The sequence below is a fragment of the Chaetodon trifascialis genome, chromosome 14, assembly GCF_039877785.1.
Source record: "Chaetodon trifascialis isolate fChaTrf1 chromosome 14, fChaTrf1.hap1, whole genome shotgun sequence".
NCBI lineage: Eukaryota > Metazoa > Chordata > Actinopteri > Chaetodontiformes > Chaetodontidae > Chaetodon > Chaetodon trifascialis.
In genome coordinates, this window is record NC_092069.1 from 17,016,330 (window position 1) to 17,160,508 (window position 144,179).

Here is a 144,179-nt window from a genome sequence, read left to right on the forward strand (position 1 = left end):
TTTCCAAAGATTAAGTGCAACAGGTTCAAGTTTTTCTTTTTCACATGTGTAATAAGCGCTCTTTATTCTGATGAACTGTAAGCTGTGTCTTGGTCGCCTGCACAGTTTGACACTTTATGTTTCTCGTCTTTATTCTTCCTGTTGCAGCTTACGTTGCTTTCATCACACACACTTTCTTTTATTCTCAGTAACGTACAAAGTACAGCACTTTTAACGTATTCAACTGTTGCCTCATGCTGCCTCGCTGCAAAAAGGATTCCCTCTTGTGGGACAATAAAGATTCGATGGGGATTGTTTGTTGAGACTGCTTCCAATGAAAGCGGTTCACAATGAGGTCTGTGGTTTGTCCACACTAATGATTGTTTTTGGTAAGACACTCTGCTGTTGGATGCTTTCAAAGTAATCTTTGAATCCCACAAACAAAATTATGTTCACCTTGTTGTACTGGGCTGGACAGTCATGGTGGAGAGGGTAACATTAGCACTGTGTTATAAAATGCAGCTATGCCTCATTATTCTCAATGACAGCACTGTACTGATGCACTGGGGACGCTGACGCACGGCTTAGTAAAAAAAAACAACTTTTTTTTTATTTCGTTCTGAATGCCTGCTTAGATACCTATGATGCTACCAGCTCGGTTCAAGGCATGAAATTTTGTCATATGTCATCACCCTGTCTCTTTGTTTACTCTCTCTGTACGCAATCAGATTAGAGCCACCATAAATAATCGTTTTTTTTTTTAAATCTCAGAGTTAGATAACTCAAAACTCGGGCCAATAAAACTGGGATTATCTGCATGGCTGGGCGCCAGAGAAATAGTGAAGGCAAAGTAGAGACCATTGGGTCAGGCTGATGACCTCAACACAGTGAGCTCAGATAAAGACGAGCACTTCAAACACTGCTGATAAGCTTCACAGTGAAGGACGCAGAGCAGCTCCTCCGGCCAAAACAGCAGATAGGCCTGACAAAGCTCAGTTTATGAAAGGTGAGAATTAGTGTTAAACTGATAGAAATCACCTTGTCTTTGTATTCGGAGAAGGCGAAAAGTGCAAAGGTTTTTTTCCCCATGTGGGGTTGAACGTCAGCAGAGGATAAAAGCGTGAGGATCCAGTCAGACGGGACATCACCTTTATCTAATCAGTGTTAATACAGTCAACAGTGGCATTTTGTAACTGAATAGGCCTCAGTCTGACGTGACAGACAAGCTATGACAATGCTAGAGGTCAATCAAATGTGTGTGTGTGTGCGTGTGTGTGTGTGTGTGTGTGTGTGTGTGTTCATTCACATCACAGCAGCCCTATAATGACTGTTTAACAACCTGGGCAGTGCTCACCTGTGTCAACGCGTTGAGTGACTGAGTTAATTATTGTCCTCCAGACGTCTGCAAGGCCTCAGAGAGACTAAGAGATTACAGAGGACAAACTGGAGATTAACCGAGGAGCCACCTTTTCTTTCCAGCTACGAGACGAATCCGTCTCAAGATTCAGGTTTTATTCTGCCGTTTAAACCTCACAGAGAGGCCAACGCATCAGTGATGTTATTCACGCTCGTTTAAGATAATGCTCAGAAATGACTTTTTCTGTTCAGGCCAGATGTGTGCCCCCCTCTCCTTGTTAGGGAGGCAGATGATTCCACCCTCCCCGACCAACAACAACACTCCAATGTTGGGCTAACCTCCTGGTGACTTTACCGCAGCATCTGGCAAACGTTAGGCTTCACCTGAACCCACCGTTTATGCTGTAATCTGAGCAGCGTTCTTACAGATGTGGCTTCAGTAGGTAAAGCAGGGTGTGTGCGCAAGTGTGTGTGCGATCATGTATGCAGTCCCCCATCTGTGCGCTCTCTGGGATCAGCTCTGCACGGTTTAAAAAGACAATTGCTCGGTTCAGGATGGGAACCAAAGAAGCCGGTGCAGGCACAGCAGGGGTGCTCTTTTCACAGCGCGCACAATAACCACCCAGCCCCAGAGAACACAGTGCCTGGCTTGCCTTGTGAACGCACAGCAGTGACAGTGTGCTGCGCACGTGGTCGAGACGGGTCTATGTGTCCTTTTGTTAGCAAGTGAAAAAAAAAAAAAGAAAAAGAAAGCAAAAACAGACAAGACCTGCAAGACAATAATTCCTCACTCCCTGCACAGCTGGCATATTTTCTGAGAAGCTATTTCCTGTAAAAAATCTGACACGGGAATAATGATGGCTTTGATTGGGCCCCAGTTAACGGGAGGCACTTCCTGTTCCTTTGTATTGGTTTCATTGTGAGGCGAGGGGGTGGGAGGGGGAGGAGGGGGCGAGGCAGGGTTTGAGGGAAACAGCTGCTGGAGATGACACAGTCAAGAACATCCCCGTGACCCCCCACCCCTGCACGCGCACACACACTCATGCAAACACACACACACACACACACACACACACACACACACACACACACACACACACACACACACACACACTATCACTTCTTTCACATTGGTTTCAACCTGATTCTCCAACTGTCGACCCAGTTAAATCTCATTTTAACAACTGGTATGGGTGGAGCCAGTTAAAATCATCATTCTCACAAAGTCGGGACACGACCGTGAAACTCTAAACTGCCAAGGTAAGTGTTACTCAGAGATCAGCTTTCAGGACATCATGACATCTCAGGCACACTTAAATCAGTCACCAATGCCTGTCATCTCTGGTCTAGAGTCCTGGCCAATGAGAATGTCTCAATCAGTGTGGCCAACGGAGGGATAATACCTATTACACACAGTTACAAGAAACCAGGGTCAATGTGAATTTCCAGGAAATTCTGAAAATGTCATTTAACCTGCCAGGAGCACCAAATGGATGAGGTTCATTTCAACAGAAACAGAGTATTTGTCAGAATGTATTTCCTGTGATTGTCAACCACACGCTCTATTGCCATGTGTTGCCAATTTCCCGCCAGAATAGCATGCAAAAACTACATGAAAAATTGTAAGCACAAGATAATCCAGGTTTGAATTAATTGTCGCCACAACAAAAGTGTGAACAATTGAGCGGTGAATGAGAAGCATGAGGTTTCAACAGCAGTGACAGCAGTTTTTTTTAATCTTATGTAAATCAGCAGTTAGAGCAAACACAGCTCAACTTTTTGAAAACATAGCGGCATTTTTTTTTTCAGCTGTCAGAGAAGGTTGTGAAAAGGTTAGGTTAGGGCTCGTCTTGTCTGTTTCTTGCACATTTCTAAGGTAAGTCTCGCTTGTTATCTGCGGAGGAAAGTCTGTGGTTCACGAGTTAATTGCTGCAGCAGCAGACGTACGCTGCCTTTATTCCACTTTAAGAAAACACAACCCTCGGTTTGCACACTTGTCTTTGGACTAATTGTCATTTAACAGCTTGCAACTCACATGCAGGTATTGGAAAACATGCATGTAAACACACACACACGCACGCACACGCACGCACACACACTCGTGCTTTTATGCACAGACGCCCACATTTTCTATCTGAGTGAGGTTTTCCATTAGTGTTTTTGCAGAGATCACAGGTTGTTCTGTTTCCTGCCGCACAGAGTGTTTCACCACAGAAGCTAACCAGTGTTCATGCGCTCTCAAGACGATCACTGGAAAATCATCAGCAACAGACACACACCCTACCACAAACACAGATGCATGAACACATACACAGTTACCGCTCAGCTCCACCTTGCACCTAGGCCATATTAGGAGAGCATCTATATATAACACCTAAAAACTGATTTTCAAAAACAAGTCATTGTCCCTGCAACTTATCTCATTTTTTCCCCTCCTTTCGTCTATCACCCCCCTTTTATTTTACCTTCCTTCTTCTCTTCCTTATTTTCTCTTCCCTGCCTCTCATCCCTCTCTCCAGCAGTGCCAGTCTCTGAGGAGGGCTGATGTGAGCTCCAGATGTTGGTGCAGACTAGCTGGAGACAAAGAGGGCAGAGGGCTTCTCCATACCTCCTTCTCCTCTCCTCCCCTCGAGCTTATATTACCTGATATTATTCTGTTTTGTTGGATCTCTTTGGCTTCTGCGGCTTCACACAGTTTCCTCATTTTAAGACCTCCTCTGTTATTAGCAAATCTATTTACATATACATACATTATATATACATACATACACACACACGCATACATATACGTACATGTATATGTGTGTGTGTTTATATTAACTGCATGCAGTATTTGTTTATCTATTTGGATCCTCATCAGCTATTATCAACAGCAACTCTCCCTGGGATCCATAGAAAAAACATTACTACAACCATATCAGGCGACAATGTAAATAAAACCACAAATACAACAATACACTTCACCTCTATATGCTTGTTAAACTCCCATATAAACGTGGTATCAGTCACAATAACCTTAAATCTAACTGTGATTCATTAGAAGTCTCTTCAAAATATGGAAATATGGATATGGAAATGTGCACAGAACTGTAGGTAAGGGGGAAAAGGGTAAGGGGCCTCTGCCTCATGACCTCTCTCCATTTCAAAACAAATGCTGGAGTTGTTGTCTTCCCATAAGGCCTTATGGCTTGTGTCAGGGGTCATGTAGCCTCTGCAGATACTATCTCGCTGTATGAGAACATCCATCCATCACAGTGGATACAATGTCACCTTCCTCACCTCTCATGCCATCCTGAATCTCTCCTCCTCCTCCTCCTCCTCCTCAAACCCGTTCTCTCTCTCTTTCCGTCATCCACTCGGGGTCCTGCGTTTGCTCACCCGGTCCCCTCTCCTTCAACCCCCCTCGCTGGTGCTTCCTTCAAAGGATGCATTGATCACCGGTGGACACAGATAGACATTTAAAGGAGTTGCACTGGTCTCTCTGTGTGAGTGTGTCTGTGCAGCAGCAGGGGTCACGCTGTGAAATTAGGCTGCATGCCGGGGCTAATTGAACTCAGGGGTCACCAACATGCATCGCTGACCATGCGCGTTGCTTAGCATATCTTAATCTACTGATAAGATTGTGTGTTTGTTTGTGTGTGTGTGTGTTACAGATAATTTGAAGTAAAAACAACAAAGTGAACAACAAGGTAGCTGTTAGATAAGTGGAGGAAATTGGATGAGAGACTCAAATGTTATTGCTCTACATTACGGGAAAAGCAGGCAGCTTTCACAGCTTGCTGCCATAAAAAACAATGAAACATGTTGATTCTACTTAATTAGACATGAATGGTACGGTATACGGTATATACACACACAAATATGTAAACAGGACTTGGCGAGTATTAATAAGTCTTTGTCAGAGGAATAAACATAGAAACTAGAAAAACCACAAATGAAAACGTTCACGCAGATCTCCAGAGTGCTCTCAGGCAACTTCCCCCATGATGTCTTGGCTGTTTTCCTCATTGAAGAAACCACAAATCCTCAGTAACTCAATTTTCAGATACATGTCACTCTGAAAATAGACCCATCACATTATCTTAACAGCCACATGAAGAAACACCACTAACTAACCCCAGTCCACCCTGTGCTCTCTCACACACACACACACACACACACACACACACACACACACACACACACACACACACACACACACACACACACACACACACACACACACACACACACACACACACAGTCTATCTATTCAAAGGTCACATTGGGTAGTGATTGGGCATTTTGAAAGGCTGCTAAATCCACTTTTCTGTAGTTAGAGCACTTACCATGCAGAGCACCAACATGTAATGCATTAGTCCGGTCACTTCTCAGCAATTAAGACTTGTTTCATGTCACACGCTGTGACCTGACGTCTTCTGGATGTTATTAAGAAGCGGCTATTCTGGATTTACTGTGAGAATTAGAAAACACAGAATAAGGCCACAGTTAGCAGCTCGTACAGTTCATATGGAGAACTTACACACAGGTTAAATGAGACGGTGTAGCGTCAGCAGCAGTGTGGTGAATTGAACAAGGGTGCGTTTTCTTGCCTATAGTTTAACTTTTCATTTGTAAGAGTAAAACTGTGTCATTTCATCTTTCTACTGTTATCATCTCATAGTCATAGTCACACTTCAACACACACAAAAACGTGAGAATCTACTGTATAATCAAGGAGGGATCAAACAGGCGTGATCAGAAAAACACAATCACCATAAAATGTCGACATTATATACAAGACTCTATGGAAAAACTTTGGGTTTAAATCTCTCACCTCTGAGGAATGAAGGAGAACACATTGGGAACTGATCTAGTCTGTTGCTGCTTTGATGTTGAGTGATGTCCTGCCTGGCTTCTTATCAAATGACCAAAACTCTGTGTGTGTGTGTGTGTGTGTGTGTGCGTGTGTGTGTGTGTGTGTGTGTGTGTGTGTGTGTGTGTGTGTGTGTGTGCGCGCGCGCGCGCGCATGTGTCTGCCAAGCCTTTTACTTCAGACCAAACTCCGTCTACATCCAGACAAACCTTCTCTGCCTCCTTTGCCCATCTGGAGCAAAGGCTCAAGAATTGCAACAGTGTTGGATGGTGACTTTATTAAATGTGTGTGTGAGGGTGAGTATGAGTGTGCGTGGCGTGCTCGATGCCCTCCCCTTCCCTCTACTGCAGCTCTCTGTGGCTCGACATCTGACCTGGTCATTTGACCTTCCCAGTGCTGCCTGCTCCTTGGTCATCCAGCTGCGAAATAGACTCTGTGTGTGTGTGTGTGTGTGAGCACATCTGTGCTCTGTCTACATCCTGGAGGAGCTCTGCGCAGTCTGAGCGAAAAAGCCTGATAAACACATTTGTTTGTCTCCTCGTAGTGTGGGTTCCTACGTGGTTTCCTCTTATCGTTGCCCAATTTGCTCACACTTCAAATCTGCTCTGTAAAATCTCTCTATCACTGCGCTTCCATTCTTTTGTTCCCAGATTCCTTGCCCCCTCTGCAGAAGAACAGAGGAACTGCATCCCAGTATGGACTGACACAATTTCCAGTTATGCATTTGGGACTCAGGAATGGGAGGAGGAGACTGTGCAGACACACCACAAATATGAACATAAACCATAGGAGAATATCTTTATCATGCAATATACTGAAACAACCACCTCTGCGCAGGCAAAGCTTGACTTCATTCCCTTTCTTGTGACAGATGTATGTTAACATTTCAGATCTTATTAACAGCAATGTAAAGGGTTGATTTAGTAGAGGAATTTAAAGATGAATGTCAGACATTTAGCAGAGACAAGACAGAAAGAGCACACAGATTTCCGTCACATGCACAAACTTTGCCTCATAAATTTGCCTCGAACAGATTCTCACAGGCAGAAAAAAACCCTCCTTTTTAAAGGGCAGCTCCATCAAACTTTGCAGCGTGTGGATACAGCGCAAGCTCGCGCTCACGCTGAGCGACTGTGCCTAGAAGCCGTGTCCCTCTTTTTATCCCCACATCTTTCTTTCTTTTTCCATTTGAACTCGTCGGGTCCCCAGTACAGCACACACAGGGCCCCCTTTTCGTCTCCTCCCATCCCTCTCTCTTTCTCTCCTTCCTCTATCTCTCTCTCTCCCCCCTGCTAGGATCCCCACAGCTGCGCGGACCAGGTGCGTTCCGCCCCGACACACACACACACACACACACACACACACACACACACACACACACACACACACACACACCCGCCAACGGACGCAGCAGGAAATGCCTAATACCAGTTTTAGAATGATGCCACTATGCCAGCTTGACAGGGAGGCTGCAGGGTCTGTCACCAGAGAAGGCAACAGAGAGAGAAAGTGAGACAGAGATGGAGAGTAGTGTCTCGCAGCTGATTGGAGAAAAAAGTAGAAACTGAAAGGCTGAAACAATCCCTTTGTCTCTGAACATTACGCTCTAGTTTTAACTCCAGACAGCTGACAGAAGTTTGAATCTCTTAGCTCACAAACGGCATCCACACATGGCCTGTTTCTCTGTCCAGTGCTGGATGTCAGCTCACACAATCTCTCCAAAATACATCCAACTGCACCTCTCTCCAGGGATGCTCAAGTAAAAGGGACCCCTGTCTGTGTGTGTGTGGCAGTACACGCATGTGTGACTTTATGTGTGGGTGGATGCACATGTGTTTTTATAAAAAAGTACCAGTTATTTTGGTCTGTGGCTCACCACAGCTCACACTCTCCCCTGTCTTGTACTCATCTCACACGGCCCCAAGAGAAGAAGGGGGAAAGAGTGTGACAGACGGCGAAGAGAGTGAGCAAGACAAAGACAGATATGTAAAAGTGGAAGAGAAGAACAGAGGGCTGGAGAGGAGGAAGGTGCATTTGTCATCAAAGGTTATGGTAATATGTGAGATTTCAGAGAATGTGTAGTGAATCGGTACGGGGTAGTAGCCGCTGCAGATGTTCATGTTTCTTCTCAAGCGTAGATGCTCAAAATACGCCGTGCATCTCTTAATCTCTCAGAATGAAATATTCTTCTCACATCTGACTCTTGGGGAAGTTGGCCAGAAAAGAAGCACTTCATCCTTTCTACAAACAGCCAGAACACATGAAACAGAATGTGAATCAGCCTGCAACAAATTAAAACACATCTCTACCACCGAATCAACCAATGATATATTTTAATGTTTTATCGTGTTTGTCTACTGTCTGTGTTGTTTGTGAATGTGTGTCACGGTGGATGCTCCTATCTGTAAACCAAATCTACCAACAAGGGGAAATATTTTCTTCATTAGGCGCTTCATTCTTTTGTCTATGAAACGTCAGAAAATGGTGAAAAATCCCCGTCACAATGTCATAAAGCTCAAGCTGACTTCTTCAAAATGCTTGTTAGTCTGAGCAACAGTCAAAACCCCCAAACATATAGAGTTTACTATCACATCAGAGAAGGAAACCACAAATTCTCACAACTTAGAGGCTGGAACAGGGTCATTTTTCAGCTCTATTTGTGACAACTTACAGCCCTGACTATCAGGGCAGTGAGATTTAGAATAGAAGCAAATTATACTCAACTGGAAAAGCATCGTACGTTGTTTTCAAACTTAAAAGCTCTTTCAGAACTGTCACTGTGACTCTCACTCTCAGCCTCAGAAAATACCAACAAAATATGTGACTTACAAAAAAAATCACCCCAAAAAATTTGGGGAGGAAATCCTGTTCTGTAATTTGCCAAAAACTCTAATTTCCTTCAATAATAGCAATCCACGTTGAACTGGCACCACTGTAATGTAACAGTCTATCACACAGTTTTGGTGCTGAGCACGTGCTGTTCCCCCATCATTACGGAGTGTGGAGCAGATGTACTGTATCCTGCCACAGCACCCAGCGCTCGCATATGAGGAACAACACAGTAGAGGAACCTCCAGTTCACCAGTATCCCAGTTCAGTCTGATATCTCAACCGCTGGCCAACTCCGGATCAGTGGACACGCTGGCTGCGGTCTGCATATGTGCAAACACAGCTGAGCTGACAGTGTTATCTTAATGACAAATGTGTGTTTAGTTCAGTTAAATTTGTTGACTGTAAAGCAAGCTCTCATCTTTGAGCCAGTGATGAGTTTGCTGTTCACTTAAAAATGACATCACTGATAAAACAAATCCAATTTGATATGGCTTTACTTTGTTATTGGTTAATATTATCACCTTACTTGAACAAAATGTGCTGCCATTAACAATCCTCATTATGTATTTGCTCAAGATTTTATTGACATATAGAAAGTATTTACTCCCTCACATCTGAGATAGAAGCACAAGATTTCACGCTGAACGCTTGCACATGGTGCATGTTACGAAATGGAAGTTAAGCTGAAAATGGAGCGGTGCCAGTATCTGCAGAGGACAAGCATGACAGGGGTCAGCCTGAACGGATACAAAGCTGCAGCCAAGCCACCAGTCAGTTACAACAGTGATGCGGCTGCTGAGAGAGACTTTCACGTTTCATTGTGATGGAAACTTTAGAAAGACCGCCACACACATGCACATCAACGCATGTACGCACACAGTCACAGGTACACAATCACACACCATGCTGACACCTCAGTGTGGCCACAATCTCACCTCAAACGTTTCCATTCAATGACTGCCAGGCCAGTGTTTCCACCAGCGGATGTTTTTTGAGGCCACTGTTTCTTTGAAAAGACACAGAGGGCCTTCGACCAGGCGGGAGAAGCAACTTCAGCTATTTCAGACCGCGTCTTCTTCAGGATACCTGAAAATGGACTTTTCAAGAGTTTTCGAGCTGAATCATTGAAGTCTTTGTGTTCTAAGGCAGTTTTCTGTTTGATCATAGATGATTGATCTTCCCTTTACTGCACAAGGTTTCAAATTTTATTCTATTTAGCCTCTTCAGAAATGCACATCCACACTTTCAACCCTGAGTAAGAGTCAGGACGCTGCGTGCAATGTAAATCCTTTCCAGGATGCCCCTTTCATACCCAATCACGATACTCTCACCTGTTACCAATGAACCTGTTTACCTGTGGAATGTTCCAAACAGGTGTTTCTGGAGCATTCCACAATTTCTCCAGTCTTTTGTTGCTCCTGTCCCAACTTTTTAGACAGGTGTCGCTGGCATCAAATTCAGAATAAGCATGTATTTACAAAACTCAACAAATCTGATGAGGTAAAACTTTTCAATGTTACTTATGTTTTACACAGCTCTCCCAACTTCTTTTTTGGGATCAAGATTGTAATTATTGTTACATGAAAAGTCTGGAGTATATACTTTTTTTTTGTTCAGGTTGGAACAATAAATGTTCCTCTTTCCTTATGTGGAAGTAAGACACTAAATCTATACACAAACAGCAAACACACATACACGCACTCCAACAGGAAGAGTGTGGGTGTTTGGGAGCAGCTGCATGGAGAAGCATCAGACCCAGCTTCCTCCTGGTGCAGACAGCCCCATCTCTGCTCCCTCCTCTTCTTCTCTCTCTTGCTCCATCGACTCATTTCCTTCACATCTTTAACACAGACATAAACACATACTCAGTGAGAAACAGACGATACCACCATCATGCCACCATGTCTTGGCCCTCATCCCAAAAACTGAACACAACAAGATTCAATCTGCACTGTTGGCAGAAATCAGCCGTCTGCTGCAAGCCTACAGAAAACATGGTTTGTGCATGTGGCAATGCAAACAGTGTGTGTGTGTTTAATGTGTGTGTGTCCTGATTCTGTCCTCTTTCCTCAGAATGATGACACATCAGCACATCACCATCTGAAAGCCCAAATGTTGCACAACACTTTCCTGTGCTGAGTGCTAATCGAGGGCTTGTTGGAAGCGTTAAAACTTGACTCCGCTCTCTCGCACCTGTGCGAGGTGAGGCTCCGATGACTCAAGGCGCAGATGGACAGAGCAGATAAAGGCAGAGAATGAACACGAGGGATGTTTTTAGAAATGTAACTGTTGCACCTCACCTGTCAAATGTCAATCTTCCATTGTTGCACAATCACCTTTGTAGTGGCTTGATTATAAAAACAAGATGATAAACAGGATATACTGAGTGTGTCAATGAATACGTACGTGCACCATATAGTTGAACAGTGTGTATCAGGGCTGGTGAAACCCTCCCCTGACACGAGACGGTGCAGGTGCAAGTGCCCTAGCATGTTTGTGTTTCACTTTCCTTTCCAGTTTTCTATTCTTACTCAATAATGCTGTCACCCAGTGCCATTCCAACCAGTATTCCTCTATCTTCTAGTCTCTCTTCACCCTTCTCTGTCAGCAGCACACCCCCAGCAAGTGGTTGCTGTGCTGAAGACACTCAGCAGTTATTTCTGTGTTTCCTGTGTGTCATGTGGTGGTAGCTGAAGCTAGCTAGCATGGCTGACAACACACAGGCTCCCAGGTGCAGAGTGTCACACTGTGGGCCGTTAGCCAGAAAGCCAGTGGGCCAGTTAGCAAGCCAACTAGGCCCTGCAGCACGTGCTGCCCTGCACCCCCACCCTTAACCCATTGCTATTCCCAGTGGAAAGGATGAACAGGGTTGTGACATTTTCTCTATGGGAAAGAACGACTGTGTGAACGTGTGTGAGCTTGTTTTTCTTCTTAGTGCTGCACCAAACTAACCTGTTTGAGGATACGGTTTGTCTGGAAGTTTTGACTTGTCATCCACCTGTGCATGACTAAGAGACAGGAGCTTCAATGTTCAGGTTCAGGGGTCACGCTGCACCGACGGAGAAGACCTCGAATGAAACCAGCATGCAGGGGGCACCGGGGCTCGCCCTCTTCCCCCAGCTCGCCCTCGGGCTGCAGATGCACCGACCCAGACAAGGCTGCACTTCTCTGGGCAGCACAGAGAGCCTGCTGTGCTCCGGTTCCTGGAGCCCTGACGCTCTGATTGAGACCCTGCACCCATGCAGGAATCAGAGGGAGGGGAAGGGCGAGCAAGGGAGGGGATGCAAACACATCTGGCATCTGCAAAAAACCCTGCACACGACTCTAATAAAATCACGAGAGAAACGTACAGGCCATATAGAAAAGCGAGCTTGGTTTTCGCGCTGCTATCACACATGGAGCTGTAGATACACACACCCACACACATATCTAATTGTGTGCCTACCACATCTACAATCCAGAAAGTAATTATGTGAGGAACAGGACAAGAAGGCACAACAATTCTCCAGCTGGTAGGCCATCACCAGAATACTCTCTGCTATTGTTCTATTTATACAGCTCACCAAACAATGCCGTGTTGCCATCTAAAGGAACAAATTATTTACCGGCCTAGCATCTTAAGAGGAAATGGTATAAAACAATGCTATTATCCATGATATATATATACACGTCGCTGTATATACATATGGTGAGATCTATTAAAGCTGTCAAGGGGAAGATAAATGAAAGGCTGTGAAAGGAGGACACAATAGAGAGCGAATCAGAATGCAAGAAATTTGTGTGGGTGCACGTCTCTGCAAGGTGTCTTTTTGGTGTGTTTGCTTCTTTTGCGTGGGCGCTGCCTTTTGCATTAGGCGGCAGTACAGGACGGAGTTAGAGGTAGTGGTTGGGACGTGTGTTTATGTGTGTGTGCGTGTGTGTGTGTACATGTGTGGGTAAGAGTGCAGAGTACTTCTGATAAACAACCAGCACCACTCTCTATCTCTGTGTTTCAGCCCACTCTTTCACCGTGCCACACGTTTTCACAAACCTATTCTTTTCTTCAAATGACTGGGTGAGGATTTCTCTTTAAATTGTTAAGAATTTGACAAGACGGAGAAGGAAATAAACACAAAACATGCTCTTAGGAGTGTAACAGAAATGCATGTACACAACGGCGTTGGCGTGCCTGTGAGCTGCCTCCTCTCTTCAGGGCGGCTGAGTATAGGCCAGTGAGAGGCATAGCAGTGAGCTGGAGCGGTATGCTCTTTGTGGCCAGCTGTGGGGCCATTAAAGGCCCATCTGCAGACAATAGGCTCTGTCTGAAGGGCACACACAGCCTGGTTCCTGTCCTGCCTCTCTGTGTTTGTGTATGGATGCGTATATGAGAGTACCATGCATTTCCATGCCCCATTTTAATCTATTACAAAGGAATACACAGAAAACATACATAGTCATGCAGCTACTTCTAAATGTCATTTTAATGTGTCATGCATAAAAGGTAGTCATTTTCCACAGCAAACCTGAATGTCTTCCTGTATGAAATGAACTCGTGCTCTCAGATTGTGATAATTCCTTCCTCATAATGTGGAAAAAATAGAATTGTGGAGTTGTTCACTGAGGCATCTCAGTCAGTTGAAGTCAGAAATCATCGCAGATGGCAGAAACACTGATCTCACTGTGCGATTAAAGCTGTCATGCCATCCTCTCTTCAAAACCAAAGAAATGAAGATCACTTCATTAAAAGGTTATCTCCTGTCGCACACTTGACAAAACACAACAGCATGCAAAAATATAGGCGGGCGCTGGGAAACAGCTATCTGGCCCAACCACATACCACTCAGCGCGGTTCCATCAAGCAAGCCACAGCTTCACATGCCCAGACACACACACACACGCACACACACACACACACACACACACACACACACACGCACGCACACACACACACACACACACACACACACACACACACACACACACAGGCACACGTGCACGGCTGCTGCATGCAGACACATGCAAAAAATATCTGTCCCAATACTAAAATAGGCCCGGAGAGGTTGCACCTGCACCTGTGCCCTGGTCCACACCTACACACAGGTGTCAGGATGTGACACATACACACAGACAGAGAAAGAAAGATAGCAGAGAGGGAGGGGGAAAAACGAGAGCGGGGTGAATCACACAACTGCGGTCGACCAAAAAGCTTTTTCTAGATATCATCTCTGTATTTTGGAGTGCAGCGATGAGTGTGATTTTCGTTTTTAAATAGAATTTCAGGTAAATGTGTTTATTAATGAAAAAAAGTCCTGCACACAATGCTTGTTCAGTAATGGCTCGGATCTGTGTGATATGCGATTACATGAGGACGTTTACACATAATTATGGGCTTTGTGGGGAGTGGAGCGAGGGTTTAGGCAAAGTGTGTATCATATTGCATACATGAGTGCTTCAAGTGTCTCATTCTGCAATAAATGAGTGGTCTCTGACTGTATCGCACTGAGTCATACACATTTGTCCCTCACTGCTATGGTATGTCCCTTCTCAAATGGAGCAGAAAATGGGACAAATAATCTGAAACAGTGGTTTATCTTTTATATTTAGCTGCATGACTTGACATATGCATGAACACACGGTACATAAACAAAAGGTTGAAGGTGATTCGCTTTATTATTTGCACAGTGAGACATTAAGAAAATAAAAGGCAGAATCAAGTCTTTGCTGATTGAGGTTAGTTCTTATTGATAGTAAAGTGAGAATAATAATATCACATTAAAATCATATTAAAATCTGCATTTAAGAATCTGAAGAGCTAGACAGAGAGAGAAGTCTGAGCTCGGTCATAGTGTTGTGGCTGTAAGGTGGATGTGAAAAGGTCACTGGTTTGTGAAAACAGTGATGTTGGTTGATTTTCAGGCAGCTTTGGAAGACAAAGTTTTCATATGGTTTCAGTATGTTATATTAAATGTGACACAATAAACACATTCTACTGCAGCGCCACTGTTTGTTGAGAAATATCGCCACCTTGTGGAAGCTGACTGTTGCTGCAACCCAACATACACTGTTACAGCTGCACTACGACTTCAAAATTTAATTCAAGTATTTTCGTAAGCAAAGTAAAGCACTTTGCACTGCATTTTCAAATGCAGACACTATATTCACTGCTAATTCCCTGAGGTACAGAAATGGATTTGCAATCTGATTAATACAGAAAAATACTGATTCATACAGTGGAAATGCCTATACATTTTTTGCAATGCATATATTCAATCAGTGTATCACTAATAGTGCAAGAATTTAAAAATGCAAGATTAAGAGTGGTGAATGATGACAGCTTTCACAAATCCTCATCTGTCATACTGCTTTCTCACCACACATCCGTCACAGTTCGTCCTTCCCAGCTCCGATGGGACAAGAGACGCCGGTGCCTTTGAGGCCACAGTAGCCTTTGGGCACCTTCTTCAGGTACTGCTGGTGGTAGTCCTCAGCGTAGTAGAACTGCTGCCCCTCCAGGATCTCTGTAGTGATGGGACCGTAGTTGTTTTTATCCAGCTCCTGGAGACAAAATGCCAACATAAGCCACAATAGTTACTGTCCAGTTATTCCAAAAGTAAAGACAAGCAGCAGAAAAAAACGCATGCCTGTTTCCTAAGATAATCAAGGTAGTTCAGCTGAAACTGAGACTCTTTAAGCTTTGTTTCCTGTGCATATCACACAATCAGTGAGGTTTTTTTCTTTAACTTCAGCCAATATTCAGTCAAGTGGAATTTTAAGATGCACGACGGCTGGCCTCCTTGCTCAACAGCAGCGCTGCTAAAGGTTAAAATCACTAAAAACGCACCCGTCTGTGAGGAAAACATTCCTCGTCTGCAGCATCAGATCCTGTTCCCAACGCCACAGTCGTGGCACACATTCAGCGCGACTTTCTCCTTTTTCTCCAACTTCCTCAAAATGAACACGCCTCTTAAATGGTTGTTTTATTCTGTAGTGTATTGGATGTGAACTTTCAATACCTCTCACTAATACAGTAAAGAGTTTCTGCTCCTCAATGAGAGGAGCAGGGTGATTGAGTGACAGAAGAAAGGAGCATCTTTCTTCTTTTTTTGTAGTGCAGCTTGCCTCTGTGGCTCTCTCTGTGGGACAATGCATCAAAGAGTATCCGCTCTCTTTGAGAACTCCTTAAGACACTTTCATACTTACACTTTTCTAAACACCTCGAGAGAAGGCTTCAAACGCACTAGAAAAGCCTAGATTCACGCACGAGCACGCACACTAAACCCCTCTAACAGATGTATGAAATACCTGCTGCGCTGAGTGGTTTTCTCTATCTAATAATACAAGCACTCAGTCCTCTCTAGATCAGTGCTCCTGAGAGCTGACAGAACAACAAGTTCGAGGTACACTGGGGCTGTCTGTGGGCAACAAGTAGCTTTGCATGTAGCGTGCTACACCTCAGAACAGTGTGCAGCACCGCGGAGCTTTGCTTTATGGGGGCGTCGATTGGCAGGGCTCAGCAAGCACCATGAAACAGAAGCCGAATGCGTTCAACCCTGAGTCAACCTGTTCCTATCAGCGTCTGCATATGTCCCGTCTGCTTCCATCATACTGTCATCTCAAAAACAAGTAATGTATTACACATACTTTCTTATTTACTCCTCTCAGAAAGTAATTCATTCCACTTTTTGTTACTTTTGCATTTGCCTGCATGAGATGCATTGTCACATAACTGCCAGTAAATACGATGATAAACCGTACATGTGGCCACATATCAGCACAAAGCTCTATTCTAATAAGGAAGACGTACACTTCTTTCCTTTATGCTCCTAAATAAAATAATACAACAGTAAAGTTAGTGAAGATGACTTCACAGTGATTACAATATAACGGTCATCCATACTGTTGGAGAGTTGAGAGAAAGGGCACTTTAGTCCTCTTATGGCGTTAAAATTTTAAAACTGTTCAATTTGCAGCTTGCTCCCTTTATGGAAGCTGTGGTCAGCTTGAATTCAGGGAGGTCATGATGGATTCTACGGGGACAAGCTTTCAAAATGTCTTATTAAAGCCTCTCAAAAGACTGCAGCATCAGCCGCTTTTCCATTGTTGAACCGTAATGCTCTTCATGTTCCAAAGACACAGCTTTCAGCTTCATCCTTGGACATGACAATGTAGAGCCGGCACATGTTCCAGGACGGCCTCGACGCTTTACAGCTGCAAAGACCAATATTTTTATACACTCAATGGCTCAATGATGTGTAATGTAAAAGGTGTTGCTCAAATTATCACCCAACACTTGAATCCTTTGGAGCAGGTTTTAGCTCATTGTTTTGGTTTTATGGACCGCAGCGTCACTGCTTTGGTTCAGTTGGCCAGAAACATAAATCCTAATGAATGAAAAATGTCCCATGTCTGCTGGGTTAGCTGCTTTCCTAAACTGAGCCACATACAGAAAAGAGGAACCATCCACGTCTGGCAACACATCTTTAGCCGATGCTGTAACTGAGCTGAAGAAAAGTATGGAAACTAATATTTTTTATAGAACAAGCTGGTTGGTGCTTTTAATTCATCTGGAATTGTGAGGAAGACGAAGATAATCTACAGAAAAAAGTGCCACCACCAGTTTATAAAAGGAAATAATATCAGTGAAGGAAGCAGGGTAGTGTGTAACGTTGTCCACATGGAGGCAGTGTGGCACTAGCTGTGTGTGTGTGCACGTGTGTGTGTGTGTGTGTGTGTGTGTGTGTGTGTGTGTGTGTGTGTGTGCTGGAGGTGATGCAGTGGAGTCAGTAAATCAAAGCTATGCACCCCACAGAGAGGCTGAGGCAGCAGCTGACCTCCAAGTCCTCAGCGGCTGCTGCTTACAATGTGAGGGCTGCGATCCCCCTGCAGGAAGGACCCGTTGTCCACGGACCAAACTGCGGCCCCTCAACACAGAACCAACCTCACGAGCGTGGTCACATTTACCTTTCAGACGCACGCAGTGTACAGTCTGACATGGGAGAAGCTACTCTTCCTGTCCTACAGCAGCACGAACCGGCCGACAGAAGCGCAGAGCTTTGTACATCATGGCCTAATTAATCAGTCATCATCATCAAACCACTGTAGTAGCAAACCCTCCGGGGCAGAGGACGCTTCATGTGTGGAGAACACAATGTCTAAGAAAAGGTCTGCTATTCTGGGCAAACATACACCCCCGCCCTGACATCTCCCTCGCTCTCCATCCAGCCCCTCTACAGCAGTCACAACACGGCGGCCATTTTAGATCTATAAATCAGAATGCATGGCGTCACGCCACTGTGTATAACCTTATGTGGCTTCGCTCTCGCTCTCTCTCTCACTGCAGCAGCAGCAGCAGAGGCATGGAGGGAAGAACGTGGAAGGTAGAAAACGCCAAAGATGGAGGAGGGAAAATTTGACAGAGGACGAGCAAACCAGCCGTCCTCAAGTTGGGCATTTTGATGCTGTTGAGGGTGATGTTGAAATGAGGGCTGCGCAGACGGACGGAGACAGATGTGTTCATCAGCATTTGTGTATGCAAATTTTATACACGTGTGAGCGTGTGTGAGGACTCATGAATACAGGACACGTCAGGTGCAGTTCAGCGTGTGTTTATTCGTGTGTCTGTGGGGAGAAAATAATCACACACAGTCACGTTACGGGGACTTGCCTCCCGTTTGATGACAAAAAAAGTCGGTCCCCGCGAGGTAAAGCTTCGGGGTTAAGATCTGTTTTTTTTTTTTTTTTAAGTTAAGGTTGGGGGGATTAGGTGTGTGCTGTTTGTGGTCAATGTTAAGGTAAAATCACCAGGGAATTAATGCAAGTCAATGCAATGGTCTCGTAAGTGACAAAAATAAGTGTGTGTGTGTGTGTGTGTGTGTGTGTGCGTGTGTCAAGGGCTGAGCTCACTCAGCCCAGTCAGCCCTTCCTTTCTTCACGCCTGTCGGAAAGACTCCCCTGTCAAAGACATGGCTGAACGGGTGCATCTCTCTCTCTCCCTCCATTGCTGACTCTCTCTCTCTCCCATGTGAGCACAGACCACCGCTTCGTGCGACCAAGTCCTCCCTGCTCTCCAGCCAAGCGAGAGAGCCCCTCTCGCCATCACCATCGCCAGAGAGACGGCCCCGGGACACAAATAGGACGTGACACCCCGAGAGAGGGTGGAGGTGGAGGAGGAAGAGGAGGAAAATGTACTCGCTCCTCTCTTACTACCCCACTGTCTTGTCTCTCTCTGTCTTTTCCCTCGGAAGGCCTACGGCTGCAGAGTGGTGGGGAAGAGACGGGCGTTGACATAGAGTTTGTGACACCCGATGACTCATGGTGAAGACATTTGAGGAGGGAAATGAACTCAATTCGGCGATTTATGTAATCATCCCTCGGTCCACTCCTGTTACTGGTCTGTCATTACCGCTATTTACCATTTCTCCGGCTACTCACCTCTATCGTTTTATTAATTTTTCCTGCCGTCCTCATCGGTCTTGATCCCTAATTCAATTTTCATTAGCATAATTAAGTGCAGTAGTGCCAAAGCATTTATTTTAGCATTTTTTTTATACTATAAATATAATTTCAGCTGTGGCGTTAGAAATATTGATTGAATTTTCTTTGAAGAAAAACTGCACTGCTCCAGTGTAAAAACACTGCAGTACAAGTATCAAGCCTTATGTTCACAATTTGACATGTCTAGATGTAAAAAGGTACTCCATCAGGAGTAAAAGTACTCATTAGGCAGGTGAGTGCCGCATGTAAAGGTGCTATAATACTGGATTATTAGGGATTATCATTACTGATGCATAAGTGTGTAAAGCAGTATTTCATGTTGGGTCTGGTCTAGATGAAGCAAACTATTTTATAATATTGTGGGCATTTTAATCTATAGTATTGCATAATATGAGATGATCAAGTGCTTCATGTGCAAAAAATATTGATCTTGAGTAAAATAAGAGATTCTATGAGAAATGTAGAAATGAAATATAAACTTAAAGAACAATTACCAAGTAATTCAGAATTTAAAGACAACTAACTGCACTGCACACTGCAACCTCCTGAACTCCTCTGCTCAGATCTAAAACCAGCGTCACGCTGACTGCGGCCGCTCGCCTGCACGCCGGAGCCCAAAGAGCCCGTCGACATCTCAAAACATACATGCACTTTGAGCAGTGCAGAAAGCGAAGCTGCTGCTGCGCGCTGCGACGCCGGCAACGGATCGACTGCGACTCTGCCTGAAAACACACGAAAAAGCCTGACGTGATACTCGTCGACGAGTCCGCGGCACCACGCGTGCCCTCCATGACCTCGGGGAGCGAGACGGAGCATGGGTGATGGAGAGAGGACGGAGGGGAGAGACAGACAGGGAGAGGAAGAGGCACGGAGACATGGAGCGAAGTAGAGAAGGAGAGCAGGGGAGATTATCAGGAGGGCTGACAGGATGAAATCACACTGTGGCGAGGTGGTCGCAGAGAGAAGATAATGAAAGAGTACATTATGCCTCTTGTTCCTGTGATGTTCTCTAAAATGTTATATATGTAAAACATTCATGCACAACACTGTATGTGTACTCCCTCTGTGCGTCTGAGGATGAGGTCCCCCCCCCGCCCTTCCCTGCCCCTGTTCATCTCTCTGTCTCTTTCTCAGCGCGGGTCAGGCATCCATTTTAGCTGGGCTCTAATCTTCTGCGAGCGTTCCTACATTTTGTGTGCGAGGAAGCCAACACTCCTACATTTTGAGAGGGGAGAGAGGATGCACACACTTCAGTCTTTGAGCGAGGCGGTGCACGCTCCTACGTTTTTTTTTTCTTTTCTTTTCTTCTTCTCTTTTTTTTTCCAGGGCAGACAACAAGTAGCTCAGCATCCGAAGCCTGAAAAACGCAGAAGATCATCCCTGCGTTCTTGCGAAACGGCGGCCGCCTCTCTGCATTGTACTCAACAAACATCTCACTGAGGGATGAGCGTTTAGCTCCGGGCAATTAAAAGTTATTTGTGCGCAACACACCACCACCAATTTTCCATTAGCTGTTACATCTTAGCCTACGCCGTCTCGTCGAACGACTCCTCTCTATTGATCACTTCAGCACAAAGCAGAAATACTGTAAGGTTTCCGTGTAAAAGCACAGACAGACTTTAAAAATGAGCGCTGGGGAATAGTTGGAAGGGTAAATCTGACTTTTGAAGACTTTCCAGAATGAGAGATGTGAGCTTGTGTGACATGCTGCACCCCGTTTTAACAACCCTCGAGCTTCTCCTCAAGACTTCTAGCCCCGAACGATCGCCCCTCCTCGCCCTTTTTTTTTTCAAACCATCATCCGAACCCCTGTGCGCCCCCCTCCTCGCTTCCCCCTTTCAAGCTCATTAAGTTAGGATGCCTTATCAGAGGGCACACTCACCCCTCCAAGGCCCTACACACACGCATGTGCGCATACACACGAAACATTCAAGCTGGCTTGATAAAACCTATTGTTCATACATGCACACACACACACACACACTCACACACACACATATATATATATAGACCCCGTTCTTCCATTTTTCTCTCCAAACCCTAACCCATCTCTAACCCACCCCCACCACCACCACCACCACCACTCTCCTCCTAATCAACTCTTCCCATCCCTTCCCTCTCTCTCACCCTCCACTCACCCGCACCCCACCCCCTCACCCAGCTCTGGGGAGACACATTTTAGCAGAGAGGGAGGGATAGAGAGAAAGATAGAAGGGGAAAGAGAGAGAGAGACGGGGGAGACAGAGGGAGAGAAAGAGATGCACTCCTCCTCTCTGCTCTGCTGCCACAGCGGCTTGGCTACAGAAGCCTTTGATGTTCTGCAAATTTCAAATTTCATTATAGAGAACCCCCTTCTCCTCTCCCTCCCCCCCTCCCTCTCCTCCCCCTCTCTGCTCTCGCGCTTAAACAAGCTTTTCTGCCTCACTCTCCTCACCCCCACCCCCCACCCACCCCCAATGCTGAAGTTAAGAAACTGAAAGCCCTGCAGAAGAGACTCTTCGTATGGGTTAATTATTCATTGGGCTGTGCGTGTATGTGCCAAATGTATGTCTGTGTGTGTGTGTGTGTGTGCGCGCGTACATGCGAGTGTGTGTGAGTCATGGGCTGGCAGTGGGGTGGAATCTGGATTTTGTGATGCCTGTCTTATCTCTGATCGTCTTAGATCGCCTCCACCCACTCTCTCTTGTCACTCTACTGAACATGCACCCACTTCTCCTGATAGAGAGCATTGGCCTTTATGGATAAAACACACGCTCGCACACAACTTCGCGCGCGCACACGGACACACACAGCAAGCCCTTCCTCTGTAGAGATGCCATTTTCAAGCCAGGCATTCTTGAGACTCAGCATCAATGCGGCAAGGCAACCATTTCAGGGCAGGAAGCTGCCATTTTGGTTCAGAGCGTGTCAGCTGCTTTGAGAAGATGTGTGTCCCAGTGGCCCTCAGATGAAACTGGGGTGCCACTGAAGAGGCTGACAGATCGGTAGTGTCAGCAGCGTCGGTGGGGAGAGAGAGGAGGAGACGGAGAAAGAGTCTGAGTGCTGTTTCTCCTCTGAATGTTAGTAAATGGCTGCGTTTTGGGAGTGTAAACTGGGTTAAGGATCTCAGCCTCTCTCTGGTGTGGAGGTGACAAGAAGATAACGATTGATAGAGCAGCCTTTTCTGTGCTGTAATATTAACCAGCTGAACTTTGGCTGTTTTTACTTAGTTTTCATACAGTTTCCCCAGGTTTATGGCGTCATTACGTCTTAGTTAGACATGCCAGATTTTCAGAAAAGGTAAGGCTGATTATTAATAACATCAGCTGAGACGTCAGCGGTATTCTACGACACTTTTTGATAACAATAAAAAAACAACTCACGCTGAATCGAGGGTCTCAGGACAGAGGCTGTCGTCTGTACGGATTGTAAAGCCCCCTGTGGCGAACTGTGATGTGTGATTATGGGCTATGTAAATAAAATGTGACTCGATGGGGTAATGAAGACACAACAGCAAGCAAACGTTCATGGATTTTGTTTCCACTCTTGATTTTATTTTGACAAAACAGTATCACCTTAAGGTCCATTTAGCTGCTGCTGCTCAGCTTTTTCAGGTGATGTGTGTGTGTGTGTGTGTGTGTGTGTGTGTGTGTGTGTGTGTGTGTGTGTGTGCGCGCGTGTGGGGTCACCGTCAGTTGATAGCCTGTCACGGCCCTCTGATCTGATTGCCTCCCTCTTTTCCTGCTCCTGCTTTTCATCCCCTCCATTCACCACCTCCCTGGTCCCAGCTGCCGCTCCTCTCTCACCTCTGACCCCAGCCCAAGGCCAAGGTTGGGAGGTTGTTGCCGTGGCAACATGACAGCCCTGTGGCCCATGACTGCTGACCCCAGGAGCCCTAAGTAACCATGACGATCATAATTTGCTCCCCTGTGCCCCCTGCCAGCTTGTCTATGAATACCATTTAGAGGGGAAGAGATGGACAAACCAAACGGATGCAGGGATCAGCGGATAGATGGACTAATGGACGGGTGGACAGCTGGATGACAGAACAAAAGGCGCGTGGCGTGTGCTGCTGAGGGGACGATCTTTAGAAATGAGTTTTGATGACCTATCGACCCACTTGCTCTCTTTCAGTTTAAGAGAAAGCATCACTGATGGGATGTAGATGAGGATCAACTTAGCAGATTTGGCTTTGTTCGACTGAACGGCATCAAACTCTAAGAGGTCACCACTCCAGAGTCTGGCTTTTGATTGTTATTCAAAAAACTGGGACAACTTCAAACTAAAGCTCGGCTCTGCTTAACAGACAAAAAAGCTGTTTGAAATCATGACAAAAATTCAGGTTTTTAGATAATTTTGATTTTGTTGTTGATGATCAACAAACTCAAACTACACTGTTGAAAGTTACGGCACAACTGTAGAGCTTTAACAGGAATGATGTGCGTGGCAATGAAAAATGTTAACCATTGTTCGCATCTTTTAAGACTTTTTCCACAGATGCTCTGCTGTGGCTGCCATCCTGCACACATCGTTTGGTTACATGTAACACCATGCTTGATTAAATGACATAATGAAACCTGGCGATGTGTGTGCGGGCATTATACCTGCTGGAAGGCCACTTTGCTCTTCAATGCAAGCTCCAGTTGAGTGGGGTTGGATGTGTAAATGACTGAGCGATACTGAGTACCGTGGTCATTGTGCTGCTTCATACCTGCATAAACACACACACAAAGGGAAAATAAGGCACCCCACAAACAAGCATAAGTACCACAATCATCACAGACATCATTTGCATGTAAAAGGTTTTCACAATTATGTCATCATCCGGCATCTTGAATCCATGAAGCCAAATGAATTCAGAGATCACAGCAGATTTGGGCTTTCATTAGGGAGGCCTGCGGTGTGTAGGTGTATGGGCTTGTAGGTGGGTGCATATTCTTCTTTGTCATCTATGGGCACTGTCGAAATTTTCATCAGCTTTACATCAGTGTGTCTGGAGGAGGCCCAGGCCTAGTGTACCTTGATTAGGAGGCCAAACAGCTGCCATCACTTGTATGCTTTTCAGAGGCTACAATCCTGAGCAGCTCTGGCATCCGTGGACCACTCCACTGCCGGCTGCTCCCCATCTTTATCTCTCTCCCACTCAGCCATTGTTTCTTCTCTTGACTGACGAGCATCATTCTTTTGTCCATTGTTCTAAATCCTCATCTTTCTCAATCTTTGGCCTTCTGTTTTGGACTGGGGTGAGTGGCGTGTGTGTGTTCTTCTTTAAGACTTTCGCAGCTTTGTCCCTCAGCCAGCAAGCAGCGATGGTGATTTGGTTCATTTGAACAACAGATTATTACTGATTATTGGCCAGTGATCACTGATCAAAGTGGTATATATCAAAGGCGATATCAATGGACCAGCTAGGTCTGCTTCTGCTGAGTCCTCTTCTGTATGCTGTGTGTTTTTCCATGAATTTTCCTGAAGCATCACTAAGTCAATTCTTGGCCACTAGGGGGGAGCAAAACAAGTTGTACACACAACAAGGACGTGATGACCGTATAAAAATGGTATGTGAGTGTGTTAGCAAACAGCTGACTAATTACACATCAATGTTAGACTATTTACATCCTTCTGACAAATTCAAGTCATTCACCACTCTTTCCAGGTTTTAGCTCTGTTTTCCTCTCCACCAACTCCTGAGGGAAGTCTCTGGCTCTTTAGCTGCTAAATGTGCCACAGTATCCACCAGCTAGCTGCTTACTTTGTCTGCTGCTTTTATGTTGAAAGCTGCACGCTGTAGCAGGAAACAGGTTGAGCAGAGGAGTGAGAGTGAACCAAAAAAACTTGCGTGTTGCGAGCTGAAAAATGCTAAAACGCCCCATAGAGCTGAGGGGAACTAGGGTCAAGTGTTTGTCACTACAAGAAACCCCTCTCAATCTAAACATGGCCAACTGAACCACTGTGAATATAAAATGATGATAGGCTTTAAATTAGTAAAACAGTGCCTCTCTAAATTGCAGCATGTGGTAAAAGGTAGTCAGAGTCAGTTTGTGTAATGAAGTCTTCTAACAGTAGAGGAAATATGTCATGTCTGTCTGCAGAGAGCCCAGAAGACATCCTTAGATAAAAAAAAAACCAAAGGAAAACACATTATTAGCCAATCAGATGTGGCCACAGTGTTCCCTTGTCAAATCTGTAGTGCTCTTCCCCATAGGAGCTCCTCAGGCGATAAGGTCTGTCGCCCACGCAAGCCTTACAATGTTTCACATTTTGTCAAACAGCATACTGTACGTTGCACCTATTAATATCTCATGTGTTGCTTTCCATTTGTATTGTGTGAGAAAGCTGATTTTCAATAAATGTGCAGACAACCCGGAGCAACAAGATGCTGACATCTCCCCGACACAGCGATCTGCATATCTTGTTCTCCCCAGATTAAATGTTACCTTACATCATAGAGTGTCACAACCTATCTGCGACACGGTTTGTTCAGATAAAATGGCTATAAGTATTCATCTGGCCTTCATTCAAATCAGAGCAGACAAGCAGACGTCGCCCGCTCTCCGACGCACACTGAATGCCTCGGAGAGCTCGCTTCACTGGAAATTCCATCAACAATATGAAATGCTTGAGTTGTTTAAATATGATTTTTTAAAATGCTGTGGAGATTACAGCGTTAAACAAAATGTTTGCACGTCATTAGTCTCTGTTCAACACAGAGCTTATTCCCTTAATATCTGCTCTATCAAAAAAACATTTAAAACCTTTTGCAGCAGCCCAAAGCTAACAAGTCGATCATCTTAAAGTGACTACATGAACTAATAAACTGAAGTAGTTCACAGTCAAAATGGCCACTTTCACCACAACACAATGGCCGTTTCTCAATATGTGTTCTTCTCTGTACTTGTGTTCTTGTGTACTTGACAAATGTCATCAGTCTCAGTCCAAGTACTGTTCCAATTCAGAAGTCCGCATCTCGCTAACTACAGTCAAACACCTGGATGTGTTCTTGCGCCTCCCATTTTATCGAGGATGCATCAGATGGTGACTTGTGTGGACTTGGTGCAGCCACGTATCCCAGAATGCATTTCGTAGCAACAATGTCGGAGGAGAGGACTCACAACTATAAGTTACAAGTTTCGAAATACTACTGTTTTAGTAGTACAGAATGTGGTTTTAAGATTATTTTACGTGAGAAAGTGGATGTTAAAACTTAAAATCTGTGGTTGATTCATCACGATAGCGCGTAGTTTAAAATTTAAAAAAGTTTTCGGAGATGTGTCGTCCTGCTAACGGACGAACTGAGATAGTGACGTCATCAAGTACGCTGCCGTCCCAATTGCAGAATGACGGTCCTGCGTCCTCCCGTCCTGGAGAGACTGTACTCCCAGGTCGAACTTGCTAAGGCCGAACTGCCAAGTTCGCAAGTCCGAACTTGGCATACTTGGTATTGAGAAACGGCTAATGTCCATCTTCCGTCTTTTCCCTTCATTTTCACATACAACCATCGAACTTGCCATGCTGCATCCATCATGCACTGCATGGCCAGATCTCCTGGTCTCCATAGAAAATGAATGGATCTGTTGACTTGACGTCCATCGGTGGATGTGTTTGTATGTTTAGAGTACAGCCACGCAAATGGCTCGGCGACGGTGTTAGCGCAGCAGTGCTTGGTGCTAAATGCAAATATGCTCATGAATGTCATGATCACAGGTTGTCACTTGTTATTTTTGATTGGTTGTCAAGCTTCAAGAAGGTGGAACTTATCCAATATGAGACTGTCAGAGAGGAATGTGGGGTGCTGCTGATAGCCACAACTCCTTGATGAGACCTTGATGGACCATGGATGATAAGCTAACTCCTGAAGAATTCTGTCAGTAGTTTCCTAACCTAAATGAACTGAAACCAATGCTAAGCTTAGTGCACAGTTGGCACAAGAACAGGAGTGGAGCAGGCGGTGCAACCACACAACAAAAAAACAAAAGTGAAGTGCGAGTCCACTTGGGGTCTTCTCAGCTGATGACTCAAGTCATCAACAGCCCTCATGCTAACATTTTGCTGCTAATTAGCATGAAGCAAACTCAGCAGAGTTGAGGCTGATGGGAGTGTTGGTAGTTTTGCAGGTATTTGGTCATAAACAAGAGCACCATTTTGATCCGTTAATGCAGATCGATGAGAAGTCAAGACCACTAAAATTACTGCAATCATCATGAGGGGGACATGTATATGTGTACCAAATTTCATTGCAATCCATCCAGTGGTTGTTGAGATATTTCAGTTTGGCGTGGACCAAGCTACAGAACACCATTTCCCTTCCTGAAGTCATGTTGGTAGTTGCTCACAAAAACATACCCGATTTCATATTCTACTCTTTCACAAACATATATTTTCTCATGTAAATCCCCTCCATCCATGTTGTCTTTATTGTACCACACCACAATTCAGTCCACTCACTCATTTGTCCCCCTCTGCCTCTGCATCCATCTCTACCCTCACCCTCTTTCTCTCCACCTCTGCAGTGTTGGATGTCGGCCATCTTGCCCCCAGCGCTGTTGTTCAGTGACGAGGCTAATGGTGGCCCCTCCATCAAAGGCCACCAAGCCACTCTGCCATTGGCTGTCCACCAGAGCCTTTACTCTGATTGGCTGGCTGGCAGGGGTCTTGTAGCTTTGCAGTTTCCCCTGACCTTCCCCGCTGACCCCCAGGTTCTGACCAGCCCAACCACACACACACACCAACACAGACAGCTATGCTTGCATATACATGTGCAGGATAATGTATGAATAAAATAAGCACAATAATGAGGAAAATGTATATGATATACACATCACATGTCATGAAACTACCAGTCAGACTGCTGTAATTTCATTAAAGCTATTTTACAAAAGAACAAATTCTTTATTTTCTACTTTACAACATTTAATATCTCATATAAAAAAGAAGACAAAGGCTTTTCCACACAAAGACATGGTGAATGATACAGAATATCAGAGAAAAGTCAGAGACAAAACACCCTTGAGTGGTTGTAGCTGCTTCCAACACAAAGACAATTAAGATTCATCACATCTTCACAGATCCCTCCACCATCTGAAGAGCAGTTACTCCCCAATCAAAATACTACCACCATCCAAAACACCGGCCCTGGTTTTGACTATACTAAGTCCAAATGCATCCCCATAAGCGTCCAATCCTCAAAGAACTACAACGGCAACAAATACCACCCAAAAAACTTCGATTCCCCCCCCGCCGCCTCCGCCGTCTCTCTCTTTCTCTCTCTCACTCTCTCCATTTTTAACAGCCCCCTTCGTTATTTTCTCCATCCATCAAAGGCGGCAGTAATTATTAATGAGAGCCTCCCTGTTCTCTCTGCATTATGCATGAGAGCCTTGCCTCTGAAAGCAGAGGGTAATGGGGGGTGGACAGAAGGGGAGGGGCCACGGGTCACACGTGCACACACACACACATACACACACCGCCTCTCAGGGTCACTGACCTATGCCCACGAAGCCAAAAATATTAATTAAATGCTCCCTCCCTATATCAGGAAATTTAAAAGTAGCCCTTTGAACGCAAATGGAAACCAAAAATCAGACAGAGTGGGAGGGTGGTAGGGTCTCAGTGGGAGTAACTGCTCCCTCCAAAACACTTTCAAGCACAAACCTGCGTACACAAAACGTACATGCATACACTTTTTGGGCTTGTTGTGTTTAAACCCGCTGAGATTTCTTGCAAGTCTGTAAAATCTCTTCCAGCGTTTACCCTCGCATGCAAAAAAAAAGAAAAAAAAACAGCACCACTCAGCTTGTCCCTGCTGGCTGTTGGGGATAAAAGCCTGCTATTTCTCCCACTTCCAACTTCACCTTCACTTCTTCCCTCTGCAAATCGTGCTCATTCACCTTTTGTCTTTGGCTGTCCCCCCCCCCACACACATTACCTTCCAGTTTCCACTCCTTGTTCTCTCTAAGTGCATGTGCATGCGTGCATACGTGTGTTTGAGGAGCGGCGAAAGAAGGCGGATACACAAAGAACAGCCAGACTTGCAATTTTAAGTTGCAGGCAAATAAATAAATAAATAAATAGACGAAACAGTGAAGGTAATCAGATTAAAAGGGAATGCTGGCTGCTATGAAAATTTATTACGGGCCAGCAAAGAGCGGGAGCACTGTACCGACACTTTTAACTTCTTCCCTCCCCTCCACAGAAGCGCTGGCCTGACCCCGGCTTATTCTCCCCTGGCATCTCTTTACACTCCTTCATCCGTTAACAACTGTAAGAGCTGAGATATTGGCCTCACCTCTCCACCTCTGTGAGGTCTGTCCCTCCTTTGCCTCAGTTCCTTTCAGCTGCCTCACTCCCTCTGTACTTCAGGGGGACACTCAGCGCTCAAAAAGATGTAAAACAAGAAAAGATTGCAAATGAGGCAAAAAAAACCCCCCAACCCACCGCCATTTAATTACGAAGACGAAAGAATAAACATTTCAGCAGTCAAGCTACCGTCAGTGTCTGCAATTAAGAAATGTTTCTGTGTAATTGGTGACTTTTTGCGTCTGTCTGAGTGTGGAGGAAAAACATTTGAAGCGAATTCGGAATTATTGCACTTGGCAGTGCGCACCAATTAGACTGCAGCAGAGTGAGCACTAATGAACAATCTAACATAGTTTCTTTCTTTCTCTTTTACCTCTTTATTCCTACCCCCTACCTGCACCCCCCCCCCCCCTTACACTGTGACACAATGTACTACTTGTTCAGCCACTTCAGATCCAGCGAGAGAACACTAACTCTGTTCCCAAGCTGAAACATCAGCGGGGATTATTTGGTGTTTTCCACGCTGATGGAGTCTGACCAGCTATCATCATCTCTACGAGTCTGTCAAAAGAGTACAGCACAAACAAAAAAAGAAGCGTAATATCTGATAACTGCAGTCTTCCCTTTGTGTGTGTGTGCGTGTGTGTGCATGTGTGTGCGTGTGTGCGTGATAGTACTCAGGGTTGTGCCGTGCCCCGCGGTCCCGTTACGACTGTGTGCGTGCCAGCAGAGCCCTCTCCTCCTCTCCCCTCTCAGCTGCTATTTTTGCCCTGTTCTTATGTAAGCTGCTCCTGACGCGCTGGAGACAGAGGCAGAGTACGGAGTTGGGATGGTGAGAGCATCCCCAGCGGACACACGCACATACTCTCGCCTGCACGTGCAAACACACAGATGTATACTATACGAAGGGGAGTGAATATGTGACATATGCAAACATACAGAGCAAAACAGAAAGTGATGCTCTGCTGGCTGTCAGATGGTGACACTACACATACGGAGGCAAACCTTAAACCAACAGCAGAGCAGTGTGCGCCTTGGCAACAGCACTATGCACGTGTGTGCGTGTATGTGTGTGTATGACTCTTAAGGTGTACAGGCACACCATGTAGATTACTGCAGTATCGTCATCTCTTTAAAAAATCTGTTTTATCCCCCTCCTTAGCTTCTATTTTATCTTCTCTACTGGAGCAGTGCTCTCTAACATGATCACTTCATGGTTCTGGGCATGTTGTCAGAGCACTGTGGCTCTGGCCCTTACGCTGTTTATTTTTAGCTGCATCTAAATCGAACAAGTAGAGCTTGTTCTACTGTTGTACTCAAATCGGGCTGAATAAGAGCATATGTTAAATTCCCCCGTATTTAAATATGATAAATGATAATATTTGGTCATGAAAAAAAGGAAGCGCCACTGCCCCGACTCTATTTCAGTCAGTGTTCAGGTCAGTGTTCGAGTTTCAGCAAATGATGCAAATATATGTAGAACATTTCTGTCGTAATCCTTTATCAGTGTAACACACAGCTTTGGGAACACAGAGTTCAATTTCTATCACATTTACATATCATCTAACACATTAATAATAATATTAACTATGAGTTGAATTTCTGTCCAGCGTGCGTTTCCCTTCCCTGTAGGCTCTAACTCTATTAGAGGGAATGAAGTTTTCAAATGCTGCGCATCGTATTTCTGAGCAGAAATCTTTTAATGCAGCACATACGATTTTGTGTGATGTGTCGACTTCCCAACAGCCTGAAATTAATGCTGAAAATATTTAGGCTCCGTGTACATTGTGTGTGTGTGTGTGTGTGTGTTACATCTATCAGACATCATCACACAAAATACTGATGCTGAGGTCTCTAATCAGCAATTGGGTGGGAATCTTATTTGTTTGGGGGTTTTTTTTGCTCACTCTTCTTTATAACTACCTCTCTTTAAAATTTATTTCTTCCTCATTCTTTCAATCAAGGCTTCATCTGTGAGAGTATATTTATTAAGGTGAACAAGTGCGCGAAATTGGCGAATAAAAAAAGGCTGAGAATTTTGAAAATGAAAGTAAACAGATGTATAAGTTATAACACATATAACTTAAACATAATCAAATGGACACACACACACAACTCAACCCCCACAGTGTGCACACACGTGCTGCAATCTCCATAAATTAGGGCCGCCAGCGTGTGTGAGGGCGTAATAACTGACACCTGGTAATGAGCACACCATTCTCAGCCAACCGGTGGAGAAGGACGGGGTTGGGTTAGAAGTGTGGGGGTGGCAGAGGTCACAGGTCAGGGGTCAAGGTCGCCTCCTGCGGGGTTTGCCTTTAGATGGCTGGGGCATCCCTAAATTGAGGGATGTGGTGACACGGGGGGGACACGGGGGTAACCCAACGGGGAATTGACGTGTGTCGCAGCCAGCTGGGGTGAAGATATTATATAAAAGGAATATTCATGCTCATCTTAATTGTCAGAAAGTAACTGCCACCAGCGTGACTTGGCAGATGGAAGACAGCGTGATTAATGTCTATTTTGTGATCTGGCCCCATGCATGAGTGTGTGACATGTGATAAGCCCTCCACTCTATGTGATAAGCTCTAAGTGTAAACCCTATGCAGCGACACACAACGCACTTTACACAAATAAAAAAGAAAGCCAAATGAATAAAAATGGCCACTGATTTTTACATTTACCTATTTAACAGACCCGTGTGACTCCACCGACGTCTACCTGCGAGGGTGAGGGTGCATGTACATGCAGACGTTACCAAATGAGGAAAGCCGCCTCGGCCATCTTAGCTGTGCATTCGTGTTTTTGTGTGTGCATCGGCGTACGCCTGCGATGCCTGTTCACTGACGCAGCATCAGCAGCCCACGCCATAAATACTGCATGGCCTCAAAAAATACAGAGAATGGAGGGAAGAAGGGAAGAGGAAGGAAAGGAGAGGAAAAGAGATGAGGAAGAAACAAAGAGGAGGGGAAAAGCCTCAGTTGTTAAGATGAAGGGCGGCGGGGGTGCGGGGGGACGGAGGAAGAGACAGGAGAACGGGGAAGAGTGGGGGTGGGGTTGGGGAGGATGAGGAGCAGGGAGGAGAGAGTGACTAAGAGATAAAAGTGGAGTGAGTGAACGCGAGTGTGTTTGTGTGATGAGCGGATGGCCTCGGGGAGCGGTCGACTCACTGCGCTGCTCTGCGGATGTGCTGACGGGCTCCAGGCCGTTTGCTCACACACTCGCCCCTCCGCTCCGCTCACTGCAAAGAGGACAGGGGTGGGGGAGGGGGGGGGGGGCGGGGGCAGGTAAGACGGGTGAGGTGGGGGAGAAATGAGACGGGAGAAGAGCGGGAAACTGGGAAAGAACGTGGAGAAACAGATGCGGGAAAGAAGTGAAGGGTGGAAGATAAAGGAGACATAAGAAATCACAGAAAAAGGGACAAGAGTAACGGGAGTGACCTTATGTTTGAATAGGTTAGGGAACAAAAAAAGTGCTGCAGGCCGACCATGGGAGCAGAGCAGGGGGATGAGCTGGCAGGTTGGCAGGGTGAAGAAGTGGACAGAAAAGATGCTTCTATCCTCCACTGGGAGCTGAGGCATCAGGGGACACAGGGAGTGAAACAGGGCCTACTTTCTGTGACAAGGAAGTACCCAATAAACCAACTGACGTGCCATTGGTGCAGCTGTGTGCACCCTCTGCATGCACAGTACGTGTGCGTGTGTTCTGCTTATTCGCATGTACGCACAAATGGAGTAAAGCTGTCTATGAGTGGGCATAATGAGCACTTGTGCATAATGTGAAGTGAACAGTATGCTTGTGTATGGAAATGTGTGCGCAATTGATCTGCAGCGTGTGAAAGAACAGCAAGATGTGCGTGATCATTCCAAACACATCAAATCATGTTTTCAAGCCCGATGATGAAGCAGAACGGCTGTTGCCCTCTGACATGCAGATGTCACTCCAACTGCTGAGAGTTCACGTGTGCTCGAGTCTCTCGATGCATGCACGTGTGAAGGTTTGTTACTGAAGAGTTGCCCTTCTTATGTATGATAAGAAACTTATAATTTGGGAGCGTGTTGAATGGGGGGTCTTTACGCAACATCCCAGGGAAGCCAGCAGATTGAGACTAGTGTTGCTGAATATGGAAAGAGGGCACACAGCAAAGGCTGCTGGGAGTTTCTGATTGGCTGCTAATGTTGCTATCCAGGCTGGGATTGGTGGAGCTGACGCAGCCCGACATCACGTTGTCGGGACTAAACCCTTTTGAACTGAGGCAAAGCAGAGAGGCACAGATCTCAAAACACATACACACACCGATGTGCACACACGCTTGCATATACACACCCACATGCACGCATTAAAAAGAAGTATTGCATGCAGCTGAATATGCATCTGTACATGATAGTTCCACATGCACTCCAACATAGTGTGTGTATATATATATACCAGGATGGGCTCTGTGCTAATCGTGTCAGGAGAAAACAGAATTCATAATGTTCCTGGGCTCGTCTCCATACATGACGATCTCTGGCGAATCTGCGCAGTTGAAAGGGAAAAGAGCGAACTTCCTTAATTTCTCCATTCTCTTTTAAGCCCAGCTCTAAGGTGGACGGAATAAATTGGAGCTTAAGCATGCGTGAAGGCACAGCCAGCGGGCCCCTTTCCACCACTCCACGCCACATTTGTCAAATCAGAGGAATTTCTTCTACACGTGAACCCGGAATTGAGAGAAGAGAGAGAAACGGCAGGGACTAGCATTTAAGTCACGCGCAACAAGCAGCAACACTCCCAGGTAGAAGAAGAATGTATATTTGAGTTTGTGGTTATTTCAGAAAATGTCGCCTGGTCTTAACTGTGACAAAAACACACACACACACACACACACACACACACACACACACACACACACACACACACACACACACACACACAACTAGCGGAGTGCATAGTCAATAAGCTGCATGCTATTAATAAAACATGAGATGAGACAAGGCAGTGAGTCAGGGGAAATGCATGACTACTCTTTTGGCCTCACTGCCTTTGCCCCGTGGCGTGTCGGCTCGACTCTGTTTGTGCCTTTGCCCGTAGTAAGACATGTCTCCGCCATTGGCTACGGTGAACAGGAGAAGAATCTCATCTGATCGGGACGATGTGGTTCTCGAGTGAACCGCAATATTGAGGTTTCTTATCCCCCCCCCCGCTTCTGTTCTGTCAGCCCGCCTCCAGCTGCGCAGGTGAAGTGGAATGTGGGGAACATATGCAAACACACAGCTGATGTGTCAGCTAATGTATGTATTTAGCTGGACAAACATGGCTGACAATGAAGTGTATTTAGGTCACGCATTCTACGAGAAAACAACCATGACAGATGCAAAAGAGATGACTGAACTGATGTGGGCAATGTCACTGAGCGTGTGTGTGTGTGTGTGTGTGTGTGTGTGTGTGTGTGTGTGTGTGTGTGTATGTGCGCGTGCAAGCCTGTTTTAAGGCTGAAGGTTGGACCTATGAATCTTTGATCCATCTCTTCCCAACTTGTCACGCCCCTCCCTACATTCAATATGAGTGAGCAGAGAACCTCTTTGCTTGTCCTTTCACTCTCACACATACATGCATGCACACACACACACACACACACACACACACACACACACACACACACACACACACACACACACACACACACACACACACACACACACACACACACACACACACACCCTCCTGATGCATTAATGTTCTTACATCACCTCCTCCAGTGAGCAGAAAAAACAAGAGAGCAAGAGTCTGCAGGAGATGGGTTTTGGGGGATGGGGTTCCTGTCGCTGTTGGGGGTAGGCGTGGGGGGGTTGTTGAGGAAGAGATGTGTGTCATTGAAGTGGAGTGGTGAGGAGGCCAGGATTCAAACGCCACAACGTTAAACATATGCGGCATACAGTATAGAGTATGTAGTGTAGGGGTATGGAGCAGATCCCAGAGGTATTTGGGGGAAATGCTGCAGCATCACCTAAGTTTCCACTTGAGTTTCACCAGTTTTCAGAGATTAACAACTTCAGAATTGCCACAATGGGATTAAACCCAACCAGGAAACATGCTATGCATAATAAAACAAAAATTCACAACATTATTCAAGCCAGAAAAGACCAAATTAAGGATCATCATTGCATCAGTCAGAAGCCCATATGTGAAGCGAATGACAAAAGGCTGGTTTACACTGGATAAAGTAACGCCATGCGCATGCTCTAACACAGAGAGGTTTTTTTTTTTTTTTTTTTTTAGAGTTAGGGCATGAACATGCACCACACTGGTGTGTCTCTCCATGGATGGCTGGATCTCAGACACATTAGCACTGTCTGGCGTTGACTTACACCCACGAGACCTCCCCCCCATCATGAAGCACACGTCTGGGCATCATCCTTCTGCTCTAATACACCCCGTGCCCCTCGGGACTGGTCTTATTTGAGGGCGACTTTTGGGTTTCGTGTGTGTTTGTGTGTGTGTCGCTACCTTGTGTAGGATCGTGGCCCTCCCAAAAGTGCTTGAGCAGCTCCTCAAGGCTGATGTCTTTAGGGGAGAAGACCACCCTCACCACCTCGGTGTGACCCGTCAGACCTGAAGGAGAATCATCAAGCTGCATTAATCAGAATCAAGTTGTATGACGTTTTTACGATGTCAGTTTGACTCATTGCTCCCTCCTCCTGCTCATCATCATCATTCTGCTTTTTCCTCCTACATGCTGAAAATTGCTGGATGAAACAACGGACTGAAACCAAAACCGCCATGTCTGCGTCTTATCCAGCAGTTCAAAAAGTGCCTGTTTAAAACAGCAGTGAAGAGATTATGAATAGCATCCTTGTGTTTGGTGTACGTGTCATTGAGTTCATGCACCACGGGTAAAAGACACTCAGGTTGAATCCACACAGAGCATGTTATTGCTTATGGCACAATGGGAGTGAAGGAGAGAGTGGCAGAGAGAGGTGCAGATACAGCGAGAGAGAGAGAAAGAGAGAGGGCACAGTAAAGGCTGCAGCTTATGGTGAAAGTTGCCAAAAGCACACCGACTCTCGCTCCTGTCTGCAGCTGCCAGGACCCCAAAGCTTCAACAAGCTGCCTGCAGGCATTCTCAAACTGGGGCCACTTCAGGTCCAACGTGCAGTTGCATGCACACACACACTTTCACAGCAGAAAAGGTACACTCACACACCTCAAAGCACACCTTAATGTTAATGCAGAGGTGCTGACTTCAATAGTAGCCGTTCCCTGCTCTTGTTTGCACATAACAGAGACACATGCACAGGTGTACACACACACATACAGTACATAAAAATGCATGAACGCATGCGCGCACACACATGCACACAGATAGACGCGTTAAGTGCTTTGCAGGGATGCCAACTTCATGCACCTGGCCTAAGACCCACTTCCTGTCTCTAAAAGACACTTGGCACACCTAAAGGATCAACTCATGCCAAATGAACATGGAAGACTTCACCTGTTTAAAAAGTTCTTATTTAAACAACAGGCACACTTTTCAGTGGATACGAGCAGCCTGTCATGAGTATCCAACAATGAAATAGTCAGTTTCTGCTGGAGCCGTTGACGCCTTTTTTTATATAAGATATATATAATAAGAACATACTAGACATTATAAATGTATGTCTACCTTTTTTACTACATACATACTGACATTATTAATTAATTATTAAAACAAAGGTTAACGCAATTTAACAATAGGGTGTGGAAATCGGGCATTTTAGCCCCGAAAGCGAAGCACGGCTGTGTGGCATGTGTGCTGAGGAGGTGTTGAACATGTAAAAGCAAAAGAGGAGGCTGCAGGGGGGACATCAGGTGGAGGACGCACACGGGCCAGCGAACACAGCCAAGGGCCCAGGTGAGCTTGATCAGCTGACGGCCCTCCACTGCCTGCCAGTTGTGTACTAAGGCTGGCAAGGACAGCCTCCAAGACACCAGCTCTCACCATACGCATGCAATTTACTGTGGTCACAGTCGGCAGTGAGCCGGGGTTGTAGGTTAGCAGGAAGGTCAACAAGAATGGTAGAAAATAGAACAAAGAAAAAATGCAGCGAAACTCGCTCACAAAAAAGGTGAACACGCACAATGATTTTCCACGCTTGTCCCATCTGAAGGGGGTGAAAGGCTGAGAAGTGATGCAGACCAGCACCACTAGAGCTGCTAGAGATTCAATGTTTAGCTGAAGGACACTTCAGCAGGGTGAATAAAACCACCTCCCAAATCACCGTGCCATCCTGTTGGCCTTTTTTGTTTAACTGCTCTCTGCTGTTGGATACAGAAAAACTTCACGAAGAGAACGTCCTCACCAGAGCAACAACAGCACGGGTTGTTCAAATGTTTAAAATGATGCTGGCAGCATGGCGTTGTTACATCTTAAAATGGAGGTGAGTGGCTGCATCATCAAAACAGGCGATTCTGACACAGAGGACCGTAGATGATGCCTAGTTGCATAGCAAATGTTTTAACCATGAGTGCAATCTTTCCCCAACCCCAGCAGTTTTAGCTGCTCAAACTTTGGCAGAGCAGGAAACACTGTTACGAATCCTCTCTGGAAGCACCACACGGGTCGTTTTGGAAGAGACTGACACCCTCAGCGGCCTATTTTGGCAGTTAGGTATGAAGATTGTTGGATCCAAACCCCATGCAACACTGTGAAAGCACAAAAGGTTACAGCACGAACTCTTGATTCTGTACTGCAAAGCGAACTCTGAATTAGTCAGATAAAATATGCTGATTGGTAACAGCATCCCCTTCCATCCGTCTCTCAGCTGTCTGTATCGTCTGTCCTCCCAAGACAAATTTGACTGCACCTCAATCCACTCCTATTTCTGTCTGTCAGACCATCCACCTATCTGCCTGTCCTTCCATCCTTCCCTGGCTCTGCTGACAGTTCCATCAGCCCCTTCTTTCTGTCCGTCCGTCTGTCTGTCCGTCCAGCTGTCTGTCCTGCCCTGGCTGTGTTGACAGCTCCTCGGTCTCACGCCGTCGCAGTGTTCTGCTCCGTCATGGCCACTGGAGCGACGCCTGCACTCTCTCAGCCGATGGACAGGCAACCATTCTTTCTCACACTTTTTTCCCCCCCCTCAAATTTTCTCTTGCCTCAAAAGTTTATTTTACCCGCTCCCTCACTTGCCGCAGCTCTCAATCTCTCTTTTTCTGTCATCTGTCTCCATCTCCATCCCCCTTCATAGCCGACCATCTTGTTGCTGGGAAGCTGACAGAAAGAGAGACTGGAAGAGGCAGACAGATAGGAAACATGCAATCCCTTGAAGGGCTGTGCTCAGAAAGTCTGCCAGCCAAGCCCAAAGCGTCTTTCCCCTCCTCTTCATGTCCCCCATGCTGCGCCTGCACCTAGACTCCATGCCTGCCTGTAATGATGTGCCCTGGTAAATGGAGAAGCCCCCAACTAACAGCTCATGACTCCGAAAACACAAGAGAGGCACACAGAATAAGACATGGCTAGACATCTTCATTTCAATTATATATCAGCGCCTGCATGAATCATTCGAATCTCACGTTGAGGAAAACAGAAACAAATTCGGCCGTCGACATGTAGCCAAACATTTTCAACAGCTCTGAAGGCAAACGTGCAGAATTCAAGCTTGTATCTCCTCTGTCGTGTTCGCTGAATCATAGTCTCAAGGAAAGAAGCCCATCTATGGCGCTTCATACACAGTAACCTCTGTTGGCAAAAACGCCGCAGTACAGCACAGTACAGAGCCCAATCCTTACAAGTAGGTCATGGGGGGGTGGGGATGGGGGGTACAGCCCATCTGGAGCAGTGCATTCTGAGTAGTTGACTGCAGATGAAGGGAAGGCGGCGAGACGATGAGAGCGCTGTACTTTAAACAGCCTTTCCGACTCCGTATCGTTTTCTTTTTCCCTTTGCATTTTTTGGTCTCTTGAACCCTGACTGATCTCAGGGAGAAATGTCCTGCCAACGCACGGCGCCTCCTGACAGGGAGGGAGCGTGACCAGGTGACGTATATCAAAGTGTCGAGGGAGTACATATGTAAAAATGTGCAAACACACACACAAGGTGCAGAGCGTATTACCTGTGCAAACCTCTTCGTAAGTGGGGTTCGGTGTGAAGCCGCCGGCGTAGCCCACCTGTGTGGAGAAGACCCCCGGAAGCCTCCAGAAAAGTCTCTCGACTCCCCAGAAACAGCCCATACCTGGCACGAAACAGCATGCAGACAGAGTATTAGTGCCTCTCTGCCACCGTACCATCCACAGAGTGGCAACCAAATGTGTCAATAACCGCAAACTGCTAACAGAGGACTCCACAGTGGGTTGATTGTGATTACAGAAATGTGGGATTGTGCAGTCTCACCAAACATGATGGTCTCCATGCCTTCTGGAAAAGGCTCCACAGTGGGATTCCCATTGACTGCATGCTTGTCTGTGAAGGGAAAATGTGTAAATGTGTGTAAATGTGAAATCATAACACTGTGTTTCAACAGTACCCATTAGCAGCCTCAGCGAGGCCTCACAGGTCTGCGTGTTCGTTACAGGCTAACGCAGGCCAGCGGATCAGAGGCAGAAGCTTCTGTGCAGGAAGACATTTAAGGGATTACAAGGCTTCGGCCGCCATTCTATCCCTACTGTCCTTTCCTCAATACCCACAATTAAACACAATCAAGCAGCTATTTTATGATCTCGCTCTAACTCTACTGAACGGAGCGTACCAAGTGCTAGGCTTAGCACCGCTGGGCGTCCACGAAGCGAACCAACGCCGGCGTGTCAGGGGCATGCGCTTGTGTAACTTCACGAGCAGGGAAGGGCCTCGCTAGCAGACCCAATGCTGTCCTAATCTTTGCCATGTTAAAAATACCTCATAAGTAAAACAAACTGGAGTGATGAGAGGTGGCAGGGGGGTGGGGGGGCACTCTATTGCCAACTGTGCTGCATGGAATTAGAGCGCTAAAAAGGAAGTGCATGTGTGTGTGTGTAGCCCACAGATGTGTGAGGAGGATTAGGGTTTAAGAAGACTGAGGTGACTTAGCGTGCAAATCTCCACTAAGCAAGGCTGGTTTGTACTGCAACCACTAATATTAGTCTACAGATAAACAGGCCACAGGGTGCACTAAGAGCTTAGGCACATACCAATAATGGATGCTTTCTCTAAGTTCAATGTGCGATTTTTCTCTGGCCGCTCGGGTGTGTGATGCACGACACTGACCTGAACACAAACAATCTCTAATCTGGTAGAGACATAATAGTTCATTTCCTTGATAGGCCCGAGATGAGCTCAAACGGAGACGACAAAGACCAATCACCCGCAGCTGATTTTCACTGTAAAGCCGGAAGCACTGAAAGGAACCGATGGCACGCCTGGACCCTAAAGATTAACAAGTGTTTTGAAGAGGATACGCGGCAAAAGGAGCACCGCAGCACTTGAGCTGATACCACCTGTCTTGGTGTGCCACCTTAAGGGCACTTTGAGATATTAGACAAACTTGTTTGGTTTTTCTGTGCAGTAACAGATTGCAGTAGCATGAAGGACTCCTGAAATGTCACAGAGGCCTGGCTGCCTTCAGGCAGTCCCTTCCTGCCCTCCTGTTGTGCGACAGTTCTGTCTTTTAGCAGCAGGTTGTTTGGCACTGCCAGGTCATGTTCACGGGCACAGTCAGCTGCAATCAGAGTACATCTGTGTCAGTGACTGTACTGGCTCAATATTCCCTGTCCACGTGGGGGGGACTTAAGGTGGTGGGAGGACAGGAAAAATCTTCATCCTTCTTCTGTTTCGTCTCTATCCTCTGCTCACTCTCACCCTCTTGTCCTGCTTTTCTGGCCAGAGATAAAAAGTACTGAAGTTGCCAAATGATGGAGAGAGAAAACGAGAGAGTGAGAGAGAGACAAGTGTGCGATAGAGGAGGAGGAGTGGGAGGAGGAGAGTTCAGCCTGCCAAAACAATAAAAGGAGTAAATAGCCAGTGAGAAGCAACAGATGAGGGGAGCAGAAAGGCAGTGAAGGATTCTTTTGGCTTTCAGACCACCATGCCTTCAGGCGCTATATAAAAAGACCAAGCACTTCATCCAAGAGAGAACACAGGGAAAACAAACAAGCAAACAAATAAACAAACAAAAAAAAGAGAGGTAAAAATGAAGACAGCCAAGAACACGCCGACACAGCACTGTCCAGAGAAGCCAAACTCCGAGCCAAACCTCCCCGCCCTCTCGTCTCTCTCAGCTTGCTCTCCATCTTCACTTCACACTCTCTTCCTCACACCACCTTCCCATCATCCCTCACTCTCCTCTTACAGACACATGCACACACGCGCCTGCACGCAATCAGCCGCACAATCACTCGCGCACCAACCTCTGCTGTGGGTATTTCTCCCATGGAGCAGCTGGCGGTGGTCCAGGTGGTGCCAGGCTGGCTCCTTTCACTGTGCCTAGCCCAGCATTCCCCCCTGCCAGCCCCAGCGCCCACACCCCATTCTGCCAGAATTACCCCACCTAACACACACAGGCACAGAGAAAGAACTGGCTGAATACCCTCACTACGCTGCCTCACTACGCCAGCAAAAGAAAGAACAGAGGACGACAAAAAACAAGCAGGGAGGGTGACTGACTGAGCTTACAAAAGAAGAAAAACAGGCTGAATATGGGGGAAGGATTCATGAAAAGGATTTTTTTTCCCAACTTGGATGAGATATGGGCGTAATTTCTTTTGTGCGCCTTTGTTTTCGAGGATATCTGAAAAGCGCAGTGCAGGCTATACAGTACGACGGGACTGAAGCGGAATACTTTGGTCACCTTTTGTTGCTTTTAGCATGGTGTTTGTAGGCGGCTGGACCAGAACCAAAACATCGGACCCCGCCACTTTGCTTGTATCATGGTTGCTATCAGTCAAGGGCACAACAATCTATCTGTTGCTCAGCGGATAATGTCCAGTTTGACTTGTTTCGGCGGGTATTTAGTCTTTGTTACCCTTCGATTCTACCCGTGGTCCCCTGCTTCTCACCCGTTAAACTGAAGTCCAAGCGCTGCTGCCCCCTCATGCAGAGAAACGGGAGAGGTACTGTCCCTGGATGCCAAAACTGGTAACAGAAAGGTCGATTTCCAGGCTGCTCTGTTTATTTCCTTCCAAAAAAAAAAAAAATCCATTCTCTCTCTTTCCCTCTCTCTCTTCCTCTTCCCTCCCTCTCGCTTTTCCTCTTTCTAGCTTCACACAGGTTGGCAGAGAGTCAGGCACGAGTCGTCGGAGGAGGGTGATGCTTTATACTGGTGCCAACTACCCTCTGCTGTATGGGAGGAGGGGTAGGGGCGAGAAAGAGTGGGGCAAAGGAGGGGAGGGGAGGAAAGACTGGTGGGAGGTGGTTGGTTTTTTAAGAACAGTGAGAGGTAAGTCAAAGAAAATGATGTCGCTGTGGCCTTAAAACAATCAACTTGGTAGTGTGACACATGCGTTTAAAGCTGCCTATGTTCAGGGTAGGAAACCCGTCTAAACTCTGAGGAGTACAACTTTGAACCCATTCCATACTAGCAAACAGTGGCTATGGAGAAGAGCTCTGGCCCCATTATCGCCTCCCAGCAAGATGGCGGCACATCCTGTTGGGGCCTGCTTAAATATATTTACTCACACACCAATCTGATGAGGAAAGAGGGCCATGGCTTCCACCTGCTTGGCACAAATTAATAAACGCACATTGCTTTTAACTTCACAGTAAAACGTACCTTTACACTCTCCCTCTGCAGATACGCCAGAGCAAATCCACCCATTCTCTATACCGCTTATACTCTACAGTGACACATCCCAGCATGCACTGGGCAAGAGGCATGGTGCACAATGCAGGGTCTCATCAGTGAGCGAAATCTCCCTCATTTATTTATCTGGTTGCATACTTTATTTGCATGCTTTTCCATTTACTTGCATATTTTTTCTTCCCCTCTGTGCTTTTCGCAAAAGCCAAAAAAAAAAAAAAAAAGCAAGGGCATCTGGAGACAGCAGAGATGGGAAAACAAGAGAGATATGATGCCAGAAATATATCTTCGCCATGAACCTGCTTTAAAGAGTTATAGCGAAGCATGTAACAGAGATTGATTTTGGTCAGCTGACCTCCCCCATCCTGTTTGGAAGAAATATTGGCAGTCTATCCTGCACTGACTCAAAATAATAGCTACTGTGCCCCTACCATGTACCAATCTGCCACTGGATCATTCTCGCCAAGGTCACAGAGTACGTTACACAGACTGGAGTGAGGGAGGGGACACGGGACGTCTGAACGAGGAACAAGGAGCTTCTTTAAAGAGGCTGGACAAGCAACTTTCAAAATTAGTGAGAGGGGACAAATGTGTGCACTCACACACACACACACACACACACACACACACACACACACACACACACACACACACACACACACACACACACACACACACACACACAAAGCTGGGACTGCACAGGGCATCTGTGGTGACAGTCCTCGCAATGCCTAAATTTCTCATGCTTACTGGCCCACACTGAAAAACACAGAAGCATGCACACACATACACACACTAGAACAACCCCGTCCCCACCTAAGCCGCCCCCCATGGTGAAAGGGGAGGAACAGATTTCTGCCATGCGGCGTCTCCGAGCTGCTTCGACAGACGGAGCAGGAACTTACGACGGGGCGGAGCCTTCATGCGCATAATGCCCAGATGGGCCCCTGGACGCTGCGGCACCGCTTCCTCCTATGCGCTCACAGCCAGCTCCCACAATGCACTTTGTGGATGCCTCAGTCAGAGGAGGTGAAGGCAGGGGCCAGGTACAAATAGCACCATGTCTCGCCTTTGTCGCATACTCCACCTGTCCCAAAATAGTCTGATAAAAATCTGAATGAAAGGATGAAACGGAGGACTGGAGGGACAGGTCTGATTGCTACTGGGTCGCATGAAAGGATGAAACCGTAAACAGGAAGCAAAGAATGTGCACTGAAATGGAGAAAATGGTTTCAAATCTTCACTTTAGAGAAGCAGCTAAGCCTTTTAAAAACAGCGCTACCTAGGACAGCATACTTTCTTTTGAGTGTCTGACAGTGTTGAGAAGTTGATCCACACAGATTTCTTTTATCCGGATTTCATCGTCAACTATTTGTAACACAATCCCACCATGCATCCCAACAGGCCGCCACTTCAGGTTTTGTGGTTGCCTCAGAGATTTCATTACAGAACCAAAAACCAAATCGCAAAACACCAAGCGGGCTAATGAGCGCTGCAGCAAATGCACCTTGGGCATACTTGGTTTAAAAGGTTAAGTATGCCAGATTAGGTTCCCATGGCCATAACTCAAAGGGAGTAATCGCTGTTGATGAGGGGAAACTGCGTGAAAACGTTATGCAGAGAATTGAGTGTTTGCGATGCTTCATCTAAAGTCTGGTAGTAGATCATCTTTTTTGCATAATTTAAGAAAGTAGCACAAAGAATATATTAACTGCAAACACTAAAGTGCTGGCAGAAATCACAAATGATACAACAGGCTGCAAGTTTTTGGCTTCTTCTGCTTTTCCTCAACATCTTCTTGTAATAACATCTCTTTGACACATGTTGTGACTGTCATTTCAACATGAAATCACACCTGTGAAGTGTTACCTCTCTAACAGACAGGTGAGCTCCGGATTGATCTGTGGACTAACCTTCATCTCAAGGACTTATGTAAAGAACGCTGTTGGCCAAGGACTCTCAATTTCCTCATGTCGAGGACTGCCAAGTGAAGACACTTTAAACTGCAGACACACACTTGAGAACGGTTTTGACCCCGATCCCTGTGATTTCTTAAGATCAGGTTTCACCCTGTCAGTCCTTTGTGCAGAATGGAAACACAAAAAAGTAAAAAAATAAAAATAAATAAAAAATAACCTGTGTTATAATGAGGCAGAGGCAGCTCAAACTCTAAACATTAGAGTCTGTGCTGTGGAAGACGGGGCAGACTTTGACCCAACACACCATATTGACTCTTGTACAATAGGCCTTTAATGATATCCAACTGTTCAGTCTAGCATTTAAATAACAGCTTACCGTTACTTTATTGAAATATATCCGTCTCAAAGAGTTATAACTCAATAACTACTTAACAATAGCTCTTAAACACTGAAATCCACCGGTTATTTTTGTTGTTATATAACCGCATGAGACAGGCATTTTCTACCTGAACTGTGCTAAGGTCACTCGCGTGCCTTTATGCCACGTACCGCGAGCAAGTGGACAGTTTGCCAACTGTCAGCTCGCGCCAGGTCCCATGACCGTGGATATAAGTTGTCACCGCGTGTCATTTACCTGCCACGACCATTTTCTCCTCTCTTCCTTTCAGAGCGCGGTCTCTGCTCGGCATCTGAGTCTTATCTGTCATTGTGTCAGCGGCAGCGAGCGACACGGAGACCAGAAGCAGCCAGGCGGTATGTGTGTGTGTTTGGGAGAACAACCGTGAATATGGCAGCGTTTTCCGGAATGCCTCCATAGCGCCGCGCTGTTGGCGTTTCACAGCCGGGACGCCGTAGAGAGGGAGGGGTGGAGAGACGGCGGCGAAAGCGCAGTCAATATGAATATTCATCGTGCGTGGGCAACGTCGTGCACTGCATATTAACTAATCAAGGGGTTAATATGACTTTGGCACAAAAGCCTACAGTGCACCGTGTGCGGGAACGAAATTAAATTTAAATAAATATTCACGCCGTTCTGCATGCAAATGAGCTCGCGCCAATTATCAGCCCTCGTTCTGTGGGAGGCGCTTCTGGTCGTTTCAGGTTGGAGTGTGGACGTATGGATGAGTAGTTTTCTCTTTGTGGCTCATTTTACATGCGTGTCCACGGCTAACAGCCTGCAAAGTGGCTCAAGCCCTGCATGTATTATACAGATGTTTAAAAAAAAAAAAAAAAGCGTCTGTAAAGGAAACTGGTTGTATTGTTTCTGTCACACAACAATGGAAAGACTGAAGTCCATTTAAAACCTACTAAGCGCATCTCAAATTTGCTCCATGTTGGGTCTCTGTATCTTTTGCATTTTTCTTTTAAAAAGTACTTATTGTGATCTAATATGTAGCCACATCTGTATGGTGGAGGATGGTGAAAGGCACATCAATTTGGAGATGCTATTTTCTGCTCTTTACACCCGACTATCAGGTTGGTTTGGTTGTACCTGCTGACAAATGCCAAAGTCAAAACACTTAATTACTTTCATTTCTAATATACTTGCCTTCAAGTTAGCTGCTCAGTAGATGGTATTTCCAAGGATTACCACTGAGGTCAAACACCATGACAGTACATGTTACATCACATACGTCACAGAACATTGCACAAATATGATTCCAAAAAAAGTTGGGATGCTGTGTAAAACAAATAAAAACAGAATGCAATCATTTGCAAACAAACTGTGCAACAGCGGTTTTATGAAGTGTTCCTGAGTCCATGTAGTAATATCTTTCATACAATCATGTGTTCACAAAGTGGTGAACCTCCCTCCATCCTCGCTTGTGAATGACTGAGCCTTTCCAGGATGCCCCTTTCATACCCAACCATGATCTATCACCTGTCACCAATGAACCTCTTTACCTGTGGAACAGGTGTCCTGTCCTAACTTGATTGAAACATGTTGCTGGTAAAACATTAAATATATTGTGTATTTGTACTGTTTTCATTTGAGTATATGAATGGAAAATACACACATGGGAGAAGTTAGCCTTTCTAAGACATAAAGTTGAGAAAGGGTCTGTTTTAACCCAGACTGTGATATTTTCCTAAACTTCACCTTCACTTCAAGTAGCTTTGGTGCATAAATGTAACCAAACTGCAACGGAAAACTGAAGAAACTTAAAATAATAAGTGAGCTACAAATAACTGGGCAACAATAAGTGCCACATGGGATCCACCAGTGCCCTCTTATCCACCATAACCTGCTTCCTCTGTGGATTTTGTCACTTTTCAGTCAGTTACAGTGATGGTTCTGCAGCAACATTAATTTTAATGTTGTAGAAACAACACCAACACAGCGATAACAGATAAACCAGCGTGCTACGATGTGGCTCAGTCATCAAAAGCTCTGTTACAGATTTCTCTAATGTGACAGTTTACTGGTTTTGTCTGTTCATTGTAAATTGAACATCATGCTGGTTGGACAAAACAAGGCAGGGAAGCCACTGTGGACTCTGGGAAACTCTGGTGTTTTGATAATAAAATAAATCACCAGTTGCGGACAAGAGTCACCAAGAGTCTGGAATCCTGCTGGTCTAGTGGTTGAAGCCACATGAAGCATAACTGTAACATCCCTCTCGTTTTGCGCTCACATTTACTGCCCGATTCTCCACAGAAACCTGTCGATTAAAGGCAAAATGCCCCCCCAAAAAAGTTCCAATGAGTCCTAGGCCTGCACTGGTCAGCTCACCCTCAGATGTGATTTTATCCGCTACAGCCAGACCAGCAATGCGATCGTAATGAGGATGATTATTTATGTGTCAGGACTAAAAGCATTCTTGTGCATGCTCTGAACCAGCCAATTTACTAGTAACAAAGAATCCAGGCCATTGTTCCTGTATCCTGCAAGCCAGAATAACATCACACCCTGCTGCAATCCCCCTTTCCTCTCTCTCTCTTCCCCTTTCTCTCGCTCTTATCTGTCGGGGAAATGAAGCTCAATCACCTGCGGAGGAGCTGAGGGCGGCACAGGGGACTTTGCAATGCAAATGCCAGGTAATTACCCGAAAGCTAGGAGAGTGGAAGCACACAGGATGAAAATAGAGCAGGCAGAGAGAGAGAGAGAGAGAGAGGGGAGAGAGAGAGAAAGAGATGAACCAAACACTGGGTTCACATGCCTGTTGATGCAAGATGATTGGGGTGTTTTGGGTGTGTGTGGGGATGTAGGAAGAAGAAAGGGGAGAGGGGAGGAGGGGGCAAAAAGGTGATGAGAAGCACAGGGATGGATGGGAACCACACACACTTACACATACAGGGAGACCACGGTGTGTGTTAATTCCCTCCCTGTGTGCGCGTCTGCATCCGTGAGCGAATGTGTGCACCCCTCTAACAAATGATCAATAAATGTTGTGTTTTCCCGAGTCTCTGCTGCATGTGATGGAGGAAGGATCTGCTTTTAATTCAGAAGAATATCTGCGGTGAATAAACCATTTTTTGCATGAGTGCAGTAGCAGTTTGAGTAGAAGTGTGTGTGTGTGTGTGTGTACACGCTTGCATGCGTAAGTGTTTGCGCCTGGGTGCACCACTGTGTATGTGCTCTCTAATGGGCACTTGCGTATGTAGTGTACGTGTGTGCATGTGGCGGGTGATTGCATATGTTCGTGTGTGTGTGGTTTGTGTGTTGTACCGAAGGATTTAGTGGGGATGCCAGCTTGCAGCTGTTTGATTGTCAGTGAGTGAGAGCGCAGAGATGTGCAGATGTGAGTGAGTATCAAAGAGATTATGAAATGACCTGGAATTAAACACCGCAGTAGGTTTTAACTGGGTATCGTGGCATGTTAAGCCCGCTGTTTGATTGCTGGAGAGCTGTGTGTGTTTACCTAGTTTAGAAAGTTAAAGGCTATTTCATTTACTAAGTCAAAATGTTTATTTGTACGTCAATACAGGAATATAGCACTCAATTGTTTGATTGTTTGTGTGTTTGTGGAAGCAGCAGTGTGACTCACAAGCAGTTTGCACCTTGGCTCAATAGCTACCTCTGATTAACATCTGAACAGAACAGGAGCCTGCCAAACAGAAAACTGTTTTGGCGATTTAGTGTAATTGTGGCTTTGCTAAAGTCTCACTTCGCCTAATTAGAATAATAAATCATTCCGCCTCGTTGTTTTCAAAGGGCCCTCCATCGTCTCGCCGAAGCAGGTGGGATTGTGGGATGGTGTGAAAAACAAAGGCTTTGATTGCCCTGCTGAAGCTACAGTCAGTTAAAAGCAACGTGGCGCTCTCCCGGGATTCATATTCAAAACTAAGCCGTATCAGTTCATAGACCTGAGTGGGAAAAGCCAACTTGACAAATTTTGATTCATACGCTGGCCCATGCTTGACTTCACTTGACATAAATCACTTGGCTCATTGGAAAATGGAGAGAGGAGATTGGGGGGTTTGTTTGAATGACATGAAAGGCTGAGGGGTGATTGCGTGGTGGAACCTTTCCAAGATGGTTGTTGTGTCTTTCAGTGGCTTTCTCCAGGGAAGTGAAAACACATTCTGCTGAGGCCATATTATGTTCTCGCACACCTTGCAATATAACATCCTCCGCTTCCCTTTCCTCTCTGAAGTCTACCGACATGAAGTACAATAGCAATAATGAAGAAAATTAGACCAGGCATGGGGAATACTCTCTGGAGTAATAATTTAACCATTATTTTCATTATCCATTAATCAATTAAAACATATGTACAACTGCCCTCTTGTTCATAAATATTCTGTTATGACACGTGTATGACAAAAATGTAAATTTATGTAAATTGTTCTTTCAACTTTGAGAGTTTTCCACAATATATCTCAAACTTTCCGAGCCCAGTCGCCAAAATAAAACGTTTTCATTGTATGTTTCTACAAATCATGGATACATGAAATTACATACATGTAATGAATGATGACACATGAAATTACGTTACGTTAATATGCTACATACGTATCAAATAACGTATATAATTGAATCTATCCATTTCTACAATATAGATATCAAAGTGCCGTGGTTCAGATTACCAGTTCCTGTTTATGAGCTGAGTTCTCCTCAGGAGGAGGAGGAGGAGGAGGAGGAGGAGGAGGAGGAGGAGGAGGAGGAGGAGGATGGGATGGTGGTGGCGTGACAGCGAGGTGAGACGACTGCCAAGCAGCAGACCACTGTTCAAGCTGTGTTTGTGGCAACAAAAGCAGGTACTGTAAGCCAAAACACGATCTTTTCCTAACCATAACCAAGTGGGTTTTGTGCCTCAACCTAACCAGACCTTAACCACAGCGCCGGTACAGCATGGAGCTGAAACTGAAACGTAAAGAAATGTAAAGTTTTAACATTATTCTTGGTTTGCAGAAAGGTACAATGCCAACGTTTATTCTGGCGACTGGGTTGACCTTTTCTGTTCCACAGTGATTACAAACTGTATGCACTCCTGTTTAGGCAGCCATGTCTTTTTGTGTGTTCTTCTCATTTGATGCTCTCTGAGTCTATACTCGGGATGCGCCTCTGCTTCTGAACAGATAGGCTGCCAATTTGTAGTCTCTCTTAAGAGCCGTGTAGCATGGCGTTTTATTGTGAGTTTTGGATTTGTTATCTCAGTGGTTCAAATAATTAGATTTAATTTGTTCAATGGTTTCACTTCGTTGTAAAATGTTTGTGGCGGAGGTGGTGCTTATGAAGTAAATCTGGAGGGCTCCTGCATCTGAAGGGCTTTACACAGTATAGCAGGGACTGTCAGGGACTACATTTAGGTTTAATGGCTCTTTTTCAATATTGATCATGAGTGGGAAGAAAAGCTCTTCTCTGCATGAATTGTTTGGGACTCATGAACCCTCACACTTTATTATATTGGTTCTCTGCTGAATGTTTGTGCCTTTTAAAAAAGGTAAACTGGTTGAGCCCGACGCATCAGCTGCATGTACTGCCACGTTGTTACATGCATACATACATGCATTTTTTTTTTTTTTTTTTTTGGAGAGCATTCACCTTCAGACCAAATAGTTTTACAGAAGTTGTAATGATGTTATGGACAATAACAGCAGGCAGAGGTGGAGGAAGTATGAAGATTATTTACTTAAATAAAAGTACCAATGCCACACTGTGAAAATACTGAAGTAAAAGCCCTGCATTCAAATGTTAACATGCAGAGTGCAGGGCTGCATGCAGAGAAAAAGTACAGAAGTATTGGCAACAGAATGTTAAAGTAAAGTAAATGTACTCATAATGCATATGCAGGTTTGCCCCTGCCAGTGTTACAGTATCATGTTACTGGATCATTATTATTTATGCATTAACATGTAAGCAATAATTTAAAGTTGTATTCGGTGAAGGTGAAGCAAATTTGAACTGCTTTATATACTGTTGGATGGTTAAACCTGTAATGATGTAATATATTTTATATACTAACTATATGTTTTGCACATAAAATCTATTCTGAAAAGTGGGTACATAGCTGTCAAATGAAGGCAGAGGAGTAAAAAGTAAAATATTTCCATCTAAATATTGTGGAGTAAAGCTATAAAGTCAAATAAGATGAAAATTGTCCAGTTAAAGTACCTCACCTTTGTACTTATTTAAAAGGTTGTGTTCACTCTTGCACTGCCTCTTCCATGGAAATATTGTTTCTCTCTTCCTCTTTTAGTTTTTCACTAAACCTTTCTTCCTCTGACTTTTCTTGTCTTATCCTTCCAAATCATTTTCTCCTTTACAGTTGTTGCATTTTTACACATTTCAGAGTGCCAGGCAGAACTTTTAATACCACTGACACGATGTACAGATACAAGTGGACGGATAAACGGAGAAAACAAGAGGTGATCTGAGCGAGCTGAGTGCGGCTATATAACGCCAGTCCACTTCCTCTCCCTCTCGCTCTGGCGCTCCACCCGTGCTAAGAGTGGATGGGCTAAGCCACTCTTGCCCTACATACAGCCTAAACAGCAGATTACTGACTGTCCCTCTAATCCCATGCACCAGGGCATGTGCCACTGTCACCATGCACCAACCACCCAATCACCCTGCAGCCACCGTCACCATGCCTGCTGTTCTGCTAGCTGTGCAACCTCCCCCACCCCGATCCCCTAACATCTTCTCTCTTTCCGCTTTTGCTCAGTCATTTTGGATTTTCGGTTTTAATTCTATCCGAATAAAGCACGCTGGAAGATGAGATATCGAAGCACTTCATTCCACTGGAATCTGCCTCACTGTCTTCCCTAGCAACACCTTGTCCCATCCTCACCCCCCCCCCCAGTGCCCCCCACCCTCTCCCAGTTTTAACCTCCTCATGACCACCTGGCATGGGACAGCTTCCTCCAGTCCCTCAGCCTCACCTAAACCACCAGGCCTGAGATTAGGGTTAATCTGGACCTTGTGTCATCCTGTATCTATCCACCACCCCCACAGCCCCATTCTTTCCTCCCTCCCTCCCTCCTCTTTACCAAAGAGGCTTTGGTTTAAAATCCTTTATTGTGAACCCCCGCTCCCCTTGCAGTGTCTTTCTGCCTGATGCCAACTGCAACTTTTCCTCCCGCACCACATCCTCAGCCAATCCTTAAACAGATACTGGTAGAACCTGTCCCCGAGCGATGTTGGTTAAGAGATGTGAGCCGAGGATTTTTGCATTGTCTTCCTCTTTTGAAAAAATGTCGAATTAGGCGAGCACAGGCACTATGGAATAAAATGAGACGCTCGCTTGTGTATGTGTGCATACGAGCATGCGGCAACACATGACTATACTTAGCAAGTGTGCACACAGTGTGAGGACTTGCCTTGTAATGGTGTGCATGCAATGGTGTAATCTAATGGCATATATGTGTATCTTTGCCCGTGAGTGTTTGAGAGTGCTTGCTCAATTCATATGAACAAGGGATTTAGATGAGAGTCTAGAGAATTCATGCTCCACTCTGCTGTCCCAATCACCCAACCCCCAGTGCATTTAGCCAGCCGAGCCCTCCCGGTCCTCTCACCCTGAGGACAGACTGAAGGCAGGGAGGCCCGAGTTGGATGGATGAAGACACAACACAATGGCGCAGAGAGCAAAGATGCGTAGAGAATGAAGACAAAAAATGGGGGAAAGATACAAAGTGCCAAAGCCCCTTTTTATTTTTTTGTCTCTGGAAATAAATGGCAAATTCTCCCTCAAGCAAAGTCTCCTTTCTTGAGTTGAAAAGCCAGCAAAAAGCACTTGGCAGACAGAAACTGGTAGAATGGAGAGTGAGAGGTAGAGAGGCAGCGAGGGATGTAGGCCAGCAATAAAGTGTCTTATCGTAAGGGGGCAGAGAGAAAGACCCTTGAGCATGAGAACCTGCATGAGTTGGACGCTTTAATGAGAAAACGGCATGGAGGATCCATTGAAATGATCACAAGATGCTGATCTTACAATATTAACGTCAAATTCCCTGTGTAATCATAATCAGCCAGTTTCTTGAGCACTGTTTAATTTGTTCCGATTACACAGATAGTCTGTTCGCTTATTAAAAAGTCGGAGTACATCTAACATAATGATTATTTATAGGGTTCATTCATATGAATCCCAACCAGCCAGAGGTTCCTCACACACAGACACACACACACACACACACACACACACACACACACAACATGAACAAAACACACACACACACACACATAATCCGAATCTGATGACATTATTGTTGATGTGGCAGACCTGGATGCACAGCAGTAGGACAGGATGCGAGAGGTCTTCTAAATGGATTAGGAATATGGAATCCCAATACTTTGAGCGAAAAGGAGCAGCGAGATGCGGGAGTGACTGGTAGAGCAAGAGTGGCTGATTAAAGGGGAGAGAGCGACAGAACATGCTGAGAGAGGAAAAAGTGGGAGAGTGAGGGGCGAAACGAACAATGTTCAAAGTGATAGTGATTGTGCAAGAGTGCAAAATGTCCACAGAGAGCAAGAAGGAGAGAGCGAGCGATGTAGTTAATGGATGTAAATTAATTGCTGTCATGTGGATTCTGATACCAATAAATCAGGGTCAGTGTGGTCTCCGGTCTTTCTGCATGGCTGGAAAAAGGCAGGAGGAACATACTGAAAATAAATATATATATATATTTATATATATCTATATATGCAGTAATGTACAAATATACAGCTATAGTGTTATTCAAAGGAAATAAAGCACGATATGTTCGAGAAGTGTTTAGAGAAATGTTCTAATCCTTGTGCAATTAGTGGAGATCACACAGAACTTTGTGCAATAACATATAATATATCAACTCCATGAGGACTAAAACTATAAGATGAAATAAAATCTATGGAACCACAAAGTTGTGCAATACATGAAATAAATGTAAATAAATGAACAGCAACATAAAACAAACGTCACTGCAGCGCTCCGAGCACTCGCCGCTGTATAATCTGCCTACATGTGATATTTGGGATCCAGCGTGCCGCGCCATAAGATCCCCTTCATCATGAAGAGCTTTTGGAAAAACGCACCTCAAGTCCAAACAGAATACTGGATGCCAACTAGTGCAGACCTAACTGGGTTATAAATGCAACGTGGTCCAATGAATTAGTCATGCTTATTACTGAAAATTACCACTGTGCTTTCTGCTTAACTAGGCTGCAAAATTGATTTACCTTATTTCCCCAGTCTATGACCATCACAAAGACATCCTGTTATTATGAGGGCTATGAGTATTATTGTATGTGTTAATCAGAAAATACGTGAAGCATGTATTTTAATTACAAATCATACAAGAGCAATTTTAAAAACAAAAGCCTTTCAGAAAAACGCGTTGCCCACACATTAGAAGAAGCTGCTACGCTGCAACAGCACCAAATCCTAATTCGGAAAAAAAAAACAAAAAAAAACAACTGCTAATGCTGATGTTAATGTTTTCATATTTTTAAAAAACACATTTCATTCATTACACTTTACAGTACAGTATGCCCCATATTATATACACACCGTGTTTTCTTTGATACTGTATGCCCCAAAGCAAATCACTCATGTTCAAACAGTAATATCTGAACATGACAGAAATGGTGCAAAATGGGAAGTAGGTCACATAGCAATTTATTTGACAAAAAGGGATGGGGGTGGGGAACTGGGGCATGCTGTATGCAGAGGCAGCAGCAAAAGGGAAGGTTTTTGGGAACACAGATCAGATAGTGTATGTTTGCACGTATGTGTGTGTGTGTGTGATTGTATGTGTTCGACCTGGAAGTAAAGTTACAGGCTGTTGTGGCTCCTTCAAGAACTGCTTTGTCAATGTAGAAAGGAAAAAAACGACTTCTTGCTGACCGTGATCATGCACACTTACATTTTTTGGTATTTCGTAAATATTGCAAACCGCACACACACACACACACACACGCTCACACACTCACCAGAGGCTTCATGGCCCACTCTAGAGAAATTGAAACTGATATTGCGGTCACTGGACCATATCAGCGCATCTGACACAGAGTGTGTCAGCAGCATTGATCAGCTGTCAGTGAACTGCCCAGCTACCCCCAACCCCTGACACAACTACACACACACACACACACACACACACACACACACACACACACACACACACACACACACACACACACACACACACACACACAGTCGAGCTGTGTGTATCACCACTGATATTTACAGAGTAAATACCCAAAATCCACACAACGTACTGTAAATACATGTATTCCCCTGCACAGACACCCACACACACTCGTAAGCTCTCAGGCTTCCTCCTGATCCTGTTTAAATCCCGTCATCACTGAACATCACAGCTGTATGATTTGCAAGTGCACGAAGGCCATATAGCTCGGTATTCTCCACTGACCTACAGCGCTAAATGCTACAGCTTATCGAGCTATGCACTTAGACATAGTGTTTAAGCATTTGCTCAGACACTCCTTCGTTTGTCTGCAGGTTCACCTGCCTGTAGGCCAGTGTCAGTGCTGCAAACTGGGGCGAGGGGAAAAAAAAAAGGGTTTGATAAGGATGCAGTGTCGAAAAAATAAATCCTGATGGTGAGCTGCAAATTTTGAGATTAAAAATACAAAAAACACTTCTCCAGAAATAAACACAAAGTGGGGATTCGACTGATGCAAAAATATTCATTATATTATATATCAATTATATTGATCTAGGGGACCTTTCTGTGTGACACACTTCAATTCTGCAGTAAACACATCTGCAGCATTGAAATATGCAACAAGAAGAGGAAAAATATGCATTTAGTCTCCTCCTTGTTGTTAAAGGGGATTTTTAAAATCACTAAAAGACTTTAAAAAATTAGAACGTCCTCACAATGATTGGTGTATTTCATATGGGACCTAAATAATGGATGTATACATGCATACAAACAAATCAATCCGTGGGGGCATTAGGTTTATGTGGCCCTATTTACATATTGAAAGACTCTCTACTGTATATACTCTCAGCACTATCTAGACAATCTGCGCAGACTGCACTGAGGATCTCTAAAGCCACATTAACACATGAGAGAGGCTCTGGAGCACCAGTCTTTTCTAATGACTCGATAATCCGACCCAAATGCTGCCTGCTTGCTAATCTCTCCATCGGATTACCAAACTAGGGACGAGCACTGTCTATTTGTCTCTGCCTGTCTCTCTGTCTTCCTGCCTGTCTGTCTGTCTCTCCCGGGCTGTCTCTTTGTATGACTGCTTCCTCTTATATTTTCCCTCGTATTTCCCCGCATGATAAAAAATTCTCTACTTGCCTCCCTGTGATCCTCCTAGCTGTCTGCTAGCAGGGTTGCACGCCTGTTTCGCCCGCTCTCATCCTCACATGTACAAGCTTTTAAAATGGAGAACGGGGTAGCAGGGCATCAAAATGCAGTCACAAGTCTCCGTCCTCTCTTCATGCCAACATGCACAAGGGTAAACATGCCTAACCTAAACATATTAACGTATACAGCACCGAACGTGTGAAATTTATGGCATGTAATTTATGCCCATATATAATAAGGTTCCAGGATTCTCTGAGGAATAGAGGAAAAATATTTGACACAAACTGGAAAGAGTAGACAAGTGTATTAAAACAAAAAAAAAAAAAAAAGAAAGGAAAGGGGATCCATTTTTGCCTTCACTCACATCCTCTCCATCTCTTGTAACTGGAAGGCCCAGCTGTCTCTATTCCACCCTAAAGCTCTGCTGCAGTGTTATTGTGCATTTCATGTAAACAGGTCTAAACTAATGTCCTATTTGTCACACATCAACCATGTCTGATTCTATATATTTACTATAAAACACTGCTGCTGTTTACTGCCTGCGAGGCCCTACAAAATGTCTCTTTGATTTTACAGAAATCACTCTACGTGTGTGTGTGCATCTGCGGCGTGTTCGCATGTGTTTGTGTTTGGACTGAGCGGCGTCTCTGCCTTACGTGCTGCAGCTCAAACTGCTGCTGACAGTCTGCGCAAACTTTTTGACATTGAGCTTTTCACAGAATAACACTTGACGCAACTAATGCTAACTGAACATGTCTCTGAATTATCCTTATACACCAGGCAGTTTTTGCAGATTTGGTGACAGACGGGAGACAGATCGTATTTTCCATGAAAAATAATATATCAAATTCTAGGTTATTTTATCCCATCCAGGTATGTAATTCTGCATGATATTGAAATAGATATATTTTTTATGCTTTTACAAAAATGGAGATCAAAGGGTGTGAAGTAAATGTGTGTCGAATCACTACTGGAAAGACGTGCAGCCGTTTAGCCGGCAAGGTTTTGGTAATGCCTGACAGATATCACACTACCAGCAGGGACTGAACCGGGTGAGTCAAACTTTCAGTGCTGTTTTAACTGCAGAACACAAAGAAATTAACACAAGAGATATTAGTTATTATTAAAAAACAAAAAAAAGTCATCACCTCAACAGCTGGTATGTTTACCCTAAAATGTACTTAGAGTGCTGACGTTCATAAAACAATTACTGCACCAATTTTTCTAATGCTTCAAGCACATAAATGTATTTGATTCAATGATAAATGTATTTGATTTCATTTGCGAAAATGCAATTTGTCTGAACTCCTACATGCAGGACTGCAGATGTAATATGAAAGCACTGTGGCAAAGGTTTGAACAGTTGTAGGGAAAAAAAATGGAAAACGAAGACTGACAGCCAATAAATACAAAAATCCTTGAATGCAGTGGGATCAGTCAAAACATGAACACATAAAAAAAATATACTCGTGCAGAATGGATCTCTTCCTGCATGGATATGACAGCTGTGGATGTCGACACATTTCAAAATAATGAGAAAGGTTAGGAGCGGGGGTATCGGGATGAGCTAAGTGGTGAAGTGAGGCATGAGACGGGGAAGAGCAATGGAGGACTGGAGGGAGCTGGTGATGGAAAAGGAATGGTGAAAAATAAAAAGAGGTGAGGTGGGCCCTGGTAGATTCAGCGCTGTTTAGTTGAGAGTGTATGTGTGTGTGTTTGTATGAGAGGTAAAAAGAGAAGGGGAGGGGGGTGTTGCTGCGGCTGTCCATTTCCCGGGATCAGCTGATGGCCGTGGATGATGGAGCGGAGAGGGGTCAAGGGTCAAAGCCTTGCATTGTCAGCCTAGCCCCGCTCTCCCGTGGGGTTCCCTCCCTCTCTCGGCCCCCTCCTCCATCCATCCCCCGCTGCCTCCCGCACATTTACATACATTTATCAACACTGCGCGTCGCCGTGGCTTGCTGGGCGAAAGGATGCACCGCATGCATTACTGGCTGGCTACCCCTGCAGTCTGCGCCGCTGCAGCTCATGTGTTCTCGTCAAAAGCCGTATCTGTAAGTGTTTTATATAGCACTCAGCCGCTGGTGCATGATGCACATGTGCATGTGCATGAAATGTGCATGTCACTGTGTTGTTGTATGTGTTAACAGATTTGTGTGGGTGTCTACATGCACATCTGTGTGTGTGTCTGCAGGACAAGACAGGGCCTCCCACCCCCCCCCCCAAGTCTTAGGACTACCCTCCTCACCCCTTGTCCCCCCTCCCATTCCGACCACCCCCCACACACACCTCCCCCACTTTGCCTGTGTAATCCCTGCCAGCTGGCCCCGTTGGCTAATCCCTCTGCACTGATCAGCTGGGCCACGCATCCAGTACGGGACAGGACAGGGACAGGGGCAGATAGGGGCGGGACGCTGTGTGTGTGTGTGTGTGTGTGTGTGTGTGTGTGTGCGTGCATGTGAGGTGGGGGGTGGTGTCGACCAGAAAGCATAAATTGAAGCCCGTGCCTTCGCCTCGGCGCAGTGTGTCTGTGTGTGAGCCAGTTGCCTGTTCCTCCTCGTCCGTCCATCCCTTATCTCTGTCCTTCTCCTCCTTCTCCCTTGGATCCTCATACATATATACCTACCAGGCGTATATATGTATATTTTACATCTTGGGCTTTTTTGTCTTCCTTTTTGGTTTTGTCTTGAGCAGATCCAAATGGATTTTTCTAATGATGGTGACTGGGTAGAATTTAGCTGAGTTTTTTTTTTTTTTTTCCTGCTACCCTCTCTCCTCTCCCCTGACTGCATGCGTGACACCTGCCTGCCTGCCTCCCGTCCCCTCAGCCCCCTTGTCCGCCATCCCACCACCCCCCGTGTGCCTGCTCCCCTGCTCCTCTTCCCAACCCACAAGGACCTTCACAGGATGGAGCTGCGCAAGCACAGCTACAACTACAGCAACAACAATAACAAAACCAGGACCAAGGACCTGAAGGAGGAAATACTCTGCAGCTCCTCTGCTGTTTTTTGCCTCGTCTTTAGAGAGGAAGGATATATTTGATCTGAGCAAACCCTATTCTGCTTGTGCTACAGTAGATTTCTATAGGCAAATACAGGAAAGGAATTGAGCGCAGTGGTCAAGAGCTTAAAAAGAAAGGGATTTTAAATGTAACAGTTGCATTTTTCTGGATGCGAGAGTCTTGCGTAAGCTTGTGTAAAGCTAAATTTTGTGGTTTTGCTTTTTTTTTTGTACATATATAGTATCATACATCAGTCTTTACTCTTTGCTAAATTATCCATTTGTGCATGTAGTTATTAATCAGAGGATGGAGACTATCGTTATTTAGACCCTGTTTTCCTGTCTGTACATGGCTATAGTTACATGCGCAGAGTGCACAGAGAGAGAGAGAGAGAGAGAGAGAGAGAGAGAGAGAGAGAGGGAGAGAGAGAGAGAGAGAGAGAACAGGAGAGTAGGAGGGAGGGAGAGAGGGAGGGAAAGGGGGAGATAACGACACAGCTTTACCAACTGTAATGAAGAACTGCTTGGTCTGATTAAACCGTACCAAGCCCTTAACCAGGAACAGTGGAGGCAGTGCCATAGTGAGGATAAAGGCATAGCGGCGCATCGCAGTGTGTACTCATAAATATCTAGTCGTCATCCTTTGTTTTGCTCTGAGGGGAAGATGGTCTGCAGGAATGGTAGCAATCAGGTAGCTGGGCTGCTGCTCTCTTTATGGTGCAACAAAGGTAGCTTTGCTCGCTCGCTCTATCTCACTCCCTGTTTCTCTGTGCTCTCCTCTCTCTGTGGTGCTTTTTAATGATGTGCTCTATGTGTATACAGAGAACGCCTTAATGCTGCAACTGCTGCTTTGATGATCACTAGATGTATATTTTTTTTGTTCACATTTTGGTGCTGGGACTCTTTCTTGCACATCCACAAACGCATGCATGCATTCACACGCTAGGCTGTTCAGCCAGAGGAATCACAATGTCAGTGGCTTGTATCATATGTTTTTTTTTTTTTTTCATGTATTGTCTGTATGAAAAACCTGTTTTCATTGCAAAGGGAGAATTCTTGCTGGTGTGGGATTAGCATGCAATGTACTTTGACGTGTGAAAGGACCGCATAGCCGCCTCTGAGCCCACAGGGAGGAGAGATCACAGGTGAGCAGAGAGGAAGGAGAAAGTCAAACAGGGATGGACTGACAAAATCCAACAATAGGATGCAATTTTAAGATTGAGAAAGTGGCCGCCTTTAGCAAACAGCGCTCATGTTGAAAATCGCAGCACAACATGAATACAAAGGAGGGGAAAGTGTTGCTAAAAGCAGGGTAAGTGACGAGAGGAGAACAGGAACCGAGAACATTTTGCAAGTTTGGGTTTGAGCTCTTTGTGTTCACAGTGGACCTTGATTTAATTTCAATACAATTAAGGCACGCGGTGAATGCCAAGAGAGAAGCCACAGTCTTCGCTCACCTGAGAGACCGGCATAAAGCCACTACAGGACAGGAGAGTGGTACTGGTGACCACACAGATGGATGTTCGCTGCAACCCTACAAGATTAACAAGCAATGACATTAGCAGTCACAGAGAAGGTGGGGAAGAAGCATTAGGCTTGCAGAGCGGTGACCTAAGACAGGTGCACAGATCAGTTCAGGAAAGCCATACGAATCCAAGAGAGGTATTACTGAGACATACTGGAAGCACAGAGAGAAATGCATCACAATCACTGGGCACCAGTCGCAGTTATATACTAGTTTCCATAATGACAGAACAGACAGAGCCGTAGGCAGCCTACCAGTGTCGGTCCTGTGGCCAAATGGACAGAGGGATCACACCAGGGGGATTTGCCATGTGGTGACAGAGGGCCACTTCAAAGGTCTGTGTGTTTACGCATGAGTGTACACTTGCCCTATCTGAGAGGAAGATGGAAAAACAGGGTGAGAATCCTATAAGAGCATGAATTAGTGGTTCTACTCATAAAAGGCAACAATCACCCTCACGCATGCCGATTTATTTTACCTCAGCTGAGCATCTTGTCACAATCATCCACTCTGAAAATACGGCTTTTGCGCTTTATTTTGAGTCTTCAGTTAAACGAAAGCATTTTTTCTTTTTCTTTTACGAGTTTCAACCTCATGCCTCTGTTTGCGTTTTTGTTGCTGCATAAAAAGTCTGAATAAAGAAGTCATTTCATGGACAACATCTCTATTTGTGCTATGTAGTATTTCTTTTCAAAGTAAAAAAAAAAAAAAAAAAAAGGCCCAAAGACACATCAAGTAATTTAAATAATGAGCTTCATTTCAACTCCTATAATCACAGAGCTGCATCAAATGGTTCGAGCTGTAAACCGCTCGAGGCGATAGAGATGCGAGTTGACCTACATCTCAGATGATGGAGGCGGAATAAGCAAAACAATGAAAATCCACAAGATATTTCATATACGTTCCTTTAAATCTATTTTACTTACTGCTGCGGCTTGAATTCTCTACGTTTTAACGGATGTTCAAAATATGACTCAGTGCATTTATTGTAGGAAGAGATGATAAAACCATCACATAAACAACCACAGCATCACAGTGGGCACAAAATTTAGTCCATTTTCAGGTGAATGCAAAGGGAATCATCCCCCCCCCAGAACGCCTCCTGCATCTATATCAGGCCTATATGCTTCTTCATGTTTTCATACACCAGTGGATGCATTTCATTATTGCCTGTCATCTCCACACAATTAGAGCGTGCAGAGGGCAAGTGTGCCACATATGTTGAGACAGAGGTCATCAACTGTTTCCAGGCCCCTTCGCCTGTCTACGCATTATGCATTTTCAAAAACTCTCAATAGGATTGAGACACGAGGAGAAATGAGGGGGTAATATTCAATATGTCAACAGTGCGGGACCCCTGGCGATGGCGAGCAGGTGACCCCCCTCACATGCTAAAAACATTCATCATCATGACATATTCTTATTCCTGAACAGCCTGCGTATACAGTCCGATATTTCTTTTTAGCTCCTGCAGCTTTTCGCCATGATGCTAAATAATGCTGATAAATTGGTGACAGGTGTGGAATTACAGGCCGGGAGTGCAGGAGGGGCATTTCGGTCCATGTAAAAAAAAAAAAAAAAAAAAAAAAAAAAAATCACTTTAAATTTAAATCTGATATTGAAGGAAAAACACGGTGACACATAAAGAACTTATAATAGCCTTCGCATAAACTGCGTTAGTGACTGAACATGTATGATTTTCTATTAGAAATGAAGCAGTTAAAGCTATTGTATACACTGATGTGTTATTTTTTTTTTTTTAGCTTTACCACTTTTTCCCCCCTCTTTTTCATTAATAGAGGCAGGCTTTCCGAAAGAAAACGCACGGAAAGAGAGAAGAAATCTAATTTAGTCATGTAAATAGAGGGTCGGGTTGGCGACATGGTGGAGCGTCACTAATGGAAGAAAGAGATGGATGCCTTATGATAATGAGGGGAAAATAAAGCAGAACCATGACCTTGCAGAGCAATATAAATCCACAGACACAACGCAACTAATGTGTAGCTCTGAGAATGAACAATGTTTTCTACAGGGCAAAATACAACAGACAAAGAAATATTTTGATTACAGAAATGCAAGGCGGCAGAGTGTGATATTTGAGAATTAGTAATAAATAATGTCTTAAATGAGTCAATGCAAATATAGGATGCTAAGTGAATGGTTACTGGTCGTTTTATGTTGTGTTTATGAATGCATTGTTTTTAATTGTGTCTGAATTACAGCCTACTGAAGTCAGCAAAAGGAGAGTGACTGATAATAATTCGAATGCTTGTTATATTTAGTCAATAGTACAGAGACTCCACCAACACACACACACACACACACACACACACACACACACACACACACACACACACACACACACACACACACACACACACACACACACACACACACACACACACACAGAGGGGAATTTCTCCTTTCACCACTGCAGGGCAACTCATTCTGTTCCTCCATCTCCTCTATGCATTTAGCTTGATGTGCGCTCCGAGATGTGAGTGCTGACCTCCTCCCCTCCTCTTCCTCGCCTTCAACCCCCCTCCCCGCACCTCCCCTCCACCGCCACCACCTCCTCCTCCTCCTCCTCCTCCTCCTCCTCCTCCTCCACCACCACTTTCTCCCCGTGGTCCCATTTCCCTTTCTTCTCCTCCATCGTCTCGGTGGCTGTATCTGCCTCTCTTTTATGGCCGTTCATTTGCATCCCAGGAGGGGCTAACAGGCGTCCCCAGAGACGCGCAGATAAGGGTCACAGGAGATCCCCTCGAGGCAGCGTGTTTGCCACGCACCCACAACGCAGACACGACACGTGCCGTCGACCCCCGCCCCACAGACCCACACACACACAGACACACACAGTCCCTCTTACCAAGACCTGCTCTTCAGTCCCAAAAGCTGAGCGATGGCCTCATCACCATGCAGCCAAAGTTTCTAAGAGGCCTGTTATGAAATGTTCATCATTATATTAATTCTATGAAAGCTGTGGTTATATGTACGGCTCCATCAGTGCGGCGGGCAGTCAAAATTTGGACTTTAAATAAATAAATAAATAAAAAATAAAATAATAATATGAACTAATGAAACCACCTATCAGGGCAGAGCTTCCTCGGCTGCCTATGCAGAGTTTCATGTGAATTATTATTTTAAGATGTAAATGATGGGTAAATTCACAGAGGCTTAAAAATTTGACATGTATTTGAGATTATTAGATAATTTATATAGCCACGATTTTTAATGTTTGCACACACATGAGAAAGATTTAAATTCCTGTAAAACCTGTGATTTGGATGCGCGGCTTAATTTGGAAAGAAGGCCCTTAATGTTACTGTGGGTCGTGATTTTATGTTTTATGTTTCATCTGTTCACCGTTTTAATGCATTCTGCATTTCAAGGCCACATCGAGCCATCAAATGTCAAGAACATGGGTCCGCTCAGACCTGATTAATCAAGTTTTTATACCCAAAAATGTTTTTGCTTGCTGTCGGTGATAAGAGGCAGAGTTAAGAGTCATTAAAAGAACTGAATGAAGAATAAAACTCACAGTCGAGTGTAGAGGGCGCCTGCTGCCGGGACCCGTTTTGGAGAGCGGTCGGTCCCCGCTGGAGAGCCCATCCTTTGACCGGCGGTACGTGATGCTGTGTCGCCCTCTGCTGGCCGCTACGTGCAGTACAACCGCACCGACGGGGAGAGAAAATGGCGGATTGCGGATAATTTTCCAGTCATTTATCCACACGTATACATCGACATTCTCACAAACGTAAGGCTTCTTAAAAATATATATATGAGTGTGTCAAACTGTAAAAAGTGTATAGCCCCTTATGCAAAAATGAGTTTTCAGAGGGCAACATTACAACACTAAACACATCAAACACAGCATGATAAAAGCAGATTTCACTCATCAGGACATCCAGACAGGCATCATGTCTGGCCTGCTGCAAGGAAAATGATACAAGACAAGTAGAGCAGGACACCCATGTGACCAAAACGGCTAATAAGGAGAAAAACCCAAACACCACTTTGTGGAGCATCTTTATTATGCCACAAATAAAAGCCAGTAGTTCTGAAAGAGGACCTTGCGTTTTTTTTTTCTTCTTTTTTTTGTTTTTACTCACCAACAATGACATTCTGAAAATGGTGGAAGCTGATTGTGATATTATAGTATGTATAGTTGGCTGAGCAGTCAGAAATGGGAGTGTGGAGGACAAGGTGGGTTTGGAAAGTAGAGAGGGAAGAGATGCAGGGTACAGAGGTGACAGCTGAAGACGTGGGGGTGGGTGGGTGGGGGGAGTGGACGGGCTGAGTGTGAAAGTCAGCAGAACAACATTCATTCATTCAGACCCATCTGGGAAAAGAAAACCGGATGAAGAGAACGCACAGACACGCCGCATGACAAAACTGCTTTACACCGTCAAACAAGGGGAATGCACACCAGTTCTGCTGAATATACCACATTTATTACTTTTGAACTGATTAATAGAAAGAGTGGGGGCAAGGCCACTCGCATCACTGTCTTTAGAAAACTGAGGAAGGAGAAAAAAAAACAAAAAAAACAAGAAAGCAGCCCAAAGCAACGATGAATTAATTTGTCCAAGAGAAAGAAAGAGGGTAAATAAAGTCCAATGAAGACTGTTAACAGAGGGCCCCAATTTTTTTTTAGACCATAAAATTATACACTGAGCAAAGCTCGTTAACTTAACATTTCTTCTTCTTTCAAACTCTTGACACCCCCCCCCCCCCCCTTTTCCCTTCCATTTTCTCTCTCCGGAGCCTCCAGACCCTTCCTTCCTGACACACTCCGTCCAACACATGCGAAAACAAAACAGGCCATTCTGAACATTGGCAGTGCTCTCAAACAAAAACATGGCGAGCGCGTACAAAACAGACTCTGGAGCGAGCGCAGTTGACGCCCGCCAACGATGAAAATCCACTGAGGAGGAAACTCCGTCGGGTCCCGGTTGAAGGTGTGAGCGTCCTCAGAAGACGGGGGTTGGTGAAGGGGGGCAGGGGGTTACAAAGAAAATGAGACAAACTGTCCATTCTTGACTTTGGGACGCTATTACAAGCAAACACTACAAATTTCTAACGGATTTGTGTGTTTGTGCGAGAATTACAGACTTGCTCTTGGACCATAAAAACAGAGGATGATCCTTTCATTAAAAAAAGGAAAAAAGCAGCATACGGGGGGGGGGAGCATATGTAGTGGAATGGGGTGGGGCAAAAAAAAAAGATTTCACCTAAGGATGCTATGCATTTAGTTGTAGTCCTATGAATAATCGTTTCCTTTTCTTTTTACTACAAGTTTGAAGTAAGTCTTTAAAGTCAAAAGAAATCAAGAAAGTCTTCATTTAGTTGTTTTTTGTCCTTAGTTAATTCTTCACCCCTATAAGAATTTCTTAGAGATCTGGATGTAATGATGTAATGGGGTGGACAGGGCTTTAGGGGGGGCCATTGCAGTCTTTTGACCAAAGCACCAACTGTTACTTGACTCGTCCTTGGCGCTCCTGGAACACAAACAAAGAGACAAAGTTACTGACAAAATGTTGATATTTTCAAACTTCTTCACTGTTCTTCTAGTTCATGCTTTGATGATGATGGCGCACCTTCATCCTAGCTTCCATTTTATTTACAGTTGCTCATCATGGCCAGCTAAAAAAAGACCGTTCACATATAGTAACTGACTGTTTTACATGCTTGATTTGTGATCAACATGAATCTATAAGACGACAAGCAGCATCCAATATCAGGATAACAACAAGCTTCTGCACACGGTGACAGATGAAGCAAGTTACCTGAAGCCTGTAATGACTCCTGTTGCTTGGGTTGCTGGGATATGGCTCACTGCCTTGGACCTCCACCTGTCACACAGAGGAGTGAAAACTGAGTGCGACCATAAGAGATTCAAACAGACAAGTCAAGGAAGATTACTCTGAAACCAGATCAGGTTTTCAAACATAAGAGTCTGCTGACTTTGTCTTAACCACAGCAGTTTACGATCAAAAGCTAAAACACAGACTTCAACTCTGCCTGCAGACATCACAGAGGTGTTTGATTTACTTCATACATAAAACACTTATTAATCGAAGACTGCCACATGTGACTTGAATTATGCTCTGGACAAAGAGTTAGCTGGAGTTTCATAAGGTGACAGCGCTCATCTCTAGCATCCATCACTATACTGTCGATAACATGGTCACAGCTGACTTCAGGCTCTCAAGACGGCGCTTAAAATACATAATTCAGCAGTTTGCAAAACTGCTGGTCTGGCTTATTTAGATTTTGTACACGAGGCTCTAAAAATGTGATGAAATACACAATATTTGACCTTTCATATATCAATACCTGAAAAGACCAAGTTACCAAGTACCATTTCAAAATATTACAGATATTTACATGAATGTTAAATGAATGTCTAATTACAGCGACTACATTCATTTATGTACAGATGTCATTGTTGCTGTTAAGTATGAGAAAGCAGCGGCACATAAAGATGCTGTTCCTGTCCAAATCTGTGACATAAACAAAACATTTTAAAATATGGATAGTGGTCAAATCACTTGTTTCCAGAGCTCATGAACCCTTGCTCTTATGCACTAAACAGTAACCTTTTAACAGCATTTTGTTGTGGCTTTAAGAAGCGATACCTCTAAAGCTTACCACAAAGATTCAGTATATACAGACTCTACTAAAACGACAGTTTTGGGCATGAACCAATTAAAATCACAGCACATGGGAAGATAAATGTTTCTGTATCTATAGGATAAAACAAGCGTTTCAACATCTAACAACAAGCAGGTAAATAAGGGCAATTTACAAAAGGTTAGCGAACTGCACCATTAAGGAGGGTGAGCCAATATTAATCATGTTGTCTTGGCATATCTTCCCTTCATTTGTACCTCTGTCAGGTAAAGAGGTTAAAGAATGTGTAACACAGCTGTGTGGGACATCAAAACCCAGTATTAGACAGTATCTTTTTAACAATTAACACATGCAAACACTTATCACTACACTATGTAAGCAGCAGTACACATGTGCTCTTCTATATTTGGTCCTTATGTTGATGCAGACAGTTCAACACAATATAACAAAATGTGCTAAACAGATTTCACCCAGTACCAAAATGTGCGTTCACACATAAAACATAAAAAATACATTTCATGCATCTTCATTAGGCTGCACAGCTGAGCATGTTTGGAGGCAGGAACAGACACCCCTGATAAGGCTATCAAAATTAAACAACTAAACCACAATACAAACCAATCAATTCAATGTTGACATGTTCTCAGGTAAACCACTGAATATTTCCATTTCATAAAATACACCAAGTAAAACTTCTGGTGTTCATTCTATAGCATCTGGTATTCTATTTTCAAGTGAAGCAATACACAGAAATAATCAAACAGGTAGACCACATTTACACCACAGTGGAAAAACTGAAGGGAAAGAAAAATCACAAAATAAGCTCCCATGTACAATCACACTGAATCTCCATCCAGCTGTAAATCCTCGAGATGTTCCCGTATTTCTTTGTAATGCAAAAAGAAAGCCTGTACATACATACACGCATCCAAACCGGCTTCATATGCTGCACCTTTTTCAACAAAACCTTTCATTCATCTGTTTTATCATTCGCTTTATTCAACAGTAACTTTTGTTACCTTTTTCACACACTCTTCCTCCTCCTGACGCTTCTCGTAGTGAGAAAAGTCATCGAAGATGGAAGTGGTGTGTTTATATCCAGCGATGATCTTCAGCACCTGCCTGGCCTTGTCCAGTGGTACCTCCTGTGTGTCCCGAGAGTTGGTCACTGGCTTGTTTTCGTTGTTCTCCAGCCGAATGTGCCTTAACTGACTGTTGGGAACGTCCTTAACAAAGATCCAGCGCACATCAAAACGACCCTTCCACTTGTCCTGTGACCACACGCCAGCAGACGTGTTGTAGTCCACGGGTGAGCGCATCTCTGCTACGCCACAGAAGTGACCACTCCCATTGACACTGAACAGAAGGTAAAGCGGCCCTTTGCCACCCAATGAACGGTAGGCCGCATCGAGCCTCTTGTTGCCATGCTCCGTGCTGCACCAGATGTTATACTTGATGGAGCGGTGAATGTCATCCTCGGAGTAGCTCTTGATGATAAACACCCTGCCCTGCTTGGGATTCCAGTCAAAGTCCTTGGGGTTGTAATTGTTGACCATGCGCAACTTCTCTAAGACTGGGTGTGGCTCAGAGGGGACCCCAGGAACCACACCCACACCAGAAGAGGTGGGAGGTGACTGGCCTGTTCCATTCCCACTGCCATCCCCAAATCCATTGGCCCGGTTCCGTGGAGGGACCCAACGAGTAGGTTGAGAAGGTTGCTGTTGTTGGCTTGGGGGAGGAGGTGGACCCTGGGAGAGAGGAGGTTGGGGCATCTGAGCCATACCTGGTTGCCCAGGTGGAAGCTGATGCTGCCCCATCTGGGAAACAGGCGGTACCAGCTGTCCATTGCTGAGGGGCATTTGTGGGTTCCCTGCAGCAGTAGCTCCGGGCTGTGGGGAAGCCTGATTGGGCGGCTGCCCATTGCTGGGAATAGAGGGCACCTGCTGAGGGGTGGCAGCTTTAGGCATGGTGCCCTTGTTGTCCCAAGTGCCGATGTCCATGTTGTGTTTAATGGGCGGAGGAGGCAAATTGGCACCGGCCATGCCACCCTTGGTTTTCAGCTTGGGTTGAGGCTTGGCTGGCTTGCTGGCAATATCGGCCCAGGAGGCGGGCTTGGCAGGGGCAATTGAGACAGGAGGCATGCTGGGAGGTCCTACAGATGAGACAGGGCCAAGGGGACCCCCACCAGGTAAGCCAGAGCCAACCACCTTAGGAGCCATGTCCCCATTACCACCAGGAGCAGCACCGCCGATCTTAAGACCTGCCATGCCCTGGTCAAGGCTGTTCATACCAGGTGCCTTGTTAAGGGGCTCATTGGCAGCAGGTGCAAATGGAGACTGTCCATCAATCATGGCACCCCCAAGCGAGCTGGGAGCATAGGCATAGCTGCTGCTGTAGCCAGAGCTCTGCGGTGTCCCCGACTGTCCCTGAGAGCTGCTATTGCCCCATGCCGAGAAGTCGATGCCACTGGGGAAGAAGTTGAAACCGTGCTGGCCCAGGAAAGGGTTGCTGCCCAGGGGGCCTGGCTGGCCAAACATAGCGTCCGGGAGGTAGTGGGGCTCCCCATTGCTCAGCTGTCCATAAGAGGCCAGGTAAGGCATAGGAGGGTCCCCACCTGTGGACCATGCTGCCTCATTTAGGGAGTAGGAAAATCCTATGGAGGGGCTGTAGTAGCTGGGCATGTACGAGTCCGACATGGCCGTATAGGCATTGCTCTAAATAGAAAAAGAAATTGTTTTAGTCACAAGAAACTTAATTGATAATTGCTAACAAAATTAACAAACTGTTGACATAATCTTCTGTTCTACATGTGTATACCTTGTTCTTGTAGACCCCCCCCAAAACAAAAAAAACAAAAAACAAATCAGACCAAGATAAAAGACTGTACTGTATTATTGTTATTATTTTGGTATTATTCACCAGGGATTCACCCTGCAATAATGAAACTTTTTCTATATCCCTCTTGATCTCCTCTGAGCTCATCTGTAAATACATAACACTCAACGAAGACGTTTTAACAAAAGGATGGTGCATTCTTCAGTGTGGAGGAAAATACAGACTCCATTCTTTCTCTTCACAATCCACTTCATAGACAGTGTGTGTCTGTTACTGCACAAGGGGAACTCCATCCACCACACAGTGGAGAAATAAAATCCAAGGCCGCTCGTATCTAAATAATCAACAAACGCTCATTCCAGCTGCACATCCCCCAGGTCTTCCCGTATTCCTCAGATATTCAAAAGGCAAGGATGTGCACACAAAAAGAGGCCTTGAGTCCACTGAAACAAGAAGTCTGCGAGTATGTATAATCATCTTCTGCAGAGACGGTTACTGGGAGTTGTTTTAAAAAAAGTCCCCCTCAAAAGAGCTCTTCGTTTGTAACTTTCATCGCTTGATTTATTTCAACGAGGGAAAGAAGCTCTGAAACTAATCTACAAATCACTGGATTTAATAATATACTGACTGTATTATTCTATTATTAGTTACCTCTACAGTAATCAGTTTATAATGACCAGGATAAGCCCACATCTCAAATATATCAAACATAACAAATATAACAAAAATACATTACATGGTAGCACATAACGTATCAACATGGGGACAATCTAAACCAGACTGAAAGTTCTGTATCATGATCAGTCAAGGAATTTATCAACTGACTGAGATGATCAGGCCACTGTTACTCTTGAATCCTGTTGCCTATTTTAGAAATTCAACTACTTAGGTCTAAGAGGAAGTTAACAACCTGTTGACTTTATCCATGAAATCCACAGCGGTCATTTACGTTACACAAATGAAAAGATTTCTGATTTACCCAGAACAAAAACTAACTTTACAGAATTTCAGTCTCTTAATAATTCAAGTGATTCAACTGAGAAACAGCACTTGTTGGCAAATGCCTATCAAGCTTACCTGTCTGGCCTGAGTATTCAGGTAAGGCTCAAACTCATCGTCATTCAAAGTATCCTTTTGGGTCACAGCTCCGTTTTGCACTGAAAATGAAACAACACTGATGTAAACAGAGCATACGGGTTTGTGTGCCTACAGAGATATCAGTGGTGGGATATATTACAATATCTGGTCATTTCAAATCAGCATCATCACAGCTTATTACATAATAAGCATTTCCTCTAATTATTTATGAATATCACCGTAAATGCCACAAAGATGAGCACATTAAAACATGCATACTATAACTGCTCAGTATGCTTCAGATTACACAGCATAAGCTTGAATAATGAGATGAAGATGCACCAGTGATGAATTAGATGAACTTCACAGGCACTGGTTGCATATTGGCACAAAATAACACTGAAGATATGAAACTTCCTTCATCATGGCAAATTAAAATGCAGGATAGGTTATGCCATGCACGTTATTTCCAGAGCAGATTGAATATCTGGTAAATGTAAGTAGAACTGTGGTTGGTGGTTGGTGGTTTAAGTTTCTGGTGCTTTCTTCTGTAGCTGTCGTTACGCTGTTCAATGACTTAGATTCTTTGAGAGCTTATCAGCACAAGGAAAAGTTCAATTAAAAACACACACAGGTTAGCAAATTTATGTTATCTAACATAACGGCGTGAACAGCCTGCTGACGGAAATGTGCGAGGCCAATTTGGACAGAGGAAAAGCACGTCGGAAGACGTGTCATTTTGGGTTAACTTAGCAATCAGCTAACGCTAGCACGCTAGCTCTGTAGTTAGCCGCATGCAGTGCGCAGAGTCTCCATGTTAACGAGCGCCAAGAGCCCTTTCAACACGAAGGACTTGGCTAACATTTAGCCGAGTGGCCAGCGTGATGGGATGGCACCTGTAGCTTAACACCGGAAAAATGTTCAACACTGACCCATGTTGAGAGAGACTAAGTGGCAAGAACGTATTCTCACACCTGTCAGTGCAATAAAAAGCGTTGCAAGCACAACCAGGAAAAGGATGCTGATGTGTATCATGTTGCCATTTAACGTTAACGTTAGCTAGTCAAGAGATTGCTAATGCTAACTGTGGGAACCTTATAAGTGCCATTTCAGGAATATGAAGAAACTCACCGATGGTGAGTAAAGGGCCGAGAGCACGGTTATGAAACGCCATGTAGTTTAGTCTTTCAGTGAAGTGGCAAATTAAATGCAAAATTATTTACAACTTACGGGCCCATTTACCAAGCTGCGAGGAGACAAGCTATCGCATCCGCGCACGTAAGATTTTCAAAGCGCATCGCACGTAAAAAGATCCGCATTCACTCAACCCAAGTCGACAACGTTAGACAATATTTGTTCTTACCTTTATTAGCTTGGCCTTTCGGTCTCTGGATTGGGTCCAGGTGATTCATGAAGGTTTGATTTATGAGAAGAGAGGAAGGGGAAAAATAGATGAAGAGATATATTTTCAGCAGTCAGTTCCTTTAGCAGGTGGTCAGGCCTACTGCACTACTGAGCCACAGCCGCTGCCTCTGAGCTAAGCTATCCTCGTTAGCCGTCGCGATGCTGGGAAATTTGGCCCTCGTAAATGTTCAGAAAATACCTCTCTTTACCTGTTCAAGAAGGCTGCTGGCTGACATGTCTTTCCCCCCCGGAGCCTGTGTAATTGTATTTACTCCTAAATAAAAGCGGCAGGGTGTAGAATTGGTCTAGCTATTGAAGAGTTTCAGCCAAGCGCCCCTATCTCTCTACAGAGCCTGGTTTCTACACAATGGCGGGCTGCAGTTTGCTTGACAGACTCCTCAACATGGCTGGGCGGCCCTCGTCTACCCACGATGGCATTTATTTACAGCGAACAAGCGCCCCCCAGTGGCGCGGAGGAGCCACGTTTAACCCGCTACCTGTCACATTAACATGAACTCATAGCACCGTAGAACCCCAAATATTTAATGTTAAGTGGGAAATACATGAAAAAATAAAGTACAACATCTAAAATAAAGTATGAAATAGTCTAATAACTTATTAAAACTCAAGTGATCATTATGACATTTTATTGGGTTTATATTAAACATTTCAAAAATAAATCTTCACAGGTTAATGTCATGTGTATAAAATATACAAAACTAACAATAGTGAACTTACAATATGGAGAATCAGACTGACAATATGAGGTAGAATGTCATAAAACTTAAATAAAAAACTATATTCATCCTTTACCTTAATTTAAAAGGACCCAATTTAATCTTTAAACTTGCCTGCGGTCGTCAATCTGGGGTTGGAACCCACCAGGGGTCATGATACAAACTGGTTGGGTCACATGGTAATTTATAGTATAGACAAACATATATTTTTCAAATGAAAATCAATTGAATTCTTTCTTGTTGTTCCAGTTTTAATGTAAACAGAATATAACCTATTTCATCCTGATTTTACATGAATATGTCATAAGAAAACTTGCTGACTGGTGCATGTGCACCATGATGACAGGGAGCCAAGTGGGCAACAGTTCGCTTTAAAGGAGACAAACTAGAGAATCAGTCTAGACTACAAACTTTGACAGAGGTTGTATTAGTTCTGGGTTGCTTTTTAAAACCCATGTCACCCACTAGCATTGCTTTGCAGAATTATAGCTCCATTATCTGGAACTCTTAATGGCATTACTTGCCATTTCATGCCCCTGCCACAAGGTGGACTCCTCATCACAGTCATGAATTTGTGATGTAAGTAAGGCAGTAAGGTCAAGAGACGCTTCTGTGTGGTGTGCAATTACCACACATGACTGTTCATAACTGGTCCTCTTTTTATCTTTCTATGAATCACACTAAAATGTATTCTACCCTCTCACATACACATAAAAAAACATTTCATCTGCAGGTCCTTTCATGGATAATAAACTCTGGTTTACAGCCTATTCATTTGTGAAGTGCTCTTGTTAGTTTCCATGAGAGCTCAGGCAATTCTGACACTAATTAGAAGTGCCTCAATATGATGTTGTCTCAGTTTGTGAGGCATCCTCTATAAATGCACCAAGCCTAAACATGCACATTCAGAAACCCTTAATAATATCATACTAGAATACATTAGACTCTCTGAGCTCTTCAGTACTTTGTATGGCTGGTTTTCCTTAATAGCCTCTTGATTTGGACATATACTGAACTGAAAACAGTAGTATACAAAATTATTCTGAATTTGATGGCAGCAGCATGTTTCAAACAAGTTGGAACAGGAGCAACTAAAGACAGGTAAAGTTGTGGAATGCTCCAAAAACACCTGTTTGGAACATTCCACAGGTAAACAGGTTCATTGGTAACAAGTGATAGCATCATGATTGGGTGTGAAAGGGGCATCCTGGAAAGGCTTAGTCGTTCACAAACAAGGATGGAGCGAGGTTCACCACTTTGTGAACACATGATTGAATAAAGGATTTTACTACATGGGCTCAGGAACATTTCGTAAAATTACATTTTGTTTTTATCTATGTTTTACACAGCATCCCAGCTTTCTGGGAATTCAGGCTGTCTAGTATTTCCTACAGTCATTCTTTACCTTTAGTGGCAGTTTAGTGCTGAAAGTTGACATCGTGCAGGGGTTTTACAATGATCCTCCCTAACTCTCACCCCCTCTGAGTACTGTACTTATCAATTTTCAGGGCCAAGGGTTGGTCAGATGGCATGTGACTAAATGGCACAGAAGAACACACAACACAGTGCCAGGACTGACTCCACCCTCGGAGTCCCACACACACTCTAAACCCTGCAGGGGAAGAACAAGAGAGTGGAACACAGTGCAGAATTAAGGGCTTCCCCAACAGAGGGGCATTTCATTTTAAAATCATGTGCAAAACTAAAAAAACTGAGCTGGGTAAAACAGAAAAAGACATTATATTGGAAGGCTACTGTATGTATAAGAGTGTTTTCATAAGGACACACTGTACACTGTACTCAGTGTTATGAATAACACAGGCAAATAAGGGTAGCAAACCAGTAGCAGTGACAAGACATTTGACTTGTGAAACATGCCTGGGACAGTAGCATGGCATGCATGTATCATATTCTGCCTTCCAACTCTCAATCATTTTTGGGTGGTTGACTTTTTTTCCCAGGGGCTTGTTGACTGCTGTGGATTGGACAGGTGGCATAGCATGGAGAAGAACTGGCCATTTACCAACCAATAAAAATAGCTGCGGTCTCCATGATGTCACCGGTGAGTAAATCACAGCTCCTGACTGTAGAGGGAAAAATAAAATGAGACAAAGAAAAGAGGGACATTTAACATCTGATATTTCACTATTTTTGCACAATGTCGCTTTTTGTGCCTCCTTGCTTTCCTTCCAATCCTGGATCATTTTTCTGCACGCCCTTCTCTGCAAGTGCTCCCACCTTTTTCCTCACATGTGCATGTTCAGAGGTATGTAAATCTGCACAAACAGGAAGATGTTACATGACCAGACAGCGAATGACCATGTACCTCACGCCAAACTTCCTTCTTCAGTCAGTCACACTCGGCTGCAGTTGCCAGAGAGGGTGCACAAACTAAAGCCGGAGTCTGATCTCACTCCCATACCTGGCATTCTGAAGCCACAACACCACGCTGCCGATGTGGAACCTGATCAGTCGTAAATCTTCTCTGTTTGACCATGTGACATGCCGCATTTGTGATTCTGCCCTCCGCGTCTCTTTCTCTCCACCCTTTGCCACCCGTCGTGCCCTTCTAACTGCAGCCCCCTCTGGCACACTGGGGAAGGAATGTCGGGCAGGAAGGTGACAATCCCACATGTCCAGATTAGTGTTTCTGTGCGCATCTTTCATGTGTTTGTCCCTTTTCCTTTGGTTTTACGTGTGTGTGTTTGCATTGAGTGTGTGAATATGTGATTGGGTGTGCATAACTTCCAGTGACCCAGTTGCAACGTGGTGGCAGCAGGGTACCCTCAGTAATAGGATGTTAGGAATGTGGCACTTGTCAGCCTCTCAGAGGATGCTGTTAATTCACATTCTGTCCATTTCAGGGGGTAAGCCTTTAATAAACAGAGAACATTTACCTGTGTAGATGCTCTCTCTCACTCTCTCTCTGTGATGTATGAAGTGAAGTGTGCAAAGTGCTTCCTTACATTAATGACATTTGAAGTTCTGCTGATGTGCTGCAGCTCTGTTTATTACACTTTTCCCCCCAGACAACTTGCACCCCTTAAAGCTACCACACAGGAATCATAATCCATGCAAACAGCAAGACCAAACCAGTGTTCTTACATGCTTAAACCAATTCTTTACCACCCACAGGTGGTCACCCACCTGACCTCTTTTCAAAGAATACCTGATGTTTTTAGATTTCCACTGTCCTCTGCAGTATTGTTAATTTCTGTACGGCATCAAAATCAGCTTGCTTGAGAGAGCATAGCATTGAAGGCAAATCAATCACCATGGATATCATAAAACAATAAGATTAAGATTAAGACACAGCACTACATGCATATGCCATGCTTTTGGTGAAATTATTTCTTCCGCATTTAACCCAACCTGGAAGTCCTTCCTCCGCGGCAGACCAGGAGCAGTGGGCTGCCAGCCAACAGTTCCTTCTCGTCACCATTGGTCAGGTGGTGATATTCTTGCATGTTTTTAGTGGGGGTTTTATATGGAGGATACCCCAAGTGAACACAGGGAGAACAGAACTCCACACAAAAAGGCCCCTTTCCTTGAGATAAAGGGCAGCGGGCACCGAAGACATGGTGGAGGACACGCCCTCAGCGCCCACAGCGCCCACAGCGCCCACAGCGCCCACAGCGCCCCAGATGGGAATCGAACCCGGGACCTTCTAGCTGTGAGGCGAATATTGATAGATGAAACAATATTTTGGGGTGATTTTAGGTATTTTTCAAATATATTTCAAGGAATATTTGAACAAGAAAAATGCATAAACTGAGCTGTAATGTTACATTTAAGACCAGGGAAAGACAATCTCAGTGTTTTCAATATCGCAAATTCCAGATTGTATCTTCCTCACAGTACAATATGGATGTATTGCAACTATTACAACAAAAAGATGTTTTCTATCAATCACATTTCACGTTCCTGCTAGTTTTCAAACTGGTCATTGCCTACAAGATAGTCAAAATGCACTAATCAAGGCTAGAACTAAGGCTTATTGCACAGTGTGGAAAATGATTGGCAGTAAATGCTTAAATGTACATGATTTCTAATTAATGAGCTAAAACAAATATGATCCTTAACATTCTTTAGTTACACTAACTGACTTGTCGAATCGAGGCTCTGGTATTCTGGGTCCTGGTGGTCTGTGTGGACAATGAGGGAGTTGTTTTAGGGAGAAAATAGCTGCACACTTGCACATTCTATCACAGCAGATTTATCACCAACATTTGTGTAGAAGGATGAATGAGCCAAACCTGTCCATACGTGGCCCTTTGTGTGTGTGTGTGGGTGTGTGTGTGTGTGTGTGTGTGTGTGTGTGTGTGTGTGCTAGGGTGTCTGTGTTTCCAATGACACTTACTGATGATTTTGAGCAGCTGAGATGAGTTTGTGTGGAACTGGACAACGGGGCAGCTGTACATCTCTGTCTTGGACATATGCACACACACACACACACACACACACACACACACACACACATAGACACACATGCACACTGAGGCATATAAACAACAGTGGAATCCTGAGGTCCGACCCCCTTGGGACAGAGCCAGACTGAGACCTTAATAAAGGCCTTGTTGTTTCAGGAGGTAGCTTATGTGGTTTCAGGTTCATATCTCAACAAGCCACATTTTACAGACAAGCACCACAAGCTTGCGGGTCGTATTGTCCTGATTTGCATTTAAATACACGATTCTTCAGCTGTTCTTTACAGTCTGACAATTTTGATTAAATGATCATGTAAAGGATTGATTTTAAAGTACACCTGTACACCCTTTTCTTCGGGGTACTCTGGTATTTGTAGCAGAGAGTATAAACTATTAATGGTGGTGTCGCAATGTGAATAGTGGTCTAAATAAAACCAGGTTGCCATTACTACCTCAACTGGCCCTGCAACATCTCAGCCAATGAGCGACTTTGCCTGGTCAGACCTCTTTTAACAGAGGCGGGGCCTACAGTGGATGTGCTGCGGGGTCACAAGGAGTGATGTAACCCATGTTTATTTTCAGCATATACACGTAAATGTAGACAGAGAGACACCTCCACACACACTTGTACACACACACACACACACACACACACACACACACACACACACACACACACACACACACACACACACACACACACACACACACACACACACGCACACAAGAGCAACTGTAGACTCTTGCACATACTGTTCTTTACATGCAAAGACTTTAGCATGCACAGTTCAGTATCACTGACAAACACAAATGTGCCGACTGACTTGGTTTTGAACTTTGGGATCTCCGCCATGTTTCTGCAAGCTGGTTGTCTGCCTTGCCCTCTTCCTAGTTTGGTCAGTGTTGAGGCATGTATGTGCACACACACACACGCACACACACACACACACACACACACACACACACACACACACACACACACACACACACACACACACACACACACACAGTGACAGTAGGGGATGGCTGTTCCAGGGGAACGCGGGGTGATTAAATAGAGAAAAGGTGTATGTATCACTAGGGAAGACAAGTGGGAGGGAGTGGCAGAGACAGAAAGAGAGACAGAGACACAGAGAGAAATTTAGTCATGGCCATTAATACTAATAGTGGCCTCCCTTCCCTTCTGTCAGCTGCAGCTGTTGATCACGCTGGTGTAACACTGAGCTTTCTAGCATTGCATCACTCTCTTTCTCCATGACTCCAGTTCTGTCCTGCATTACCCTGCATGTATATGGATCCAGCAGCTTGTGTTGCATATCATGCTGCAAGGGTAATGGACTGAAGTGGGAGTACTACCCTGATAGCGTTAAGATTGATCTGTTTGAAAAGTGTATTTACACATTTAAACCTATTCATTCATCTCTTTTAGGAGCTGACACACTTTGTTGATGTCCTCCTGAGGCTATATGGAACAGAGCACTATGCAGTTTACAGTATTATGTTGCAACGCTATGCTGTAAAATCAGTTTATCAAGACAGTAATGCAAGACACAGTCAAAGTGAGAACTACGGTGTTGCATGTCAGCTTTATCCACTGCTATTTAAGAGCATGTAAGATTCATTAACATGCCATTAACCTGCCACTAGTTATTCATACTATGTGTGATGTATGCATAGCAAGATGTTGGTCATGTTCTCCATCTAGAGAACGCAGCAGAGGGACGATGTAACTTCCCGAGGAGCTCGTCCACTCGCATACATCAGAGACATTCCACCTCATCTGACACTCGTCCATGGAATTCTGCAAATTTTCCACACTATTCTCCCAGGCACACAGGCAAGTGCCTGTCAAAAAGACTGGCATGCCCAAACACCAGACACCTGTAAACCCTTAAAACATGAGAACTAAACTGCGCTTTCTGGAGAATGTATCTAACGCGTTGTTTGTAAAGTTAAATTTTTTAAAGATGGATTTTTTTTATTTTGCACGTGGATACATGATGATTTCTGTTCTCCTGTGCTGTTTGTGATTATCATCAGGTATGTTTGTGTGTGTGTGTGAAAATATCTCTTTGTTTGCACTGCTGATAGGTGATAATTTGTCATAGATTTGTGCAGAGTCCCTTTCTCCTCTATGTTGGTATGACCAGTGTATGCAACCTATAGTTGACACCTATGTGTCATTCTGGGAACACACTAAATACTTCAGATGACTTGAGGGTTTACTTGGCAACCGATGGCTGTTTTAAGACCATGGATACACTTTCAGCTTGGACTGCGCACAAAATTTTCAAGTATCTGCAGTACATGGAAAGAAATAAAAAAGTCACTGAATCGCATGTATCATGTGCTCATTGTCGTGTGGCTGGTTATAAAGCTCAATGACTTCATCCAGATCTATTTGTGTAACTGGATGACATTCTATTTAACCTTTATTTTACACCATGATTAAGAAGTTGTGGAGGCATGATTAGCCCCACTTTGTTTCCAGCTCTAAAAAAAAAAAAAAAAAAAATCTTCAGCCTATGTTTTATATCTGAATGGATTTCTTTTCCATCCTAGACTTTGACAAGATTTACAGCTTTACTTTAGGCAACCATCATGTGCTTTCGACGATTGCAGCTTTTGGCAGATTCATTTTTAACATCAAAGGAAACAATCCGTTTGCTGTGCGCAATCAATAACCTGCTATAGATGTTGTATGATAGTGGGAGTGTTGGTGGTGGTGATGGGGGGATGGAGGTCCTGCCTGGCAAAGGTGGGAGGGGTTGACACAGAGATGTACAGGACAGGACACTCACATGCTTGCTCCATAAACCTCACCACATTTTGCTGCCGCAGCTGTTGTGGCGCACACGGGGAGCAGAGAGGTGCGCTCCTTCTGGAGTGACTATGCCGAGTCTGGCAAGAGCTTTTTCACTCTGATCAGCGACCACCGAGCCAGTTTCTCTTCGGCAAAACGCCCCGTAATGTTGTCGCTCTCTCTCTCAGCAAGGTCGGATTCCACAGAAGAGTGAAGACACCGCTCATTTACCATGAGCTGTTTGGATGTTATGTACCCAGCCTATGGACATTACGCACCGTACGCACCGACAGCTCCTGCTTTTATCAATACCTTACAGGTAGGAAGTGAGCAAATGTTTAAATTTTACCTTGATAGTTCTTCTTTTTTCCATTGTTAGCGGGGAGATGGACGTGAGGCGCAACTGTTTAGTTTAGTTTATGCAGCTTGTGCGTAAAAGCAAATAACCTGATGGAAAAGCCGTCAAGTGTTTTTAATGTTCGTAATGTAAGAATTCCTTTGATGTAAACGGTCATGTACGAATAGGCCTATGCTATATATGTGTGTGTTTGTATGTGTGTGTGTATACGTCTTACCAAGCACAGAACTCGTACCCACGAAACTCATATTTTCACGCGCACACGTCCGCTCGCTCGCCCTTACACACATGCCAGTGCTGCCACACGCACACATAAAAAAACATTATGTCAAAATGTCTCATAGACAGCTCCAGAACTGTCCTCTGAAACACCTGTCTTAACCCTGTCCCTGCTCCTCCCCCACTGCCCTGCCTCTCCTCTGACCCCCCCACCCCCCAGGCTCCCACAGGTCTGAGCAGAAGTTCTTCTCACTGCCGGGATTTTATGGACACTCCCAGGGGTCCCGAGGGGATGTCTGGGGGCCCAGGCCCTGGAGGATCAACTTCCTCCTCATCTTCATCCAGCTCTTCCTCATCCTCCTACACGCCTGCAGCTCTGAGGCCAGAGGAGGGCCCCAAGGAAAAGCAGGAGGCCCCTGAGGCAGAGTACTTGACTTCCCGCTGTGTCCTTTTCACCTACTACCAGGGAGACATCAGCAGTGTGGTGGATGAACATTTCTCCAGGGCTCTCAGCACCTACATGGACGGAGAGGGCAAACGGCGGGCATCAGACCAACAGGGCACAGGTATACTGCACCTAGCCTTGTGAAAGTAAAGCAAACGTTCGGTGCACATGCAGTCATCTCAGACATGTTTTCATGTCCATAATTGCAGAAAAATATAGTGTTCATTAATTATGATGGAGAGACTAAACAACAGATTTGAGTTGGCTACCCTCCATGGAGCAATCTCCATTATTCCTTATGTTCAGTGTGTGAACAGAAAGAACACAATCATCATGCATTTTGATGGTTGACAATCTTTATAATATATATATTTCAAGAAGATTCGCACCAGCCTGAAAATAGTTTAGGTTGGTTTTGCGAGTCACTACATCCCTGCAGTTTCATACTTTCCTTTCATCTATGTGAGCGCAGATGCTGCAGTTGTCTTTGTGGGTGTCTCGCTTTTGAGGCCACACAGGGTGCGTTGACAGTTTTGCAGAGCGCAGCAGAGCATCAGACAGGTGATGTGATCAGGTGACATGACTGAAGAGGTGCTTGTTGGGACTGTTGTCCATGGAGAGGTCAGGGAGCGGGGTTCAGAGGTCATGAAGGTCGGGAGCTGTTGGCAGTCAAGAGGGACTTCTTTGACTCTAATTAGGGTAACAAAAGAAAAACAAGAGAAATCATGCACATGTAGATTTTTTTAGGTTTGCTGTGAAAAATCAGGAATCCAAAAATTATTATGGACAACTTTTGAATTTTAGGCATTGCTTGGTTTTATTTGGTATGCTTTGGCAACTTTGCTACTGAAGACACTGCTGGGATTCATAAGCTGTGCTTATGAATTACAATAAAACTGTTGTACAAGTCAAAACACATCCTCATATTCCATAATTAACTCTGAAAAGCATCAAATAATCTTTAAAATCAGCAGCATTGTTAGATGATTATATTTTTCTTTTTTTTGTTTGCAAAGTAAAAATGGAGTTATTTTCAAATCTTCTAGAGACACCAAAGTCGTCCCCTGGATATCCATGTAGGGCCTATAGCCTCTACTCTCTCTGCTGTTGCTGTTAGTCTCTTCTACTTCAGTCGGACGTCTTCATTTCAGCAGTAACACACGCTTCCTGCCTCACAACAGATGCTATGTTTATACATGGCCGTAAGCGCACAGCCTCGCCGGCGTATCCCCTTCAAACGCCTCTGCGGCTGCCATTCTGACTCTTGCTCCAGCTTTTGCCCCACAATGGTTGCTCAGTCAGTTGACTGCCTGCCGGTCAGATTTATATACGCTGTGGTCTGTGCGATAGGGGCAGAGGGAAACACTACCTCTCGGGGTGCTGCATGGTGTCTGTTTTCAGAGGAATATCTAAATATAAAAGTATACTGCTAAAAACATATAATGGCTCACTGACATTCTGTCAAGGGCGAGGAGAGGGGGGAGTAGAGAAAACAACAGGTGGGGGTGCAGGAGACAGAGGAGAGGGGTGGCGGGCGCTAGCACAGGGCCAGAGTTGCGTGTCTCAGTGTGTGTGCGCATGAGTGTGTTGTGAGACTTTCAGAAGTACTGGGCTGACATGAGAGTGAGAGATGTCACCACAGCGAGTGATTTAAGGCTCTGTGAGCCTTGGGCTCCCTCCAGGTCAGAGCGTCTGCCTTATATAGAACTGCAGGATATAGGGACATCTCTCTTTCTACCTTTCTCTCTGTCACTCTCTCTCTCTGTCCCTCTGTCTGCTAGAACGTGGTTGTGTTTATTTCTGTGTCTTGTTGGGGCTAGGGCTGTGTGACAGTATGATCCAATAGGGAAGATATCTGGGCCAGAGGGTGTAGCAGTCATGTGAGTGACATCTACGTTTTGCTCCTCTTGCACAGCTCCAGCCTGTGCATTTGTCTCTATAAATCAAGTGTTTCACTCGACAGTTGTGCAACTGTGTGTGACTTGGCCTAAATCCGATCGTTGTTTATCCTCCTTCCCCCTCTCCACCTCCTTCTCCCGTTAGATACCCCTTCACCGAGCAGCAGACGAAGCTTCCCTCCATCCTTCTGGGACAGTAACTACTCCTCGCCTCAGAGCCGCTCCCACTGTGAGACGGGCGCTCCCTCCTATTCCATGGACCCCTACACATCAGGGTTGCACCCGGGTTTGCCACACCCACATGCTCATCCTCACCCACACGCTCATCCTCACTCCCATCCTCATCCACCAGAGAGCTGGGCATATCCCCAGGCCCAAGCCTACGGGCCACCGCGGCCCCTCCATGAACTGTACTCACCGTCGGCTTTGGAGCCCCACTACGGGCCCCTGCTCATGCCCACAGTGAGACCACCTCATCTCCCTACCTTGCCAAGCCACTATGAGGTGAGCAAGCTGGAGCCCACTGCCTCCTGGCCCAGCCTGCTTCCCCCAGGAGACGTCAGCCAGACGCTGGCACTCAACATGGATGCAGGTAACCACTAAACCGCATCAGGCTTTTGCAAATCCTGTGTCGACAATACAAATGTTCCTTTATTTAGAGTTTGGAAAATGTCTCTAATCAAACCAGATATGAAAGTCTGAAAATGCACAAATAAAAACAAAGTGCAGCAAATGGCAAATTATTCATGGCTACAAAAATATGAGAAAAATATGTTATTTTTCTATACTTTACATGCATCAGTTTTGTGTGATACCCTCTGTAGGAAACACATGCACAGATGCATATAATGTGTGTGTGCCCTGCCACACACACACACACACACACACACACACACACACACACACACACACACACACACACACACACACACACACACACACACACACACACACACACACACACACTACATCATAATCATCACAGAAGCTCTCTTCCACCCCCCCTCTAAAACAGGATGTTTGGCAAAAGTAGGCTCCATGACAACCTGTGTTCTGTTGTTCGCTGTTGTCCTCCTCATTGTTTCCTTGTCCTTTTTTCTCAGGCCTCCAGCAGCACAAGAAAGGCAAGGAGCTGTACTGGTTCTAACGAGCCCTTCAGTCACATTGACCAGCCATTACCTGATCCAATTAGTCCCTGGACCTGCTCCGCTATTGAAGCAGCGTGTCCCTTTATCCCCCCCCCCCACACACGCACACTCCATCCCCATCTATCCACCCCCTTCTCTCTCTGCTCCCGGCCTCCCCTGCCAGTATACAGCCTTGCTCCAGGTCGACGTGTGTGCACCATGGAGATAAAGCATGAGCGAGGGGGAGAGAGAGGAAGAGCGAGAGCATGTCACTGTCTGTAATCTGTGCTGTTGCTCTCTTTCGCAGCCCCCTCTCTCTCTCCGGGTGCAGCACAGACCTTGGCAAGGTGTGAGCCACAGTGACCTGTTTGGACTGAGAAAGACAGGATCACATCAGACTTTTGCAAAGGACGGAGAGATAGAGGGATGAATGGAGGGACAGAGGGATGAATAGCGGCGAGCAGGGATTCCCTCCAATGTCCCTGGTTATCTCGGTCTCATGTTCTTTGTTGGTACGGTGGTCGTCATCATCCACTTATCTGCATCGCACAAATGCAACACGCAGCGATAAACAGGAGCAGCAATTATGGCGGTTTATGCTTTGTGACTGTCATCATGATGCCTTTTTTTGGTTGTTATTATCATTTTGTTCTCTGAAATAAAGTGTTTCTATTTATTGGTGTTTATGTGCATTTCTAAACTGTTTGGTTAGGCCAGTGTTCTGAAATGATTGTGATTCAGTTTATTGTGTTTTCTAAAGCGAGAGGCGGCGGAGATGACCGTGTTTCTGGAGGAGTAACTCACGTGTACGGAGGCATCTTTTGTGGAGAATAAAGGTCATTTCTCAAAAACATATCAAAAATGTGTTCAGCTGTGAACAGGCTCAAAGATTGTGTTCTTTCAATTTGATGACAATGGTTCCATTTTAGTTCTCGGTGTCATTCTTGGATGTTTTGAATTTGGACTTTCTAAATATTTTTTGATTTTTTTTTCTTTTTTTTGTGTGTGTCATTTCTCATTTTCGTGTCCAAGAAGATTTTGATGTCAATAAATATTTTTATGATAAAATGCCACATCTCCTAATCCTTATCTTGCATAACAGTATTATCTGAGCTGCTGCTAATTCAAGGGACAAAACCTTCCAGAGGACAAATACTGATATTAGCTTCAAGAAATGTGTCTCAGCATTGAGCAGAGCACATTTGGGGGACACTAAAGGCTTGATAGGTTCGCACACTCGACATATCAGTGTGGGGATATTTTAGTAGCGGTATGAATCCCAGAGACAGTAGCACAGCCAGATGTGATCAAGGTTACGCCAGGCAACTCGACTTATTTAAAAGGCCTTCCATTTGAATTCCTGCTTGCATTCACACTTTGTCACCTATAAAGTGGAAACGAGTGGTGAATGCCAGCAATGTGTAACCAGAGAAGAAGCCAGCCATCCCAGCTATGCACCAAATGTTGCTCTGTTATTGATCCGATAATCAGATTATGTGCTAAGGTATGCCAGTCTGGGCCACTGTCACAATTTAGCGGCTGTTATGTGTGACCCCCTCTAGAGAGCAGCCAACTATGTGATTGGCTCTAAGCTGAGGAAACATGTAGAGTAATGAAATTAGAAGAGTTTACCAGGGATAGCGTCCCTCTCGGTTTCCCATGCCAAGCATCTTACTGCCGTTTCACACCAGTATTGTCACTGGGCCCGAGGGTTTCCTTTTCACACCAGATCCTTCAGGATCGACTCAATAGTTAGCATGCACCCACGGCTATTGTCACATTATATCGCTTAGATGTCAATGAAGTCTACACTGCATTAATAGTACCCTTGTGTAATCATCATAGTGGAACAGTTGCATTGACCATTACAGTGACCTGACTTGATTGATTCAGCTTGTTAAATTCCCAAAAGAAGCAGCATAAAAAGTACTACTACTACGAATAATAATAATAATAATAATAATAGTAATACTACTACTACTACTACTACTACTACTACTACTACTACTAATAATAATAATAATAATAATAAGAAGAAGAAGAAGAAGAAGAAGAAGAAGAAGAAGAAGAAGAAAGAAAGAAAGAAAGAAATCCCTTTATTAGTCACATTTTTTCCACACACAACATGCAAAGTTAGGAGGGGAAACTGCACATACCACGCATATGTGAAATTTATTCTCTGCCTTTAACCCATCCTTGGTCAGTCCTTCCTCTGTGGCAGACCAGGAGCGGTGGGCTGCCAGCTGACCGGCACCCGGGGACCAGTTCCTGTTGTCACCATTGGTCAGGTGGTGCTCTTCTTGCATGTTTTTAGTGGGGGTACATTTTATGGAGGATACCCCAGGTGAGCGCGGGGAGAACATGCAAACTCCAGAACATGCAAAATAATAATAATAACAATAATGTAGCATCTTTAAGAAAAGAGTTTACAAAGTGCTTTGACAAAGCGAAAGCAAGATACTCAGTCAGGCAACGTAACAACTGAAAGCCAAACAGAAGCAAGGCCAAATGAATGTTATATTCAAATAAAGTTAAAACAAGAAGACAAAACATGCAAAATGTCACTATAGATAAATATAAAACAAAAAGAATAAAAGCAAGAAAAACAGACATCACATAAAGGCAGATATAGAGAATAAGCACAGTAGATTACCTTTGCTGACAATATAATTTAATGTGTGGAAGCTGTGATTACTTAACGACAGACACTATGTACAGTATAAGCCTGAGGAAATGCTGCCCTCTCCTGGTGATTTTTTAACACTGCAGAAGAGTTTTTCACACCAGAATCTGTGAGATTTTCTGCCCTCCAAAGGTTAAGAGAAGTAACACCGGAGCACTGAAGCTGAGAAACATGGGTTTTTAGTTTTCAGGCTGTCTGGCAACTTTGTAACAGATAATGAAGTTGGAATTTCTTTATTTTACATCTTTTTAGGTTTTATTTAACCCCCCCCCCCCCAAAAAAAAAAAAAATCAAAAATAATAATAATGATAGTATTCATTATAATTGCATTTACGGGCTACACGGTGGCGCAGCAGGTAGTGCGCATGCCTCACAGCAACAAGGTTACCGGTTTGATTCCCGGGTGGGGCCTTTCTGTGTGAAGTTTGTATGTTCTTCCCGTGCATGCGTGGGTTTTCTCCGGGCACTCCGGCTTCCTCCCACAGACCAAAAACATGCTCATTAGGTTAATAGGTAAAATTGCCCCTAGGTGTGAGTGTGAGTGTGAGTGTGAATGGTTGTGTGTTTGTGCCCTGCGATCGACTGGCGACCGGTCCAGGGTGTACCCCGCCTCTCGCCCGTCGATGGCTGGGACCCCCGCAACCCTGAAAGGGATACGCCGTATAGAAAATGGATGGATAATTGCATTTACTTCCTCATTTGGAGTGACTCACTGAACAGTCAAGATGTCAGTCAATCAAACTGGATATTGCTGAATAATAATCATCAAATGGACAAACATGTGACTGACAGTACAGGAATGTTGTCCTTAATAGATCCAGACCCCTCAGACCTGTGTGACTGCCTGGACAGAGGAGCAAAAATCTGCATGTAAAGATCTTAATCAAACCAAATTTAGTTTTGGAAAACCCCTCCATGACATGATATGTATGTGCACAGCAGGGAGGACTTCAATGTGAGGAAGTGAGTGTGATGTGTCTTCAGCATTAACCAGCATTTCCTGATAACAGCTGGTTCTAAATAAATGCTGAGTGTGTTTCCATGCATTGACTCATGTTTTACAGTAAGGCAAACCACATAAGATGACCCACATTCAACGTGAGAGGCAGCAGATCATAAGACCGATCATTGATAAAAGTCACATGATGCACGATTCATGGTGTGAACCATCTGTCTGATAGTAACAAGGAGGCAAAACAAACTGAATCAAGAATCAGTTTTGCAAATATTAAATTCTTCCATTTGCTGATCCAAATCTTATATTTGCCTTTACTGATCATTCAATTTAAATCATTTTGAAGTCATAAACAGTTGTTATTGTAATTCAATCTTCGTGATCTACACTCAACCTGTACACTGATTGTATAGGGCAATAAACAGAGGCTTGTTTTCCTCACCTTAATTTCAGATGCAATTGTCCGACCTTTGGCCCCTGCCTTGCATTTCAGGTTAGTTAATGTGTCATTTCCAGAGCTATAAGCTAACTGTCGTCACTGTCATGTGCGAGCTGAAAGAGACCTATAAAACACAGTGACATGGAACCAAAATATGTGGTCCAGAATGTGGAAGTGGTCATGGGAATCACAGAAACTACTGGTCTGTGCAGTGAGTTGGTTTCTGTTTCGCTGTTGCAGACGTAAATGCACATGTACTCATAAATGTAGTCCTCCATTTTTAAAACATACATGCTTCGTGCTACTGCAAGCTCTTTCTCAAGGTCATGAACACAAGCACACACAAATCTCGATCTGCACACACAAACCTTGATCTGTGAACTTAGGAGGTTTTCAAATTTGTATTGTGCTAACTCGTGACGCGACCCTGTCACTTGACGGCTCTTGTAAATGGTTTATAATGGTACACCACAAACTTTATGCCTGTATAAAGCTGCACCTGACTTCATAATTTGATAAGAAAACTCACTATTAGTTGCTCTTTTTACACCGTAGGCCAAAATTTCTCACCACATTTCACAAAATCCCAGTTGTGGCACACACCTATATTACACACTATAAAGTACTGGATTAAAAATCGAGCCAGTGTGGGGTCAGTACAGCACAGACGCAGTACTCAGTTGACTTTACTTTACTGGGTATATTAACTGTCTTATTGGGTCAGTTTTAATCCAGTGTTTTTTGTTTTTTTTAAAGGGTGTGGATTGAAAGCTACATTACAAAGGATCACTCATATTCAGCCATGCTCTTAAAGCTTCAGTATAAAAGTTGAGCTCAGTGAACTGAAAAGTAGGTGAAAAGCATGCAAGGAGCAGCTGGTCAACTGATGGAAAGTAACTAATCACTTTGACTTCAGTACTGCACTGTACAATTTTGAGTATTTTTACTTTGCTTGAGTATGTCCACTTCATGCAACTTTGTACTTTACACTCCACATTAAAGTGCTTTGTACATTTTAGTCACTAGATTTATCTGAAAGCTGAACTTACTAGTTACTTTAAAGATTAAGACTTTGGTGTGAAAAAAGCAGCTATTTGGAGAACCTCCTCACATTTCAGATGTTTATTAGTTGTTAGTAGTGCCACCAAAGAGCTATTTACCCTTTAAACTTCTCAGATTGTTTCATGTAAATAACTGTTTGAAGCCTAAAGAGATGAAAATATTCAATACTTGGCAAAAAAGAACAAAGATTATGGAAAATTAACAAAAATCTGTGCAGCAGAACTTTGTTTTATCTTCTTTCTTCTCCATTTTTCTTTGATATTCAAATTGAATTTGACAATAATACTTCTGCACTTTTACTCAAGTTGGATTATGAATGCAGGACTTTTACTTGGAATGGAATATATTTACATTGTGGTATTAAAGTGAAGGATCTGAGTACTTGTACCACCACTGGACAATTGTTTTCTTTCTGTTTTTGCTTTGTGTTTTGCTCTGGGAACGCGGTCAGAAAAGAACATGAAAACTGCTGTGATATATTAAAAGCATCAGTTCTGTTTCTGTGGCGTTTAATCGTGTGCCAGTGTTATTAGCTGGCAGAATATTTGCACTGTTTTTACTAGAAGCAACCCAAGCATGTGTACACACACTACTGGCTGCCTAACCGTCTGAGAAACTGGACACAAACAGGCAGAAACATGAGACAAGCTGACAGAATTGAATGACATCAGTAAACTTTCAGCTGAGCTCTCAGTTTTTCCTCACTTCACAGCATCTTTATGATCTTAACTGTTGTCATGGTACGAAAGCCTTGTGACAGACAGACAGACAGACAGACAGACAGACAAACAGAGACATGAACAGGAGGGTGGGGAGACAGTCATACAACAATTACAACATCCATAACTCCAGTCAACTGCCATGGAAAAATGAGCATGAATACATTACTTATGCAATATGTTGAAAGTGGTTTATAAGACCAAGAATGCACATTTTGGTGAAATAAATAAACAAAGTCAATGCTGTAGTTGCAATGGTTTCTGCTTTTTCCTTGTTGCTTAGTCTCCTTTTGTGTATTTGACTGCTAAATAGTATTTGCACTCATGTTCCTGACAATGACGGATAGGTAAAATTTGCAGAACAAATCAAACCTTACAGCAAAGCTGAAAACAGGATGTGTGTGTGGAAACAGAGAGGAAACTTTGAAGAACTGCTTCTGGAAACACTCAAGAATCATAAATATGTAGAGGAGAGTTTATCAGAATGTGTGTGTGTGTGTGTGGGGGGGGGCATAAATGTGTGGACTCGCCTTCCTTATGGGGACAAAAAAAAATCCCCATAATGTATGCATATTGCATGCATAATGTGTTATTTTACAGTTTGGGTAAGGTTAAGGTTTACGTTATGGCAAGTAGTGGTTAAGGTTATGGTAAGTCTCCAGAAAATGAATGTAAGTCTATGTAATGTCCCCAGAAATGATGGAAACATGACTATGCGTCTGTGTGTGAGTGTATTCCGCTCATTGTGGAGACGTATATCTGTTTACATGGTCACATTGTGGGGACTTGCCATAAGTCCACATAAGTTTTAGGTTTAGGTTAGGGTTAGGTATGTGTGTGTACATATATGTTTGAGTTCAGTCCAGTCTTTCAAAATCTCCACCAACCTTTTCATTTCAAGGCAAACCGCCCAGTATATTAGTGGGAATGTGTGCATATTGGTTTGTTCAGTGTGTTTGTGTCTCCAGTTTAAATAAAGAAGGAGAAAAAACTTCAGTCCTGTGGAGGAGGTTTTAAAACAGGCAACACAAATTCAAATAAAACCTGACAATTCATGGAAATCACTCAAACAAACGCCCAGTCGGTAATTGCCACCTACGTATCCGAGAAATAAGAACGCCTCCGTTTGCTACTCGCACATTTTCCAGCGCGGCATAATGGAGCTGCTCAGGTTTCATTTAAAACAGGCAGGCGACGCCCCACGTTAACAAGATATCTGCTTGTCTGTCTTACTTTTTCCAGAAGAATCCCCATCAGAGTGTGACTGTGATGAGAAGAACACCAGATCTCAGTAGTGGTTTCTCACATGAAAGCGTCACGCTAACACACAAACACACAGACTGTGCTCCTTCCTTATGTGTTTGGATTCCTAAACACCAAATTGCTGAGTAACCCGTCACATGCTTATAAAAATTTTAGAGGTTTATCAGAGTAATTCATGAGCCTGATGTTCCTTGTTTTGCTGAGGTTTGAAAATATATTTCCCAAAAGAACATCATACAAACTTCTCATAAGGCTCAACTCCCCTGTTCCCCATTTCAATGATTGACTCTATCACTTTATGAGTTGCTGACAGCCACCTGACTCGACATACTGCGAGTCATAACTGTAGTTGGCTATATAAGAACGGCTCTCTGCCACAGCCCTGCATCACCCACAGGTGGTTGTAGCTCAAACTCTACCACGCACACAGCAACATAGAAGCAGGTAAGCAGCTACAGCACAAACAACAACACACACACACACACACACACACACACACAGACATGCACACACACTTCCTGTACTGCAGGTGCACTGATGCAAAGAAGAAACAGACTAAAACTATGTTGTGATGATAGATTTAACGGCTGCCCTGTAGAACAATACTGTTTTTATTCACTCCGTGAACCCTGACCCTGAGCCTTTGCAGCAATCTGCAGACGCTGACTGATTCATGAACAAAGATTAGAGGACAAGAACCAAAGAGATGAAAGAATGATTAATAGAAACCAGGAAACAGAGCGGATACAACCGTGGCGTGCATGCCACATCCAACCTGGTGACAGAAAATGTTTGAGAAGCAAAGCTGAAGTGCAAGAGTTCACTCTTAACCTGTGTGGTTTCCTGCATGTCACACGGCATCTCTTTGCTCTTTCTGCTTGTGTGCCTGTTTAGAGTCAGGATGAAGCCACTGCTGGTTGCTGCTGCTGTTCTGGCCGTTGCCAGCTGTGCCAGCATCTCTCTGGAAGACCTGGAGTTCCATGCTTGGAAACTCAAGTTTGGTGAGTGAGTCTTATCAGACAGGCTTCTTTTATAGTGGTCTGTTGTCAAATACAGTAGATCTTATTCAGTTTCCTGTGAAGACAGTATCTGTGTGTTCAGTGTGTGCTCATTCACACAACACAACACACACACACGCCTGAGGTCTTTAGCAAAGGGATTTGTAATCTGCCTACATGTTTGGTTTAGTTTTAGTTTATCTTACAGCGTACATGTTTGTCAGCTAATGAAGGGAAATCTCTTCTAATTGATTCATAATTTTCCTCTCTTCTGTTTCTGATTATCTTCTCTTCTCCGATTGGCAGGAAAGTCTTACAGCTCTCCATCAGAGGAGGCGCAGCGCAGGTCAATCTGGCTCAACAACCGCAAACTGGTGCTGGTGCACAACATCATGGCCGATGAGGGCATCAAGTCCTACCACCTTGGCATGACCTATTTTGCTGACATGGTACGCACTGGAAAACAGAAATGTGACTCTTTCTGAAATCATTTAAATTTGAACTTTCACCATTTCCATGAAGACCCAAGTGCCAATTTTGCCCCTCTTCACCAGGAAAACGAAGAGTACAAGCGCCAGATTTTCAAAGGCTGCCTGCGCTCCTTCAACGCCTCTCTTCCTCGCCATGGCTCTACTTTCTTCCACCTGCCTGAAGGCACTGAGCTGCCAAACTCTGTTGACTGGAGGGAAAAGGGATACGTCACCGATGTCAAGGATCAGAAGGACTGTGGCTCCTGCTGGGCCTTCAGTGCAGTATGTGCAAAAACACGTTGGTGGCCTCTCTTTTGTTAATACGGGAAGCTTTTGACAACTTTTTTCTGATTTAAAATGAACTTGTATCTTTTCAGACTGGCTCTTTGGAGGGTCAGAACTTCAGGAAGACTGGGAAGCTGGTGTCTCTGAGCGAGCAGCAGCTGGTTGACTGCTCCAGCGACTATGGCAACATGGGTTGCAGTGGAGGCCTGATGGACGATGCCTTTAGGTACATCCAGGACAATGGAGGGATTGACACAGAGGATGCCTACCCTTATGAGGCCGTGGTAAGCAGAAAGCAATTTGGTTGAAAAAGTAATAATCTTTAAATGTACAGTGTCAGAGCTGTCATTATAATGCTAAAAAGCAGAGCTGGAGAATTACTGAGCAAATCAGCTCATTCAGACAGTGTTAAACATGGCGGCCCCCTATGGAAGAGATGTGCAATACTGCCATCTTGTGGACAAAATTATAGCAGGCAACAAAACTCAGAGCCTTTTCTTCTGTTTGTAGGATGGTCAGTGCCGTTACAAGCCTGAGACCGTTGGTGCCAAATGTACAGGCTATGTCGATGTGACCAAAGGTGATGAAGATGCCCTGAAGGAGGCTGTGGCCACCGTCGGGCCTGTGTCTGTGGGCATTGATGCTTCTCAGACGTCCTTCCAGCTCTATGAGTCAGGTGAGAATTTAAAACACTGTCTTGCTTCTGCATCAAAGGTAAGAAGAAATGGGAAATACTTCTTTTCTTAACCTGTGCATATGTCTGTCTGGGCTGTGGTTTGTGTGTTTCCAGGAGTGTATGACGAGCCATACTGCAGCAGCTCAAACTTAGACCACGGTGTGCTGGCTGTGGGCTATGGCACCGACAACGGACGTGACTACTGGCTGGTCAAGAACAGGTAGACGCCCAAATCTGTCTCTCTTGTTTTAAATTATGGGCTGCTCTCCTGACAGACGGCTGAGCTGCTGCTTTCACAGACAGCAGCAGTAAGGAGTCTTATTTATAGCTTCAAAATTGAAGTGAAACTCACTCAGGATATCATCAACTTCTTAAACTACCTGTCCCTATGAACTGCAACCATTCACTTCTGTCAGTGTCAGTGTTTCTCTGCACGCTGTTGTAACTAATATGGCCATTGTGATTCAGTTTTATAAAGAGAGGCTGAATATTGTTTGTAATTGCTGTGTTTCTGTAGCTGGGGCCTACAATGGGGAGACAAGGGATACATAATGATGACCAGGAACAAGAACAACCAGTGTGGCATTGCTACAGCAGCCAGCTACCCCCTGGTCTGAGCAGGTGAGGAGAAACTCAACATCCTTACTTCCTTCTTTTATGACCAAATGCTATTGGAAGAAGTTAAACTTCTGCACTGAAATAATGTGTGTCTCTGCAGTTTATTGTCAATTAACTGGTTGTTGTTCACGTTTATTGCATTTTCAGGTCCTTTCCTTCGTGAGGGCGAGAACAGCAACACATAATTTTACTTTGATTTCATAGATTTTAAGAAACTGAGTTATGCATCATGTCCTTATGTTGTTCCTTGGGAGTTAACAGAGTGCAGGGTCTGTGCCATGACACACTTTTAATAGAATCACTCTTTTATACAGATTGTAAATAAATGTAAAGAAATAAAATGTTTAGCATTGAGGAATAAAAGAAGAAACATTGATGTGTTTTGGATTTTCACTGTGCACCATCATATTACTGGGACTTTACTCATGTTCTGTGGCTTATCAACAGTGCAGTGTTTCTATGACTCTAGAGATGGCAAAATCCATTTCTTAGTTCGTCCACGACTATTTTCCAGACTGAAACGTCTCAGCAAGTGTTGGATGGATTGCTAGGAAATTTGTACAGACATTCATGATCCCCAGAGGATGAAGCCTGATGATGTTAATGATACCTTGACATACTGGGTGGAGACAATGCCATTAAATGGGACAGTAGCGTGTGCATGGATCAACACCTGATGCTTAGAAATAACTGCTTTTCACATCAAAAGTCAATAAAAGTCAAATATCAACTTAAACCATGACAGGGCTGATATTTATAAAATGTTGGGTAATTTATTGATGGACTGCTTCCAGGATATAGTACTTGTACAAATGTTGGTAACTGAAAATCTAGCACCATTATCATCGTCAGACATTTAGTTTGTCAAATACTTTATGAGCAAATACCTGCTAATGGCATTCCCATCAGCCTCACAGCCTCAGCTGCACTTTGTCTTTCGCACTACGTAGCAAATGTTATTTTGCTAACACACTAAACTATGATGGTGAACACGTAAACATTATCTGCTAAACACCAGCGTATTAACATTGTCATTGTGAGCACGTTTGCATGCTGACATTCGCATTAAACTCACAGCTGCCCCTAACACAGCCTCAAGCTAATAATATAGCATAATTAATAATATATTGTTATATTTCTAGATGTTAGATATAAAATTTTGCTTCCATGACACAAAAGTGAGGCAGTGCTCCGCCAAGGACTGCTGAGCACATAAATCCAGCTGTTATATCTGTTTGTCATTTTTCACTAAAAGCATATTGAGCAAACACACCACCAGATAAAAACTCCATGTGCATATCAAATGCCCAGAATGGATCTTCGTGCATTAGGCGAGAAGTTCTTATACCTGATGCTGACAATGGATTGCTTTTCACATCAAAGGACAGCATAAACTGTGACAGGAAATCAAATCAACCTCTTGACTTAATCACTTTCTCAATTGTGATTTCTACAAATGACAAGTGATAAATATGTGCTCACATGTAACTGTAGATATAGAAATTACAACTGCCTCCAGATTCCCGGCGTACATAAAGTAGCTTCAGTTTAACGGTTTGCCTTCAGCCAAGGCTTATGAGAATGACAATGCATTGTGCTCTGTGCTAAATACATAAAAAGGGGCTTTTAACATTGTAAATAAGCTTGAGAAGTTCGCTTGAAGTCAAGTCGAACGTTTATAGGTGCCATATTTCTGAAAGCAGATTTTATCCTCATATCTTGGGGCTTTATGTCATAGCTGGATTCACTGCTTTGACGCCACTTTTGACTGACATAAATTATTCAGTAAAAACAACCGTGTTTGTTGTTCAAAAAGACTGATGTTTAGGCTCAGATGCTGCCGCTGATACTGACAGCTGCTGTGGCCTTTCGCTTGCAAACCTCAGGCCAAGGATAAAAGCTGTGGGCAGGGAGTTTCAGAAGTGGAAAATTCATTTTGGTAAAGGAATATCTCCGCTTTGGTTGTCGCTGCTGTCTTTGTACTTTGCGTTTGCTTGGATAGCATTTTCCCACTTTATCTTGCCGGATACAGGTTGTACTTTCTTCGCATTCTGTGGTTTGTTAAAGGTTATCTCAGATTCATTCCTCATATGCAGGTAGAGACGCTTCCATAGAAAAGGAAGAGGTAAAAGTGAAAGCAGATCTGGGTGGCAAATGTGAACATACAGTGACAGAGACGGAGAGGGAGTGAAATTATACACTTCTGCGGTTGAATCTCTTGTCTAATGTGGTAAAAAAAAAAGTCATTATGGATTTTAGAGAAATGACCTCTGTTACCATCAATACATTTCACAGACTGTCGTTTGCTTTCAAGATCATCCTTTCTTCCTGTCACATCCTCCCAGTGTGACACTTGATCAGCCCGGCCCTTGATAATCAGTTTCCATATAAACTGTGGTTATGACACTGGAGAACGGGAGAAATGAGAGTAATGTATTTTTTTATCCTCATCTTTCAAATGAACTGTTGGAATATTAAAATGTTGCATTATTTGCCCCGCCATTGTGGAATGTGGGAATAAGCAATGACCAGATCACGAAACGCTCATAAAAGTAAATCAGATAATTAAATGCGACCACGTTTTTCATAGCCTGGGCTCTGTGTTGGCATGACCCAGATTCCAAAAAGTTGAGAGACTGTGTAAAACGTAAATGAAAGTGTCACAAAAAGTGTTCCAGAGCCCATGTCATAATCTCCTTTATACGATCATGTGGTCACAAAGTGGTGAACCTCACTCTGTCCTCACTTGTGAACGACAACCTTTCATACCCAATCATGATACTATCACCATGTTCCAAACAGGTGTTTTTGGAGCTTCCACATCTTTCCCAGTCTTTGGTTGCTCCTGTCCCAACTTGTTTGAAACGTGTTGCTGCATCACATTCGGACTAAGCAGATATTTACAAAAATCTATGAAGCTGATGAGGTCAAACATTCAATAATGTCTTTGGACTGTTTTCATTTGAGTATATGTCAAAAAGGATTAGTACATTATCACATCCAGTTTTATTTACATTTTACAGCATCTCAAATTCTTTGGAATCTGGATTTATGCCCAGTTACAGTTGGGAGAGGTTTTTTTTTCACTTAATTGTTGATCTGTCTAGTCAGAGTCAGTGTCATAATTTGGCCGGCCAGCAGATACAACATGCTCCCCTCTGAGTCATTTAGTCATTTTAGTTGTTTGTCACTGTTAAATTTGTAATATTTTGCTTTCAATTTTGTGTTGTTGACCTCTTTTGGGGCCCAATTTAGCTAAGATCCAATTCTCACTTTGTCTCTTTGGTAAAAACCTGCATCTTGGCCTCCCTGCTTTGGCCCTATTGTTTCAACAATTAAAGGTAAAGAAGATGATTTCACTGATCTCGACTCTCTGTTTTTATATTGCTTAGCTAGAATATCCCATGCCTATATACTTGTTATGTATGTTTTACTTTGGTCATCCTTGTGAGCTTTGTCATGATACCAATTAGGTGCCTTAACATTGTTTCCAGGGTAATGTCAACCATCTTTGGTTCAATAAAAACAACATATATGTCTAAAGCAACAGACACATATATGTAAGTGGCACCATAATGAAAGTCAGCCTGCTCTCAGCTGTGATCTGTAATGCTTAAGGGTTTTTGCTTGTAATCCAACTAAACAGCAGCACTGAAGTCATTATTCTTACTCTATTGAACCTTCAGCAGAGGAAGGTTGCTTCACTCATCTGTAATCCATGAAGTCGGCTATAAATACATTTACAGTGCTTGAATTTATTTTGTTAATTTGTCATGGGCTGTTCAGCCTAACTGCTTTTCATTTTACTGCACGCGAAGCTGAAGGAGGTTCAGCGCACCAATCTGACAGCGCTTAGTCGCAAAACACAGGAACACATGATGCCGCATTCTTAATCTGGCTTTGGACATTTTATATCTTACTGAAAAATATGAAAAACTTTGACTTTGCAATGCAAACAAAAGTCATTGTTGAGAAAATGATTGTCCCTCACTTCTCATGAGGTTGGTCACATCTGTTTTAATCATACACAATATTCAGTTAATGAAATCATTTTAAGTGCATGTAATTTTCTCCATTCTAAATGTCACATTAGGTCTGGTTGTGATAATATTTGATGGGAGGTGGAGAAACACTGAGGCATGGATACAGAGGGGGGGAGAACATATTAGGGATTTAATCAGCTTCTGTGACAAAATGTGACCTTGACATCTTACTTTTTTCCTCTCTCAGCTGAGGCGGCGGCAGCCGAGAAGCAAACAGGCACAGCCAACGTAATTGAAAGAGAGATTTATATTATCTTTTGTCAGATGAGTCTCGTAACAGTAAACTGGGAAAAAAAACATTTCTGCCATTTTATCAGCACCGCAGTATGACAGCATTCAGCCAATTAGGCCTGAATGATTGTTATCCAGTGGCCTTATCATTATCATCCCTTTTATTTTTGGGAGTATGAAGGAGGGCATTAGAAACTGGAAAAAGCAAAGATGAAAAGGCTCCCAGACAGAGACAAAGGGAAACACAAGGGGGGCGCGGAAGAGGTGAGGCAAATTAATTGGTTTTGCTAAATCCTCCTCAAACAGCAGAAGCCAATGTGCTTCCACAAAAGGCCATTACCGGTAATCAATTTAAATCTGTTTTACCCTTCCCAAGGAAACCAATTAGGCAATTTAATTTGGCTTTTTTGATTCACAGCATAACCACGGCACAGGATAGGACATCCAATTCGCATCATGCAGAGAGGGACAAGTGAAGACACTGGGAGGTGATGCTGGAACAAACAAAGCTATTGATCTGAGGGAGGCTGAGCGATCCAGGGAAGAGTGAGAAAGAGAGGATGATAAATTCATGAATTTGGATTTTATTAGGGGGGGAAAAAAAAACGGCATCCTGCTGTGTCCATTTAAAACTGCCTCAATAATTAAAGTTTATAGCGAGTTCAGCTTTTAGCTGACTGCACACACTTAAGCTCAGTTTTCCAGTAAATGTGACTCCACATTTAAAGCAGTTGATCATTTTTGGCTGCAGTTTTCTGTGAGGAGAAGCTCTTTTTCAAGGTCACTAGATGGCACTACTCGACTGCTGATGATTATCTCAGCACTTTTGGGTGCTGTTGCCTGGTTGGAGTCATGCAAAGCTCTGGTTCAAAGTCAAAGTCCTTTGAAGCTTACAGTCACATGTCGTCGGAATGCACATGAAACACACACACGGTACATACAAACATCCCAATATGCACACATACACACTGAAACTGCATTTCCCTGCATCAGTGAACCCATTACTCTGTGACAACGCACACACACCGTACACTGAATGTCTGCTTAATCAACAATGTCACCACACAATTTCAGTAGATTGGCAGTTGGGTTGGTGTGGAGGAAAGTGTCAGTCAGCCGTGTCAGCCATCATAGCGAACAAACATCTCCCTCCTTTGGGGATATGGACGGGGTCTACGTTTCTGCACCCACGCGTTATCCATGCCCCATCATGCCTTTCTGTGGAGCTCCTTGTGTCTGTGTGTGTACAGCTCCTTGCATGTGTGTGGTGCGTCATTGTGTGTGTGTGTGTGTGTGTGTGTGTGTGTGTGTGTGTGTGTGTGTGTGTGTGTGTGGGGAAATGGGATGTCATCTGGTTTGTCATGGTAATGGGGAACATGTGTGATTGTGACAGACAGGAGCTCTGGATGGCGGCACACAGTACTGATGCACGTGCACACACACATGCACGCGCATTGGCGTACAGAAAGCACTGACACTTGACAGGAGTAGAACTGTATGAAAACGTCTTAAATTACTTTATAAATACTTTATATTACTGAAGTGAATCCAGACAGGAGCCCAATAATCCATACTCGCCTCCCCATCTTTCTCCTTGTAATGTCTCCTTCCTTATCTTTATCCTTTTTTCCTTTTCCTGGTTTCATCCCTCCATCCTCCTCCAGCCAGCTGCGTTTCTTGGACAGGGATCCTGGATGCGGTCTGAGCGAGGCGAGAGAAGCTAACCGTTTGAGAAAAACAGTTCTGGCAAGGCCAATTACACCCAGACAAAGCACTTTGCATGTTATTGTGTTAGGGATTCATGCTTGATTGACTGAATGGGTTCTAATGAGGCTGGGGAACGACGTGCAGGAAAGGAAGAAACACTCCCCCGTTTCCCTGACGGATTGATTCACCCCGTGCACTCTCATAGACTAATACATGCAGACACAAACACACTCGCCGCTGCACACTTACAGTGCAAAGGTGTGCAATCACTTTGGCATGCACATGGGAGTGCACTTACAGTGGAGATACATGCAAATCAACACAAACAACAGCTATCTTTCTCAGGGTACAGATAGAAAGTTGCTACTTTGTGCATCTGTGAGTGTGTGCAGTGGGTGGCAGATGAAGAGGAGATAGTGGAAAGGTAACTTGCTGTATTGCCTCTACAGATGCTCCTATGTGAAAGCTTCACTCCCACTGGCTTCCTTTTATAGTATCACTTCACTAGGTAGAGTTGAATATAGCAACAGATGGATTGGTAAAGCCTACAGCAGTGATAAAAAAATGTCAGCCGTTATTCTTGTTGGGCCTGTATAACAGATGTTAGTTTTATTTCCACGCCGTGTTGTGCGCTGGACTTCGACTCCACAAAGTTTCACATCTTTGAAGTTTTTTTTTTTGTTCCCTGTCTGAGCGGAATGAAAGTTGAAATGAATATTACTAGCCACAGGCTAATGAGAATAACAAATGCCAGCTATGATGTTTGCAAGATCACTGTCAACAAAATACAAATTGAAAATGAAATTAGCTAGCAACCCAGGTCCAGCCTATGAATTTTAAAAGGCAGATATGAGCTGCACGTATGTAGGATACCCTGCATTTTAACAAAGCGACGGCAAAGTTATTGAAAATCCTAAAGCTGCAAAAAAAAAAAAAAGCTTTTAAACAGTTACATCATGACTCGTTAGCAAACAAGTCAGGCATTTAGCTGGTATTGTTAATCATATATATTATACGCTAATTTCTGTAGTTTTCATCTCAGTGGCTCCGGCTCCAGCAGTGAGAGTGTGCTGAGAGTCATCTGGAGAATATTTACTGCGGCCTTCTCCTTCGTTACCCTCTTCCTCTTTGCCCTGCTTTTGCTGCTCTCCCCCTCCACCTGCTCATCTCCTCCTCTTCCACATCCGATCTCATTCATCATTTCTCGTTGCCCCTCCTCTCCCTCCATGCTCTCTCCTCCACCTCGTCCATCTCCCCCGTCGTGCCGAGGTCAGGGTGAGGGGTCAATTGCCCGGGCGCACCACAGAGCCTGTTCGTGAAGGAGTGGACATGTAGCTGCGCTCTGTCTTATTTTTTTGTTTTATATCACCTGACAACTTTTTCCCACAAGAGGTGGCCTCACTTTCACCTGCAGCAGCGCACTCTGTGCACGTCTATGTGTTTCCCGCATGCGTGTGCGTGTTTGCATGTGTGGGTGGATGCTTCACCGTGTCCTCCAGTCCTTCGCCTGCCCCCTTTTGCCACCCTTGTTTATTTGCCCTGTTATCTCTCCTCTTTCACAGCTCTCTTCCTTGCCTGACCTTTTTGCCTCCCTGCCTTTCCTCTTCCATCGATGGCCAGAGCTAATAAGGCAATTAAAGCCTAATTAAAGGAGTCTTCAGAGAGAGGGAAGGTCTCAGGCAACTTCATGAGGGTAAGGGAGTGGCGTGTTTACTCACGTCTCTGGCGAGCTCTCCCTCACTCTCTCCTGACCAACACAACAAAGTCTGAGAAAAAAAGCAGTGAGATAATGAAAGGCCTGAGGAACTGCGCACACAATCCCATCTCGATCTCACAAAGACTTCTGATTTATTTCTGTATTTTTAGTGGTGTCAGGAAACGGGTAACACGAGGTAACTAGCTAATTTGTTCAGCTTCAAATGTATTTATCCAACGTCGGCGTCAGCCCACTCATTGTTGTCAAATTTGCCAGCACAGATCAAAGGGCCCTGTGCAGCGTGTCAGCCAGGTTACCTCTGCTTGGCACCGTGAATCAAAGTCACGGATTAAGGGAAAGTGGGGGAGGGGGTTCGAGGCCATGTGACAGACGATCATCCTCTCTTTGGGATGTGAGCTGCTTGTCACAAGGACCTGCGATGGATCTGTGTTGTTTTTCCACACACATCCCAAAGCGTCTCTTGCATCCCGTTGCATGCGATCACTAGGTGCACTTGTAGTCTGAAACAAAATCTTTACTCCTGATTTAGAAGGCACTTACAATGCATTAGCCTTGTGGTAATTACTAGAAACTCAATTAGAAGAAACCGCTGAAGACCAAGACCAAACTGGAGGGCTTAAGCTGCAACGCTGGTAAATGGATTTGGAGTTAATTTAGTGAGTCAGAGGGTGAAACAGCCATCAGTGATGTTTTAAGCCGCAGCAAGCAACCTGAGCGCTTAGAGCTGTGTACCGTAGGCTGATCTCCTCTGTAGTCTGCTCTCAATTGGCATTCAGCTTCACTTCGGTTTGAGTGTTACATTAAACTGCTCTGGGAATTTCTTCTGCATGTTCGTGCACGTGACAGTTCGTCATTCAACATCTCTTTATTGGCGCATTATTTCTCAGTGATGTTTACACAAGTGTAGATGTTACTGTCTGAGCCTCAGGTCCTGTTCAGAGTGGAGTAGTATATTTTATTCATGGATCTTTGTATGTTTTCTAACATGCCTCGAGGCAGTTTTATGACCTTAAGCAGTGCCTGCCTGTTTCTGGTGAATATCTGTATTTACCTTCTCCAGAGTGCATGTTATGTGTTTCTGGTGATTTGTAGAGCCCGGCTGATACAAGACATCTAAGGCCGATGCTCATATGTATTTTTTAGATAAAGAAAAGCTGATATTGAGATTTTTAATTCAAGGATCCTTTAAACTTTGATTTCAAAGAATTATAATCAATAAATGCACTGAGAGGGATATTTGTAAGATAAGAAATAAACCTTTTTTCATTATTTTCATTAGTGGTTAATCAAGACAATTTGTGATAATCTGGTCTACAAAATATCAGAGGAATAGAGAAAAAAGTCTGTGTGAACCCTCAAAATGCTTGTTTTGTCCAAAGATATTCAGTTTTATATCACACTTAAGACAACAACGCAGCAAAGCCTCAGAGCTGTGAGAATTTGGAACCGACGAATGTTGAAAAAATGACTTTAACGGCTATGGAAATAGTTGCAGATTAACTTTCTGTCGATCGCCTGGTGGATTAACGGATCGTTTCAGCTTGTTTGGCATTTCTGTAACACAATTTCTTGTTGCTTATTGGCTGACGTGTACAGATACTAATACATGTGAGATCAACTACAGTCAGCTAGTAATAATTCTGGGCATGCCAATGTATTGGGCAGCCTCTGGCGGTTTGTACAGTAAGTCTACCTCCGACATATTGGAACTGTAAGGTAAAGCAAGCTGGTAACTCAGATTACATGTTAGATTCTGCCATCTAAATCCATGGAGAGAGTGGCACAGTGAGCAGATGGACTGCACGCTGCAGAAAGAGTGGGTGGTAAAGTCTGCATGTCCCTGTACGTGCACTTGTGAATGCCCCTATTGATGCCAGCATGTGTGTTGGCGTGTGTGTATGTTCATGTAGGTGTTACTGCAGGATCTTGGCTTTTGCCTTAAAGTTGTGTGTGTGTGTGTGTGTGTGTGTGTGTGTGTGTGTGTGTGTGTGTGTGTGTGTGTGCACTGTGTGCGCTGTGGGCTAGTGAGTGGGTGTGCATCGTGAGAGTGCTGCTGTGCCTCCTTCTCCTGGGGACCAGATGGTGATGGAGCCGGGCGCTCCACCCGACTGTTTCTGACATCATCACTCAACGACAAAGGGTGTGTGTGTGCGTGTGTGTGCGTGAGAGAGAGAGAGAGAGAGAGAGAGAGAGAGAGAGAGAGAGAGAGAGAGCTTAAATGGTCTGAATTTTCATCTTGATTTTATATTATTGAGACTTTGACTTTGACTTTAACTCTGTGACTTGGCTATGACAAAATTTTGTCATCGAAAATAATATTTAGAATTTCGTAAATGAAACCTGAAACGAAATAGGAAACTTTGTCATGGAGACATTTGTCTTGGTTAAAGCTATTCTAGGGTGGTGAATCACCTTAATGGTCATTTTAGGTGGCACGGTGGGACAGTAGGACAAGTGGTAACACTGTCACCTCACAGCTAGAAGGTCCCTGGTTTGATTCTCGCTGCGGGTGTCGGGGGCGTGTCCTCCACCATGTCTTCGGTGTCTGCTGCTTGCGGAAAGGGGCCTTTCTGTGTGGAGTTTGCATGTTCTCCCCGTGTTCACCTCCTTATAAAACCCCCACTAAAAACATGAAAGAAGATCACCACCTGACCAACGGTGACAAAGGAAACTGGGTCCCCGGGCGCCGGTCAGATGGAAGCCCACCGCTCCTGGTCTGCCGCATAGGAAGGACTGAGCAGGATGGGTTAAAAGCGGAAGACAAATTTCACCAATTTGCATGGCGTGTTCAACGTGTCTGTAAAATGTGTGAGAAATAAAGGGGATTCCCTCTGATTCTTCTTCTTCTTCTTCTTCTTCTTCTTCTTCTTCTTCTTCTTCTTCTTCTTCTCATTTTGGAGGCTGCAGTTTGTGCTGCTGTTGAACTAGCTGAACTCAGAAGTTTCCAATATTTTACAATATCATATAAGTTAAGTGAAACTCTTTTAACCAAATTTCTAGACAAAACCGGAGAATAATTGCAAGTCATGTACATAGGGTAAAACTGGGGTGGAATAGATGTGAATGTATGCGTTCATTTACGGAGAGCACATCTGATGATTACACTGGGCTTGATCCATCCCATTCTGTCGCAGGATCGGGTTTTAGCCAATTATCATAGCTGAGGGATTACAACTCTATATTGTGCCTTTTCTTGTGTTTCCTGATTAAGTGATTAATTATAGATTAGAACAAAAGCTTTTTTTTAATTGTAAATACAATTATGGCTGATCAGCATTAGCGATAGCGACTCACTTTTCCCATCATTTGACAGTTCAAGTGCTGCTGTGCACTATAATATGGACAGGTGTACAAACTGCACGCGAGGAGCTAATCACCATCCTCACTGCCTCAGCTCACAGGCTGATGCTGCGTGAAGTTGCTTTCCCTCCACTGTTCTCAAAAGAGTGTCTAATTGTGTGCGATGCTGCGGAGGCAATATGCTGAATGACAACACGTCTCGGCAGCATTATGGACTGTGAATCAGAGAGAGTGTAAGTCTAATCGTACTTATTTTAGATCTTACTTCACGGTGATGTGACGCGATGCATGTGATTAATTTGTAAAATGGAATAAGACAATCAGCTGCTTCATTGCAAAGGAAGCAGTAATTATTTATAGAAGTGACAGGCAAGAGCCATATCCTGCCAAACCTCCATCTGTTTAATTTGGTCTGAATGTGGAGATACAAAATACATACTGAGGCTATTTGACCGTATGTGTATCTATGCTACACAAAATATTATATCTCTTGCTTTAGTCTTGACAAAGCTGACTGCCGTGGAAATGATACAGCAGCTTCACTTTCCTCTCATGTAGCCTCAACTCCTCTATTATTCCCACAATCCCTCAGGTCCAAAATTACAACCAGTCCTCAGTGGATTGAGGCTGAGCTCTTATATATATAAAGGTCATACGTGACTATTAATGAGTATCTTTGTTCTGGTCTCCGTCTCTGGAGCTTGCTAATTGAGCTAGCATCTCTCTCCTTACATCCCTTGGATGTGCGTGCCGACGCACAGAGAGGCAGCTGACGAAAGAGTGTCCTTTTTTTTTCCCTCCGATGCTGCTAACTGTGATGGTGTAGCTAAATGAGGCCTGTGATGGACGCCGTGCCAGGCAGAGGCGTCCAAGCCGACCGTTTCCCCTTCACTCACCGCCTGGTGTGCAGTGCAATGGCCAATCAACTGCTCACACAAAGGAGGAATTAGCATATTCTCTGGCACAAAATCGCTCCCTTAATTGCAGCTGCATTGAGCCCGTGTTCTCCACACCTCCTCTCCACTCTTTCTCTATCTTTTCTCGCACTCTCCGCATTGCCAGCCTCTCCAAGTGTGTGTTTTTCTGTTACTCTTTCACGTTTCACTCCGTTCCCCCTCCAATCATTCAGTCTTCATCAGACGGCTATTGTGCGAGCTCAGGAGGAGAGCGCAGAGAGAGAAAGATGGGGGCTGGGAATGTGTTTGGCATGCTGTACTATAGGAACAAGGTTGTCAGTCTCAAATGATGCTCTCATAATCAGCACATTGGAGCTGGGCTGCTGCACAGAATGACAATATCAGCCCAGCGGTATGTACATACATTTCTGTGGTCTCCCTTTTGGCCTGTCAATCTTTCTTTATCTCCCTCTGTTTGCGCTGCCTCTCACTGCTTCCCTTTCTATCCCGACGTTTTTGTTTGTTTCTTTTCGTCTTCCTGCCCTCGCTGCGTTTTCTGGCGTGCTTTGCAGTTCTTGTGCAAATTTTCTGCTCGTGGCTCACTTTGCCTCCAGTGTTTCATCTCCATCTTTCGCTCCTGTTTGCTTTTCGCTTTTGCTCGCCACCCCCAGCCCGTCTCAGTTTATCCATTTCCTCCTTTGCCTTTTTGTCTCGATCTCCCTTTCTTGTGTTAATTACAGGCAGCAAAAAGCAAAGTGGGACTTATAAGGTTTCTTTAATGCCAGTGTTGTTTTCCTGAGTGGTTGAGCGTGCTAATACCATACCTGTCTGTGCTCTAAAAATCATTTGAATGTTGTCTATCAGTGTCTCTGAAGACACCAGCATCCCCCTCTGATAATATGCGCAGAACAGTAGAGAGCAAAATATAAACCCTATTTATGATTGGTCTCACTGTCAGTACCTCTACCATCTTCAAAGTTTCCCCACCCAGACCTCCTCCCGTACTGTCTTATTCAAATAATGTGAATCTTCCCTCATACTATCATGCTTGTATATCTGCCTCCTAACTCTGTTATCATCACTAGGCTCACACAACTATCTCTGCTAACACTGTCACACCTTTATCTCTCCTGCCGTACACTGTCACAGTTGTGGTGTGTCTGTCTACCTCTGTTGTTGCTTGTAGTTTGTCTCCCAGCATTGCTGTTGCGGTAACAGTGTTTATTCTGCCAGTCAAAGACGAGGCAGAGACAGCATCACTCATCCCTGTGTTGTGGAGAGAGCCTGTGGGGGGAGAGCGAGAGAGAAAATGGGAGGCAGCAGTCACATTTCAGACTGTAAAGAGTCCCCGGTGGTTTACACAGTTGTGCGTCTGAGATAAGATGGGGTCTTGTCTGCTGTTATGCAGAATTTCCATACAGTTGGAAAACTTGTGCTGTGATGCAGGCACAGCTCAAGTGGTTTCACATCCAATAGGATGGGTGTATGAGGTCCATTCATACTGCAAGCTCCACATCTAATCAAGAGCAGAGAGAAATGTTGACAGAGGTAGAAGGTTGGGTGATATAATCCTCTGTCAGGGTAAATGTAATCGCAATCTATATCGCAGTATGAAGTCATGATATAGTACATTTTCTGGAAAAATCAATTGAGAAACTTTTTATGGATAAAATAACCAGACAGAAATATCTGATTCTGGCTAATCCAGCAAATTAAATACCTGAGAAAAAAAGGCTATCACATTGATCCAAAACTCATAAAAATCCAATACTGCCATGAAGCAGTCCTGCTTCACTGATTTGCTACATTGCCCACCAGGGCCTCATACAACCAGAGATATTAAAGCAATCCAGTCACAACCACAATATAAATGGTACTTTGTAAGAAAATCTCTGATCTATTGTGGTATAAATTGTCCATCCCTGGGTAGAATATGAGTAGAAAAAGAAAATCTCAGACTTAGTGTGACTTAAGAGGCACACTGAGTTTACAGTTGACTGTTAGCCTCATACAGAGTCAATCACGATCTTAATTTGATATCCAAGTGAAACATCAATTTCAAGAATTCAGTGTTGGTAAAGTTACTTCCTGAACTTGGTGAACTTCTGAACAACAGTGGAGCATGCGCATTAAAGTTAGGCATGCGTAAAGTAATAAAGATACGCCTTACTTCAAAGGAGTGCAGGTAAAGTCCATTAAACTATGCAGCCTGCCCAGCTGTATATTGGTTCCATTTGTGGTTTGGTCTCCACACTTCAGGTTGCTATTGCTGGCTTTAGTAAATACAAATTAAAAGCTGTGGTCCTGAATGTTTCACACAGCCTACTATACATTTATCAAAGTTAGGAACACAACCATCCCAACTGTTAGGAGCAGTGTGCAGCCACTGTGCAGCACTCTGGGACCAAATCCAGCTCTAAGCCAGTGTCACGGTCAAGGCTTGTTCATTCAGCTGAATTAACATGCATGCTTTTGACGGTAGAGGAAATAACACACACACACGCACGCACGCACAGGGAGAACATACAAACTAAAATGTCGGTGCAATCACATGTAGCAGATGTCAAACCACACAACGCTCCTCATCCCCATTTACATTGCAGACAGGAAGTTAAAAGATTAAGTAACAGAGTTGGGGCATCTTCTTGTACAATCCAAGATGGCACTAAATTTCTTCTTCGCTCAACATAAGCTGCCCTGTTGCACTGCGCTCAGTACTGCCACTAGTGGCAGGAAGCTATACTGCAAGCTCCAGTAATTTTAGACAAGTGTGATGGGTATAAACTTGCAAATGTAAACCCACCAAGATATCACCCATTGGTTTGTGGACTATTGTTTTGAAGACTCGAGTGTGGCATTTTGGCTGTCACCATCTTGGTTCTTTGGAGCCAGAAGTGACCAAATTTAGATGAGAGGGTAGAGCTGGATATGAATTGCTACACCTCTATCTGACTGGCTTTGACTGAGAATCCGAGGACAAGCTGTGGTAGCGACTTAGTAGTCAACCACAACCTAGCCACACCTTAAAGCATACCCTGCTTTATCAATTATTTTACTCTAAATGAGGCCATAATTTGTAAAATAAACATCATGCTGTATTGAAAAAAACCTGGAACTAGAGATTGAGATCAGAAACTAATTAGGAAAATGTCTACTGAGGTAATAAATCAAGTGAGAAGAAGGGTCATTTTCTTGATGCTTACATACAATCAGACTTCTTTTTACAACCAGTGGAGGTGCCCCCTGCTGGTCATCAGAAGAATGCAGGTTTAAGGCTCTTCTGCAATGTCTTTCAAACTAGAAACTCAGTCCACTTACTATACCATCTATGCTTTGCACTCAGCTGTTCATTTATAACACTATCAACGCTTAATTGATTTCAGCTGGTAGAAATTCACTTCAGGCCCCATCATTTTGTTTGTTGTTGTTAAATAAGCAGTTCCATGTACAGTGAAATCTTTCAATTGAGCACCTGCATTCTTCTTAAGACATAAAATCCCTTAATTAATTAAGATACATTATATTGAGTAATATAATTACTGTCATTTCACGGCAAATGCTTTCTTATTCTATCTTCAGATTGGTATGTTACTGTTGTTTATCCTGTTTGTAATCACTTGAACGAGCTCATGACTATGTAAATATGATATTTCGAGATATACTGATATTAGCCGTCTTACAGACACATTTTACCATCCAATCCTGTGCAATTTGCAGTTTGTGATAGCGGCGGTAATACTAACAGTTGGTATTGGTGTTTTAAATCATTTTCAGAGCTCAACCTTCAAACGTGATGACGGCAGTTTCCGTGTCTTTATTCATCCACTGTCTCTTTGATCAGTTCCAAGCTCAGAGAAATCCTACACCAATTACTCTAAAACTAACCTGTCACAAATTGCTTTTGTTATTAGCATATCAAGTCCGTTATGATTACAGTGCAATACTACAGCACGAGGAATTGGATTCTAAATATATTCTTCTCTTTTCCACATAAAGAATAAGTAATTCCACATGTCTTTGCTCTTCGTTCTTCCCAGTGACAGTTTAATAGTGTAATGCAATGGTTTGGGAAGATGTGGGTATAATGATGTGGGTATAATATGAAAATAATTGTAGAACAGCCTGAGGACATTAAAAGTAGATGTTGCAGAAAACATATCTCCGCTTGTTCTATGGAGCTAGCGAAAATCACAGTCAAAGATGCAACAACAAATATACAAACGTGTTGAATTTTAAACAATAAAAACTATAATGTGAGGTGAATGAATCCCCCTTTCCACTCCCATTTTCTCTCACTGTGGTTTCACAATGCAACCTCGTTCATGAAGCTTGCAGATAAATCTCAATAAGCATGGCTCTCTGGTATTAACAGTGTTTAAACTGGAAGGCCTGCACAAATAGCCTCTTTATTAATAATGCTTGACAGGGCTTCTGGTTGGAAGCTAAAGGCTCATTAGACCACACTAACTAGTCCCTGGTAGCATAGATGCATGGCTGCTGCTGGTCTCTAATAAAGAACAGACTAATTGGCTAATTACATTCACAGACAAAGCTCATGAGTGCTTTGCTTATGGACCTCATTTCAAAGGGCCACTATTTAAAATGCGGGGCGTAAAACTGGGGTCACACTTAAGGAAGCTTGCTGTATAATTAACACGAGACCACACACTAAATGCAGGTGCACTCGTGCCACCACACGCAGACATTCACACACTATCACACACTAACATGCCTAACTAAAAAATGGAGCAGTGACTTCATATCTTGCAGCTCATTAAGAAAAATACCTTCATTAACATGCTTTGTCTCTGCATTCTTCTGTTCTGTATCTACTCGACCACTCAAACTGATTGAAAGAGAATTGCTTTGAATGAAAATGCTGCTCTTTGTGACGTGAGAGCGTACTTATGCAGCATAATCAGCACCTTTGTTCGGCGGTTCTTCAAAAGTTATCAGGTTGACAACCTATTTCTGGGAATTTTTACATGCTGCTCCAGCTTTTGAAATAGGTCCCACTAGTGAGCTAAATAAAGAAGAGATGAGAGGCCTGCAAGATGAAGATGAAGAGCTGGAGAAAAAGGGGGAAGGGGGGTGAGGACAGAGTATAGCTGACCCGACAGGAAGTCTTTGACAGGAACCCACACGGCAGGTAGCAGAGGTGCAGGACTCTGACACTGAAACTAAGTGCACAGTCATCCATCAAAGGTGGCAACTCCTCCTGTCAGTACGGCAAGCCGAGGGACGCAAAGGCAGTGCCGGGGCAGATGGGAAGGGAGACTGCGGCCCAGAGTCCTCCACCAGAGGAACTGCGGTCAGAGACAGACATAGGATGGCAGCCAGGAAGTGCACTGACACACATATGTGCACACACGCAGTTGTGTTTCAATCACTTTTGGGGACTCACATTCATTTCCTGGAGACTTACCTCAACCCTAAATATAACCACTATTTGCCTAACAATACCTCCTTACCTTAACCTTAACCTAAACATAACCTTACTGTACCCTTAACCCCAAGATTTAATGATATACGTTACTAGGACTTGCGTCTTGTCCCCATACAGAAGGCAAGTCCCCACAATGTGACTGTGTAAACAGATTTATGTCCCCACAATGTCAGAAACACTTTCTCACACACACTCACGCGCGCACGTTAAAACAGGGGCTAAAGTGTGTGTTGACCGATGGCCTTCCCCGTCCCTCTGTCCACACTGCAGACCGGCTGTCTGGAGCCAGTAGATACAACACATCCATCATCACACACACTCCTGTCTCTGAGACCTCTACCCAGGCTGCGGTAAAAGTACCAATGTGTGTGTGTTTAAGCAAGTATGCGTGTGCGTGTGTGTGCATTTGGCAATGGCTTTTTCTGCCTCTGTCCTCTGCATGTTTTCCAAGACTGGCTACAGTTATGTGAAGACAAAAAGAAGACCAAGAGCATACATTTATTTGAGCTTATCTCCTTGTTGTCTTATTTACAAGAGCTAACAAGTGGTGGAGTGCATGAGAACATTTATATAAGCCCTGTTTACTTCTCAAGTCCTCACGGGGGAAGGGAATTAACATTTCATCTGACAACATTGTCTTTGGTGTGGTTGTGTGTGTGTTTATGCTTGCGTGCGTCGGTGTGTTGCAGAAATACCTCACAGCACAATCATGCAATGTTTCAAGTCAATCAATAACGATCAGACTAACTCGGATATGGCCAGAGATTACACTCGGCCTTAATTTTAAAATCACATCAAATTCACAATTAAGGCTGATTACCATCATCACGGCCTTGTTGTCAAAGGATTAAGGGAACACAAACAAACCGTTAGTGGCCAGATTAGCAAGTATGAGCAAACAACCAGCCTGCCATTATGACATTATATTCGATTTAATAATTGCTTGTCTAAAAAAAAAATCTGCTGTGGTTGAGTTCTGTCACAGTCCCTCAGGAGCAGCTGTGGAATTGTGGGTAATTGTTACCCATGGTTTGAATGTTGCGTGACCAAACTGTTGCTGCCCTAAAGGCCACAACCGGCTGGATCGCACTGTGTTTGTACGGTGCGGTGTCTGAGTGATTACATTTCTTTTATACACGGTGAAACAACACAGTACACCGAGCGCAACTTTAATTTCCCACAATTACTCCTCTGCCAGATCTGTTTCACTGTGTCAGTTTTGCAGGAGCAGACCACTTCATTTAATTTATATACTGTAAATCATAGTGCTTAGATTCGACGGAAGATTAAAACGTAACTCAGTTTGCAGTCTCTGAGGGAAAGGGCAATCATCAGAGTATCTTGTATCTAGTTAAATTCCAGGCGAGGCAGACGTAGTGCAAACTATGATATTGATATTGCTCTGTATTAGACCAACAGTCACATAATCCTCAGTGATTACTCGGGGTGCCTGAGTCAAGGATCACTTCTGTGGCAAAGTCTCTCAAGGCCACAAATTGAGATTAAACCCCCAGTTTAAAAGAGCAGAGGCTTGACACAATGCTGCTTGCTGCAATGCTCTTTCCGCCTCTTTTTTCCGCGCTTGGGACTGTAATGACAAAACACCTCTCCCACATATGTGATAATTTTGTTCATTATTGCAACATCTGTGTCCGAACTGCTAGAAATTAAAGGTCAGATCTGTGAGTTAAAGGTGAAACCGTTCTCAAACTTTACACATAACTGCCTGATTGACCTGATTAATCTCTGCAGGATTATATATATCATGCTACTAATTGGCCAAAAAGAACTGCTTCTGTTATTTGGAGGTGAATACGCGCCTGCGCCTGCAAGTCAGTCTTTGCTTTTTCTCAACAACTTGATGTGATGTGGGCATATTACCGCATGTCCCAGGATGCAAGCAAATAGTAGTTCAGACTAAATAAATAAAGTCTCCACAGTCGGATTTTTTTGCAGACTGCAATCTGAAAGTGGAAGGAATATTTAACTTCAGTCATTTATTGCTTGTATCAGAATATTGGATGAGGGATAGATTATTCAAGACCTACCATAACAGAAAGGGGAGGGCGGTGCTCTTCTGATCGATCCACTTCATCAATACTGAATCTGCTACACCAGACTACACAAGGCTGGGGCACAGAGGGGAATGGGGAAGCAGGGGAAAAGTAATAGACTCGACTTTCAGAAGCTAAATGTTCTGAAGGTGGATTTTGAAGTTAAAGAAGATACAAAGAAATCTGAGCTACTAACACAGCCCTTGGGAGAGCTATGCAGCATTATCTATAATAGAGATAGACTAAAGATAGTCTAAATCACCAGCTGTGGCTCTTTGGGAACATTGCTTGGAAAAGCACACTTAAACTGTCTCCAACTCCAGCTATAATGTGATTGTAGCCTTCAGACAACATAATAATGGCGCCTTTAAACCCCCCTAAATGCAATGTTTGTGTATAACTCAAGCAGTAATCAACACTCAGGACTAACCTATTCAGCCTCTAGGGACCGCTGTGACCGAAGTACTTGAACTGACCAACTTTGCCACCCATGCAGAATCTACACTCATTTGCATGGCTAAAAATGGAAAACTTCCAATTTTTTGACACATTCTCCATCTTTATAGGTTACCACTATGAAGATATCTGTCTCAATGGCTCACATCAAATCACAGGGTATATATATATATCTCATCAAAATAGAGCAGCAGAGATCCAGCTCTTATCTGTGGCTCACCAGTCCATTAAAGCTCTTAAAACATCAACTCAACAGGCATCACAGTGGCTGGCTCCATTACTGGAGTACAAGGAGAGTACAGCTAGATCACAGTAATCACCTCCTGTTGCTCTTCAGTGGTTTGAGTGATATTCCCCTGAGGTTTCTGTACATGGGAGTGTGTGTGGAGAGGGCGTTATGTGAGTTTGCAGAATGTGTGAGAGCATGCAAGTGTACGCAGGTGCTTTTTTTTGCCATCCATGCATGTCTGGAAACGGTAGCTTCAAAGCAGGCACAGTTCTACAGTGGTGCTCAAAGATGACTCAGACTTATATCAGCTATAGAGTCCCTCGGACAACTTAGTTGGAAAGTTTTCATAGTTCACGTAGTTAACAGACGCTGCCTTGTCCTCTATAACGTTGGTAATTTAGGTGATGGAAATCTGAATTTCATGCTTTAGGATTAGCAAAGGCAGCAGCAGTATGAGGTAAATATGCACAGAGCAACACATCCAACCACTCCACCTTTCTCCTACTATAGACTCTTCTCACTCTTGATTTGACACATTGGGAGTGAGAGTAGGCTGTCTACAGACAAGACTGTCCTGCATGTTGAAAGATGACACCAAAAGGGGTATCTAGAGCCTAAAAAGTGACGCTAAGGGGTCCTGAAAAACCGTCTCTCTGTGAGGAGTTGGGAGTGACAACAGGTTGCACAGAGAGAGATCATCTATATTCTCACAATTCATTTCCTATGCACAAAATCAGTTTAACTTGGAAATGCTGTAAAAAAGCCAATTCGGATTTTAGATCTTTTTATATAATTTCAGTCTATGTTCTCCTCGTACTGTGACACAGGGCAAACAAGGCTAAAAAAACCCCTTCTACAACAGTAATCAGACAGTCTCTCCATGTATTTCCAGTGTTTATTCATGCAGCTACATGGATGAATAAATGAATATCCAACAAAATACTAACATACACCATGTGAGCAAACAGTAATTAAATGAGAGACTTAACATTCTCTCATTCGACACTCGTGCACCCTTGGATATTGAAAAACAAGCAGCAGAATTCACTATCAAATAACATTAAATGATGAAACTGAACCTGTGAGAGAAAACACACACCACTGTTCTGTCACTGACTCTGCTCTTTGGATAAATGCAGTCATATCGAATGAAGCTGTCAGAAACATTAATGCAAAAGTCATGTGAATGAGAAAATGCCATCACTTTAACGAAGAATGAAGGCAGCAATGTTCTGTGTTCCACGTCTGAGAAGGGCTTTAACAACCCAGTCGCCTTATTCAGTGGTAGACTGGTAGTAAATGTAGCTCTTGGGTCAAAAAAAGAGAGAATAAGCATAGTCATGCTTGCCGTAAATTTGGCAATTTAAATCTAACTTCATCTAATGTGTGCCTCGGTGGCTATTTTCATGACTCTTGTTCCACTGAGGAGATATTAAGGTTTGAAATGGTGCACACTACCTTAAATTCTTGATCCTTTGCCTCTTTCGGTTATTCAAGTGATTTAAATTGTGCCATATCCACTTCTGGGAAAGATGAAAAATGCAATGAATTGCATCGGACCATTTATATTACTCATTGAAAATGTAATTACATTATAAACGAACAGCAAGAGCACTTAGTTACGTTACTTGTCACACTTTTATCACACACATATTATCACATCTGTTACTCAGCGCAACACCGTCAAAGTTGACTTGAGACAACTGCAAAGCCTCCACATCCACACGTCCCATTTTGTATCTAGTAGATGTTATACATATATATTAAAATACATAAAACATTTTTTTCTCATGTATTATTTAACACAGGTAGAAATCGAAGTACTTATTGGCCATCAACAGCTAACAGCTAATACATGTTAGCCATGACGGCTCTCCCATCCTCACAGTGAAGCTGCAGGGCTTATAAATCACCACGCCACTTGTTACTGAAAATGGTAATCACATTACTGTAACCGCCCAACATGAGCCATATCATTCATAAATAACTGTAGCACGCAGCTTGTAAGTAGCCACATGCTCTTTTTCCTCTGTTACTTCCTGCCTATGCATTCTTTTCTGCAGCCACTGTGCACCCTTGACCCTGCCTCAAAGATGGTTTTAGGGCTTGTGTGGAAATGACTGAGTTCAGCAGACAGGTGCTTTGTGTGCATGTTTGTGCGTGTATGAGATTGATAGATAGACACAGTTACAACTACACCGCCACAGTACCTTCTGTTCTCTTAAACAAGGAACTGCACTCCGTCATTATTACTGTGCATAGAAAATTACAGCCATTCTCGTGAAACAGTGTAGTCATCATCTCTCTGACTAATATTCTCATTTATATGTTCTATATGGAACGTAATAGGAAGCCATCTGTGAGCAGGCATTTTCATAGCTATGCAATGACTTAAATAAGCACTGACACTAAATTAGCATCACAGCAATAAATAGTGTATGCCATGCAGGAAAGGGAGACGGACTACTTGACAAAGAAGCTAATGAGATTGATTGATTGGATGCTCTTGTTCCTAATTGCCATAATGAAGAATTAATATCATCACTGAATATTTGTGAGAGTGATTACATTATGTTAACGCTCCATGATTGTACCAAAGGAAATGTGAATGGTAGGTGAGTCTGTTGTCAGCTACCTGCTGTTGACTGAAAAGCAGAACAAAATATCCTCTATTAGTATGGAGGTCACACTTTCCGTGGTACGCAGCTAATTAGCCTCGAGCTCAGTGTGGGCACAGTTCCAATTATTAGTCGATGTGCCCTTTTCAGTGCACAACAGTCATTCTCCTGGCTGCTGTGTGAGTGTTGCCTTGTCTGAGTGGCAGTGACAGGCCGGCAAGTGGTGGACCATCAGCTGAGAGGTGATGGATGGTTCTCAAGTGCTGGGTGGAACAGGAGCAGCTCAAATCTGTCTCTGGCTATGGCTCAGTTTAAGACAGAGATTTACACAGTGCACAATACACAGAGGCACATTTGCTTATTAAATAATACATTAATATATAAATAGTACATTTATTTAATGTGCAAAACCTGACACAATATGAACATTAAAAAAAAAAAGTGTTTCAAGTTCACTTCTGTTGAATTTTTCCCCTTCTCTAATCCTTTGCAGAGGGAATAAACTCGTTCTTTTTGCATCTGAAGAGCTTGTTACACTTTTTTGTTAGCTGAGCATTTATTTTCTGAGAGATTGTACCCAACAGAAAAATGACAGCATCGATTTCCTGTTCAAACAACAATACAACTGCTTTCCACTTTCCTGCAAGCCACCGTTCATGAGAGTAATTACTGTCCTCTCTAAGCAGTAAAGAAAGAAGTACAGTTGCGCTGTTATATTATTGCTGAACATCTTAGAGAGGATGACTTTATGTCACATCCCTCACCTCCTTAAACCATAACAGTGATGTTTTCCTAACCTTCACTACATAGTTTCCAAGATTTCTCAAAAAACCTGAGCCAGTTTTCTTTGATTTCCCTGAAGATAGCCACAAAAAAGGTGAGTTATTTTGTTGCAGGAGCAGATATTGTCGGACAAATTACTGAAATACACTGATAGTAAATGTTTTTCAGAGACATTCAGTATAAACATTTTGTGTCAGCAGTAAACAAAATATAAACATAAGTTACTACTTATTCTGATTAATAATACAAAACACATTCAACAAATTATTATGTGTGATTATAGGTTTAGATAAGAAAATTTACAAGCTAACAAGCAACATGTAAGGTTATTAAAATTAGCCTCACATTTACCAGCTGCAACATCCAAGTGATGAATGCATGAGTACTTCTATTTTTGGTACTTTAAGGATATTTTAATGCGTATGCTTTTGTGCCTTTATCTAAGTAAAAGACTTGAATACTTCTTCCACCACTGAATGCAAAAATATTGCGTATGTATGCATGAGTGTAACCATATATTTTGGGGGAAATACTGAAAAAAACAAAAACAAAATCTGTCTCCTCCAATATACAGAAGAAAATATGTTTAATGTCTCCTCCTTTTATGAACCCTGTCAATGGGTTTGTGTCTTGTTATTCCCTATTTATTTCCATTTGTTAAAACATAAGTGTGACAAAGTAAAATGTAAATAATATATAATGATAATGATCTACAAATAATTTCCCAATATTAAAAGTAAGGCGAAGGCTAATAGTCTAAGCTGTCTTTAATATAAGAGTGAGTACCTTTTGGTTCATCTTTGGATAAATGTCATTTTTAGGAGACTTGGTTGCATGCGCATACACACACGCACACACACACACACACACACACAGTGACAGAAAAAAAGAGCCACAAGTGTTGTTAAACACTCCTCACCCTCCCATCCTGTGACTAACATGACACAAACCTTTGAGATTTAAAAGCCAAAGGTTTGCTTTTCCCCCTTTCCTCTTCTTTCTCTTTTCCTTCGTAGGTCAACTCATTCATCTTGAGGCCTGCTGGGACGTCAGAGCAGGGCATGCCTCAATCGATCAGGAAGTCTACCTGCCCTTTGTGTGTGTGTATGCGTGCGTTTTCTCATGCATGTGTGCACATACAAGAGGTCTGACTGGAGCATTTTATTAGCGGCCACAAGGAACAGCAGCAGTGGCCTTTGCCTCTCGCATCACTTTCTCCCCTCCCTTGTCTCTCAGCGTGAATCTGTTCTTCTCATGTCCTCATTCTCACCTACATTTATCCAGCTTTCAATCCTCCTTCCTCCTAATTCCTCTCAATGCCTTCATCCATTCATCGTCCTTCCAATGCTCCTCAGTCTTTTGCTGACCTCTGCACCCAATCTACCTCATCTCTCCTCCTCTCTTGCCAAAAGTGAGGGAGTTGACAGCTTTATGGCTTTACCGTATCTACTGTCCGTTTACCTTTCATTTTCCGTGGTGACACCTAATTAGCCAGTTGTCATGAGACCAGGCCAGTTTGTCGGAGCCGGTACAGCGTGGCGGGATCATTTTCCTGATAACACGCACCTGTTGTTGGAGATGCAACGAGAAGGCCCACGCGGAGTGAGGTGTTGGAGGACTGAGGCAGGAGAGGAGCGAAGTAAGACTGACAGAGGGATTAAGGTGTGGAAGGGATGGGCGGGGAGGGCGGGATGATTCGAAGGAGCTGAAACGGGATCAGAGGAGAGTTGAGACGGAACAGTGAAGTTCTGGATCCACAATGTCACAGCTGAGTTCTCAGGTGAGATTCTCGGCGGTCCCTGAGCACGAGCTAATAAAATATGCCATCACCTCAGTGTCAGAGAGACAATCTTTAATAGATTCATGCGTATCACATCCCCCCACGCACACAGTTTCAGTGCACAACACTATGTGATCTAGGAGGAAGCGTGGGAATACCGAGCACAGACGAGTGCTATTGGCAGAAGATCACTTAAAAAGGTAAAATATGCAAAAACTTTCCCTATTTCCCCATCATGTTTTTCTAAGTGAGTGACATTTTCTGTGCAGTGTGTGTTTACCAGCGTGTGCGTGCATGTGCGTGTGTGTGCGTGCACTTGTATATTTGCATGCATATGAGAGCACAGCCACCCGGTAGCAGCTGCTTCCCACCACTTCTCATTGATAAAGGATGAATGACAGTAATTAGGAAAGCGGAGGCAGCTAATAGCTAGCGTGGGCAGAGAACATACTGTACATGAATTGGATTCTCTATCCGAAAGTGATTGAAGACATTTGACTTGAAGTGTCAGCTACATAAATAGACTAATTAGATAGTGGCTGTGTAAGCTTCACTTCCTCCCTCACACCGGTTAGACAGTTAAGCAGAAATTATGCATTCCTGGTCAGTCATTATGAAGCAGGGGGAAACATCAAAAAAGTAAGGAACATGCACATAATGACGGAGATCTGTGAATTGTTTTTTAATTTCATTAATCGATTTATTATTTCATTTACAAATTGTGGCTTTTTCCCAACCAAAGATATCAAATCTACAATAGAATCAAACAAATTAAAGGCAGCAAATCACATTTTAGAAGCTGAAATTAAAAGGTTGGGATTCAAAGCAATTTATATAATTAAAGCTGCTGCTATTGAATTTTCAAATCGATGGACCCATTAATTGATGGTTTCAGCCTTAGAAGCAATGGCTGCTTTGGCATGATTTGGAACCTGACAGGATAAAATGGCACTGATTTATTAAGACGTGGTCAGGTGGCAGATTCATAGATATCGTGGAACTAAGTTAAATTAAATCTTAGTATCTCACAGCCCCTTTTTAATAACTTCTAGTCATTCAGTCATAATTATTCAGGAGCGCCTCAATTCACACTTAGTTTCTGATTCTGTTCTTTACTCTTTCCTTGGAAACCTCTCAGGAGTTTATAGTTAAATGTATACAAAGAACTTCTTCAAAGCATTTTTGGAGTATCTTTGCATTTATTCAATAGTGGACTGAGATGATAGGAAGGGGGATGACGTGCAACAGACACTGGATCACAGTGTATGAAATGTGTCTCAACCACTAGGCTACCAGGACACATAACTGATATGCAGGTACTCCCAAATTCGTTCTAAAACGCACTTTTTGCAGACAACGGAAAGATTTGAGTGGGTTTTTTTTTCTCGTAGCTAAACGTGGACGTCTTCTGTCTTCATCTGCAGAGGATTTTGCTTTATTGAAGCGGCAAGGAGTGAACGAAGTGCAAGACCTCCACTATTTTGGCAACACAATGATGAGCACCATTCTTCAGAAAGATGAGGCCACCTCAGAACTTGACAGAGACGCCACTGTGACAGAATGCGTGTGCACGACCCATTTGCACGAGCGTCCTCCGAGTATGACTTGGTCCGAATAGCAAATACATGCATCTTCATCATCTACCATGCAGGAAGCTGAAGTGGATGACAGTGAGGAAGACTGCGTTTATTAAGACCATGCTATGTATGGGGTGAGTACCAACCACCATGTCCTGGTACTCACCTAAATACCTGACTAGATGGATGGATGGATGGATAGATGGAGGGCTTTAGGCTTTAAAACTCTTCCATAATGTGTTTACAACAACTGAAAGCATATCATCATACATGATTGGGTCATGCTAATGGTTTAGTAGTTATTGATAACACTTAAAATGTCATCATATCAGCTTACAATGACATTATTGTGTGTTATGGCATCTTATAAACGTTTTCATTCATTATTCATATACTGCTTGTACATGTTAAATGTGATGGTTAAAATAAGGCTTTAGCTGTGCTCATTGCTGTGCTTGAAGCTTTTTAAAGGTAATTATTACCAGCCCTAGAATAAGCACTAAGTTATCATTACTACTGCCATCCAAGAGCCAGTGTAAATACAGCCCAATGTTTCCACACCACCCTCCTCAACCTCTGAAATCTTGCAAAGGGAAGACAACATTATTTTTCCGAAAGAAGCAAAAATATATATTTTATATATTTTTTTTTTGCCAACTTCTGTCAAAACATGTGTGCACTAACCTCTGTCCTTCCACAGCATGACTCTGGGTTTCTGCTGTCCAGGACAGGAAAGAGGATGTGTGGGCTCCTCATGTGTGAGCTCAGTAAAGCTGCACAGAGTGTCATGTGGATGATCAAACAGTCTGGTGTGCTTTAAAACTCTTAAGAAAGTCTATTGTAAAACGCTTTGAACATGAAAACAAATTACACACCCCATCAAGTGGTCCACAGGGATTGCATTGACAGTCTCTGTGTGTGTGTGTGTGTGTGTGTGTGTGTGTGTGTGTGTGAGAGAGAGAGAGAGAGAAAGAGAGTCTGCCTCCATGTGTGCTAATTGCACACTATACAGCTATGAATCACATCATTTCTATAACTGCTGAAATCAAACACGAAGGAGTCGTTAGCTCGGCGCAGAACGACAAGGACCATTAGCACATGTGCTACTGTTAGACCGATCAATATCAAACTCACGTTAAGCCTGTCCAACTAAAAGAGATGATGGTGCTCGAATGTTTTGCAGAAATTTACTGTTGAATAAGGTTTAAGAGTGACAAGGGAGATTAGATATGTATCAATGGAGGAATGGAGGTGAGATTCCAACGGACTGACAGATGTGTGACAGATATGTGTGAAAAGGAGGTGGACAAGCAGGTGAGAGATTTCTCTGTTTCACATATCTACACACACACACACACACACACACACACACACACACACACACACACACACACACACACACACACACACACACACACACACATTTAGATCACTTTTGGGGATATTACATGGATTTATTCATTTCTGGAGACTGACCCTCACCACTATCGACCTGTCTAACTCTAACCCTTACCCTTAAAACTAACCTTAACCACTGACCGCAAAATGAACTGTTTTTCAACTGGGGACATGGCTTCTGTGTTGCACTACCAGGCCCTAATTAGTGGCCATGAGTCTGAAATGTGTCCCAGAAAGTAGTCATACCCCCAAAGACACACATATATGGACACATTTGTGTTTGTCCTTGTAAAGACATTGCATTACTATCATACCATGGCTGACCAAACTCAACCCCTAACCTTAACCTAACCTCCATTCACACCTTACCCCTAACCTCAGCGGGACCTCAGATAAAACATGGCCTCATTAAGACCAGGCTTTGTTCCCCATGAGGTCCAGTATTTGTGTGTGTGTTTGCACGCGTATTAGTCACATTGTGGGGACATAAATCTGTTTATAGTCACATTGTGGGGACATAAATCTGTTAGTAGTTACATTGTGGGAACTCGCCATACTTGTTTAGAGAAAATGCAGGTCCCGATAATGTTGATCATTAAATTTTAGGGTGAAGACTGCGGTTAAGGATAGGGTTAGGGTTAGGGTTAGGCAAACAGTGCTTATGGTTATGATTAGGGTAAGTCTCCAGGAAATTAATGTAAGTGTATGTAATGTCCCCAGAAGTGATGGAAACCTAAACTGATAAGGACATGCTAAAAATAACTGTGCATCACTTGCAACATGGCATTAGTTCCAAAATATATCTGTCCTTTAATTAATTTAATTTTGTATTTTCTGGTTCCAAATACACAAATCCTGCCTCACCCAACCTTAGGCAGTATTCAGACAGACAACAGTGTGAAAAAACACAGCTTCCTCATTGAACTGTGTCTGTATGCAACAGGGTTGCCAACACTCCAACAAAAAATGAAGGATTGTGCAGAAATTTTTTTGCATCTGGCTCAACTTTTCTGCAATGCAATGCAATGTCATCTGGTAAAACCAGGTCTGAACCTTCAAACAGACCACTAAGAGGTGATGGCCAGTCCTAATTCTCAGCAAACTCAGCATAATCCTCACTTTGTGTGTATTTATGAAGGAACTTTCCCAAACTGTGAGGTTGCGCTCAGGATCCTATTGACTTTTCCAGTGACGGTGGCATTGGGCGAGCAAAGCCTTGCACCTCCACGTCACAGGACAGACTGTGCGGCCTTACCCTGATATCAGCTAAAAAGGACATAGTTGTAATGTTGATAATGTAATGTTGATAGTTGTAATGAAAATGAACGTATATTATGAATGAAAAGTGTCCTAACCTAGTTCTTTAAAATGTCAAGATGCCAAAAATAAAGTGACTGAGCTGACTTGATGTTAAGCCACTCGTTGCACTGTTGATTCCCCCCTTTGAAATAAATAAGATAAGATAAGATAAGATAAGATAAGATAAGATAAGATAAGATAAGATAAGATAAGATATACCTTTATTAGTCCCACAGTGGGGAAATTTCAGGTATTAAAGCAGCAAAAGTGGATAGCAAACATAGAGGGCATCAGTAAAAAGGACATTAAATATCAAACCAAACAATATAAACAAGGAATAATGAAATATGAACAATACAAACAATACAATAAATAGCAAAAAGTCATAGCTGAGACTATGTGTATGATTATGCTGTATTATTCTACGTGATAAAAACATATTGCAGCAGGATTATGCGTGCAGTAGAACTAGAATAGCTGTGTCCGTGTGACTGTTATTGATGCACAATTGTGCATCCATGTCAAAGAGCAGGGCCTCGCGTTTCAAGTTCGCACAGGGCCTCACACCCCCCGCGATGGCTTTGGTTTTCATGATATTTCGGATACAGAGAATCTGAATCTCCTGCACAGATGATTAATCAAGCCTTGCCTCCATGATTCCCATGCATATTTGTATGAGCTTTTACATCCATTTGAATTTAATTGTGGTGCTAATGGTTATGAACCGGAAAACGTTCCCTTATCCCTTTTAAATCACCCTGCATATTGTTGCTGAGTCCATAAAGTGGAACTCATGTGCACTGCAAATGGTGGATTTGAAAGATTGATAATAATAGCAGTCATTATTTGTCTTGTTTATTGCTTCTAGTTTACACTCCGATTCATGTTTGCTAACTTGGACTGTCCAGGATCATAGGAAAATATATTCTAATGACAAATATGGATACGCACACACACACAATGCTATGTTCCTTATTCCTTTCCTTTTATCTTGTACACACTGAAATTTTCATTCCTCCTACTCCTTTATTCCCCTCCCCTCCTTTCCTCTGCTATCGCTGTGGGAGGTTATGAATATGGATGGAGCCTGCTGCAGAGGGGAGAGGAATAGGCCATGGTCCACACACACACACACACACACACACGCACACACAAAGCGCACTTTGTTTTTGCAAATGCGCCTGTGCCTCTTAATGTCCATTTCTCTCTGCTCGGCTTCACATGTGTGCCTGAAGTTGCCCTGATGCTACTATTCAATATTTTGGATGCATTTCTGTCTGTGGCACATTGATTTAGTACCATACACATTTTGCTCTTAATCTGCCCCCCCCCATCCATCCCTATTTTGATATTCCTTTGTGTTCACCGCTGAGATTTCAAATCAGATTTCATAGGTCATTAATTCTGTGAAAAACAATCAATAATTCTGTGTAAAAGTGAAGCTATTTTGTGACAACAATGGATGGGAAAGGTATATCTGTGGTAGGATCAAAAGCTCATGTTTCATTTGGCCGACGCACTGGTGCCTGCTGTTTGTCTGCTTCCATAATGTAGGTTATGTACTGCTCAAATCCAAGTAACTCTTTCTAGAAAATTACCTCAAAATGTCAGACTGTCACAGGCGGCAGTCGCTGCCTCTTTGACTACAGGGGTAAAATATAGAACTCGGTTATCTTTTAGAATAATTCTTTAAAGGCAGAACAGGGAAACATGAGCAATAAGCACATGCCTCCCTGTCTAAACACAACTTCTTAATATTTACAGTAGATACATGATGATGATGATGAAGCCAGTGGAGAAGATGAAGGTTATGTTTCTGGGGGAAGTTGTGTTTTCGGTCCAGTTTCTTATTAAGATATCTCAAAAGCTAATTTACTGACTTACTTGAATTACAGTAGAAATAAGAAATGGGCCAAGGAACAAATTAGTTGGATTACACCCAAATGAGTTCTTACCATCTCAAGATAAACATGTTTGCTATTTCGTCCTAAAATAGTCCACTAAATTGAGGAGGGAAAAACATCTGGCACTTGTGTGTCGATTTGATGCACATCCAGATGCAGATGTATATTAAAGCTTTTCTTAGAATAACAAATTTAGAGGGCTGCGCAGCCTTGGCAGAGGTACATGCTTTCTGAGTGCTTTCTCATTTAGAAATGGGCCAGGTGATGAGGCGTTAGACAGCTCTGGCCTATCAAATCAGTCTGAGAGTTAGTGGAATCAGTGTGTCTGTCCCACTGTGCAAATCACAACTGCAAAATACAGCAGCCCAATAACCCACCCTGTGAACATTTTACAATAACTGGAACAGCAAGAGAGAGAGAGAGAGAAAGAGCAAAGAAAAAGAAAGAGAGGGAAAAATAGAAAAATAGAAATCTGTTTTTATCACAGAGCCTGTAAATTACTGATTCTGTAGACAGCTTGTTAGTTTCACCGCCTCTCTGTCTTTCTTTTTTGGAGCAATTAAACCAGACAATTGCTCCCCTGGAATTGCCTGTCTGAAAGAGGCTCGATGCCAGCTACTCAGGAGCCAATATCCCCCTCTTGCTTTTACTGCTGCAGGCTAGCCGCGCTTCTCAAATGTGATAACATGAGTGGCCAAACAATGGAGCCAAGTTTCTGCCAATCACAGTCACAGTCAATCAAACACAATTGGCTTTCAGCTGAGATGGCTGCAATAAGCACACAGCAGTTATAAACTTTTAGGAGAACATGATTTTGACATCTGTTATTGTTGGGGATAGACAGCAGTTTTTCAGTGTTGAGCACAAAGGCGGCAACATGAGCAAAACCGAGCCATTATTGAAAACTGCTAACCCTCTGCCGGCTGTATAATTTTTTTGTGACACTTCTGCATGTGACGCATTCAGGAGGAATCCCACCTAACGCTTGATGCCACCTGGGATCAGTTCCAGCCCCCCACGGCCCTCCAAGGGATAAGCGGTTCTAGATAACGGATGGATGGATGGATGGATGGATGGATGGATGGATGGATGGATGGATGGATGGATGGATGGATGGACTTCTGCATGCAGGAGAAAACAATTCAAAACATCAAGTCATAAAGTTTAACCTCTCCAAGCTCCCGATTTCTGCTGACTCTCTGGGGCAGAGGCATTTCCAGAGCTATTCCTCTTTCTACTCTACCTTCTGTTTATTCACTCCTTGTTAGTGTGACTGAGACTGAGAAATGAAAAAAAAAAGAGAAAGAAACAACACTTTTTGACAGGAACTCACAACAGCTGTCAGAGGGATTCAACAGTAAAAACAAAATGCAGCATCCTTTCGAATAGGGAGGGAGAGAGAGAAAAAAAATCTTTTGTTTTTGATACCTGACTTGGGTATGGATGAGATACAAAACAGAAGCAGTGACAGAACTGGGGTGATTGAAGGCTTGGGAAAATAACATTTCCTGGGAAGTCTTCAAAGATTCCAGAAACAACTGGGTTGAATTAAATACAGCATGGAAAGGACTTAACAAAGGCTGTCTTTTAAAATGTAGATTTACAACAATAACTGACTTATTCTTTTAGTTTGAAGATGTTCATTGTGAAGGACGCACTCATTCTACATTATCAGGGGTGTGCATAACTGGCACGCAAGTACGCATGCACAACAAAAATCAGAAATGCATAACAGTCAGTTGTGATGCTGTTTGCACTGTGTCCGTGTTCACCTTGGACTTTTGAATCAGGCGCTGGCCAAACTGCTCACACCATAACTGATGGATGGATGAAGCTCGGCAATGTTGCAGGCTTGAATGAATGGACAGCAAAGTTGGTCGTCATGTGCACAGGTGAGGCTTCTGTCAGCATCGGTATGTGCGACGTCATTTTACTAAAATTGCACTAAATCAGCTGTAGCAACTGCAATTTTATTTACAATGAAGTGAAGCCAAATATACTACAATGCTGAAAAAGATGCATGATTTTGAAGAGCACATCCAGTAAGTTTCAGAAGGATGAATGCTGATGGGGACAAGACAATTTTAATCAGGGGTTTAATTGAAGAATTTCAGATCAGGTATGACTTAAGTCATGAGATCATTTTCTAGTTTTTGAACCTTTAACTTGGCCTCAAGACATTCAAGACCGCCACTGTTTTGGCAGACAAAACACAACGATGTGCATCATTCTTTAGAAATATGGGGCCACTTTGCAACTTGACAAAGACTCCACTGTGAGAGAATGGATATGCTTAAAGCAAGCAAGAACACTTGGCAGCAACCTCTGTATGACTTGGTCCAAACAGTAAATACATGTACAAGCATTCCAGATTGTCGCTCCAACATCAACAAGGTGGTTAAACTGTCTCTTACTCTGCCTTTGAGCAGTGCGGCGTGTGAGAGGGGATTCTCACGTCTCAACATAATAAAAACCAAGCACAGATCTCATCTGTCATGTATTTGTCGCTCAGCTCTGATGCACATTCACCTGTCAAAGATGGCCACAGAGACATTTGACCTAAAGCCAGCTGCTGATCTGTGGATGGAGACAGCTAATCACAGGCTCAACCAGAGACTGGGGGGTGCATCTTTGTCATCTGCTATGTCGGAAGCAGACAGTGAGGGAGACGCTAAGGACGGCGAGGAACATTGCTTTTATTAAAACCACGTTATGTATTTTGTGAATACCAAACACCTGAGCCATCTGACTAAGTTATGTGCACCTCTGTACATTACAAAGCACTCTGCAAGAAACAGTCACTATATTCATCAAGTGTAAATGATAGTATTGTCATTGTGGAAAATATCGTGAAGAAAATATTTGCTGGCCATGGTTGACTTCCTACTTCCACTTTTTCTGAGCGTCAGGTTTCTGCCCAGCAGATCCAGCGAGGCCACCATTACTGCGTTACTGTCCATCATTCATCCTTCCTTGGAATTGAATGACTTAGGGTCGTCTTTAATCTGGCAATGCGCTAAATTGTGCACATAATTCATCCTACCTGTTCATTCTACCCAGAGAATGATCTTTTCCTTCACCCTAACCTTTTCAAGTCTTCTCATTGGTTGCATATTAAAAGGTCAAAGACGGTTGATTCAACTTTGCATAATATTTTTTTGAGGGCTGTACAGCTTACATATTCATTTTGATGCTACTTTCCATTAAGTACAGCGGGACCAAACCGAATGACATAATCTCTGGGAGCTACAGGAGGTGGAGAGATTTACCAGAACTCCCAGCGGGTCGAGCAGGTGACTGACAGATGGAGCGGGGCCGGCCAGCCTGCTGACCAGCTGGTTCTCCACCGCGGGGAGGCCGCTCTCTCCCTCCACTGGGCCACTAATCCTCTCCTACCACTTCCAGTCACAGCCCTGACCTTGTGATCCCACACTGGTACCACAGTCACCTGCTCGTGACAACACAGCAATTCCTCGCAGAGATATGTCTTCGCTGCATCGTGAGGAAGTGGAAAAACTAAGGGTGTGCAAAGGCCGGGGAGCAGAAGGTTGGCAGATCAATCTCAGCTGGGAGTTGGCGATGTGATTTGTGACACTGTGATATTCCCTGACATGATTTTCCCTCCACTGGCCTCCTGCTGTGTCTACACTAAGCTCCTGCAGTTTCAATACAGCGTCTTGATCTTTTGCGCCCCACCTTTTGCTCCACGTCCTCTTTCCTGCTCATTTCTTCATGCATCACTTCTTCCCTTCCCTCTGTTACTTCTGTATCACAGCACATAGCAAATTCGCTTTATTTCACCCCACCCTTGGCACCTCTTAAAATCACCCAACAGAGTTTGCCATCCGTGATGTATCAGAACACAACTCTCTAGCCAAGTTGGATATACTTTTTGCTAATAAGGTTGTGGATGTAGTCTGTGAATCTTGTTTTATGGCTGCAAAATATCAGTACCAGTGTGTTCCCTCCACTAAACTACAGATTTAAATTGTCATTTATTCCACAATCTAGGGACCGAGACTCAACTAATAGCAAGCAAAAGTTAGAAAAAAGTAGTAGAGGAAGAGATAAAACATATAGAGTAAGATCTGAGAGGAGAAAGAGAAATAAATCAGGAGAATGATGGAAGGAGTCAGCACATGATCTATATATTGGCTGAAATATTCCGCTTAAGACTTCTGGCTCTTGACTCTGAAGCAAAGGAAGAAAATATAAAGCACTTCGGAAAATGGCAGCTGTACTCGGAGCTTTGGGGGGAATGTTAATCTTTCCACAAAATATATACCTGGGCCATGACAGGCTAATATCTCTTGTGACAAATTGATGCAACTTAGCAGGAGTGTGCCAGAAAAACGTGAAATGCTTGCAAAACAAATGTAGCCAAAACAAAATTACATTTTGTGTCAGATGCGTGGGGGCTCTGAAATTGTCTGACCATCAAAGACGATGATACCAGCAAGAAAACCCTTTCCAAGGATACAATTCACCACAAGCAACATCCCTGTGTCAAATCATCAAGAGTAAAATTTAGACGCTGCTCTTTTCCACTAAAATGCTTCACTGCAATTATACAGCAGGATGAGGGGAAATTACAACTTCAGTCTGTTTTTCCATTTCAAATGCCTGATTATTGCTGGAGAATCAGAAAGTCATCCTCTCCTTCTCTCTTAAAGTAGGTCGGTTTTACAGAAACTTCACTGATTCTGCGAGGCTCTGTTCCTTGTATGAAGTATGTGATTGATTTGATGGTCTTTTAAGTCAACAGTGATTGTCCAATCATAGCTTAGCAACCATAACTAGGCATGACAGGTGAGAATGTTCAGCCTAGTCTACCCTACTGTGCTGTGATTGGCTAGTACTGATTGCCACCTCTCTGCACTGAAAGGCTTTAGAAAGTCAGGTGGCATTGCACAAAGAGTGATAATTTCCAAATAGGCAGGAGGTTGTGGTGGATGATTGGGTCAAATACAGGACTTTCATGCAGAAAACTGGGGTTTGAGTTCAGTGTGAAAGTCAGCTTCACTGTGGCATCGTAATGTTCTGCAAAAACACTTTTCTGGCCATTATTCAACACTATAACTCAGGAACAGAAGGGCAGATTGTGATCATATTTCACATTTGGTCAGATACTAAATTGGTGACACTAATCTTGGGTGTCCACCTTGAAACTGTGGTGACCCTATAGATCTTCTGTGCTGCAGGGTTGCAGAATCAGTGGAGGCATATAGCTATGAGGTGGCAATTCTATCACATGGCACTAAATTCATGGATATCGTATATATATATACACATTAAATGCACTTTTGCGACCCTTATTCCATATCACCCAATTGGAGACAGTTTTCAACCAACTCAAAAAGGTATTGTTGGTAGTTAGCTAAACTAGCTAAACTGTTGGTTGCTAACCAAAAGGAGAAAATTGCTTTTGTCTGATTCTGTAAAAGCCAAGAATCCATGGTTTTAAATCACCATGATTTTCAAGCGGTAAATCTGCTGCCATAATTATTGTTACCTGCATATAAATTATGTAACACCTTACTGGAAAGCTTGACAGATGTAGCAACAGCACCTTAGCTAAGGATCAATTAGCCTAGCAATCCTCTGATTGCAAAGCATGATTGAGTCATGTCAGTACCATGGCATTGCCTGTGAATAGCAGAGGGTGGCAACTTGTTAGCCGTAATCTGATGTGGCTGAAAGCAAGGTTGAATGCAACTAGAAGGCACACACTGACTGACCAGCCTTGTTTAACCAACCGTGAATGACAAGCCATCAGCACAGGCCTGAAGACTAACAGATGCATGTTCTAATTTAGGACATTAATGATGCACATACACATCTACGCATCCACATATACAAAGACAGTCAGCTGAGAATATCCAAGGGCTCTGTCAGTCCAATGCCAGACACTCATTAGCTTTTACGTAACTGTCTGTGTCCCTCCTCATGCCAAATGTCCCAGGGACAGCTTCTGGGGGGGACTAACAAGCTGTGTGTCAGCTGGGAATAATTTTAGGGGCAGTGCGAACAAAACGTCTTTTAGTTTTGATGTGAAAGATTGCCTTGTCTCCCAGGGAATGTTGGGTCGTTCCAAAAAAGTGTTACAGGCACAAAAAGCTTCATCATTTATTCAGGGATGGGTCGTAGGCGGTTCTGTGCTTGTCTTTTCATGTTGTGGGGAAATGAGAGGATGGGTTGCACGGTCCACAGATCTCTGGGCTGTCCTCATTAGAGCCTCTAATGCCTCTGAATGTGAAACCCAGAACCACAAGGCCTCGCTGAGAAAATCTAAAAGATTTCTGATCTGTCAGCTGTCATGACTCATACTTGAGTCATGAAATGTATGAGCGATGATTGTGTTATTTTGTTTATAGCATTACCACAGCAGTTTCATCAAACGGCCGGGCTCTAATTTGGATTGCTGTATAATGAATCACATGAATGGTCGTGACATTGTCACTCTTAATGCAGATAATACTCATCACAGAGAGTCTAATGTTTCCTGAAAAAATATAACCCTCTGACTGAACTGACTTATCCAGACTGACTGCTTCTATAATTCACCATGAGCAAACACCTTCTCAAGGGCAAGTCTGGAGCCTTACCTTCAACAGCACCAAAAGGAGAACTCTTACAACTCAATTTATGGAGTTCACATAGGCACTGCACTATTCACCTTCAAGGTACAGAGCGTTTGAATGAAGGGGTGCTCAACCATGGCAGCTTGCACCTCCGCCCATAAAGAACTCCATTTTAATTCATAACACAGGCAAACAAAAATGCACTTCTATTAAATTGGAAATGACATGGAGGGAAAAAACAAAATCGCACTTTGCCACAAGCCAAGAGAGAGATTAAAGAAAGTAAGTGAAGAACTCAGTAGGACAATTTAATTGAAATCTCTTAAGGGATTGGGCAGCTGTATAGAAGGGGGAAAACAAATTATAGGTAAAAAAAAAGAGAGAGAGAGAGAGAGAGAGAGAGAGAAAAGAAAAAAGCCATCAAAAATTTCAGCTGGAATGTCATTTTTCACTCAGTTCAAAGGAAAAGGTCATCTGGCCTCCTGCAGTATTAATGTACCACCATTTATGATTGGTTTTCAATCATTCATTAAAACTTACCAAGCTCCAAGGCACAAAGCTATGATTAAGAAACATTTCTTCCCCCCTCAGTCTGGCCACCAGTCCTTTTTTCCTGCTTTAGGCTCGCTCGTCCTTTCTGTTTCATTATTTAGTTCCTAATTAAAGCACCTGCAGTTCTGTCTCGGTGTACACTGTATGTTATATCGATTTATATCGGTTTCAGACTACAGCTGAATTAAGCATTCAGTCTAACAGCGGACCTGCCTTTATGCTAAGTGCTGTACATGTTGTCTACCAGGCTGTCTGGAAGTCTCTCTCCTCTCCTTCCTCCCACATGTGCTCGAGTTGATAGCAGTCTCAGGTAGAGGGAGTGTGAATACAGCTGCCACACCTTTCAAAGCATTTGCCCTTTTCATTGGCATGAGAACAATGTTTTGTTGCCATAAATAAACCAAGTCATGTCGGCCACCCGGCGCTGAGAATCACCCGGCTGACACTGATACTTCTCACACAGAAATGGAGGCATCACCAGGGAATGTGACGATAGAAAAGCCAAATTAAACTGATAAAAAACAGACCTACATTCTCCAGATCTGTGAGAAAGTGTGACATATCGGTAGCATTTTATCAAACACACATACACACCAAACCTGGCTACAAGATTAGTTTTAGCCTCAGGAAGAATATGGTGGATATTGCATATGTGGCTGAACACTTCTCTTTCTCATCATGTATTTCTCTTCACTTCCACAGGAAGTCTGTTAGGATCAATAAATCCTGTGTTTAGCTCAGTGGGTAGAGCATTATTGTACTCATATTTCCAAATTTAGCTGTTGCTTTCTCACTTGTGGTAGAAGTTTGCACTCGTGGTACTTCAGATAAACAAAGGAACATTGTGTCAAATACTGTGTATCAAAGTTACCTGATAACCTTTTCTCTATTCACATACCGACAGTGCAGCTAAATATGAATGCGTTCTTGATTTCTACATTGTGTCAGTCACTGCACGAGTGCCAGACGAGCAGGTGGCAAACTTGACATTAGATAGGATGCTGTGAACCCTGTATTTTCTGTTTTAAATGCTTCTTTTAATCAGTGCCTTTGCAAACATTTCATTTACAGCTTAAAACATTAAGTTTTATGTTTATAAATTAATCAACTGTACGTCCACAGTATGAGCTGTGGTAACAGTATATTTGTACACATGGCCTATTAGCACAGTAATAGAAGGAGCAACAGACCAATGGATCAATTTAACTTGTTCAGCAGTGTGGCACATGTATGAATTGCACCTAATGTAGTTCAAATCCCTGCAGCTGCATATTCTGACAATCTATCAATTGATCCAGCCATTTTTGCAGGGCATGGAGTTTACCACCGGGCAGAGCGCCAGCCCTCTGGAGAGGAGAGCTAATCAGTCCAAACATGAGACCACTCTCGCTTTCTATGACAACCCAGCCAGCAATGTGGCATATGCATTGAGTATACTCACTGTTGCAGAAAGCCAATTAAACAAGGATGAATCATGTTTAAATGTACAGTAACAAGAGTAAGAGTCTACAGCCATAATAGTAGTGTACTGAGGCACAGTCATGTTTCGAGCTTGATGCTAACATCGGCATGTTAACATGCTCACACTGACACTGAAAACATGTTGATGTTCAGCAAGAATAATGTTTATGCTAACTGTCTTAGTTTAGCATATTAGCATGCAGCCATTCGCTAATTAGCATTAAACACAAAGTGTAGCTGAGACGATGACACTACAGGAAAAGTTAAGGAATTACCAAAGTGATTACAATTTATCATGAAGGGGACATGAATGTGTGTACCAATTGCGATTACCTGTTAACAATATGCAACTTAGACATAAAAAGAGATACAAAATAAAATCAACTATAGAGTCTATGTACCTTATAAATATAAAAGAGTGTAAAAAATACTGCCTCGTGGAGAATAGCTCAGTTTCATAGTGGATTTGAATTACACGAGTAAGATATGAGTAATAAAATACCGTGTCTTTGTGCTATTGCACAGTAGAAAAAATGGTAAAGAATATATAACACAGTAAAATTATGTCTTCACAGTAAAAACGTGTAATATTGCACAAGAAAAATTGCATTAATCTGTGTTACTGTGTTTTGGCATGAGAATCGTTTGGGCAGCGTGAGAGTGTCAGACTGAAGGAGAAAGTGTGTGTCACACACCAGAAGGGTGATAGATGGCAACCCAGAATTACAGTTTACGCAGGGTTCATCACAGTCATTAGTTGTTTGGGGAATATTATTTGCTGATAAGTTGTAAAACAAGAAAGCCACTTCCTATTGGATTCTACAAGAGTTTTTTTTTTTTTTTCTGCTGTCTTGGAAAAGGCTATTTGCTGCGCTGTCACCACCTTACTAATGAACTTAAAGAATACCACAGGGAATTGACCAAACTTGGTAGTCTGCAGGAAATGATGCAGGGTGTGATTGCAGGGAGGTGAAAAGGTCAGACACTGTCCAAGACTCTTGCTAATGATGTCGCTAACTGCCTAAATAAAGCTGGCTGGAGAAAGTGCTGACGCGGACCAAAAGGAAAAAAAACAACAAAACCTTCACACCTTCTTCTACCCTTCAACTCAATCCAATTTCATATTCTGAGATTAACTTTGCCCCACTTACTCCCACCCATAATTCTCAGTGATACACATCCAATTAGAGCTTAATTATAAGGAACTTCATCTATCTGAGACATGCACATGAAATTACATATTCACACTTTTGCACAGGGTACAGTAGTTTGTAGTAATGATGATGTATGATCTAATAACAGATTTCTGCTTCTGTCAAATCAGACACTTATTAGCATTCATGTGCTTGTCCAATTAACTCCTCTGATTAATGTGCCAATCAATAGAACTTAATGATTAGTGTTATGAAACATTGTTGCGTAACAGTGTTAAACCCCATTCAAACAGCAGGAGATTCTGATTAGTCAGACAAGTGCGCAACAAAGTGTCAGTGAAATGGGAGGAACACTTAATGAGGAGAAATGGTCAAAAGAAGCCAGAAGTGAGGTGAGAGGTGGGGGGTGCATCAAAGCGTAAAATGCATCAACAGAGAGAAGTGAGAGGACAAAGAAATAAGATTTAAAGGTTTCTTCATGCATGAAGTTGAAGTTATAACAAAAGTTAATGCACATTGTTACCTGGTGAATTATGTTTCTGACGTCATAAAGGCTCGAAAACTAAATGATTTTAAGTCAAACTGAAATTTTTCATTACTTTTTGCAAAAAGCATATAAGAGAAAAGTTTGCAGTTTTCAAAAGAACATATTGAAACTAAAATATTTGTGGAAACAGCCTCTTAGCTTCAAGGATCTGGGTGGATGTTTCCCATGGCAGCGGATGACTGACAGTCAACCAGACGTTGTTGTTGGAAGACATGCTGTCAACTTCTGTGGGGCACTGAGCACGTCACAGCAGTGTTTTCTACCTTTTTCCCCTATCGTTGGGTATGTACTGTTAGATTATTTAAGACGTCTGTCTCTTTTCAATATTCAGCGTTTTGGGGGAGGCATCATTCTGTTAAGTTTGTGTTTCACTTGGAAATTGGAAGCCAAGAAGCAGGGCGAACTAGCTTTGACTTAGAAAGTAGAAGACCGTTAGCTTAGCTTGTGCAACAACTGCTGAGTACTTTGAGTACCTTGAGTATTTTTTTCATATAGATTAATAGATTTTAGGCCTACATATTGGTAACACAACAGTATATGTTTTGTTTCCTTATTTCTTAATCTTGGTGAGAATAATTGTGCTACCTTGAGAAATGCCAATGTCTATATATAATTGCTCATCTTCAAAGACCACGTCAGATTTCTGGATCATGCTGCGCTTTCGCTGTGCCACTGAGGAACTCGAACCCTCTGTGCCAAATCTTATGGGCGTATTAGTTAATTCAATCTGATGCTCCAAATTACTGCAAAAAAGGGTTTCAGAGCTATATACAAGCCGGTTCAGACGGCTGGCATAATGAAGGGAACGTGGAAAAGTTTCAAGTTGTTTTCAGCCACACAGTGAAAACAATAACCCCTCTGGCTACCTTCTTAATTAAAAATCTGGCCTGAGAGAGCTTTTTTTCCCCTACGTGGTCTGGGAAGCTAACTTGCTTACAGGATTACAAATTAAGGTACCACATGGCTGCCATTGTTAATATTCAAATACTTTTTCTGTACACCCTGCATGGCCAGACTACTCACAGTGCACTGCTATGCGTTGCTTTGAATAACTAAATAATCGCACTTGCAGAGGTGCTTCATTTCAGGATACCAAATTTCAAATGAAACCACTCCAACCTGATATCCTGCCAATTTATGAAAGATCCTAGCTTTCTGCACCTAAGACCAATGAGACGTGAGGAAAACAGTAGCTCTGCACTGACACACTTGATGGGATGGAGCCAGTGAAGTGGAAGAGATGAGTGTTCAGACACATATGGAGACAACTAAGAATTACTGAATTTTTGTGGTCTCACCCTTTCTGGAGCTTATTTGAACTGACTGACAGAATAATTGAAAACATGCATTGCAGGTTTTGATGCACTGTATGCTGTGACTTACTGTTTACTTTCCAATAAAACTCTGTGATTCAGAAAGGTCCACTCCTCCAAATAAGTCAGCCCGCGACTCATTCTGAAGCAGCGGGGGGTAAAAAGCTGTGAGAGATAATCGCTGCTGATTCACCACAGCTCACCTCCCAATTTGCACAAATGTTTCCACATTTTTCTATTCTTTTTCATCTTTTTTTCATTTCTTTTTTGTGCTTATGCGGGAATTTGTGAGTTTTTTTGGTCTCTTAGGGAAAGATTTTTATTCTGTTAAAAAAAGGCAACATTAAATCTGAAAGGAAACAAAAACACATATAATGTTTATCACTGGCGTCTAAACTGTTACAAGGCAATTTCATGTGACACAAGGGGAAAATACTGTAATTGAGATGGAAAAAAAGCCTTGTCACGTGGGCAAAAAAAGAGAGAGAGAAAGAAAAATAGGGCACCAAAATCAGCCATATATGATGGTGAAGAGATGGAAGTGTCCAACAAATAATTCCTCTTTGATTGTTAATTATATATGAAAACACTCCTGAACACTGTCATTCATTATACAGATACACACCACATGCTCATGCAGGAGGCTTGGAAAGTATTGTATTATTTTGCTTCTGTTTTGGTGGAAATGATTATGTAAGTTGTTACCTTGGTTATAATTCATGGTGATTTGAAGCAACAATAATTATTATTATTATATTATTAATTATAACAATGTATAAACAGAAATGCAAATGTGTGGTCTCATTCTACAGTCAAAGGAGACAATGTAATTGTTAAAAGAAAGGACAGTCATGTCAGATCGGCCAATTTGCTACTTCCCCTGGTATTATATCCCTGAATGAAAACCCTGATGTTTTGTTCTGCCATGCATCCATTATCCTGATACCATTTCCTCTGTCTACACACCCCTCTGACCTTCTCCAATTCTTCCTCTTGGCTTGGACTCTGATCTGTGGTGTGAAAAGCCCCGACACCCTGGTGTTCGACAGGAAGAGAGTCCCAGTGTGATGGGACTGAATGTCTTGCCAGCGCACACTGTGAAGCGGGCGCCTGTGGAGGTCTGTATGGACCCTCAGATGTGGAAAACAGAGAGACAGGCCCTCCTTTAACAACGGGCCTCTCTATTCAGACACATCCTCGGAGAGAGGCTCTGCCAGTGATGGCCACCTGCCCGATTTACACACACAAACACACTGAATGCATAGAGAATCATGCATGCCACATAAACACACATCTACGCCTAATTCACTCACTTTCACTCACTCACACACACACACACACACACACACACACACACACACACACACACACACACACACACACACACACACACACACACACACACACACACACACACACACACACACACACACACACACACACACACACACACACAGGGCCCTGGTCCATGACACCAGTGTGAGCGATGCATGTGACCACTGCAAAGCTACAGCTGAGGCCCTGCATTTATGCCATTATGTGGCGCTAGAAGGACAGATGTGTGCCCTCACAATGCACCGGCAGTCTACATCAAGATAACTTAATCACACACACAGTGAAAAGCCCACACAGACACATGCCAACTCATTTCAGTTACACAAAAATCTGACAGTGGAAACTATGAAAACTCCCTTGATTGAAACTCATTTGATTGACTTTATCTTTTTCCTCTGCAACGCTTGAAGGAGAAGCGCCTCCATTTTTAATCTGATGCAAGAGCCATCTTTGATGAGAAGATTCTCGCAATCAGCCCCTGCAAAGACCGAAAATCCATAAACACAGCTCGGAAGTCAGACAAACCAGACGCCACCGCTGTCACCCAAAGAACTGTGGAAGAAGTGGCTCCATTTTGCAGCCCTCATTACCTGCAGCACTTTCTTTCTATTCACCGGTTGAGCGGTAATCGTGCATTACTCCAATAAGCAGCTGTAGTGCTATGTACCGAGACTCAATTTTCATTCAGCTCAAAATGTCAAGTTGTTTGTATGTTTCAGAGCCCTGAAATCATGTGCTAATATACACCCCCCCCCCCCACGCCTGCTCTTTGGGAGTGCGGTGGGCTGATCACAGTTATTATAAGACAGGTTGTGTTCGGGGTTAGGCAGGAATTAGAAACCATATCTCGTTCTCTCTCCATATCCATTTCTGTCACCCTCTTTCTGACGTGTGTGCGAGCGCGCGTGAGATTTGTGTTATCGATTCTGTGTGTTTCAGCATGCGTCGGGTCTGTTGCGTTAGCCAAAAGCAGGACTGAGAAGATTGATAGGGGTTATCGTTTCAAAACATGTAATTCATCAGCACTTGACAAATCCATATCTGACACAAACACCATCACCAGCAGCTACACCTTCCTTAGATTTTTGTGTTTCGCTCCTGATGAAATCTTTGATGTGAAATGTGTATGCGTGTGTATCCATGTGTGGAAGAGAGAGAGGGATGGTGGTGGGGTCTCCATTTGATAGCAGAGGGGGATTGACAGTGCAGGATTGGACAATATTTATCTACAACAGAGCAGAGGAAAATAGGTTTGTCCCTGATGACATTTTCATCGATTGAAACATGTGCTGCCCCCCTTCCCTCTGAAAATGACTAATCTCAGGACTTGTGGTAGCGGTTTTGTTCTTGGGAGGTCAAGGTGCCATGTCCACACAACATGTTGGACTGGAGATGAATTCTCTGTTTTATCCCTACGTGGATTTTTCAATCTTGCCCCCAACTGAAGAGAAAAGAAAATATCACTTGTTCGCTGCTCTTTTCACAAAATGACCAACAGGATGTGACTGAAAAGCAAAGAGGAACTGTTTTTATGCATCATCAAGTAGCTTTAAATGTCACCGATTAAAAAAAAAAAAGAGAGGCGGCACTATCAGCTGAGTCTGTCTCTCTCTCTCTTTATTCAAATGCATATTTCATAAATATTAAAACTCACCATAAACACATTTATCCTCTCCTGACCTTAACTGTGTTTTATGGAAGCCTCTTGGTGAAATGCGGGGTCATTGCTAAAGAAGGAAAAGCTTTGTTTCTTGGAAGGTTTAAGAAGTCCTGACATCTATTTTTTCTAGTGCACTGACATAAAGGTTCACTAATGGACAGATATGGTGATTTTAGTATTTGACATCACGCTATAATTTTTTTTTTTTTTTCATGAAATGGCCCTTGTTGAGCAGTGTGTATGGAGTCATGATCATCTTGGAATATGGTGAACATCATGGAGCAACAGTGTTGGCACCAGAGGGTCTATCTGGTCCCATAAAAAGGCCTCTTCTCTGTTATGGGACCCTGCAGAGCAATCAATGGACCTAATCGCTGCAGGAACACAGCAGGCGGTGCCCACTCAGATCCTCCATGTTTAGCAGATGGCAAAAGACATTGTGGGGCCGGAGCATCGATTGGTTTTCTGCAAACATCAACTCATTCCAGTGTGGTACAAATGAGACTCAGTAGACCAAGTTTCTTTTTTTGTTTTTCCAAGGTTTGTGGTCCATGTCTTAGGTTATTCCTTTTGTGTATTGGCTGCGTTTCTGGTTCGCAGCCTTCACCAGGGTTGCCAGATTTGACACCAAAACAGCCCAATTAGAGCCTCAAACCCACTCATCATTTGCTTTGTCAAAACTACACCTGCAAAAACATAACATGCTTATCGATCATAACAATCAAAATCAACTTAATGGCTGAATATGACTACAAGAAAAAAAATATAAAGCCTTCAAAAAACACATTTGCAGTCTTCTATTTTAATAGTAAGCTCTAAATGAGGTACATGTAGTATTTCTATTTTATATAACTTGATACTTCTCTTCCACCACATCTCAGAGGTAAATATTGTACTTTTTACGCCAGTACCTTTACACTATAAAAGTAGTTTGTAAGTTTTTAATTTTTGACCTGTGTATTGAGAAACTAGTGCTGCAACAAAGCAATTTCCCTGCAGGGATCAATAAAATTTTCCTGAATCTGACTCTGAATCATTCTGTCATGGCAGAGTGGACACAATGACTGCATCCTTGTCAATGTGTAGAATAACAGGAGATGAAGGAAGAGCCAATTTGATGGAATGTAATCTATTACTTTTAATGCGGGGAAACCACCCAAATGGTACAAAAAGTAGTCCAAGAAAGCAGAAACCCCTTAATCTGGCAACAGTGGCCCTATGGCTGTAAAGCTCACCACATACAGACTGATAGTGTTGAAATAAACACGTCCATGATTCAGTTCTTTGATCATTTGGGACAAAAATTCTGTTAAATGTCCGTCCTTGCTTCAACTCGTAACCGCCGCTCCTCACTGATGGTACAAGACTGTCCTCACCAGACAAACAACAGCACTGATTGTTTGTTCAACTTTAAATAATCCCTGCTTGTATTTTCCTGCCGTGTAATGACTGTCCTCTACAGAAAAAACACATCTGCAATGGTAGGAAATAGTGTGACATTTAACAAATAGGTAGAATGAGGTCCAGGTGGATGATTTCAGCACAGGAGATTGTGTTTTTGTATCTGGTCTCCTATGAAAAGCTGACGTTGAGTTATGTTAGTGGTGAAGACGATCTTTTTCCGGCCTTAACCATGACATCAGTTTCACCAACATCTTCACTAAGTAGCTTTAGTCTCCTAAATGTAAGATAACTTGTCTTAATATACAGAAACGCTCATCTTTTTTGCAATAATTGTCTCACCCACAAACACACACACACACAGAATACAAATCTCAGTCACACTTAGTCCATTGTTTAAACCTTGTTTTCTCATTTGGCCCTCCCTCAGACACATCTGCTTATTCATGGGCCCCCAGAGACTCATGCTGAACAGTTACACTCTCTCTGATGAGGTCAAGGTAAATTCCGACCGCATGCGGTCAGACTCCGGCAAGACCGAAGCGTTCGTTTTGATAAGCGGCTGAAGTTTTTGGTGAAAAACGAACTTTTCCAAATGCTCCTGCAGGAAAGCCTTGGCAGTTAGTAAGTGTGTCAAGGTAATTCTATAAGTCACATATATTCCCTGTAGATATGCAGATTCGATGTGCTCTAATCATTCCAATATTCTGCTCCTCTGAAATTCATTTGAAACTTGTCTTTTTCCACTGCATTTGAGTCACTCTCTGCCAAAAAACCAATGTTTCTCCCTCAGCAGTATCTGGGGGATAGTGACTCATTGAGTCATGTCATTAGATAATGGGTTTGGAGGAGTTATTCAAATAAACACAGTTCCTGGATGTAAGATGGAAGCGGAGAGTTCAGTGTTGTTTTTTTTGTGGGGATACCAGGGGATTTCCAGCACTGCTGCAGGGCCCATCTGTTGT

The 144,179-nt window shown here is 43.5% G+C and overlaps 4 protein-coding genes across 7 annotated transcripts; 2 read left to right on the plus strand and 2 right to left on the minus strand.

The window, feature by feature from the left end:
* Positions 1-14,654: 14,654 nt before the first annotated feature.
* On the minus strand, positions 14,655-46,323 carry msrab (methionine sulfoxide reductase Ab). 4 transcript variants are annotated; one of them, XM_070979787.1, is made up of 6 exons: positions 46,042-46,323; positions 40,113-40,181; positions 39,835-39,954; positions 36,254-36,358; positions 24,079-24,185; positions 14,655-15,556 (listed from the first exon to the last, which is right to left on the minus strand). In XM_070979787.1, exons 1-6 carry the CDS (start codon positions 46,313-46,315, stop codon positions 15,383-15,385), a joined length of 849 nt encoding a protein of 282 aa, XP_070835888.1. In that variant the 5' UTR covers positions 46,316-46,323; the 3' UTR covers positions 14,655-15,382. The 4 variants fall into 4 exon arrangements, with proteins under 4 accessions (XP_070835888.1, XP_070835889.1, XP_070835890.1 ...); XM_070979788.1 differs by lacking the exon at positions 46,042-46,323 and adding an exon at positions 42,749-43,008; XM_070979789.1 differs by lacking the exon at positions 46,042-46,323 and adding an exon at positions 44,394-44,420 and having other exon boundaries at positions 15,299-15,556.
* A 19,327-nt stretch (positions 46,324-65,650) lies between these two features.
* Positions 65,651-73,995, minus strand: ythdf2 (YTH N6-methyladenosine RNA binding protein F2). The gene is made up of 6 exons (XM_070978826.1): positions 73,800-73,995; positions 73,550-73,574; positions 72,187-72,266; positions 69,294-70,988; positions 67,428-67,493; positions 65,651-67,139 (listed from the first exon to the last, which is right to left on the minus strand). Exons 1-6 carry the CDS (start codon positions 73,824-73,826, stop codon positions 67,116-67,118), a joined length of 1,917 nt encoding a protein of 638 aa, XP_070834927.1. The 5' UTR covers positions 73,827-73,995; the 3' UTR covers positions 65,651-67,115.
* A 7,794-nt stretch (positions 73,996-81,789) lies between these two features.
* On the plus strand, positions 81,790-85,690 carry vgll2b (vestigial-like family member 2b). Its single transcript, XM_070979801.1, has 4 exons — positions 81,790-81,876; positions 82,355-82,700; positions 84,623-85,069; positions 85,581-85,690. Exons 1-4 carry the CDS (start codon positions 81,790-81,792, stop codon positions 85,622-85,624), a joined length of 924 nt encoding a protein of 307 aa, XP_070835902.1. The 3' UTR covers positions 85,625-85,690.
* A 7,431-nt stretch (positions 85,691-93,121) lies between these two features.
* ctsl.1 (cathepsin L.1) lies at positions 93,122-95,952 on the plus strand. Its single transcript, XM_070978825.1, has 9 exons — positions 93,122-93,169; positions 93,622-93,726; positions 94,030-94,172; positions 94,278-94,475; positions 94,571-94,762; positions 94,989-95,154; positions 95,269-95,374; positions 95,672-95,775; positions 95,920-95,952. The coding sequence occupies exons 2-8, from the start codon at positions 93,627-93,629 to the stop codon at positions 95,769-95,771; spliced, it is 1,005 nt and encodes a 334-aa protein (XP_070834926.1). The 5' UTR covers positions 93,122-93,169; positions 93,622-93,626; the 3' UTR covers positions 95,772-95,775; positions 95,920-95,952.
* The last annotated feature ends 48,227 nt before the right edge of the window (positions 95,953-144,179 follow it).

Bases quoted from the DNA above. Each gene is read 5' to 3' on its own strand.
- msrab (XM_070979787.1), bottom strand. From the start codon at position 46,315: ATGAATATTCATATTGACTGCGCTTTCGCCGCCGTCTCTCCACCCCTC. The intron at 40,182-46,041 runs GTAAATGACACG...TTCCCTTCACAG, and splicing joins GGAGAAAATGGTCGTGGCAG to ACAAGCATGCAGTCAATGGG. The intron at 24,186-36,253 runs GTAGCGACACAC...GTGTTTATGCAG, and splicing joins GGGCCACGATCCTACACAAG to GTATGAAGCAGCACAATGAC.
- ythdf2 (XM_070978826.1), bottom strand. From the start codon at position 73,826: ATGTCAGCCAGCAGCCTTCTTGAACAG. The intron at 73,575-73,799 runs GTAAAGAGAGGT...GACCCAATCCAG, and splicing joins CCAGCAGCCTTCTTGAACAG to AGACCGAAAGGCCAAGCTAA. The intron at 70,989-72,186 runs GTAAGCTTGATA...TTTTCTATTTAG, and splicing joins TGAATACTCAGGCCAGACAG to AGCAATGCCTATACGGCCAT.
- vgll2b (XM_070979801.1), top strand. From the start codon at position 81,790: ATGAGCTGTTTGGATGTTATGTACCCAGCCTATGGACATTACGCACCG. The intron at 81,877-82,354 runs GTAGGAAGTGAG...CCCACCCCCCAG, and splicing joins CTTTTATCAATACCTTACAG to GCTCCCACAGGTCTGAGCAG. The intron at 82,701-84,622 runs GTATACTGCACC...TTCTCCCGTTAG, and splicing joins ATCAGACCAACAGGGCACAG to ATACCCCTTCACCGAGCAGC.
- ctsl.1 (XM_070978825.1), top strand. From the start codon at position 93,627: ATGAAGCCACTGCTGGTTGCTGCTGCTGTTCTGGCCGTTGCCAGCTGT. The intron at 93,727-94,029 runs GTGAGTGAGTCT...TCCGATTGGCAG, and splicing joins TGCTTGGAAACTCAAGTTTG to GAAAGTCTTACAGCTCTCCA. The intron at 94,763-94,988 runs GTAAGCAGAAAG...TTCTGTTTGTAG, and splicing joins CCTACCCTTATGAGGCCGTG to GATGGTCAGTGCCGTTACAA.